This window comes from Plecotus auritus (genome assembly GCF_963455305.1).
Source record: "Plecotus auritus genome assembly, chromosome: 4".
Taxonomy (NCBI): domain Eukaryota; kingdom Metazoa; phylum Chordata; class Mammalia; order Chiroptera; family Vespertilionidae; genus Plecotus; species Plecotus auritus.
In genome coordinates, this window is record NC_137775.1 from 32,526,679 (window position 1) to 32,649,623 (window position 122,945).

The 122,945-nt window shown below is 40.1% G+C and overlaps 1 protein-coding gene across 3 annotated transcripts; it reads right to left on the reverse strand.

The window, feature by feature from the left end:
- Nucleotides 1-39,651: 39,651 nt before the first annotated feature.
- EPM2A (EPM2A glucan phosphatase, laforin) lies at nucleotides 39,652-101,819 on the reverse strand. 3 transcript variants are annotated; one of them, XM_080663728.1, is made up of 4 exons: nucleotides 98,865-101,819; nucleotides 80,063-80,237; nucleotides 48,710-48,951; nucleotides 39,652-42,297 (listed from the first exon to the last, which is right to left on the reverse strand). In XM_080663728.1, exons 1-4 carry the CDS (start codon nucleotides 99,475-99,477, stop codon nucleotides 42,020-42,022), a joined length of 1,308 nt encoding a protein of 435 aa, XP_080519854.1. In that variant the 5' UTR covers nucleotides 99,478-101,819; the 3' UTR covers nucleotides 39,652-42,019. The 3 variants fall into 3 exon arrangements, with proteins under 3 accessions (XP_080519854.1, XP_080519855.1, XP_080519856.1); XM_080663729.1 differs by lacking the exon at nucleotides 98,865-101,819 and adding an exon at nucleotides 98,666-98,853; XM_080663730.1 differs by lacking the exon at nucleotides 48,710-48,951.
- Nucleotides 101,820-122,945: the final 21,126 nt, after the last annotated feature.

Sequence of the window (122,945 nt, forward strand, 5' to 3'; positions counted from 1 at the left end):
CCTAGGTTGTCAATTTAAATGTCTGCAGTGCCCAGGCTGATAAATGAATTGTGTCAAACAAGGCGGGTGGGAACTGTGATACCTGGCCCAAGTGATGCCATGCAGGGAAGTGACCTCAGGTTTATCAAACCTTTGGAATTCAAAAGAAATTAGAATTCTAGGTTTGTTTAATGTAAAATTTCCTCATTGCCTTTATTATCTTAAGCATTTAAAAAAGTACACTTGGCAAATCAAATCAGATACATCTGCTTGTTCTTGTCCACCTAACGCTCAGACGCTTATGTGGACTCAGGTACACATAAGGCTACTGCCCGACCTTGAGAGATGCTGACTAAAAGTTAATTTCCCTTCCTTCAAAGACCTGGGCAGATGGGAGTGTTGGCCAGGTTTGGGGAGTGAAAGGCATGGAGTAGTTCTCCCGCTGACTCTACTATCAATGCTTACTCAGCTCCATAACCGTATTATTTAAAAAACAGCTTTGTCAAAAATTTTAATTGACTATTGTAGAGGTGTTCTCTCTTTTCCGCATCAGCACGGAAAAGGAACGGGTCCGATTCTGAGTGGAGGAGCTAGGGATTAAGAAATAAAAGAAAGAAGAAGACCAGATAGAAAGATAGAAACAAAGCTGGGAGCCAGGTGGGACCCATCCTCTCTGACGGAGAGGCAGGGACCCCGGAGCCCACGCAGCACATTTGTTTTATACCCCCAAATACCAGGAAGTATCACCAAAACTTAGGATCAAAGGAGCTTATTTGCATTCTTGAGTAGGCCCTAGTATTCCTGGTGCTTGCCTGGATTTACATATCAAAGCCCACTCCCTGGCACCTGGACAAAGGTAAAAAGTCAGTACTGATAACGCACCCCCCCCCCCACCAGCGCCTTCTTGGGGAGGGCATAATGGAGACTCAGCTCTGCCAGTGGCCTCGGGCTCAGCTGACAACAAAAGAAATGCCCATGTGCCTTCCCAGGCGGCCCTCTACAGACTATATGTTTCATTTTTAAATAATCACTTTGAATTTTGTTATATATAAGCTACAAAGATATAAGCAAATTGCTATGTCTTCTGAACATTAATGTTATCAGTCTTTCTAAAATTGATTTTAGTAATACAACTCAGAAAATGTTCATTAAAAATAGTCTGAAGAACACAGGTCATGGGAAGACAATCACTGAACGTGTACTGTTGGTGGGGTTGTTCTTTTCCATGCCAGGTGGATGGGGACAAATACTGTGTGAACTCTGTAGAGAAAGTATTGGTCAAAAAGAATGCATTTTGCCTTTCTGTCCACTCACCTTTTACCAAATTGAACCATTTACTATTTTTTCCGATTATTAAAAAATGCATGTGCATTGTGGAAATTTTAGAAAATATTGAAAACTATAAACAATACAATAAAAGTCATCAGGAATCTCACCATCTGGAGATAACCAGGATTAATGTTTATAGATGTAGATACAGGTATAGATAGATGTACCGTGTTTCCCCAAAAATAAAACATCCTCTGAAAATAAGACCTACTTACAGGTTTCCTTCTGGGTGAAATATAAGGCATCCCCCGAAAATAAGGCCCCCAGGCTCTGTCTCAGAATGAAAATTAATTTACCGTAAACTGGTCGCTAGGGCCGCCCCGACTGGCGTCTAGCAACCAGTGACATTACGCGGAGTCCTGACATCACTGCTGTGTGGAGGCGGAGTGGAGGTCGGAGTGAGCGGTGAGCACAGGGCAGGAGAGAGGAGGAGACTTTCGCAGATGCGTGTAGAAGAACAGGAGGATTAGAGTGGACGGGACGCGGCGAAGGTGGTGAGTGCTGGTCTGTCTCTGGTGACACTACCTGATGCTCGCGGCCGCCTTCATGATGACTGAAGGTTCTCAGTCAGTGGCAGACCCTGCTCCAGCCCAGATCCAGGCCCCAGCAAGCCCAGTGACAGTCCCCAGGCAGGCCCCAGGGGGTAAATGTCTGATAAAGGGGTAGGGGGGATGTCTGGTGAAGGTGTTCAGTGGCACAGGGGTGGGGGGAGGGGGATCACTTAAAATGACACAGGAGGATCAGAGGGGGCAATCAAAATGACACAGGAGGATCAAAAGGGGTTACTAAAATGGTAATCCCCCCTCTGATTCTCCTGTGCCATTTTGATTCCCCCCTCTGATCCCCCCTGTGTCATTTTGAGGGATCCCCCTCCCCCCACCTTGATACCCCAATTCCTTTTTTTTTACCCCTACGGTAGAAATGAGTGCAAAAAGAAAAAGCTACTCCGTGGAGTACAAGAAAGGAATCGTGGAAGACTCTTGGGGCCAAAATCTTACCGCTTTCTGCAAAGAGAAGATGTTGAGTATCCGATTGGTCCGAAAATGGCGAGCAGAGTATGGTAACCTCATTGAACAAGTGGACAAGGGAAATGCTAAAAAGCGCAAGTGTGGATCAGGTCAGCAACCATTATTTTCCAAGCTGGAAGACCTGATCTGTGAATGGGTTGTTGATAGGAGAGCAAAGGCTTTGGTTGTGAATAGGGCTCAGATTCAAGAATTTGCCCTTGCAATGGCACCACAGTTTGACATAGCCCCCAAAGACTTCAAAGCATCACAACACTGGCTGGATAATTTCCTTCAGCGAAGTGAACTGTCTTTAAGAAGATCTACAACATTGTTTAGGTTGGAAGATACTCAAGTTATTAAGCGAGCACTTGCATTCAAGTCCTTTATTGATGATGCTGACTTCTCTAAATACAATCTTTCCAACATGATTGCTATGGATGAAACTGCAGTGTTTATGGGCCAATCATCTCAAACAACAATTGAACAGCGGGGTGCCTCCTTGGTGTACATTCCCTCCACTGCTTACCAAAGTGCACGTGTTTCCTGTATTTTGGCAATTCGTCTGGATGGCACTAAAATCCCACCTTTAATCATTTCTAAGGGCAAGAAGGAAATGATTGAACGTGTTTTGGGCATTTTGCTTCTTGAAACTGAAAAAGCCTGGGCCACACAAGCAGTTATAAGGAAGTGGGTCGATTTAATGCTGCCGCTTGTTGTGCGAGGGAGCCAAAGAGGTCTGCTAGTCTGGGATGCAGCCAGCACTCACTGTGCTAGACATGAAGACATTTCTTCACGAAAGAAAAATAGATCAGATAATGATTCCCGCAGGAATGACGACCTATCTCCAGACTCTTGATATTGCAATAAACAAGCCATTCAAAGACAATTTGCGCATGGAAATTAGTGACTACATTGAAAATAGAATGGAGAGAAATCAGCATGGAAACTTTGTGAAACCTAAACTGCAAGAAGTTGTGACTTGGGTGAAGAATTCATGGGAGAAAATCACTGACAGTTGCATTGCAAATGCACTGAGAGCAGGCTACCTTGACAAGAAGTACATTTAAAGACAGTGCTATTGCTAAACATGAGAGATTTGGTCCACTGATTCTGAAAGAAATGGAGTCACAAGAAATTCACCAGGAAATTCAGGAATTGGATTGCTATGATGATGTTCCAGAAGATGATGACATGATTGTCATTGAATAAATGAGTAAATTCTTGATACTGTAGGATTCACAGTTTGTCTGGTTTGTGTTGACAACTACCGTACTACCGTACCGTATACAGGTAATAAATTTCCTTTATTTTCATTTAACAATAAATGTGTACCGTATTCTTCTTCATGGAAAAATAAGACATCCCCTGAAAATAAGACCTAGCGTATCTTTGGGGGCAAAAATTAATATAAGACACTGTCTTATTTTCGGGGAAACACGGTACTTACATGTATAGCCATAAAAACATGTATGTGTGTTCTCTAATCTACATACAAACAACAAATTTAAGAGTAATACGCTATATTGAATTTTGCCTCCTGCCTTATTTTATGATGAGCACTTTTGTAGATTTGGTTTTGATGTGGAGATTTTCATTTTACTAACATACAGCATGACAACAAAGCAAGGGGAGATGGCAGCGGAGCCTGCCCTAGTGAGGACACACAGCAGTAGCTTTGATTATAAATGATAGCCAGGAGCCAGGAAGCCCTAACAACTGACCTGTCTGCTTGTGCTCCCACTCCGGGACTCCCATATCTTCTCTCATTTGTATAATAACTGTTCGGTTACTGAATGCACAAAATGACTTCCCTGCATTTGTGAGGGCAATGAATGCCAAGAGACTAATTAAAGCTTCTATTCTAGACAGTGTCCCTAGCTTTTCTGTGCACAGAAACCTGGCTGTTATTTACACACAGCAAATTCTACTGGAGTCTGATATTACACGGTTTCTCCAGGAGCTGGGATGATACCATACAAATACAAAAGAAGGAATATCAGTAATAAGTATCATGCTAATTTAATGAGGTAAATAAACCAGTAGATTAGCAAACTCATTTGTGAGAAATGGCCATATTTTTCTTTCCTAGGTTAGCCCAATTCTGACCTAGATTGAAAGGGAATTAAACTTGACTCAATGCCAAGGTCTTCCCCCCCCGAGTTGATGCAGTGTCCAGGTCTGGGAAGGCCACCAGGCAACTACGTGTCCATGTTAGCTATTTTGAGACAGGATTTTTCAGTTTGCATGATCCCTTCAAAAACAAGCACTCTGCCACTTTGAAGGTCTGCTTAGGGCTCTGCAGTTCTGGGAGAGGCTGAGTTCTGCCACCCAGGGTGCCATCTGCATTGGCACAGCCCACGGCTCCCCCCCCCCGTGAGTTTGCCCCACCCCTGGGATGTTGTCTTGGAACTGCTGCTCGTAGTTCTCTTACCTGTCTCATTGCACAGGACACTCTTCACTCTCCAGTTTGCTCTCAGACTCCCCCCTCTCTCCTACCACTCCAGGGTACTATAATAATCAACTCAATGGAATAACTTTTTTGTGAAATGTAAGAAAAACTATTGACTTCAGGATTCTCTAACTTCCTCCCTTGGCCAAATTCCTGAGGGTCTGAGTACTTAGAATGAAATAAAAAGGAGGAAAGTATAAGGAGCGAATCCTGCCAGCAAACATTTCTGCAGGAGTTTAGAACTGGGAGTAATTGCTGAACTTGGAAGTTATTAAGCAGGGATCTGGAAGAAATGGTCCTAAATCTGAGACTTGATGGATGGATGGATCGGTCTCAAACAAGTAGAGAAGAGGCAGGGCTTCCCAAGTAAGTGCAATTGCAATGAGTAAGAAGGTAGAGAGGGACTAGTCATATCCTAGTTAGGAACTGTAAAGACTAGTGAGTTGGGAGCTCATAGACGTGTTTGGAGATGCAGTGTAGTTTGTAGAAGGCATTGAATGCTAAATTACTGCTATTTTTTTATTATTATTTTGAAGACAACAAGAAGCATTAAAGACTTTTTCAAGGAGTATGACATGGAACATGTGATGCAATCGAGAATTATGGGCAGAGCCATCTTAAGATGAGTGCTAAAGAAGACCTCTCTGAGGAGGTATCTCTTGGGATTGCACCACCGAGGATGAGATCAAACCCACCACACAAAACTGGTTTTATGTGGAGACTGATGAAGTTACACAGGCACTAAGAGTGTATGAGAAGTTTTATTACTCACATAATGGAGCTTTTTGGAGAGAGCAAGGTGCATACCCAAGCCAGTTCAAATGGCTTGAGCAAAGGGAGGAGCATGTGGCTTTGTTAATTCTTGTGGGTAGGGGGTGAAGTTTCTGTGCATGGATCGCGGCATGCGTGGTTCGAACTTCTCACTCGTCCCTGTGCCAAGGGAGTGAGTATCAGCTTTCTCACTGGCTTGCCCAGAGGAACAGAGCTTTAAGCATCATAAATGGAGACAGACTCTATTACAAGGTACTATTTCTGCTGAGACCAAGGGATGGGAGAGCCACACAAGAGCTAGAGGAAGAGCACCTCAGAGAGAGGAGATGCATAAAAAAGCTCCAACTTGTGAAAGGCCTTCCGCATTTGCAAAACAGAAAGAGACCAGTCTGCTTAGAACATGGCAAATAAAGGAAGATGAGGTTAGAGAGGCTGAAAGAGGCCGGGCCATGCTGGCCTCACTAAGCCATGGCTGTGAGTGTGAATTCCACAGCAAAAGCAATGAGAAATCATTCAAGGTTCGTAGCATAGGGAAATGAAATCAGCATTTACTGCAAGCTTGACAAAACATATCTGGATATGGTGAAATAGGGAAAAAAACAAATCAATGGAACAACTCTAACATTATTTTATTCATTTAGATATTGTGTGCCCAAATAAACCTAACCCTCTTGCACAAAGGGGGTTGGCCTAAGGTTTAGGACAGGCTTTGAATTCCTGTAAAAATTCTCCCACCCCACCCGTCAATATGGTGAGCATAATACTCTATGGGTGCTGAAAATAATTAAGCATGAGTAGAGAAAAATCAGTTTTAAAATAGGTGATATAGAAAAGTAACAAATGCTGAACTATCCTTTCTTTAATATTGATGAAAGATGTACATTGAGTTTCAGTACTGCTTCATCTGTGCTTCACCCCCTCCCGCTCTGTGGCTGCATTCCTTAGCTCCAGTCCACCAAGTGCCCCTTGGAGAAGAATGACTGGAAGTCAAAAGGACATTTCTGAAGCTGGGAGATCATTAGCATGCACCTGCTAGAGGACACCATGTACCACTGTTTCTTTAATAGAAAAGCCTGCCTCAAAACCCAATCTCTTATTTTTGGCTGATACAGTTAGCCTTTACTGATAGATTTGAAAAAATTGCCCATTTGTTTTCAAAAGCAATCGTTGTTCACAACCACCATTCCTGTAATAAGAATATAATGTAATATTTTCCTGTTCGTTTAACTTTCTATTTGGATAAAACATTTGTGACCAGAATGATTTCTTTTAGAACATTCAGAATGATTGCATTGCATATTCCTTATTATCACAACATTGCTTTGCACCTATGACTTAGGCAAGGTGATAGGAAGTAACTGAACATCAGCTTTACAGTCATCCTTCCTACCTGGAAATGGGCAGGCATCGGATATACTAGTAACCATGCCGATGTGTGTCCCCGGGGAATCTTGTGAATTTTGCATTTGATGGCAACTACTCTATTTGAAAAACATACTTGTGTCTTTGACTTAAAAACTTTATTTTTCCTGATTATGTCTCATTTTATATCTTAAATTCATCCTTAATACCATACTATTTCAGAATTTCTATTCTACAAAAATAAAACCAGGTCAGTGCCACTACATTAGCATCAGTTTATGCTCAACTCCCTTTTGTTGTTATGACCAAGAATCTTTTTTAGCTATGTTTCAAAATTGTTACTCATTAAGAAATATCTTAACAAATTGGCATGTCTATGTGACATTTTATATTTTGACTTAGCAAACAAATTTAAGACCTATGGTGTCCCAAGGTAATACTCAGAGCAAGCAGATAATTATGGAATGTGGTTTGGGAGGGGCCAAGAAGTCTCCCTCTTCTTGCTGGTCACAGTGCTCTGCATTGCCACCATCCAGCAGTCGGGGGTGAACTGGGGTGTGGTTAGAGGGGTTCCCAAGGCACAAAGTCTAAGGAGCCACTCACTGGGGAGTCATGCTGGCTCCTCCCTAAGTTGTGTAGCCGGGGCAGCTCATTTACCTCACCCTTCTCTGGGCTGTGGCAACCCATTGGGATAAAGCTCAGAAGGACGGGTTCACATGCAAATACATTCTCTGAATAGTGTAACACAGTATGTCATCAGCAACCACCAAATGAACCAGGTTTTTAGATTAGAACCAACCCCACCAAAGGGTACTTAGGAAATGGGACACTGAACAGGTAAGTTTTGAGGAACAGAAGGAATTTAAAGCGTTTGAATGAAGCCTCTGGCCCTGCTCAAGGCACATGTGTTGGTGAGGTATCACGGTGAACAAGCAGCAGCCCAGGGAAGGAGGAAATCAGCCTGAAAGAGACTCAAGGATCCTGGAGAACTTGTGTGTGTGTTGTGTGTGTGTATAACTATGATTAATGATATATATATTACTACTCACCTGTAATATATAAAATAATAACTGATGTTATATTATTACTCATGCATAATAAGAAATACATACAAATATACACTTGCATGTATATACACATATGTGTATACACATATACACAGGGTGTATGTGTGCATGTGTGTGTGTTTGTATGGGCATATGTGTATATATTTGAGGGTTAGAGGTGGGAAGTCTTGTAGTGGACACTGAGGTCAGCAACCACATCAGAGCCAGGGCTTACACGTATATGCAAGGTGACTGGCTAATCAGTAGCCCTTTACATTTGCCTGACACTCATTTCTGTTTTTCTGCGGAGGGCAGGCCTGATACCACCACTGCCACTGTAATGTGAGCTAGGGCAGCTTTCGCCAGTCCTCTCTCAGTGGACAGGTCTGCCTTAGGGAGGGCTCCCCAAAGAAGCAGCATTAGAATGCCTCACCTGGGCAACTTACAGAAGACTCACGTTCAGCCTCCTTCTCCCGCTGGTCTGAACTTTGATTTCTCTGTTTGTTCTCAAGCTTCCCATCTGCCTCAGCCTCATCTTCCAGCCTCGGCCCTCCAGCACCTCTGACTCATGGACTGTCTCCGATATATACTTGGCATTCTCACTGGCCACCCTTCTTAGTGGAATGTCTGTTGTATGATCCCGTGGTTTTTTAATTTACCTACTATTTGGCTCTGCCCCCAAAGTGTCACGTTCCTAACATACGGCACTAACAACTGGTGCTCCTGACGATGTGACTTTATGTGGCACACTAAGTGCAAACGAGAGCTCAGGGCGGGACCCCATGCAGTTGTACCTCCTCTGTGAGCTCAGATGAGGTGGCTATTTATGAGGCAGTGGGGAGGAGGTGATTAGACAAGGAAAAAACCAACAGCAACTGAATTTTAGATTCTTGGAAAGCTGTGATCTTAAAACATGCTCCCCTGCCTTCGCAGCTCCAAGCGCCTTCCCAAGCAGGGAGGCTGCCCAAGGCCATTTGCTCTCTGAGCCCACCAGAAGACCACGGACCCGGGAACACTGCTTTTCCTGGAATACCATTGGCCCTCTGAAATCCTCATACTAACTCCATAACCTGAGGCCATCTTTTCGTAGGTGGCTGAGTTTTACCAAAAATTACCTGCATAATACACCTCCAAATAATGCATTAGTGGAATAATACCAAAGGCTGTGATTAAAAATTGGGAGACTTGAGTGTTAGTCCTAAATCTCAAGTCTCCATGACATTGGGCAAACTCCTGAAAATTGGGGAATTTGAACTAGAAGCTCTAAGCTTCTTCTATCACTAACATTGCATTATATTTTCTTCTGAACTGTTTTGGTTTAAAATAAAAATATTAACCACACCTCTGGACAGCTTCTGGATTGTTGGTGGCCAGTTATCTTATTCAGGTACTAGAGGCTCCTTCATAATTTCATGCATGGGTGTGGTCCCTCTGTTAGGTCTGATCAAATAATTGAATCGATACTCCTCCCCCGGGAACTGGCTTTTCAGGCCATTTCATCATGGACATTCCCTTTGCTGAGACCACATTTCACTTGCTGCAACTACATTCCATTATCTCCCCTCCAAGTATGCATAAAGAAGTCTCCGCCCAGAAAAAGACCGCCAAAAGTCCTTTAAAAGCTGCTGACTTCCATCACTGGGTGCTACAGCCATCCTGGCTCAGCCACGTGCTGTGCGGATGATGGAATAAATTCGTATTTCCTAACCATTCTGGTCTCGTGCGTTCCTCCTTCTGCAACCTAACACCCTTGGGATGGCCTGAGGGGATTGGGCCAAAACCCACACTCCAACAATGCCTGCAGTGCTTACCTGCCAATCCCTCTCATCCTGGCCCCACTGCGCCTGCCACTGGCTGGCGCCCAATCAGTCCCGATAGGGAGAGACTCGTGTCCCCAAAGCAGCGCTCGCCAGCCGTGAGCCCTGTATCTGGTGCCCTCCCAAGGTGAGTGGCCTGCGGGATCGTGACGAAACCGGCTCTCCAACATCCCCTGAGGGGTCCCAGATTGTGAGAGGGCACAGGCCAGGCTGAGGGGCCGGGGAGGGACTATGAGAGGGTCCCAGGGTGTGTCTCGCTCAGTCCCTATCAGCTGAACCCCAGCAGCAAGCTAACCTACCAGTCAGAGCATCTGCTCTCTGGTGGTCAGTGCACGTCATAGCGAGTGAGTGGTTGAGCAGCCTTAGCATTCATTAGCATATTATGCTTTGATTGGTTGAACAGTCGACTGGTCACCGGACGACCAGACACTTAGCATATTAGGCTTTTATTATATAGGATATGTTTGCACATGACTTGTTGAGTTTCCTCTGCCTCTTTCTGCAGCTCCCAGCCTGATCTCACCCACACAATGCCCCCAGCACCTGTGCAGGTAAGAGCTGGAGCCTTACTGTCTGCTAAGTGGTGATCACCTTTCCTAGGCATTAACCAGTGAAGGTTATTGAGGGTGAGCTGCTTTTATGTGGCCAAGGGGAAGAGAGCAAAAACCCATTCCCAACACCCTCAACAGCAAAGAACATTCTAAAGGTCTGGCAGGTCACCTTTCAAAATGCTAGTTAATCTTTTACTTTTCACTGGGGTCAAAAGAAACTACTAAAACTTTTCTCTTTTAAAAGATGAGCTTCTCTGAAGTGTTTTAGACCAAGAGCTTTAGGGTGTTGCCTGGCAACAATCCTAAAGGCAAAAGTAGCTTCAGGCCTGAAGAAATCATGTATTGGGATTGTGTCTGGAGCCCATGAAAGTCATTCTGGTTTAGTAGTCCTATCAAAGTCAGTGAAAACCCTATAAACCAAGCCCAGAGTCCTTTCTTCTTCAGAAATCACAAAGGTGAAACATTCTTGGTACACTTTCCATAAACCCATCATTTATGTGTTAACGCTGTCGTGCCCGGCTGTAGACTTTCACAGACGCCAGCTCAGCCAGTCTCCCAGTCCTATGGGTGGAGGTGCAGTCGGAAAATCCTGGCAGCTGCATGCCGCATCTCTTGCACGCAAGCTCTTCTGAAACACTGCTGACTCAACAGAGCTCATCCTCTCATTGGATGGGTCAGTATTTTTTTCTTGACCACTATTTTTGAAATGTTCTCTTAGAGTACTCTTCATTAAGAACTGAAGTTGCTTCTAGATCACTTTCAAATACTAGTCCTCACTCTCCCATATCTTTTACCCTGTGTTAAGTGTGTGTCAATTAACACTAGCTATAGCAACAGACAAGCCCTCAACTTTGGATGACTTAAAGCAACAGAGGTTTATTTTTTGGTCAGTTAAAGTCCAAGGCAGGTTGGGGAGCCAGCTCTGTCTGGGAGCTATACTATGTGAAACATGTTGACAACGCAAGTTAAAGGAAATGTGGTGGCAGCAGACTGGCTCTAACCACCCTAGTCTGTAAGTGGCACTGATGGATCCGCTCCTAGCTCACTGCTCAGAACTAGCCACAAGGCCCTGACCCAGCTGCACATGGCATGTAGGGGGCGCTAACCGTGTCTGCCTCATCCTGTTTTTTCCCAAACCAAGAACACTGGGAGGTCGAGGCAGGTACCATGATTTGCTCCATCATACTGATGCCGAATCCTGAAGCCAGCTGGGCCAAGGAACAGCTGGTGCTTCTCTGATAGTGCAGGGAGTCAGTGGTCACTCCCGCAGAGTCTGACATCTGGCCCTCCTCTGTCTGGGCAGGGCCCGGAACAGGTGACTTCCCCCAGTGCAGGCTGGGTGTTTCCATGGCCTGGCGCATGCTGTCCAGCCATGCACCCTTGTTTTTGATAGAAGCATTTCATACTTGTATCTCCAGACTCAGAAATCAAGAATTTGACAGCATGAAGGAAGGATGCCACATAATTAATGTCATTTTATGTTAATTAAGATCATGTTAATTAAACTTGTTACTATAGCTCTATAATAAACTTACCTGTTCTGCATTTCAAATATGCCCAAGGGGCTGAGAGTGAGATGACACCTAGGGAACAAACCTAAGGCTTCTCCAACAGGCTGAAACTCTTGTCTGCTTACTCTCCACCAAGAAACTGAGACTCACAAGACCGAGTGACTTATCTGAATTTACATGACCTGTAAATGGCAAAGCCGGAATAAGAGCCCAGGACCTGTGACTTCGAATCTAGTACAAAGTGCTCTGTGAAGGGCAGGCCAAGAATTAGATTCTAATCTCCTCCATGCTTTCTCTTTTCAAGTGTCAGATACCAACCTGACGCTGCAGGGTGGAGAAAGATAGACGCCAGGCCCTCTCTGATAACAGCTCCTGTGGTGCAAACACCAGGCAAAGAACAAGCAGTGGCAAATGCGTATTTAAATCTGCAGAACTCAGAGGTAGGATGAGGACAATAAGAGGCCTCTGATGGCATAATTACTTCCCTGTGGGGTGTTCAAGCTGGAGCCCAGACCCGAAATGAGCTGGCACTGGAGGTGCCACCACTGCTGATACCGTGGAACTGAAGGGGGAGGACGAAGCCACAGGCATGGAGGTTTCAAAACCAAATGATATATGAATTGCTGAAATGCTGTTCAGAAAAATGTACATCCCTTTAAAAGCTTTATAATTTGAGAAAGAAAAGGCCAAATGGCACAGCAGCATAGACTCCGTCCTGACTCCTGCAAGGTTGGTGTAGTCAACATTTACTTTTGTAATAACAGCCTAGTCAGGAATTAAAAAAAAACAAAACCCCTCCTTAAGCAGCTGTGAATTTTGCAAACGTGTTACTTTTCACTGGTACTAGAATCATTCCATGGTAGCATCTGCATAGTCCATGATTATGTGGGATACAGTTACAGAAGGAACAACTCAGGGGACCTCATAAACCCCCAGCATGCTATGCAGCAAGAGTCAGGAATGAGATTACAGGAAGCTCCTGATGGGACCAGAAAATTCACACGACCTCCGTGGCAATGGCAAATGCATTACAGGGAGCAAGTGGATTGACTTTCACCGATAGCCTGTCCACTGCTCTTGCAATCTGATAGAGCTTCTTGATCATTCTGGAAAGCAAAGCAGTCTCATTCATCCCAATTTGCACATATATATTCAAATGCATCATTTCAAAGCCCCCTTTGTCTTGTTTATGACCTTTTATACAGAGTAATAATTATTTACACTTAATGGAGTTTTGCACGTACACAGCCAGATTTTAATAGTCTTATTTGAGCTTCATGTGGTGCTTGATTGTGATAAACTAGATTGGATGAATAGCATAATCCCCTTATTTTAAAATGAGGAAATGCAAGATTCAGAGAAATTAAGTACTATGCCCAGGATCACACAGCTAGCAGTAAATAAAAATAATGTTCTTAGCAAAGGCTGACCTCCTGCTTCCTCTCCAAAGACTACAAGACCCGGGTAGTCTCATTGTCCCAGTGTTTACCAGGAGCCTCATTTTTTTAAAAAAATATATTTTATTGACTTTTTACAGAGAGGAAGGGAGAGAGACAGAGAGTTAGAAACATCAATGAGAGAGAAACATTGATCAGCCACCTTCTGCACACCCTCCACCGGGGATGTGACCGCAACCAAGGTACATGCCCTTGACCGGAATCGAACCTGGGACCCTTCAGTCCGCAGGCTGATGCTCTATCCACTGAGCCAAACCGGTCAGGGCATGGAGCCTCATTTTTTAAAATACTCCCAGGAGCACAGATTGTGTCAAGAGTTCCTGCTACCCTGAAACAGCCCCAATGGCATCTGAAAATGGGGGTGATAGAAGATACAGACTCTAAGCCCAGAATCCATGAGCACATGGGAGCCATTTGTAAAACATTAAATGTAGATTAATTTTCTTAGGGAAGTGCCTGTGGCTTTCAAAACTTCAAAAATTTACAAACCACTAACTCAAAAGTAATAGGAATACTCTAAAATAGTATTTCACAATCTCTATAAGCCTTCCTTCCTTTCATGAACATAAAAATCTGATGCCCTTCTTTAAAGCTATTTAAAAATCAAATAAATTAAGAATCACACACAAAAAAATACCATAATGGAGCAAAGGTTTTCTTTGTGTTTTAACTACATACATCATCCCACCCTCCAAAGATTCTAATATACTTCTGCTTTACATCCCCCTCCCCCATTCCTCCCACCTCACACAGCACTTCTCTCCTGGAAAATGGTCTCCTTAGGATGATTAAAACTACTGTTCTAGACCTCAGAAACAATGTTAGATAGGAAAGGGAAACATTGGTCCCTGTTCTGAACATCCTTCACTCTTCATTGGCCAATTAATGAGTGACCAATTGATTGATTAATTAGTGGGGAAGAAACTAAGGGTCAGATTTGAGGAGCAAAAATATCCTCATCAAGACATAGCAGTAGTTTACCCTAATATATGTAATATCCAAAAGTACAGATTTGGCTATTTACTAGAAGCCAATGAACAGGAATAAATAGCATCTTTTTAAAAAACAACTTTATTGAAGTATAATCTATCTATATAAAAGGCTAATATGTTAAGTGTCCAACTGACCGACCAGTCACTATGATATGCACTGACCACCAGGGGGCAGACACTTAACGCAGGAGCTGCCATGATGCACACTGGCCATTTACAGAGAAACGGCACTGCAGACCTAGCACCCACAAAGCAACCCTCAGCTTCTCCCAACTGGGACACAGGACCCACCACTACCCTGGAGCAACAGCCCACCAAATTGCAGCTGACACTGCTGAGACCCCATGGCGCAAAATGCGGCCCACAGTCCAGCCCAGCCTGGAATCGGTCACTGTGGGCACCAGGTAATGACATCACGTAGCAACACCTGGCTTCCTCTCCCTAGCGACTAGCCTCCGTGGACTTTCTTCAGCCCAGGAACATGACTTACTTTATAGCCAGGTGGAAACATTTTACACTTAAACCAAATGTCTGTGAAGTGTTTTCCCATGTTGCATCTCATTTGATCCTCACATTTGATCCAGAAGTCCTGGAGTAGGTAGATAGGAGACTCAGTAGAATCCTATTTTCTTTTCATTAGCTGGAAAATGGAGATTTAAATAGTTTAGAAACTTGACCTGATTGATAAGAAATGGTGGACCTTGAAAATGACTTCAGGTTTTCTCACTGTGCAGAATATAATCAAACACTGCTTCAGTTAAATATTTTACCCTTTGTTCTCCCTGCATGATCCTATATAATAAAAGCGTAATATGCTAAGTATTCGACCAATCAGTCGACCATTTGGTCAACCGCTCAACCAGTCGCTATGACACACACTGACCACGAGGGGACAGATATGCTGACAGGTAGGTTAGCTTGCTGCTGGGGTTCAGCCAATTGGGACTGGGCGAGAGGGCTGGACACACCCTAGATCCCTTCCCTGGATCCCTCCCCAGCCAGCCAGCCAACCTCCTGTGGTCCCTCCCTGGCCCACATTGGCCCTGATCGGGACTGGGTGAAACAGCCCCAATTGGCTCTGACTGCTGGCCAGGCCGAGGGACCCCACCCATGCACGAATTCATGCACTGGGCCTCTAGTCTACAATAATAATCTGCTTCGTGTTAATATTTACTGCTGTGTTGCTGACAATTACCTGAAAGAGAAGTTGGGGTGTTTCACTGGGCTGGAAAAAATTTAGCTAAATCAGAAAGTAGGTCTAATTAAGCAAGCTTATCTATATTTACCAGTATAAAGCTCTCACTGGCGCCAATTGCACACCTGTGTTTCCATCTGTCATTGTCTATCAAGAATTTGGTTGACACTTCTAATAAAGAGAAAGGGCGAATAGTGATATTAAAATATTTCTTCTAATTAATTTCCTTTCAATGTGCACAAATTCATACACCAGGCCACTAGTTAACATATAATAGACTGCACACATGTAAAGTATACAATTTGACAAGTTTTTATATATATAAACTCCATGAAACCATCACCACAATCAAAATGGTGAATGTATCCATCATCCTCCAAAGTTTCCTCATTCCCCTTTATAAACTCTCCTTCCTACTCCTTATCTGTTTTTTTTTATTTGCATTTTTAAGAGTTTTAGGTAAGTAAGTCAATCATACACTATGTGCTTTTTTTTTTACTGGTCTCATTTGCCAAACATTATTATTTTGAGTTGTTATAAATGTGTATATCAATAGTTCATTTTTTCTATTGTATGGATACCCCACAGTTTATTTATTTACCTGTTGTTGTATATTTGGATAATTTCTGCTTTTGAGCTGTTACAAACAAAGCTTTTATGAATGCATAAAAGTATTTGTATGGCTTTTCTTTCTCTTGGGTAAATACGTGGGAGTGGACCGGCTATACCATATGATGGGTGCATTTTAACACTGAAGTTAGCAGTGTCTATTTAAAGTGCCTTTCTTGTAGGTACCTTATAATTGGGTCTGACAATCACTGACTTTTAATGGGATATTAGACCATTTGCATTTATTGTGATTGTTTATATGATTAAGTTTAAGTCTAGCATCTCACTATTTGTCTTTTCTTTTTTTTGTGGTTTTTTGTTTGTTTACTTGTCACATCTGTTTCCCTTGTCTCTCTTTTTCTTCTGTCTTTTGCGTTAATTGGACTGTATTTTCAATAAAACTTTGTTGATTTATTATCTATAACTTTCTGCATTATTATTTTAGTGGGTGCTTTAGGTTTATAAGTTATACTGCTTTGCATGTTATACTTTGATTTATCTCATCTTGATCTTTAAGCTTTGTACCTCCACATAACTATAAACCCCAGAGTACATTGTTATTTTTTTGTTTAAGGAGTCAATTATATTTATTAAACTAGTGGCCCAGTGCATGAAATTCATGCACATTAAAAGGGGATTAATTAGAGGAAATAATTTAATATTGCTATTTGCCCTTTCTCTATAATAGAAGTGTCAGAGATGAAAGAAAATTAGTAAAATGTATATGAAAACCTTTCCTCCTGTCAGAGTCTGGGGTGCACCACGGGACCCAGAGTCAAGTCCCCGCCCATCCACATGTGCCTCAAAATCACGTGAGACCCAGACCTGGCCGGCCCCCGCCCCCATTGGGCTAGATCCAGACCTGACCAGTCCCACCCTTGTCCAGCCCCGCTGGGCAGGGGATGTAGCCTCAGGTTCCCTGACCCAGCGCCAGGACAGGGGGCATGGCCTGAGGTCCCCCAGCCCAGACAGGGGCAGGGGGCGTGCCTTGGGGTCCCCCATCAAGCCCCGCCAGATGGGGGACATGGCCTGAGGTCCCCTGTCAAACCCCGCCAGGCAGGGGGGCATAGCCTCAGGTCTCCTGGCCCGGCACTGGGAGGGGAGCACAGCCTCAGGTCCCCCGTCAAGCCCCACCAGCAGGGGGGTGCAGCCTCAGGTCCCCTGTCAAGCCCCGCTGGGCAGGGGGTGTGGCCTGAGTTCCCCGACCCAGCACTGGGGGTGCACCTTGAGGTCCCCCGTCAAGCCCCACTGGGTGGGGAGCATGGCCTGAGGTCCCCCGTCAAGCCCCGCTGGGCGGGGGGCGCGGTCTGAGGTCTTTCAGCCTGGCGCTGGGGTGGGGAGAGCAGCCTGAGGTCCCCTAGCCCAGCACCAGGACGGGAAGCGCACCTTGAGGTCCCCCGTCAAGCTCCGCCGGGCAGGGGGCATGGCCTAAGGTCCCCCGGCCTGACACCAGGGCAGGGGATGTGGCCTGAGGTCCCCCGTCAAGCCCTATGGGGGCGGGGGAGGGTGTAACCTCAGGTCCCTGCTGATTGCTCGTTAAGGCTCCTTATGGGAACTTGGCTTCAGCTGTGGGTGTAGCCATCTCTGTGATGGAGTGATGGTCAATTAGCATATTCCCTCTTTATTAGATAGGATATTTAAATAAGAAGAAAAAGTTTTTATAAATTTACCCATTTCAATATCCTTTATTCTTCTGGTTAGATCCATATTTCTATCTGGTATCATTATTCTTCTGTCTAAAAGACTACCTTTTATATTTCATGTAGGTTAAGCCAGCTATGTGACTATGATATATGTATCTATAAGTATTTTTGAGCTTTGTTTTAGCATACAAATAAGTTACTTGGAAACAGTTTGATCCTTTTGGATCTTGTGCAGCCTATAGTATAAGGCTAATTTTGCATCACTATCTATGCAGAGCCCTTTTGTGTGCTTAACCAGTTTTCTATAAATTATTAGGTTTTCCAATCTGGTTGGTAGGAAGAGGCACAAATCACAATCCATGTGAATGCTTGGAATTTTTATATTTATTACTCATCTCCTTGTCTAGTTCTCCCCTCCCCAGTACTCTTTCTGCGAACTCTAGCTGCTTTGGTCAGCACAAATCCTAGTTCCATCTCCTCGCTAAGGGAGTGTGCTAGGTTTCCCTAGATTTCCCCAAAACTGGGCAGTCTGAAAACTCTTCTAAGGCAGTCACTGGGCTCAAGTCACTTATTTCTCATCATTTAGGGTTGTTGTCCTTCACTGTCTGATAGGTAGTGTCTTAAAAACCATTTGTGCATATATTTTGTCTAGTGGTTTGCTTGTTTAACGTGGACTGGTAAATCTTTTTCTGCTACACCATCTTCACAATCTTCTTTTTAAATTATATAGTCTTTTTAGCATAGAAATCTTATTCTTTTTATTATTTTTTCTGAGCTACACTTCGATACTCAGAATGGGGTCTTGCCCTCGGGAAGTAGGGGGCAGCACATGGGTGTAATAGCAAGGTACTGTCAAATACCAAAATATCTCGTCAGAACAGTCTATGCTTTGAAATTATATTATTAACTCTCTGTGTCATTGAGTCTAAAGCCCAGGCATCTATTATTTTAAGCCACATTAATGTAAAAGAGGACAGTGAATGCTACTCTCTTTGAACATAAAGTGATATTGTAAATTATATATGAGGCACACAGTCAAAAAAAAGCATTCCTTTATTTAGATCTTTGTGTAACGTGGAGACAACCATGTGCCCCCTAAAATGATCTTACCTACTTATTTAATAGTAATTTCTAACCATCTTCACAATCCTAACCCAATCTCCAACCATAAAATTTTAGAAGTTAAGATGATAAGAATAGTTCCAGATATTTCCCCAACCCAAAGAAATGCTTACTGTTTACTTTACCTAAATAAAACCTCCAAATAAGCTCTGATGGTCCTTACTGACAATCTTCTAGAAAGAGTAACCAATAATCAATCTTTATCCCTTGCACTGTGGCTCCCAAACTAACTGCAACATTACCAAAATGTCTTAATTGTCAAATCCATTGAGTGTTGCTGTGTTGTTATTATTTTCAATTTCCCTTTATATATGACTTCTTTCAAGTATTTGATCCCCTTAAAAACTTGTATCGTCTTGAAACGTTCTCATTGCAATCGCTTTTCCTCTGATTCACTCTCATAATGTCTTACCTAGCATATGACAATAGCCATGTAATTGTAGAAGGCATGCAGTAATTTGTAGTAAGTTAGCAGAATATCAAAACAGCCAAACCAGAGATGCCCCTTTGAAAGAAACATTCTCATCTCAATCTGTTATTCTTATGATTAATGAGAAAAGTGAACCAACCCATGTTTATTTTGTACTCATTTTATTCAATAAAGAACTGCATTGCACATGGCTCAGAATATGTGAATTACTAATAGGCTTCCAAGTGTTATTCCTCATGAGGGAGAGTGAGAGTGATTGCCTGGTGTTTACTTTCACATACACACTTTATAATCTACAACAAAGGACAAAATATTGAGAAACAAGTTGCACAAGAGTGAAAAATATCCTCTGCCCAGACTGCTGTGTTTATTCTCCTGCTGTGATCCATTAGTAAACAGCTGTTCCTTGACTTCTGTAGATAAGAATTCTCTCACTACAGCAAGTTGGGGAGAGAAGGGACTCATTTTTTTTCAAACGGGTGAAACCAGGGCCAGAACATAATTTATAAGACCTTGCGATGTACCACACACCTTGAGTACCCAATTCATACATTCTAAACGTCATTACCAAGCACCATTCTCATGTAATCCAACTCTTAAATCATTCCCAAGAGAAGAAAAAAAATAAGAATTTTGATTAAGGAACTTTTAATGAGGTATAAAACAACAAAATATCTAAAATCTTAAAGGAGATGGCATTTTTCGTAAGCAAATCCATCCTATTCTTTAAAATTTAATTTTTCATGATATTTGAAAATAAAAATGTAATGTTGATGAAATCTCATAAATAAAACTTCTGAATTTAAAAAAATTATACATGCACAAATCAGATACCATTCTGTTTGGAAAATAAATTACAGATTTAGCTGAACTGAAGTGAATTACATATTCAACTGGGATGCCTTAATAATATGGCTCCACTACCAAATACAGGATATTAGAGCTAGACTTCATTGAGAATACTACTGACATGTTTATTGTACGGGGGAAAAATAATCTCACAGTTTAATATTCTTTAGTGTTAGAAAGAACCTAACAAAAGCCATGAGTCCTATAGAAAAGTAAATTGGTTTTACTTTATAAACCTATTTATGTTTTATTTAACAAGATGGGATAAATCATGCATTTCATGAATTAATTCCTTAGAGAACAGAATTAAAAAGTCCTCATGTGGAACATGCTTAACTGGGAGGAGAACTGAGCCATTTTTTGAGAAATGTTCTTCAGGAAACTTTATTCCAGTCTTCATTACTAATCCCAAAGTTAATTCAAATTTGAGAAACTGTTAAGGAAACTTTTAAAGTATAAGAGTTTAGGAAATATTATTAATTGGCATTTATTGTTATAAGCTATTTTTCCTTTTTGTATCATAAAGGTAGGGAAACATTCCCATTTTGATGATTTTTTAAAATAATCACCATTATATATTCATTTCCCAAACTCTTTTTGTCCTTTTATTAGAAAAGTGCAAGATGCTAAAGGTTAAAAGATGGCTAAATGTAGTCTATGACTTATATCTATAAACTTAAACCTGTGATATCAGAGAGAAAAATATAGAAAACCACAGCCAAGAACTATTTACCCAGATAGGTAAAGACCCAGGAAAAAAATGCCCTGTGACAAATCGGTCAATTCCATCATGACAGAAACCACACTGTTATTTGAACTGTAAGAAATTATTCATTATTAGAAGGTAGTTAACCACTAAAAGAGATGGAGAACTCTAAGGGGCTAGTGGAAGCAGATGCAAAAGTTATTGCCCCCAAGCTAAGGAAGAGTGGAAAATAAAGGAAATAATGACTAGGAGAGAACCTTCTCCTCAACCAAGGCCAAGATCTAGATCTCTTCAAAAGAGAACATCTACGGCAGGAACACAAAATCTGCTGGCAACAAAGAAATGTGCCAGAGAGAAGGGGGCAGCACTGTTCTGTTGAAACAGCCAGGTTTCTGGAGTGTGTGGACAGTCTAGAGTCGGTTTACAGAGGCAGCCCACCATTGTGAGAGGGCGGATGGATTACAGCTACTTGGAAGTAGCTGTTGGTGAGGAAAGTATGGTCTCTAGGGTGCAACTGCACAGGGCATTTCATTATGTCCCTTTTCATTTACAAATGTGCTTACCTCCACAAAATAATAGGTACTTTATTTACAGAATCCAGTTTTGATGGAGAAATGGAAGCTGAGAATCATTGCTGGGGAGGATATGCAGGGTGTCCAGGGGATGGAGAAGGAGAATATCTGAAGAAGCAACAGGACAGAGTGACTGTCCGAGAAGTGTTTAATGGGGTTTTATGTAGGAGCATGGTGCACGGCGTGTGACTGTCATCCTTTCTGGTGCCTCTATAAATCTTAAGTAGGGGCTGCAAAAGTAAGAAAAAGAAAAGGATGATGATAAATGGTAAGTGCAATGGGATTTCATGTGAAACTAGTAAAGGGCCCAAGTTTCATGTACTGACTGATGTGAGGCCAAAAGAGAATCAGCTTGAATTAATAGAAAACCACTAATATCTGGGTTATGTAAGCAATACATGTAACAATTTTTTTTTAAAAAAAGAAGCAAGACAAGCAAAATAAAACTTGTAAAAAATAACTTCCAGTTTCAGTTCTGATGTGTAAAGAGCTTGGAAATTGTCACTGCCATTCTAAAAAAAAAAAAAAAAAAAAAAGCTGAACAAACTAAAAATCAAAGACCTCTCTCAGAGAACTGAAGTACCAGGGCAAACTGAACACTGAAACACAGAGACAGAAAAATACAGGAAACCACAGCCAAGACCTATGTACCCAGAACCAATGCTGCAGCAGCCATGCACTGCAGGAACACTTAAATGGTAATTTTGACAAATTTCTGGAGTCTGAATGTGGACTAGAATACAAATGAGAAACTCCTTGGGGCCACAGTCTTAGGGACACCCTCACACCTTTGTGGGTTTAGCAATCTCAAAGGATTCTCATGGTGAAGAGTTAAGAAAGATACCCTCTTGGTTCTGATGGAAGGAAGAGTAATCAATGAACTGAATGTTCTCCATAACAAAGGGGAAAGACTTTACTAGAGTCTTATACACCTCTAGCCCTCTTATTCTATTCTCTATGTAGAGGGGAAAAAACTACAAACACTTGTGAAGTTCATAGCCCAAGGGTACAGGCCCACTAAAAGACCTCAGATTTGATCGTGAGATTACAGAAGACTTCTTCTCACCCACATCTAAATACCACATCAACAGGGCTCCAATATAAGAATTGGTGGATTACAGTCATGTGCCCACCAATGGGCACATGACAGTTCAGTCAACAGTGGACTACATATTAAAAATGGTGGTCTCCTATGATTATAATGACACTGAAAAATCCTGTTGCCTAGTGACACTGTTGCCTACAACAGTGGACTACATATTAAAATGGTGGTCTCCTATGATTATAATGACACTGAAAAATCCTGTTGCCTAGTGACACTGTTGCCTACAACAGTGGACTACATATTAAAATGGTGGTCTCCTATGATTATAATGACACTGAAAAATCCTGTTGCCTAGTGACACTGTTGCCCTCCTAGCATTGTAGCATAATGCATTATTCACGTGTTGGTGGCAATGCTGGCATAAACAAACCTACTGTGTAAGAAAAGGCCAGACCCAACTATGATGTTGAATTTTACTGCTAGCTCCAGGTGGTTTAAACAATGCAAGACTCAATATTTAATATATAACATGAAAGTGAATGGTGAGTCTATGACTGATGATGTGAAAGCAGTTTAAGAATTTTTGGAAACTCTAGATAAGCTGATGGTGGAGGAAAATTACTTGTCAGAGCAAATATTCAATATGAATGAAACTCCCCGAGTCTGGAAATGGACACCTGAAAAGACTTCATCCAAAGGAGGCCAAGTCAATGTCAGTTGACTTGTTTGGGAACCATGTTGAAAGCTACAAATTGAACCCATCTGTGATCTAGCACAGTAAGAACCCCAACGTCTTCGAGAACATCAGTAAGCACACACTTCCAGTGTCCTAAAGGAGCAAAAATATATGAACCAAATAAATATGTTGCTAGGGTCATATCCGGGGTTGTGGAAGGGACATGCAAGTGAGGGGCCCTGAGCTTAAGCTTCAGTAGCTTTATAAGAGATGTGCCTCTGCTCCCGAGTCTTCATTTTTGGAAGGCAGCACCATGAAGAAGTAGTCTCCTCCTAAAACTTAGTCCAGTAGAGTGACCAGAGACATCCAGTGACATGATCCAGAAACAGAGTGACAGAAGTCTTTATGCTGGCACCCACACTCCCTGTTGACAGGACTCTCTGTGGTGTCTGTACTTGGCCATGTAGACAACAGCACCTCTGCAACTGAGGCATCATTTCTGGCTGTGACTCCTCCAAGCCTGTGACACTGTCAAATACCCTTAATGAATTCCTTTTCGGCACAAACAAAGCTATCTAGAAGAGCATCTGTTATTTATAAATAAATAAAAAAAAATTTGCCTGGCCAGCATGGCTCAGTGGTTGAGCCTCGACCCCTGAACCAGGAGGTCATGGTTCGATTCCCAATCAGGGCACATGCCCGGGTTGCAGGCTCGATCTCCAGTGTGGGGCATGCAGGAGGCAACCGATCAATGATTCTCTCTTATCATTGACATTTCTATCTCTCTCTCCCTCTCCCTTCCTCTCTAAAATCAATAAATATATTTATTTATTTATTTATTTATTTTTAACTTGACTGTTAAAGTCAGTGAGGCTGACCCCTTTGACTGTGGGTTGTCCCAGTGACTGATGAGAAAAAATTCTTTCTTGAACCCCCCAGTACAGTCAGGTTCTCTTGTTATATGCTTTCAAGACCTGCAGTCAAATCACTTTATTTTTTAGTATAATTTTATGTGATTAATTCATTGACATCTGTCCCCCAAAAGACTAAAAAGCCCGAGATCAAGAACTATATCTATTTTAGTTCACCAATACTTATCATCTGGCATTTAGTAGGTGCCAAATTAATGCTAGTTGATGAAAAGTGAAAGCACTTATATTAATAAATTCTTCCCTTTTACATTTTTATCCTGCATTTACCTTTATTACCATATTTAACACATTCTATTTACATTTTCTATTTATACATTTGCACACCCGATTAGATTATGAGCTCCTAGAAGGTCGACATTATTTCTCAATTACTTAAAAATCCCCAGTACAATTCAATAAATGTTTGTTGAACTGACCTAGGCCCTGAACTGGGAATTAGTATTTCTGCCATGTATCTCAGGTGGCTTACTTAGCTTCTTTGCAATCCAAATTGTTTTTATGTGTAGAGTGAAGAAGTTGTTCTAGAAATGATCTCTTAGGATCCTTTCCAGTTAAAAAGCTAAAAGTGATATGACTCTAAATACAAAATACATTGTCATATTTCAAACCACTAACAATATCTATTAAGCAATTTAAATGGGGAAAAAAGGCCTTCAGGGTAAATTTGAGGATGTGGGGAGAAATTTTATTAAAATATATAGGATGGAAATTTGTCAATTATTTTATTTTTATCCAACAGAATTATAAATAATAAAATGTTTGACAGAAGTTAAATCGGATAATCATAAAGAATTTATGCTCTTTTGGGGCCATGAAGAAAAATCCCTAAAATGTGTGTATATTTTTTTAAACTTATCATTTTAGGAAATAAAGTAGCTTGTACTTCTTGGGAATTTGAAAAATGTTATTATGCCTGCTGGATAATATTACTGTATACAAAGTTTTGAAAATTTCCTTTAGGAATTTACTATAAGACTGAAAAAATATAATAGACATTTGGGCATATTGGACCATTTAGGATACTCCCTTTTAACAAATTTCACTCCTGGTGAAGAATAAAACATATGCATATTTGAATGATTCAGCATTAGTTTTCACCCTGCTCTTATAAATGTAAATTTTATATTGAATCCACAAAGTGCAACTATTGGGAAATGTAACCCAGACACAGTAGAATATCTTGAAATATTCTATTCAACATGAAATAATATTTTTCCCATGCAGAGAACCTTCCTCATTTATTTTTATTACCATCTTCAAAGTAAATAATTCATGAACATTAATTTACTGAAAATGTACAGTATTTAGTGTCATTTGCTCCAGAGCCTGAGAATAATTTTCATAAATCAAATAATTCTTCAAGATGTTCCAAAGAAACATAAAAGAAAGGGAAGGCAATTTGAGAAAAATTAGTAAAAGAGAATAGCTGTTTTATTTCTTATAATCTCATGCAAAATATGTCCCTTAAGGAACAACATTATTTCCTTTTGGAAAAACAGAATAAAGGATATTACATCAAACACCTTTCAAGCCATAGAAGTATGTTGATGGCTTGCTAGAGGACCTCAGTTTGACCACTGGCCTCTAAAGATCACCTAGACCAGTGACTGGCAAACTAATTAGTCAACAGAGCCAAATATCAACAGTACAACGATTGAAATTTCTTTTGAGAGCCAAATTTTTTAAACTTAAACTTCTTCTAATGCCACTTCTTCAAAATAGACTCGCCCAGGCCCTGGTATTTTGTGGAAGAGCCACACTCAAGGGGCCAAAGAGCCGCATGTGGCTTGTGAGCTGTGGTTTGCCGACCACTGACCTAGACCATCATAGTATCAGACATTTCACTGCTTGAGATTCACTCTTTGGAGAACTTTGCAGTGTGTAAGCAGGTCTCTTTTTTGTTGTCTAATTTTGAGGGGAGCACTGAATATACCAAACTTTTAATATTCAATCACATTGCCTCTATAACTTAGAATACAGCCACTGCCCAACCATGAAAGTAAGTCACAAGTAGGAAGGAAGATCACAAGTTGGGGACAAGAGAAGAGATGGCTTATACCTGAATAGGACAAGCCTGGGCACCATAGTGAGGCTTCCTTGACATTCAGACTCAGACTTATTGGCAAAACGGGGTGGGGAGAGGGAAGGAAGGAATGGAGCTAGATAATCGGTGCTTAAAAGAGCAGGAGGATGGCAAAAATTAAATTTATAATTATACCAGAGACAGATTATATGTTTTATGGGTTAAAGCTGATCAAGATACAAAATAAAAAGTACCTGGGACTGGCTATTACCTAGGGTGGGGCAGGAGGGAAGTGGGACAGATAGGAGGGAAAAACATGAAACAAATGAAGTTAGTTTAACAATAAGGTGGGTGGACAGAATGAAGACTGCACAGGAGGTGAACATGACAGTAGTGTGTGGCTTGTAACAGGAGTGAGAGGATGGCACAGCTGCTCTTACTGAGAAGGGGATAGTGCCGCGCTATGGAGGGAGACATATCACTGATCCTGCACCTTCAGCTGACATGGGATCCCCATCCCAACCTGCCCTATGTTCAAGATAATATAAATCAAGAGGGTGAGCAGGCAAAAGGGAAGTTACATTGGTTTTTCAAAGTGCTCCCTATCATGTGGGGTCAACACTTACTAGTACTATTTAATTTTTTTTGTACTTTCTTTTTTATTATTATTTTTTATTGTTTAAAGTATTACATATAGTAGTACATATATCTCCTTTTTTTTCCCTATTGACCTTCCCCCAGCCTCCCCTACCCCCTGTCGCATGCCCTCATCCCACCCCCCCAGTGTCTTGTGTCCATTGGTTGTGCTTATATGCATGCATACAAGTCCTTTGGTTGATCTCTTGCCGCCCCCCCTCCCCAACACTCCCCAGCCTTCCCGCTATAATTTGATTGTCTGTTCGGTGCTTTACTGCCTCTGTATCTATCTTTTTGTTAATCAGGTTATAATGTTCTTTATTTTCCATAAATTAGTGAGATCATGTGGTATTTTTCTTTCATTGACTGGCTTATTTCACTTAACATAATGCTCTCCAGGTCCCTCCATGCTGCTACAAATGGTAAGAATTCCTTTTTTTTATAGCAGCGTAGTATTCCATTGTGTAGATGTACCATAGTTTTCTAATCCACTCATCTGCTGATGGGCATTTAGGCTGTTTCCAAATCTTAGCTATGGTGAATTGTGCTGCTATGAACATAGGGGTGCATATATCCTTTCTGACTGGTGTTTCTAGTTTCTTGGGATATATTCCTAGAAGTGGGATTACTGGGTCAAATGGGAATTCCATTTTTAGTTTTTTGAGGAAATTCCATACTGTTCTCCACAGTGGTTGCACTAGTCTGCATTCCCACCAGCAGTGCACAAGGATTCCTTTTCCTCCGCATCCTCGCCAGCACTTGTCGTTTGTTGATTTGTTGATGATTGCCATTCTGACAGGTGTGAGATGGTACCGCATTGTCGTTTTGATTTGCATCTCTCAGATAATTAGTGACTTTGAGCATGTTTTCATATGTCTCCTGGCCTTCCTTCTGTCTTCTTTCGAAAAGATTCTATTTAGGTCCATTGCCCATTTTTTTATTAGACCATTTATCTTCCTTTTATTAAGTTGTATAAGTTCCCTGTAGATATTAGAGATTAAACCTTTATCATTGATAATATTTGCAAATATGTTATCCCATACAGTGGGCTTTCTTGTTGTTTTGTTGATGGTTTCTTTTGCTGTGAAAAGATTTTTATTTTGATGTAGTCCCATTTGTTTATTTCCTCTTTAGTTTTCCATTGCTCTAGGAGATGTATTGGTGAAGAAATTGCTTCAGCATATGTCTGAGATTTCTTTGCCTGTGGATTCCTCTAGTATTTTTATGGTTTCCCGTCTTATGTTTAAGTCCTGTATCCATTTTGAGTTTATTTTTGTGTATGGTGTAAGTTGGTGATCTAGTTTCATTTTTATGCATGTATCTGTCCAATTTTCCCAACACCATTTGTTGAAGAGACTGTCTTGACTCCATTGTATGTTCATGCCTCCTTTGTCAAATATTAATTGAGCATAGTGGTTTGGGTCGATATCTGGGTTCTCTATTCTATTCCATTGGCCTATATGTCTGTTCTTGTGCCAGTACCAGGCTGTTTTGAGAACAGTGGCTTTGTAATACAGCTTGAAATCTGGTATTGCGATCCCATCTACTTTGTTCTTCTTTCTCAGGATTCTATTTGGGTCTTTTTTATTCCAGATGAATTTTTGGAGAGTTCTTCTAGGTCTGTGAAATATGCCGTTGGTATTTTAATGGGGAGTGCATTGAATCTATAGATTGCTTTGGGTAATATGGACATTTTAATGATGTTGATTCTACCAATCCATGAACAAGGTATGTTCTTCCATCTGTTTACGTCTTCCGATATCTCTTTTTGCAGTGTCCTGTAGTTTTCCGCGTATAGTTCTTTTACCTCCTTAGTTAAGTTTATTCCTAGGTATCTTAATTTTTCTGGTGCGATGGTAAATGAGATTGCTTTTTTAGTCTCTCTTTCTGTAAGTTCACTATTGGTGCATAGAAATGCCATAGATTTCTTGGCGTTAATTTTGTATCCTGCTACATTGCCGAATTCATTTATTATGTCTAATAATTTTTTGATGGAGTCTTTTGGTTTTTTTTATGTACAATATCATGTCATCTGCAAATAAGGACAGCTTTACTTCTTCTTTTCCAATTTGGATGCCTTTTATTTCTTCTTCTTGTCTAATTGCAATGGCTAATACTTCCAGTACTATGTCGAACAGGAGTGGTGAGAGTGGGCATCCCTGTCTTGTTCCTGTTCTTAGGGGAAATGGTTTTAGTTTTTGCCCAATGAGTATGATGTCGGCTGTGGGTTTATCATATATGGCTTTTATTATGTTGAGGTATGATCCTTCTATTCCCACCTTGCTGAGAGTTTTTATCAAGAAAGAGTGTTGGATTTTATCAAATGCTTTTTCTGCATCAATTGATATGACTATGTGATTTTTATCTCTGCATTTGTTTATGTGATATATCACATTTATTGATTTGCAAATATTGTACCCTCCTTGCATTCCTGGGATAAATCCTACTTGGTCATGGTGTATGATCTTTCTGATGTACTGCTGGAACTTAATTTGCTCGAATTTTGTTGAGGATTTTGGCATCTATGTTCATGAGGGATATTGGCCTGTAATTCTCTTTCATTGTGTTGTTTTTATCTTGTTTTTGTATTAGGGTGATGCTGGCTTCATAGAATGAGCTTGGAAGCATTCCTTCCTCTTGAATTTTTTGGAATAGTCTGAGGAGGATAGGTTTTAGTTCTTCTTTGAATGTTTGGTAACACTCCCCTGTGAAGCCGTCTGGCCCTGGACTTTTGTTTGCTGGAAGCTTTTTGATGACTGCTTCAATTACTTCCATAGTTATTGGTCTGTTGAGATGTTTAGATTCTTCCTGATTGAGTTTTGGAAGGTTATATTTTTCTAGGAATATGTCCATTTCCTCCAGGTTGTCCAGTTTGTTGGAATAGAGTTGTTCATAGTATTTTTAACAATGTTTTGTATTTTGATGGGGTCTGTTGTTATTTCTCCTCTTTCATTTCTGATTTTGTTTATTTGGGTCCTCTCTCTTTGCTTCTTGGTGAGCCTGGCTAGAGGTTCATCAATCTTGTTTATCATTTCAAAGAACCAGCTCTTGGTTTTGTTGATCTTTTGTATTGTTTTTTTGGTCACTATGTCATTTATCTCTGCTCTGATCTTTATTATTTCCTTCCTTCTGCTTACACTGAGCTTTTCCTGTTGCTCTTTCTAACTCTTTGAGTTGTAGGGTTAGGTAATTTATTACCATTGTTTCTTGTTTTTTGAGGTGGGCTTGTAGAGCTATGAATTTCCCTCTCAAGACTGCTTTCACTGTGTCCCATAGATTTTGGATTGTTGTGTTTTCATTGTCCTTTATTGCCATGATGTTTTTTATTTCTTCTTTGATCTCTCTGGTAACCCAGTCATTGTTTAATAGCATGCTATTTAGTCTCCATGTGTTTGATTTTTTTGGATTGTTTTTATTGTAGGTGATTTCCAGTTTTATGCCACTGTGATCTGAGAAGATGCTTGATATGATTTCTATCTTCTTGAATTTGAAGAGAATTTGCCTATGACCCAATATATGGTCTATCTTTGAAAACGACCCATGTGCACTTGAGAAGAATGTATATTCTGTGGCTTTGGGGTGAAATGTCCTGAAGATGTCAATTCCATCTGGTCTAGTAAGTCATTTAGGATTGATGTTTCTTTGCTGATTTTTTGTTTAGAGGATTTGTCCAATGGTGATAGTGGGGTATTAAAGTTTCCTGCTATGATTGTATTGCTGTCAATCTCTCCCTTTATATCTTCCAGGAGGTTTTTTATGTATTTGGGTGCTCCTGTATTGGGTGCATATATGTTTACCAGAGTTATTTCTTCTTGTTGGATTGCTCCCTTTAGTATTATGAAGTGGCCTTCCTTATCTCTTTTTATGTCCTTCACTTTGAGATCTAATTTGTTAGATGTAAGTATTCTTACTCCTACTTTTTTTTCATTTCCAATCGCCTGAAAAAACTTTTTCCATCCCTTCACCCTCAGTCTGTGTGCGTTTTTTCTGAGGTGGGTTTCTTGTAGACAGCAGATATATGGGTCGTGTTTTCTTATCCAATCTGTTACCCTATGTCTTTTTATTGGGTCATTTAATCCATTTACATTTAAAGTTATTATTGATAGGTACTTATTTGTCGCCATTTTTATTATTTACCCCTGTGTTCCTTCTTCGCTTCCTATTTCTTTTTTTTTTACAGCAGACCCTTTACCATTTCTTGCATTGCTCGTTTGGTGGTAATAAACTCCCTTAGTCCTTTTTTGTCTGTGAAGCTCCTGATTTCACCTTCAATTTTGATTGATAGCCTTGCTGGGTACAGTATTCTTGGATTCAGACCCTTCCTTTGCATGACTTAGTATATTTCATTCCATTCCCTTCTGGCCTGATGTGTTTCTGTTGAAAAATCAGTCGCTAGTCTGATGGGGGATCCTTTGTAGGTAACTTTCTGTCTCTCTCTGGCTGCTTTTAAGATTCCTACTTTGTCGTTGGTGTTTGCCAATTTAATTATAATGTGCCTTGGCATCGGTCTTTTGGGTTTCATTTTGCTTGGGACTCTGTGAGCTTCTTGGATTTGTGTGGGTTTTTTCTTTCCGATATCAGGAAAGTTTTCTGTCATTATTTCTTCAAAGAGGTTTTCTATTCCTTGCTCAGTTTCCTCTCCTTCTGGAACCCCTATTATGCGGATGTTGTTTTGTTTCATGTTGTCCCAAAGTTCCCTTAGGCTCTCCTCCTGCTTTTTAATTTTTTTTCTAGAAGCTTCTCTACTTGGGTATTTTTTCCTTTCTTGTCTTCTAGCTCACTGATATGGTCCTCTGCTTCTTCTAGTCTACTCTTGATGCTTTCTATTGAGTTCTTTACAGCAGCGATGTCATTTTTCATTTCTTCTTGATTCTTCTTCATTTCCTCTTGGTTCTTACACATATTGTCAAATTTGTCTTCCATTCTTTTCATCCACCTTATGACCATTTCTCTGAATTCTTTCTCTGACAGGTTGCTTGCCTCCATTTCGTTTACTTCCTTTTCTGGTGATGCCTACTTTTCTTTCATATGCGGGCTGTTTCTTTGTCTCCCCATGTTCTCTCTTCTCCGCATGTCTGGTTATGTAGTTCTCTCTCTCCTGCGATGATTTAAAGGCACAAAATACAACACAACAAGGCACAATGCACAAGTCACTGAACAGAAATGTATTCACGATATTAATAACCCCAAATAAAGGTGACCACCAGAGAAAGGCGAATTAGAGGATAAGAAAGAAAGAAGAGGAAAAAAAGAAGTACAAAAATGAAATTGGGAAAAGGAGAAAAAAAATAAGAGAGAAAAGAGAGAGAATAAGAAAGAAGAGGGGAAAAAACTATATATATGGGGAGAAAACACCAATAGAACAGCCTGGAGATGAATACAAACTACAAACTACAACTAATATCAAGTGAGGCGAGGGAAAACAGAAGCAAAAAACAATAACCAAACTAAAAGAAAAAGTGAAACAATCTCACAAACAAGCATAGAAAAATCGATATAATCAACAATAAAGCAAACAACAACAAAAGAACAGAGAGAAAAAAATTGGATAGTGAAGACAGAGAAGAGAGAGGTGTGTATGGACTTGGAGCAGGGGATTGGAGATTAGATGTATAAGTAGGGTGAAATTTTAACAGGGGGTAAAAAGAAGGAATAGGCAAAATCTAAAGCAGGAATAGGGTAAGAGAAACAGGACAACAAAAGGGGAAAAGTGAGGAAGAGAGTGATGGCATAAAGGTAAAGTTGAGATAGAGTAAAATGATGCTAAAGGAAAGATAAAAATAGAATGTAGAACACTAATCCCAAAGTAAAATAAAGAGAAAATAAAATGACACTTTAAAAAAAAAAGGTAAAATAGTAGTAGTAATGATACTGATTGAAAATAAAAATGTAATAATTAAAAAGGTAAAATCAAGTGAGGAAAAAAGAAAAAAAATTAGTTTCTTAACTAAAAGATGAAAATAAAAATAAAAATAAAAATGTGCAGTAGTGAAAGTCATTCACTTCCTCTACTGTTCTGTTTGGCACGCCTGTTTCCTAGTCAGGACAGTATTGAAGTTCCCTGCGTTCCACTGCTCCTCAGTGTTGTAAGCCAGTCCTGAATTTTAAGCAGGCAGTTTATTTGTGTTTACACAAGAGTCAATTTTTGATTCAACCCCTGGGTGGCAGTGTTTCTGGATTGACCTCTGGGTCTATAGGTCCTCTCTAGCTAGTGTTTGGATTTTGTTTTCCCTGTGGCACTTAATACCGGTTTGGGGGAGTGGGTTGCCCCAGAGCTGGTTCTCTGATGGTAATTCCCTGCTTTGATCCCCAGGTTCCAAAAAAAAAAAAAACTTTCCCGTGCAGTCTCTTAGAGTGTCCCCAGTTGGGTAATCCTATGTATTGGGCTTAGTAATCAGAAGCAAAGATTTAAAGAGGAAAAAAAAAAAAAAGAGCTGGAGTTAAGTGTGCGAACTCCGGGGCTGCGTGCAAGTCTGCGCAGTCTTTTATCCCCTTGGGTCTAAGCACTTTTAAAATTTTTAGGCTGTCCTTTGTGCCAGATCAAAAAGGGTTGATTTTTAGAGTTCCCTTCTGTTAGCAGCTCTGTGGACCCCCTTCCACATTCACGGATCACGCCAGCCCCAACAACCACAGATTTTTCTAGGCGCAGACTTCCTCAGGTCTCCAGCTCCCGCGTGTGCGTTTCTCTCTCCTGCGGGGACCACAGACCTCACACATGTCCCAGGCGAAATCTGACCTTTCCATGGTGGAGTGTAGATCTCGGGTTCACAGCTGAATCCGCGTGCTCGTGCCACTTGGGATCTGGAGTTCTCGGGTTCGCAGCTGTTCGCTGGGTGCCGTAGTTGCAGATTCCCGGGGCTTTTCAGGTTCCCCATAACATCCACTTTTCCTTCAAGGTGTCGCGGTCTCTGTGTCCAGCCGGTCGCTCTGGGAGGGAACCCAGCAGCAGTGGAGGCTGCCTGGTCAGGGGAGCCCCATCCCACAGTCCCCCACAGTCTCCTGGAGTATAGCTGTCCCTCAATTCACCAACAAACACTCCCCATGTGACCACACACTCTCTCCCTTTGTTTTCTCACTCACACACTATCTTGCAGTCTGCCTTCCCGTCGGCAGCCACCTTCGATTCTCCACTAGTACTATTTTAACCCTTTGCTGCTCCTCTCCTGTCCTTAACATTTGTCACTACACTGCCTGGTGGTTGGGCACTGGGCTCATGGTTTCCAGGACACAGGATTCAAAAATAGTCTTATATACATATATACTGAAGCATGCATGCACAGACATACACTGTATAAAGCTTGGAGAATCAGAATTACACTTAAGAACTATTTCATTAATGCCCTTTTCAAGTTGTTTTCTTTTGTAAAATGACTTGCTTTCTGCATGCACTCATGTTACCTCTTACATTTGCTTCACACGTATCATCTCATAAACAGTTCAAAATCTTGATGAATAGAAGGAAATGTTCATGTTACCTCTTTAGTTGGTCATCTCTCTTCTCCAGTGGTACTAAAGAAGAAAACAACATAATCAACCCATTTTTAAGACAGCAGACTACAAAAGAAGTGCTTCTTCGAGAGCCCATTTAAGTGTGATGTATTTGCAGAGAGCCATACACAGTCTAAAGAAATAGATACAAGTGCACCACAGAGAAAACGGCGAAACAAAGATGCTCTCAGATTGAGCATCTAATGCCAGCTCCCATCATGAGCTAAGTACCTCCACTTCAGGGTAGACAACAAATATCTAATTAACACAAATATCTAACTATTTAACTAAACAGGCATCAAATTATGTCAAAGGGAAGAAATTAAACAGCAGTGAAAATAGGAAAAAAACTACTCAGGAGACGATTGGAGAAATGTCATATTCACAAGTATCCTTCTCTTTAATGCATTTGGCTAAGACATCCTCACAACAAAGAGCTCTTGACCTGTGAAACAGTGAAAGGAAGTTTTTGCCAACGGGAGAGAGCAAGCATGGTATTCGTGTAGAAGACTAGGTAATTAATAAGATCCAGGTATGTCTATTATGCTTGCCTTAGTAGTGCCCTGAATCAAAAAAATCTGATCTGCTTCTATGCTTGGGTCAAAATTAAAATAAAATAAAAATAAGTAAGTGAGCCTAGCCAGTGTGGCTCAGTGGTTGAGCATCGACTCATGCCCCAAGAGGTCACTGTTTCGATTCCCAGTCAGGGGACACGCCCAGGTTGCAGACTTGACCCCCCGGTGAGTGGTGTGCAGGAGGCAGCCAAACGATGTTTTCTCTCATTGATGTTTTCTCTCATCTCTCCATCCCTGCCCCTTCCTCTCTCTAAAAAAAAAAATCAATAAAAACGTATTTAAAAAAATAAATAAGTGATCAGGACTTCACCAGTCAATATACCTAATCTAATATGCCCCATAGAATTGTTAGCCAATAATCTAGAACTAGGTCCAAGAATGATCAAATTTAAATTTACTGACATCAGATTACATTTTTGTCAGACAAGTTTTAAAGTGAAATCTTCATGAAGAATTCTGAATAAAAATCTTACATGGAAAGTACATGGAGAAGATAATGTCCCAATCAGGACAGTTACATGAACTCTAAATGATTTCAGGGGCTGACTCCTGGGCAAATGTGACCTCTTCTCTCCTGCAGGCTATGACCTTCCTTCTCCTTTAAAATTCTTCTCATTGGAGAGCAATCCACAGCTCACCTCATTTGGCCCCTGATAAGTTATCCCAGAATTCCCGACACACAATGTGAAAACCCCTGAAAAGCTACAGGAGGTTTACACTCCTTTATTTATTCTGTGCATTCTCTTTACGCTACCTTTTCCAACAATACTTGGAAGTGGCAAGAGCTGACTGAGCATTCGGTTTTCTCCTTGAGCACTGTAACACTTTTGTTCCCCCCTCCAATGTCCTTTGGCTACCTTGGTAACTGCTAATTTGTATATTTTCACGTTCAAAGGAAAAGAAGAAATGGAAAGTTAACATGAATCAATAATTAGAAGCATAGATGATTAATTATGAAAACTTTAGAAGGTACCTTAGAAGTTGTAAGGTCAAATCTTACATCCAGTAATTAATCCTCTTTAAAACATTTTTAGAGGAGTTTTTTCAACTTCTGTTTTAAAATCATTTAGTGGCAGGAAGCTCACTATCTAAAAAAAATCAGTTTTACCATTTTCCAACTCTATTTGGAATTTTCTTTCTTAGAGCAAGATGAATGCTACCACCTATAACTTCTAACAATGTGCAAGGTAATCTTCTTATTTATATGTCAGTCCTTCAAATAGTTAGAGTGCTATTTCTTTCCATAGTCTTCTTTTATCCAAGCAAATATTCCTATGCTCTTTTCTATATATTTTGATAATTATATCCACTCAACAAAGCCATTATGAGTACTAAATGAGAGAAAGTCCCATACGATACCTGGAAGATAGTAAGCATTTGCACAATTATTCAAAAGATGAAATTACTAGTACAAAAAGCTCTCTGGGTTTTGTTTTCTCCATCTATACTAGTACTTTGGGGAAAAATAGATATTCTCTTTGGGAAACTGTCTAATCTACAAAGGTCAATATCCTACTTCAAACTTGTTTACAGAAATAAATATAATCCTTCAACAGACTATTGTTCAGAGCAAAAGTTTTACACAATGGGTATACTTTGTGGGCTCAAGACCTGTGTGTGTAATAAATCACCCCATCATTTTGTTAGCCTTTTTAGCAGCAAGAGCAAGTGGCTGGCTCATGTAAATACCCTAGATTGTTTTCACTTGAACTATTACTAAACCCAACCTCTCTTTCTTTTTATATTTTTGCAAAATATCTTGGTAACATTTCAGTTATGAGCTGTGGAAAGACTCCTTACTAAAATGTAAATTTTCTTTACCCTCTATTTCCTTTATCCTCTAGTTATCTATAATAATAAAAGCATAATATGCTAATTAGACTGGACAACCTTCCGGATGAAGCCAGGCTGCAGGGGAAGCCCGGGTCCCAGGTGCCGCAGGGAAGCCAGTGCCGGCAGCCGGGGGAAGAAAGGCCTACTCTTGCACGAATTTCGTGCATCAGGCCTCTAGTAAAAATTCAAAATAAAAAACTATGTATCATAGGTCAAACCAATAAGTGGTCTCTTATTCAAAAGAAAAGAGATCACTAAGGGATAAAATATATTCTGTACTAACAGCAAATATTTCTGTGAAAGTAATTCCTAGAGGAATAATATTGACTAATGCTTCCATTTAAACTTGGAATTTGCTAATAAGACACTTTAAAAACACCCTGAAAAATAGAATTGTCTTATATCAATTGTTTTTCATCATGCATATCCAGAACTATTTAAATACAAAAAATAAAAAATTTTCTTTAAAGGACTCCAATTAATGCTTGCCAGTGATATATGCAAGGCTCTTCTATCTAATTGGTTTACATATGTAATGATCCAGTATCTTCCAAAGAGTGTCACCTCCATTTTCTAATCATCAGCTTAAGTTATTAAATAATCAGCTTAATATGTTAAAAATACTCAAAAAATGTGTGTACAGAAATATGATTCATTTAAAGTACTGAGTTAAATGTGTATTATATTTGGAGAAAACAATATACTATAAGTAGGGAAAAATTAAAACTTGGTGTTAAGTTCAAAAGGGAATGCTGCTAATGTAATAACAATACTGACTATAAGGTCTGCAGCTTTCTCTGGAACAGAGAATTCCACTATTCAGACATCTGAAATGTAACAGGTCAGTAGGTTTGCCTAATCTTTTAGTTGTGAATTTTATGTATGACTTTGTGAGGCCTGCAGCTGTTTATACGCTCAACAAAATATATGGAAGGGAAATTTGGACATACACAAAAAATCATAGGAAGAATCTACAAACCAAGGAATGCCAAAGATTGCCAGCCAAACACCGGAAAGTAGGTGAAAGGCCTGGGCAGATTCTCCCTCACATCCCTCAGAAGGAATCAATCCTGTTGATACTGTGACCTCGCTTCCAAAACTGTGAAACAATAAATTTCTGTTGTTTAAGCCAGCCAGATTGTGGTACTTTCTTACAGCTGCCCTAGCAAACTAATGCATGCAGTATGCCCAGAATGTATACAGGATGGATCATTAGGAGCTTATTCTATCAAACCAAGAGTGAAACTTACTTGCCTTAAAATAAGTTCACGGTTCTTCTATGCCTCTAGTGTTCTTATCTGTAAAATAGGGATAATAATAATATCTATCTCCTAGTATTGTTGGGAAGATTAAATCAGCTGATATAGCAAAGCCCTTAGAGAACAGCCCGTGGAACGTGTACGCTGTCAATAGTTATCAGCTATTCTTGACCTTCACTCACTGAACTACATATGCCAGACTCTACGATAGGCACTCTAAGGTACACATTACCAGACAAAACAGATGCAAACTTTTACTTTTATGAAGTTCACAGTGTAGTGAGAGAATGCAGACAATAAAACAAATAAGCAAATGATGCAATATATTGGCCAGTAGTAAGTTCCATGAAGGGAAATAAAGCCAAAAATGAAAAAAGGAAGGGCTGAGGTTGGGAATGGCAATTCCCGGTAGGTGGTCTAGAACGTGAATTAGGTATGGGAGTGAGCCATGTGCATACCTGGAAAAGAGCCATCCAGGCAGAGAGGACAGCAAGTGCCAGCGCCCTGAAGCAGGAGCCTGCCTGCAGTACTCAATGAGCAAGAAGACCAGTGTGGCTGGAGCAGAGTGAGGCAGAGGGCAGTAGGAGATGAGTCAGAGACCTAACAGAGGACCAGGTTGTGCAGATCCTTGAAGGGCTTTGGCTGTCACCCTGAGCGACGTGGAGGGTCACTGGAGACATTGAGCCCAGGAATGACATGATCCATGCATTTTTATAGGCTCTCCCTGGCCAGTGTGTAATAGGAGATAAGATCCTGGTAGGGGCAGGGAGAGGGAAGGACAGAAACAGGGAGACCAGTTAGGAGGCTATTTCTGAAGTTCGGTCTGGAGATTACTAACCAAGCTCTAACAGGGTTGTTCTATGGAGCAGGTAAAACATAGACCACATAGTTTGACAGGAGAAGTAACAGATTTTCCTGTTGGAGTAAATGTGAATTCTGAAAGGAAGGAGTTCAGAACGAACATTTGGAAGCTGAGATTTGGCAAGTGAACAACCGGAAGTACGGAAGTACGTGTCCATTACCTGAACTGGGAAAGACTTTGGGAGAAATGGGTTAGGGAAGGAAAGAACAAAGTATTGTTATGGTTGTTCCACCTCTTTGCCTTCTTATCTTGCCATTATGATTGTTTTAATGAGAGGTAGCTCCATCAGTCCTTTCCTCTTTCTTCTTAGTTCCATCTCCTCTCAGCTTTCTTTCTTTTTTCCTAGCAGGTAATAAATCAATGCACAGCACACCCCCCTATTCAGTCAGCTCATTACATCGAGCTGTCCTTTTCTACTGCGGTGAGTATTTAGCACAACCTTCTGTTCTGGGAACATAACCTTGACTCTCTCTCCCCCTCTGTGTCTACAGTCACACCTTCCTTCTTATAGTATCTTTATAAAAGAAAATGCCTGTTTCTTCTTCTTTTGAAAATTTCATTTTTCTTTGCTTTTTTTCATGTTAGCCATTTTTCTTCCACTTACTCTGGTTTCATTAATCCTCCCACCAACTCTTTCCCACTAACTACACTGTCTTCTCTTATACCCATGAATTCTCCAATGACTCAACACCAAAATAAATCTCCTGACCGAGCTTCCCAGCTTATCCCTTTCCTCTGACCCTTAATTGAAACTCCTTGATGTACAAGAGTCATGTGATGTCTCCAGGTCTTAGTTTGTTCCCTTGAAAAATAAAGGAATAAACTAGATTACAAATAAGAAAACATAGTATGTTCTTCTGAATTGCAGACAAAATTAGTAACATTTTTACAAAAAATCCCGCACACAGAGGTCATTTTTAATGCTTTTATTTATCAAAAGTTCCAGGTGATTTTGAAATACATTAGACATCTATTCATTGAAGAAAAGAGAGAGGTTATTCCAAAATATTATTTAATAGCCCTAAAATAATTTTTCCTATCAGAGCAAAAGAATCCACCCAAAAAGGTTTTTCTGTAGTGGAAATTACATCACTTGACTTCTTAGACATTACACACACACACTCACGCTCATACACACACACACACAATTAGAAATATTTCATTTTTAAGGTTAAATTTCATACAACACATTATTAGTATAAAGGGAATACTTGAATACAATAGCTATCTCTAGTTCCTTTTAACAAGGGAGCTGGACTTCAGATTATTCAATCTTGGTTTACAAATCTAACTATAAAATCGAGGGAGTAATGTGTTTTATCTAGCCTTCTCTGCCCAAATCAAATGCCATCTCCCCTGAGTCTAATAGTCATAAGACATCTTTCTCTCCTCTGAACTCCACTGGGGCTCACCTTATATCCTTCTTATACCCCATACTTCCTAAATCAGACTCTCTCATGTCTGCCAATAAATATTTCTGAAAGGAAAGAGGAGCAGAAAAGTAAATAAGCATCATAGTTTAATAAGAAAAGTATGGGCTTTGAGTCAGACAAACATAGCTTTGCATCTCATTTCATCTATTAAATCACCATGTATCCTACACAGGTGATTTAGCCTCTCAGGGCCTTAGCTTCCTGGTCTCCATAATGAAGGTAACAAAGCCTCCCTCATAGGGTACTAGGAAGATAAAAAGTGGTAAGATGGTTAAACAACTGGCACATAAGAGGCACCTCATAAAAGTTACACCCCCTCTCCCTGTTCTAGCATGGCATTCACAGTTCAATCCTGCATCATAGTTGATTGGACAGAGGGCTGCTCCCAGGCTATGGGCTTTGGAAGGCAAAGTCTTGCTCATCTTTGTGTTTCCTGTAGAATCTAGGGCAGCCGTGGGCAAACTACGGCCCGCGGGCCGGATCCGGCTGTTCTATCCGGTTCTCTTGCTCTCCCCTCCGCTCCTTTACTTTGAATTTATATTAGTTCACACAAACACTCCATCCATGCTTTTGTTCCGGCCCTCCAGTCCAGTTTAAGAACCCATTGTGGCCCTCGAGTCAAAAAGTTTGCCCACCCCTGATCTAGGGTAAGGTAGTGAGTTACAAATTCTGGAGGTGCAGTAACTGCATACTGAATTCAACTGAGTGTGGAACAGGATCGTTCCCAATGATCTATGGATTTGGGCTCTTTGGGCTTTTCTGGTAATACAGGGTGGGGCAAAAGTAGGCTTACAGTTGTTCGTACGGAAAATAATACAATAATTAATAGATAATAATACAAGAATAAACTGTTTCATATACTACGTTTGCCCCACCCTGTATAGCTCCTCTTGTGAGCTACAGCTCAGGCCGCTTTGGCCTTGAGACAGCCCACCATGTTTTAAAATAGATTGTTCAAAATATAAGTACTCTCCTAAATTCTTTGGCAACTGATCAGAATGCTGTTCCATTTCTCACGGTAGAAACTGCTGCAGAAAATCAACCTTATTCTGAGATAGAGAAGCTGAATTCACTACAGTTTGCTGGCAAAACGAGTTGTATTGGAAAAGCACTGAGTCAAATAAACTCGAGCTCGTCCGTGAATAGCCAGAAAACCCTCGGCAAGCTATCTACATTCATTGAGCCTTGATCAAATAGAGAAAATATAACTCTACTTTGAGTATTACCCAGGGTTGTGGGTAGATAAGGAAGGTGATGCCCTGGAACAGAACAGACTTTGAAGCAGGATGCAAAACAAGATCTAGAAAGCCATTCATTTTTTCACATTGAGCTCTTACTCTGTCACAGTCCAGGCTTCTACCCTCATGTCCTTCTTTGGCAATTCACCAGCTCTCATTTTATAATCTCAGTATGAAAGTATGTGTGTGTTTGTGTGTACACGCACACATACAAGTGATGAAATCTACGTAACGTCCTAGCTTTCTTCTGAATGCCACGTTACAAGGAGCAAGTGTTGTCATGACTTCATAATACAACAAATGCAGAGTCCATCACGCAAAGGGCTGATCCGCTTGCTGGCACGCATTCCCTTTCTATCTGACGCTGGGACAGCACTGCACAGCCCAGCCGCTTGTAGCTTTTCTCATGTGTCAGTCACTGCTTCCTTTGTAAAATATTTCAAAGGCGATACAGCTCAACCAAAGCGTAACAGAAATCAGCCCCAGACTAAAGGAGGCGGGTTGGGGGAGAAGCCAGCGACCTGTCTCTTCAGGTGGAATCTTTGTTCCTAGGTCATTGTACTACTGTCACTCCAGCTTCCAAAGGAAATCAGGAGAGAGGGAGGGAAGGTAGATGGGCCACCTACACACTGCATATGGAAGAACGCACCTGCCCAAACTTCTGAAAAAAATCTTCTTGTGCCTGGGCCAATGCATCTTCATCAATGTAGACCGCTGGCCTTTTGGCCACAAGGAAGTACTGCACCTTCCTCAGCTTCCAGCCCATCACGTAGTGGAGCCAGCCGCACACAGCCGCCGTAGACCGGCCGACCCCCGCGTTGCAGTGAACGTACACAGTGTGTCCATTCTCCAGCAGTGCGTGCAGGAGACAGACCGCCTGGGGCAGCATCTGTACCCGGCCTGGGGTGGAGAAAGCACAGCACAGACATGTGAATAATGAAACCCCAACAGCGCCATCAATAACTCCTCCAGCACCCCGAGGTCACAGTGCCCTGTTCTTCAAAGCAAAGGAATGAAGCAGGCTGTGTTATCCCTTCCTCATGTTGTGGTGACCCCCAACCATAAAATTATTTTCGTTGCTACTTCATAACTGTAATTTTGCTACTGTTAATGAATCGTAATGTAAATATCTGTGTTTTCCGATGGTCTTAGGCGACCCTGCTAGCAGTTCTCAACCTGTGGGTTGCGACATTATGATTCATAACAGTAGCAAAATTACAGTTATGAAGTAGCAATGAAAATAGTTTTATGGTTGGGGGTCACCACAACATGAGGAACTGTATTAAAGGGTCGCGGCATTAGAAAGGTTGAGAACCACTGGTTTAGAGGATTTCAAAGAGGACCTGACAGGTCCTGTCACCTCAATTTCCTTTCATCCAAAAGGATCTTCCAGGTAAATGTAAAACAGAATTAGTCTATCCCGATTAAAGAAGGCAACCTTACTCATTCAACATGTGCTAGTTTCCATTTGTCCAATGGAATGAATAACTTATTAATTGATACACGTGGGATATTGGATAAATCGTTCATTTATTCCCTTATGGTGCAGTGTGCATTAAAACTAATTCAGTTTTTCCTTTCCTGAGCAATTATGATTATAGTTATTGCAGCTTCATGACCACTTTTTCGATTACAAGATGATTTAGATGTCCTCTTTGCCACTGAGAGAAGATATGTATGCTCTGCTGAGGCCTGTTGTAAGAGATCCCCCTAAAATCATCACACTTCTGGATGCTGCAGTTTCTTCTGCTTACAGGTTCTCAAAGATATTTTGTGGATTTGGGGGACGGGTGGAAGAAGGTCAGTGGAAATTACTTCAAAAATAGATAAAAGTGGGAAATACAGAGTCCATGAAAATACAACTTCATGCCTATGCTTTGGCCTCTCCAGTTACTCTCTATCCTCAACCACAGAGACACAAAGTGTGGTGTCCTCTTGAGAGCCACAGTCTCACACTGCCAGCCCACCGGAGGCCCGGAGAGGTAGGAAAGCCCCTCCCTCAAATGATTTTCCTGCAAATTTCACCGGGGCCCAGAATTCTCACAGGAGAGCCACTCAGACGTCCCTCCTTAGCTATACCCTTATAATGTAAGTCTTCAAAGTCCAACACAATACACTGTGATCAGGCACCAGCACCTGAGAAGGGCAGACATTACCAAAGACCTGGTCATGGCCTGAAGGCCCCCTCAGTTACCACTCTATCCAGGGTACCTACCTTAGCTTCCAGCTCAGAGACAGGAGCAGAAAATCTACATGAAACTAGGACAATATTCTAATTTTTCTGCTGGTGCTTTGCTAATCCCTCTTACTATGGGGATCTAAAGAGCAGTTTGGAGATGTTTTAACTGTAATTCCTTTAGGCAGGGTATACTCTGCAGTTCCAGGGGGCGGGCTGCGTTGGTCTTTGTGTTGCCTATCCGGTCCCTGAGGGCATCTAAATTGGAGCACGCCAGCTCCTACATGTTCGGGATTTCCAGAGTCCAAACTGAGCCATAGCTTTGATTGATGTACAGCTCTGTGCTCTGCTCTGAGGTTAGACCTGGGTGGGCCTGCCATGCCGTCAGTTGTTTATGGCACTCTCCCAGAGGCAGATGAGGGAAGGACAGTAGCTTAAGACCAGAGGCTTTGGCATCTGGCTAGCTGGGTTTGAGTGGCCATGATGGAATGAACTTTTGAAAACCTTTGTGCCTCCGTTTTTGTTTTTTTTTTTCAGATATAACAGGAAAATAATAGTCCCAAGCTCATTGTTGCTAAGAGGTGGTTGTAAAGGAGATACTGCCTGCTCAGTGCTTAGAACAACACATGGCGGGAGAAAGGAAGAAAGAGCTGCCATCTAAGCAGCTCCTGCTGGCCCCCATGCTGTCAATCTATCAAACTCCCAGTCAGTCCCGGCACCCCACCCGCCTGATCATGCTCTGCCTACACCCCTGTGTGAGACCCACATCTGGCCTGGGGTTGAGTACCTCTGCCACCACCCCTAGAGGGGCCAGCCGTGCCCAATGCACCCTCATTGCTCTTCTTGAAGGCCATTCCAGGGAGCCTTAGCTAATATGTAACCCACCGAGGAATAAAAGCTCACATAACAAACCCAATGTCAACCAGAGCCCTGATTTTTATGTTTTGTGTATTTTGGCTCCATGTAGAATTTAATTTAGTAAAAAAGTTTTTATTCCCCAAAACAATTATATCTAAAGGCAAGACAGAAATGCAGATTTTTAAAATGTAAAATAGTGGAAATTTTAAATGTTGGCAACTAAGTTGAAACATTCTTTTGGAACTCACAGTAGGCCTTGGCTCTCAGTACATGCTCAAAAGGCCTTAGGTAAGTACATGAATTAAAACAAAATAAAACAAAAGCCAATAACACCAACTTGATCTGACACTCTAATCTAACTTCAGGCCGCACCTCTTCCAGGCGAATCCAACTCTGAAATTACCAAAAGCTTCCTGAAATCATACAATGATAAGCAAAGGTGGTGAGAAGGGGGACAAGGGTATGTTGGGGAAGCCTGAGGCATTAGGGCCTGAAATAAGTGGGGGTCCCTAATGATATCCAAGGTTTACCTAAGGCTGGCCCTGAAAGAATCATTCCTGGCACAAACTTTCAGCCTTTCCAACACATGCACACACACATCTTTCTTTTTTCAATACAGGGGCAGACTGATGGCTGAACACATTATTATTATTATTATTATTATTATTATTATTATTTTAGTATATCTTCTTTTCCACCTTTGCAATGTAATATAGATAAGAATCATATTGTCTATAACATCCTTTGGTACAAACTTAAGGACTTGGGACTAATATACCCGCAACTTGGTGATTTTTCAAAGCACATTCATATCCATCATCTTATTCTACTGTTATAATCCTATAAAATAGAAATTGTCATCCCTATTTTCCAAATGCAGGAACTAGTCAGCCCCATATCACCCAGCCATGCAGGGTGACGAGACTCGAGCCAGGGCCTTTGGCTCCAAGGTCAGGGTCATTGCCTCATGGCAGGGCTGAATGCCGTGTGTTAAGTCAGAGGCCAGAACTCAGACTGTGACAACGGGTAGCTGAGGACTCAGCAGCACACTAACTCGTGTGGGAGGCCAGGCTACCATTTGTTATCCAAGTACTGCCCTGACAGAGGACAGAACACAAGCAGAGCACTTCCTATGTGAAGGAAAACTAAGTCTTAAGAGCACACTTGTTTTTTTCCGGGTAGATGCTAGATTTGGGAGCTTTCTGTTTCTTAGGTGAAAAACACAAATCAATTTTTTTTTTTTTAAAGAAAGAGAAAACCTAACCAATCCATTTGTATATGACAAAATGTACAAGATAAGGATCGATGGCATAATTGATTGGAACAGGTCGGTCCTAACAAACTGTCTTCTTTCTCAGGCATTCTCTGACAGCATTATGTGGCTCAAAACGTTTTCATATGGATTTTTCTCTAAAGTTCTAGAAATATTCAGCAGAATTAATCTATATGTTTACTGTGCTAATATTTTGAGCCACATACATGGAACTTTTGGTCAAAAATTCCTCGGGGACTCCAAAATGGTCGTTACACCTTTGATGACTCCCCAGGTTATGATGAACCAAAAAAAAAAAAAAAGAACTCTATGTAGTCTTGGGGTTTAGCCTTTTTTAAGGGGGAGCTTTCGTTTGCTGTTATTTTGTGTCATCAGTGTGGAAGGTGCTCCACTGCTGTGACTGGGACCCCCCGTCACCAGGGAATGATCTTATCTGTCTCTGTTCCCCAGCAGCACCCGTGTCACATCACAATTCTCTCTTCACAAAGGCAGACCCCAAAAAGGTTTAAATACAACTACAGTGGGTCTTAGGGAAAAGCATGCAAATCCCCCATCCGTCAGCAGGGACTTCAGGTAATCAGAGCATGGGATGGATTCCTAAAGAGCCAATGGGATGCATGTATATCTTCTAGTATACCTTCTTTTCCACCTTTGCAATGTAATATAGATAAGGTTCGTATTATCTATAACATCCTTTGGTACAAACTTAAGGACTTGGGACTAAGGTGAAACTTATTTCAACTTCTCTGAGCCTCATCACACATAAAATCCCAATGGGATAACAATGATATAAAACCAGAATCAAAGAAGCGAAAATCCAAATGCTCTCTGCAAGCTATTGGCACTCTAACAATTTCTTCTGTTTTGAAACCAGAGAAAAAAAAGCTGGACAGGACAAATATGACCTAGATTCAACCAGTGCTCTTCTGTGGAAATGAGGGTTTTTTTCTCCCTTGGAAAAAAGGCAAAGCTTATGTGGCTAACTTAAGCTTCTTTGGATCAACTTTACCAAGAGCAGTCACCAAAGGATCCCCTCGTTAAGGAACAAAAATTATACCTCATCCCCAAGAGATAGCTCAGTTCACACACAGACCCACAAAGGGATCCAGCTCAGCCAGCAGAACCACCTGAGATTCACAAAGAGCCAATGTGGCCACGCGCCAGGAAACCTGATTCTCGAGGTCTTCTGTCCCCACCCACATCTTGACTATTGACTCTGGGAAGATTTAGCTACTTCTCTGGCAACCCATGACTCTGCCTAATTCCACCTAAAGATGCAAATGACAGATTGAAAGTGTGGCGGTCTGCAGAATATGTGTGAAGAGTTCATGTGGGCATGTATGGTGTCTGAAGCAATGTTCTGAGTCAGACTGTTCTGAAATCCAGGCTGTGTCTCCGTTCTTTACCTTGGCCACGTTACTTAAGTTTTTTGTACCTCAGTCTCCTCCTCTGCAAAATAGAGATAACTAATTGTCCCGACTCTGGTTATGAGAATTAAATGAGTTAATGCATGCAATTGCTTAGAAGAGTGTTTGATACATATGGACTTTGGGGGGAAGAGGACTGATAATAAAAACGTTTCCTCCCTGGGCATCAGGATATTTCTTCTTTCCCCAGAATAGTGTTGACCAAACTCCCTTAGCCTGTACATTTTCACAGCCCTCTGCTGCCCCCTGCTGACATCTAGTTCATGTTACTAGTGTAACTCGGTTCTCTTGGCTTCAAATAGCTCCATTCCTTTTCCACAAGAACCCTCTTCTCCCACCAGCCTGAAATATAGACCATTCCTCTAAAATCCAATACCTCTGTGCCTTGGCCTATGCTTTCTTCCATTTGAAATGACAAGACACCACTCATGTCACCTGCCTGCCTGTTCTTTACACCAAAACTCTCCTAGAGCACATCACTCATGCCTCTCATCGCATTCCTTCTGTACTGTAGTCAGTCTTTAACATGTCTTATTGCTCCTTACCATTACATCAAAACTATGTCTGTTTCCCCAGCAGCACCCATGTCACATCATAATTGTCTCTTCACAAAGACAGGCTCAGCCAATACTTGAGCAATAAATGCAGTCTCATGATCACAACCCTTCCCTGAACTTCGTTATCTTTCTCATTCTCTCTCACTTTAATGTTGCAGTTACCACCTAACTGGTGTCCCGGATTCACTCTGCAATCATTCTCTACTTTGCAATCAAAGTGTACTTCTAAAGGAAAAGAAAATGATTACTTGGGCAACTCCCAGCCAGTTCTTTCCACTGCTTCTCACCACTTTAGGGTAAAGTCTGAAGTCCTTATTATGCCCATATTCTGCAAGACTCACTTCCCTCACCCTCTGATTTGCAGCCCACAAGCCTATTTTCAGTTCCTACAACCCTCCATCCTCTTTTGCAACAGGGATTCTTCGACAGCTGCTCCCTCTGCCTGGGAGCCTCACCGCTGACCCCAGCCCTCTCTTCAGATGTTAGTTCAAACAGTTTCCCCGGATCACTTCCCTGACTCCCCTTCCTGAGTCTGACTGTGCATACTCTCATAGCTATATCCATGTATCTTCCTAACAACAACAACAACAAAAATATCAGTTTTAATTTCTATTTGTAGTCATTTAATAGGATCATAAGCCCTATGAGGGCAGGAGTTGTCCTGCCTCTCTTCGCTGCTGTATTCTCGGTCACCAGTGCCACATACACAGTAGATATGCAATAAATACATGTTTAATGAATAAACAAATCAAAGACCCATGCTAAACAGAATATCAACCAAGTTATCAAAAGATAAATATTAAATATTAAACCTAAACCCTTTTCTTTACTCCATTTCTATTATTCAGATTTAGATCAATCAATTATAGACAAAAAGTTAGGCTGGCAGATGGATAGATGATAGATAGATGAGATAGATAGATAGATAGATAGATAGATAGATAGATAGATAGATAGATAGGCAGGCAAGAGCTTCTCTGAAACACATTTCACAAGGAGCCAACATGATTCTGATGCTTACCTTCAGTGCTCATATCTGGAGTCGGCATCCAGATGTAGACCAAGCCTTCTTCCTTGTATAGCTTAATCATAGTGTCTGGAGTCATGGGTTCTGGGTAGCGATTACAGCCTGAGGAATTCTGTACAATATCCCATTCAGTCTGGAAATTCATTACAGCTGTAATCCCCAATTCATGCTTCAGTTTGATGGTTACATGTTCCACTTGGCGAGGGCAGCTACCCAGCCAGATATTTGGTAGAATTCTAATGAGAACATACAGAGTCAACTATTACTATTGTGGCTATGGCTTGAAATTTGAGAAGCTGCATAAAACATGTAGTATTAAAGTGCAATTTTATTGACCTCAGGATACAGGTAAAGAATATATCTCATTCCTCCTTATTTTCACTTTTTCTGTGTAATCCAATCATGTACATAGAATAAGACTATATAACCCATTAGTATCTTAAATCACATCCAAGAGTCAGATAAAAATTTGTATTTAAAGGGAGTCATGATTAAACATTTATATTCCACCCAGAACGGGTTGTGGGTGTTTAGAGCTAATTTGTCTCTCTTCCAGTTTTATTGTTGGTGGCTTTTTGAGGACAAATCAAGAAAATCTTCACTCTATTTTCTGAGAGAAAAAGAAGGAATCTTCTAGATGTACCATTGGGTAGAAATGATTATCTTTTTCTCTTTTTTTACTTGTTCTTTTTTAAGTATACTACGTAATGATAATAATAAAGGCAGATGTTAACAACAACACTAGTGAATGCACAATAAATGTAAGTAGACTTTATCTAGCTATTGTAATTTACTTATTTTGGTAATTTCTTTTGTATTGTAATGGAGATTCATGTAATTTTTCATTGCTCTGTGTATCCCTCATTTAAATGCTGCAGAGACTAGAATATTCATCCTCTATTTTTTATGAAATCCATCTTGTTTTTGCCTTTTGGCTATTGTTGTCATTGTAGATGTTAAGGTAACAAAACAATTGACTAATCTCAAATTGTGGATATTTTCATTCCATCCTCAATGAAATATCTTATAAGATCCAGAATTGTCTTTTTAAAGCTTGCATCCTACTTACCCTCCAGGAAAGAATAAGCCAATTTTTTATTGTTGCTTGGGTTCTAAGTCTAATGGGTTATTAGGAATTTCCTTATGGATTGTTGTGGAAAAATAAAGGGAATACAATTTTTAAAAGAGAAAAAGTGAGAAACCCAGGAAAGACTTAATGGTACTGTGAAGAGGGGAATAGGACCCAAAGGCTTTTCCACTTTAAATCCTGACTGTAGGATTCTCAGATATCCCATTGGGCCCAGTAGGCTGAGAAAAAGAGCATCAACAGGCACCCTTTTAGCATGCCCCAGAGCTGTGCTTGACCAGGACATTGCTCTCTCAATAGTTAGTCTTTGCAGGAATGGAAACTTCCTAACCCCTGGGTCACTGCCCCTTCCCTCTGGCTGATGAGTGAGAATAGAAACCTACCTCTATCTATATGTTCCATACTCCCTTCCATTATCCTTTAAAAATTCCTCCTCCAATAACCTGCTGGATGCCTAGTAGCTAGTAGTGCTAGGCTGCCATACTTATTCTTTGGGGTTTAACTGAGGATACTAAAGTACCCTAAGCTGAAAGAGAGGGAAGTGGACCCTTCAGTTATAAAACCAAGAATTATAGCCTTTTGAACAACAATGGATTTTTGTTGGGAAAATCTTGAAGCGCACTGGTAAAATATTAAAACATAGATTCATGATAGGCAAGCAGAATTCCAAACGTTACCCGGAGTTCAGTTCAATTAATATTTTGTCATTAGAGTGGGTAGTACTTAGTATTTAGCTAGTAAATAAATGCCAAAATAAAATGGCTAGCATGCAAGATTTGCATAAAGACCAAAAAATAATTCATAGAGATATACAACGGGTAAATCGGGACATTTGAGCCTATAAAAATAAGAAATCGGAATCCTAAACCAGAGTCAGTGCATAGAATCACGTTGTGTTGCTTAGAAAGGTATTATCCTATCATTTCATTCAGCCGTGCTCTGTAAGTATGTTTAAACTAACTGGGAACCTTGGGAAATTCAGAATAAGTCAAAGGTAAACAGAGCCAAACTTGGTACCTTAACATATATATTTCCCACATCCATTTTCTAATAGAAATAAGCCCTTGAAATACACAATCACACATTCTCACACACATATAAGCACCAGTTTCTGTATCATATTATTTCCAACTTTTTGATAATGGAATTAATTCTTCCCCTAGAAATGCCAGAAGTCAGAGTCTTATTTAAAAAATGAATATAAAACAATTCCTGATTTTTTAAGCAAGATGTTCTGGACCTAGGAGATAGATAACTAAAGATAAATTCTAAAAGCAAGCACTGTATTGAAGGATAGAGAAAGATATAAAGTAAATTTACTAAACCATTATATGAGACATTTAGACAAAATACTGGGCTTGTTAAAAACACACAAATCAATGGATGCTGCTTAATCAGACAGCTAAAGTACAGTTTGTTGGCTCTAACAGTAGGTGATATATTTCTAGTATATGATAAACTGAAAGTAATAAGATGCATGATTTGCTTTCTAAATAGTAATTAAACTCTTATTTATCCACTCAAAAGAGAATAATTTGATGCCATCAAAAGTCAAGTTTTAGGCATTCCATCTTAGTTTTCATTTTCTTTTGGTGTCCATGATACTTTAAACAATTTTAAAAATCAGAAATTTTTTAAAAGGTAGAAAGAAACTTGTTGCAGTATGGAATTTAGGGAATAAAATTTTTTTCGTAAAGGTAGTTTTAATGCAAGACATACCAAACTTCAAAGATATAAAAATGGAACAAAATATATAGCTTAAATTGTCAATTACAATGTAAAACTTCCAGAGGATTAGTTTATGAGTAACTTCCTATTAATATTGAGTTTTTAATCAGAGCTTTCTGGCAACTTCACTACAGATTATTTGGAAAAGTCAAAGTCCATGGTACCAAATGGGTACTGACACTCAGCCAACCCAGGACAGAGGATCCCAAACCTGGTGCTTTTATAAAAACTGCTATTACCAGGCCCTACCCCCAAAGTACTCATAAAATGCCTCTGAAGTGAGGTCTAAAACTCTGTGGATTATTTTGCCTTAGAAATTAGCCAGAGGATGTACGTTACCAGCTCAGCAGACCCCCAAAAAAATATGTAAGAGAAGCTTACATATTTAGTATATAGATCTCAATACCTTTTAGTAGAAGTACAAAATATGGAAATGAGAGGATGTGGATTTGAGCAACTTTACACACATGTATATCTAAATTTAAGTCCTTATCTTTCTCTCAAAACAGTTTCAAGACTGCAACTGATTTTTAGACAGAGAGTGAGGAAAGGGAACTGTTAGGAAAGAACAGTTTTGAGAAAGTATGCCCATGTGTTTAATGCATCATTTCTTCTAAAAAAGTCAAATCAACTGCTGAGTCATGACAAATATTTAATATAGTTATATCCGTTAAGAATGTACTTTTGTAGAAAAAAATTATTTAACCTAGGTTTTGACTATTGCCGCTCTGATCCAACAAGATTGGACTTAAATAAAATTTGTCCTAGAAATATTACAATGTAGCTAAAGACCAGAGGAAAGAGATGCATGGCTGACATTTCTGGAACCTTCTTCAACTACAAATCAAAATCAATTTCATTCATTTGAGTAAACCTGGATTTGTGGTTCCAGGTAGTCAGATCACAGTACTGCACCATTTGCTCCACCTGACAGGCTAGGGCCAGTGGTACAATGGCTACTGAAGCATATGAATCCAAGCCAGCTTGCTACATCTCAGCTGTCAGTCAAAGGAGGCCTCGCTGGCAATAATGAGCACATCAGGCAGAATGTGCATCCATGCACTTTGGGGAAAACAATCAAAACATGGGGTATTGGCAGGAGGGGTATGAAAAAGACAAGAGATATCAGAAAATAAGACCATTATGTGGACTCCACATCACAGGCTTCATCACTAAAGGCCAGAGAAGTGGCAGAATAACCTTTTCCTGAAGGTGAACATTAGCATTATTTTTGTCCATAGGGGAAAAAATTAGGAAAACCACAAGAATGATGAGATCGATGTATGAACATAGGTTTTTGTTTATTTCTTATCACACCAAGAGACCACAATTATTGAATTGCAGTGCCCTCTTTTTAGCCATACAAACACAGCATCATTTCAGAGGTAGAAAAAGATGGACTTTGCAGAGGTTCTTCACAAAACCCGGTTAAGAGTATATATATATTAAAAAAATAAGCACATTTCCTAAGTTGGATAATTGTGTTACATTTACCTTATTTAATATTTTATGGGCAATTTGGTGTGAAATTAAAATGTGATCTGGCTTTTAAATAATGGGTCAGTGAAAAAACATCTATCATTCCTATAATTTAGATCTCATTACTGAGAAAGCAAGAGAAACATTAAAAACAATTCCCAGTGAACTCCGAGCTTCATTAGCACATAGAGCTCCTTCTGCAGAAAATGTGTCCTCTGGTGGTGTTTTAGGTAATTAATGCCAAGCTTCTAACCCAAAAGGGTGCTTGTCACAGACTCCAGCGAAGGCTGGACAACTGCTCAAAGACAAATTCCAATTTAGAGAGTGATACTAATTAACTTCTTTATTTTAAAGAAAGAGTTTTATTGTGGTTTGCTTATGAATCATAGACTATTGTGTATATAGAGCACGTGCTCTATAATTGTGTATATAAAGCACATGCTCTATAATTCTATGACTGTTTGTGCTGACCAAATTGTTCTCTTATAAATGCAGTCACTTTCTTCAACTTTTTAGACATGCTATGTAGTTTATAACCACATGAAGCAAATATTTTTGACATATGTTCTTTTATTTTATATATTATAAAATGCCATATAATTAAATTAATTATAAAGGTCTTCAATGGGTTGAATTGTGTTTTCCCAGATTTTCTGTGTGGCAGTTCTAACCCTGACACCTCAGAACATGACCTTATTCAGAGACCTGTCTCTACAGAGGTAATCAGATTAATATGAAGCCTTTAGGGTAGGCCCTGGTCCAATATAACTGCTGTCTTTATCAGAAGGGAAAGTTGGACGCAGACATGTATAGAGGGAGGACAATGAGAAGATAAAGGAAGAAAAGGGCCATCTACAAAGCAAGAGGCCTGGAACAGGTCCTTCCCTTACGGCCCTCAGAACAAATCAACCCTACAGATACATGATCTTGGACTTTTAGCCTCCAAACTTTGAGACAATAAATTTCTGTCATTTAGGCAACCCAGCTTGTGGCACTTTGTTATGGCAGCCCCAGGAGATGAATACAAGGTCTAAACATTCAGACTTAAGATATGTACATTCAATCATCCAGACTCTTAAGATATCCCCACATCACATATACTTAAAGTAAAGCATTTTAGCAGATAGTTTTCACCTTTCATCCTGATGTCTGGAATTCTACGAATATGACTAACGTTTGATTGTGGTGCCCAAATTGTTCTCTTATAAGCAATACTACCCACTCTCCTTTAACTCAGGTCCTTCAATCCATCACCTGAGCACCTCCAGCCTGGCTGGACCACCTGGCTTCCTTCCTGATCTGATGTCTCAGTTCTAAAGTTCTGAGGTGTCTGGTTTTGATAAATACAGTAGAATCTTGGGTCCCTTTGCTAGGCTTTCAGAGACTGAACCTCAATGGAGAAGTACCTGAAATGTGTAAGAGCACAGTCTCTCAGACTCATAACTTCTTAAGACTCTTAGTCCCAGAGAGTTTGACCTCCTTATTTTGTGTATTTATTGCCCTGAAATATGGTTTATATGCCATATTGACAGATTCAAGTGGTAAATAAGGCAACTAGCACACATCACTTTCTTAAAATCAATCACAAGGTAACACAAAGACTGAGACAAATAGCTAGGATAGCAGCACCAACTGGTTTTCTTGACACAACTGTCAACAAAACATTCCAATAAAATATCATCCTGGCATAGTAACTTTGTTTCCAATGCTAAGCATTCCTTGAAAGAGTACAGTGTCGTGTTCAATATTTTTTCTACTAATAAATTTAAAAGGATTTGTTTAAAATTAATCACTTGAGCCCTAACTGGTTTGGCTCAGTGGATAGAGCGTCAGCCTGCAGACTGAAGGGTCCCAGGTTCGATTCCGGTCAAGGGCATGTACCTTGGTTGTGGGCACATCCCCCGTAGGAGGTGTGCAGGAGGCAGCTGATCAATGTTTCTCTCTCATCGATGTTTCTAATTTTTTATCCCTCTCCCTTCGTCTCTGTTAAAAAAAAATCAATAAAATATATTTTTTTAAAAAAATTAATCACCTGCATAATGAATTAGGAACCAAAGAAGATCAAGGATGTGATATCAAACTATTCAAACTTCCTTTCAGTTTTCCACTCAAATCTTTATTTCTATAATGCAAATGTTAATAAGGTAGGGTTTTTTTAAATTTATGTAAGGAATCTGTACACAGGATATGTTGCCCATCATTTAGATTTAATTCATATTGAGGAAATAACCACTATAGACAATGGAATTAGTTTATTTATTTAATCAGTTTACTAAACATATTTTTAATGTATTATTTTCACCTATGGGTCTTTATTTCAGCTCTAAAACAAAAACATATTTAGGGAAAAAAGATGGTTGAAAAATGAAAAAAAAATCGTGATTTCCTTCTTTTTTAACGTTAATTCTTCATCATTGCCAATCATTTCATTTATTGAAATACAAGGAATTCCAAGTGTGAAAGGGGATTCTATTAAATACTCTGAGCCACAATAGCTGTTTTCATTATAATTTTATTGACCAAAACATCATTTTAGATATTCCTATGGTTATACTCATCTAAGCCAGTGCTTCTCAAATATTAATGCACAAACAAGTCATCTGGGGATCATGTTAAGATGTGTATAGTCATTCAGTCAATCTAGGTTGGAGCTGAGATTCTGCAATTTCACAAGTTCCCCTCCAACACCAATGCTACTGGCCCTTGGAACACACTGTGAGGAATATTTTAATAATGCTATTTAATCAAAATACTATTATTATATTACTAGAGGCCCGGTGCATGAAATTTGTGCATGGGGGGGGTGTCCCTAAGCCCAGCCTGCACCCTCTCCAATCTGGGACCCCTCGAGGGATGTCCGACTGCCCGTTTAAGCCTGATCCCAGTAGGATCGGGTCTAAACGGGCAGTCGGACATCCCTCTCACAATCCAGGACTGCTGGCTCCCAAATGCTTGCCTGCCTGCCTTCCTGATTGCCCCTAACCGCTTCTGCCTGCCAGCCTGATCACCCCCTAACCACTCCCCTGCCAGCCTAATTGATGCCTAACTGCTCCCCTGCCAGCCTGATTGCCCCTAACTGCCCTTCCCTGCAGGCCTGGTCACCCCTAACTGCCCTCCCTTACAGGCCTGGTCACCCTTAACTGCCCTCCCCTGCAGGCCTGGTCCCCCCCAACTGCCCTCCCCTGCAGGCCTGGTCCCTCCCAACTGCTCTCCCCTGCAGGCCTGGGTCCCCCAAAACTGCCCCTTCCTGCAGGCCCAGTTGCCCCCAACTTCCATCCTCTGCCGGCCTGGTCACCCCTAACTATCCTCCCTTGCAGGCCTAATCCCTCCCAACTGCCCTCCCCTGCTGGCCATTTTGTGGTGGGGGCAGCCATCTTGTGTCCACATGGGGGCAGCCATCTTGTGTGTTGGAGTGACGGTCAATTTGCATATTATTCTTTTATTAGATAGGATTATACAAGATAGTTCAATACAATTCATAATGCTCAGGTGCATTGAGAAGTAATTAAATAAGATCTCCTGCTAGAGCAAACAAAAAATAAGCATTTGATCTGTATTGTTGATGCTAATATTAGAGGCCTCATGTCAACCATGCAGGGATGCTTGCTATTTTAAAAAATTCTACTGATTACAGAAAACTTTAAAATCCCCTTATCGCTCTTTATTTCCCATCTGCAGGAAGCCAAATGGCTGTGTTCAGAAAATGACCTTCCTTAGTTCTAAAGTGTTCCTCTTTTCTCCTTGTTTACGGTGCTCATTGGCCTCTTGGTAAAAACTTGAAATTCCCTTTAGTGTTATATTTGAAAATATGCAGTTTGAGATTTTACATAGGGATCTGAAAACTGGAAAAAATACACACAAGACTTGAAATTTATGGGACACTAAGGAATTTAAATGGTTGAGAACTCTGATGCAGTTAGTAGTGCTGAATTCAGGAGTGTCAGAAATTCGATAAGGTTCCAGAAAGACAAAAAATAAACATCTCCTCTCCCCTTTCAGATATGAGTAGGGAACAAAGAGAGATGCATAACTGAAGAAAATATTGTGATATTGGGACCTACACAATCCCTGGGAAATTTTGCTTGTTTCATTCAGCCAGGAGTCAGGCCACATAGAGTATATTTTATGATGTCCAGAGAGAAGCCAGGATAGCCAAGAAACCCTCCGATGAATGTGCAAATCAAAAAGGCCTGTTTTCTTAAGTTACCACAGATCCTGCAGACCCATAGATAAGGGAGAACAAGACAGGTTCAGTAAAACTTGATCTACTTATGCTCTTTCTAACTAGAAAAAGTCTTAAATAAATAGTCGGACATGTATTCCAATACAACTCACAAAGAAAATTAAGTACCAATCATATGCAAACTATCACTGTCATGTTTAAATAGGTAAATATCAAATAACCCTAGTCATCATGAGATTGCATGCAGTTATATAGTGCTCTTATATGTACTTAATTCATTCTGGCAAGACCTTCACAATACAGTTTTATTTAAGATTGTCCATTCCACTGAGCATGCATAGCTTCTATTCACTGAAGTGTTTAATTGGTACAAATTCGTCTTAAATTTTTTAAGCTAAAATTCCTCTTTCATGTTTCATAGCCCAGGACATTGTCATCTCGACCTTTCGCTATGCAAGTGTTTAGATATTTTCAAGATTTTTCAGGAAAGTTATTCTGCATTCACCACTGGGCTTAAGTGTGTGGAGAAATGTTTGGATGTCAAACTTTTGAAACATATCATATATCTACATCATTTGTCCATTAAATAATATATGTAGGCTCCTAGTAAGAGAATTCAGTCCAGCAGCCAAAGACCCAGCATCTATCAATGCCATCTGACACAATTTATCTTTTACAGAGACAGTTTGATGTGTACTTTCTATCTCTGTCCCAAATTCTATTACTAGGTGGTAGCGTTATCCTATGGATCACTTCCATTTCCCTAGATACTTCTAGTTTACTCTTACTATGCTTCTGTTTCATTCACAAGCTCATATCCTCTGCAAGCCTTTTTAGTGTGAGTGTTTCTTAGAGTTCCAAACTGTGGTCTCTCTTCAATTTATATGCTCTTATCTCACTAATACACATTGCCATCAGTAACTGCCATCTACATGCTGGTTAGTTACAAATCTACTGCTTCCAGCTCAGACCTCAATGCTCTACTGGAATTCTCCACTCAACATCCTGTAAGTGTCAATTAAATGGCTCTTCACCATCTCCACCCTTTGCTCCCCACCCAAAAACCTAATTCTCCTCCATGGTTCTTGATCTCCATAAATTGCATGTACAAGGCACCCAGCCACCTAAGCCAGGAAACTTCCCTTAGTTCTTTCCTCTTCTCCTTCCCTGCAGTCATTAATACTGTCAGTCTCCTAAATAGCTGTCAAACCTGTCCACTTTCTCCCATTATCACTGTTTCCCCTCAGACTCTCAACATTTAAGAAGGGAATTACACCAATAGGCTCGTAAGTGACCTCACAGTCTGTCTCCCTTCCACCACGTAGTTAGAGTGATCCTTCTAAAACACAAAACTGATCACGTGACTCCACTACCTAAAATACAGAGGTGATTCCCCATCATTTTCTTATGAAGTTTCAAATTTTTGGTCTGACCCTTGTGAATCTGATCCCTACATATATCACTAATCCAGAATCCCCATATGAACCCCACCCTCCAATTTAGGAGAAAGATTTGCAAGTCTTCTGAAGTGCCATGCATTTTCCCTTCCCTGCCTCTTATCCTGCAGTTCTTCCTCTTGGAATGCATTCTCACTGCTCATCTATCTAATCAAGACTACTCAATATTCCCTGATCCCCCATGACTCCTCCTTTGTGTCCCAATAACATGTACAAATAATTTATTCACTCTGGACTCTCTCACGCTGAAATGTTGGTATTCCTGAGCATTTACTCCTCATTGCTGTGAGCTCCTTGAGAAGAAGAATGACTTATTGATCGCCATATTCCCAGAACTTAACATCATATCCAGCACATAGTTAGCCCTTAAAAGCAAATAGATAATTAAATAAATGAATGAGTGAATGAACAACTATGGACTATGGCTTTTGCAAAACTGTGGTGAAGATATTTTCAACTGTGTTATCCCAAGGATGTATGTGTTAAATTACTGGTTGAAATTAGCTCAAAATACCAATTTTCTCTGCAGACAAATGTGAAAGCTGTTTTAAGCCATAATATAAATCACATAATTCAACATGTTTTCTTTTTTGCCTTAACTGTCAGAAAACTTAAAAATAAATTTGGTGTCAATAGTAGCAATTAGACTGTCTCAAGTCCCCAGCTATTTCTATCACATTCACTCTCATAAATGCTCTATTTCTAGCCTGAATTCTTCTACTACACATGATTTCTTTTATAAATTAATTTACTATAAATTATTATAATATTTACAAGTAAGTGGAGGATGGTGCCAAAACCTAATCCTCCAAAATACTGGTATTTTGGAGGATTGGTCCCAGGCATAACCAGTCACATAAAAGGTAGAGTCCAGTTCTGTGGGAGCCACATAGACTTGCAGCAACTTATCAGACACCCTGAGCTTTTTGGCCAGCCTAGTTCTACAGCTATGCATGTCAATCCAAAGGTTCCACTCACATAAAACTGATAGAATATTATAGCCGCCAGTACAATTCATCTGCAATAATAAAGTTCCACTCATGCTTGGAATGTGGTCACATTTTCATTAATTATAACCCATGGACCATAGCCATAAGTTTCATTTCATGACATGTCATATTTTAAATGTTAGCTGTTACTGCAAGTGGACAAATTTAGCAGACAATAATAAATGTGATTCTTGAGCAGTGATTCGCAATCTTGGCTACATACCAGAATCGCTTAGAGGTATCTTTAGGAATATTCACTCAAGATCCTCAATGAAACAGAATTCTGAGACAGTGGGATGGGGCCCAATATCATTTTTTTTTAAGCATCCGAACTGATTTAAGGTAGATTGAGGCCCCGGGGTCACTGATGTAGAATGAGAGAGAGGTCAGAGTTGGAGATAAAGATTTGTCATCTTTCCCTTGACAGGGGATTGCCTAATAATACTGCCTCATAATAAGGTGAAAATAATTCTACCTTTTAAAAATCAAACTGTATATTTACTCCCATTACATGCAACTGGTTATAAACTCTGAATTTAAAGGGGGAAATTAGAAGTGATTACTCATTTTTAAAGTATTTTCTGTCTTTATAAAGGTTGAATTGAAGCATTTCTTCAAGTACCAGGTACTGATTTAACTAATTTGTAGACTTATCTCAGTTACTAATTAAACTTGCAACCTTTACAAAGTCATTGGAATCTCTCTAGACTTCACTTCTAATGTGTAAACTGAAAGAACTGGATTAAAGAAGCACTTTCTCAACTCACACTGTTTCACAGACGTGTCTAGATATTAAAAGGTGGACAGTGGCTGAGGGCACAGACCCTGGAGCCGGGCTGCCTAAATTTGAATCCTGGATCCACTAATCACCTTATGTTGGGCAGATTAAATAACCTGAATATAAAATGGAATTATCAATACTGCCTACCACATAGAGTTTTGAGAGTAAGTGAAATAAATATGTAAAAGCATTTAGAACATTTTCAAGCACATGGTAAGAACTATTAAAGCATTAGTTATTATTCCTATTACTAATAGTACACCCTCAAAAAAAGTCAAGGCCTTAAGTATGCTAATATGTTGGTGAGCCTCTAACAAGGAGACACATCACATAGCATTTCAAAAATATATTTGACCAGTTAACTCTTAGTTGCAGGAAAGCACATGCTGGGGAAAACTGGACTACATGATTGCTATGTCCCTTTAAACTCTAGTATGGTGCAATTCATCTCAACATCTGAGAGACTCAGAAAACTATGTCCCATGAGCCAAGTGCAGCTTACCACCTCCTTTTGTAAATAAAGTGTTCATGAAACGCTGCCATGTTCATTTGCTTACATATGGTCTATACCTACCTTCACATTATAACAAAAGGGGTGAAAGGCTGCAACAGAAAGCAAGTGGCCCACAAAGCCTGAAATATACACTGAGTGGTCAGATTATTATGATCTCTGAACGCATAATAATCTGGCCACTCAGTGTGTATATATATACACATTAGAGGCCCAGTGCATGAATTCGTGCATGGGTGGGGTCCAGCCAGCCTGGCCAGGGGGAGGGGACATGGGCAGTTGGCCAGCCTGCCTGCCTGTCGAACTCCTGGTTGAGGGGACAATTTGCATATTAACCTTTTATTATATAGGATATACACTGAGTGGCCAGATTATTATGCGTTCAGAGATCATAATAATCTGGCCCAGTGGTTCTCAACCTTTCTAATGCCACGACCCTTTAATACAGTTCCTCATGTTGTGGTGACCCCTAACCATAAAATTATTTTCGTTGCTACTTCATAACTGTAATTTTGCTACTGTTATGAATTGTAATGTAAATATCTGTGTTTTCCGATGGTCTTAAGCGACCCTGCTAGCTGTTCTCAACCTGTGGGTCACGACCCACAGGTTGAGAACCACTGCTGTAGAGCCTAAGACCATCGGAAAACACAGATATTTACATTACAATTCATTAACAGTAGCAAAATTACAGTTACGAAGTAGCAACGAAAATAATTTTATGGTTGGGGGTCACCACAACATGAGGAACTGTATTAAAGGGTTGCGGCATTAGAAAGGTTGAGAACCACTGATATGGCCACTCAGTGTATACTGTCTGACCTTTACAGAACCAGTCTGCCAATCCCTGCTTTAGATGTGTAAGGTACTGGGAAGCCTATAGCTCCTCCCCATAGTAACTTGATCATCAAGACAAATTTTATTTTATGAGTGGGCATTTCTATTCCATCGAGCCAGTTGGCTGGAGGAAGAAAGGAAACAGTCATCTGCATGGGATACGAAGAGAGTGGCTACAGTGGTGGAAGGGTCTCAGTGATGTGGCTGGAAAAGATGAACAGTGAGGATCACAGAGGAAGAGCTGCTGATGGGGAAGAAACAGAAAGCAACTGGGAAAACAGAAAGTGACCTGAAGGCCTTGACCCTCCTTAAAGGAGCTGATGTAGGATGGGCCCTATTTCCAATCCCCTCCTTAAAGGTCTACACACCCCCAACAAAATATGAGATTGCCTTTATAATTACTACCATTAATCAAATACAAACTAGAAAAATTGTTTTGTTATGCTATTTGATTCTTACAGGATGGGTATTATTACCCTAATTTTATGGATGAATTAACCAAGGCAGAATTTAAGCAACTTCCCATATCTAATCAATGGCTGAGCTTGTAGTCAAACCTAGTTTTACCTTCTTGGATTTTCCATTGTGCCTTTATTGAAATTTTCCAGTTCTAGAACTTCTCTTAAATGCAGAGGAATGGGACATGAAATTCTGACAAGATTTCTTATGCACTGTGCAAGATCATTGTTTATCACTGAGCGAAGCCTTACTATTTCTACCTTACTAATAGTCTAATGCTGTTGAAGTTTAGCTCTTGGGTGAGCAGAAGCAGAAAGAGGATGGACAGGCAAGGTGATGTAAGGAATCTGCCTGCATCCTGCACAGATAGCAACACTGATTGAATGTATCTTACCAAGAAAAAGAAAGGAGAGGATTCATTCAATATGAATAGAAACACAGGAAACTGTTGAATAGACAAAAATGCAGTTCCAAATGGCAGCTACAAACCTTATCTCTTATATTCCATTGCTACAAAGACCAGTATAGTCAGCTTTTCTTAGCCACATGTGAAGTAGAAGAAATATAATTTAGTGTTTAGAAAATATGCCTAATTTATCACCAAAGCGATACAATTTGTCCTGAAGTAAGGAATTTTCCATCAGCTTTTTAAAATGATGGTGATTAAGTAGATTACAACATACATCCAATGTTCTTTTCTTTTCATTATTTGTGGCACCCTGATGAAAAGTAATTACGCTTTGGCGAATTTTCCTCTTAGATGTAATTTGGACCACTTATCTGAGATTCTCAGAAGGGAGCTGACTTGACAACTAAAAGAGAACACCTGTTTCTATCAATGTAAAGGCAGCCTTCCTCTGCCGCTGCTGAGCAATGCACAGCATTTCCACAACCTGAAATATTGGGGGATATATTAAAGGATTGCCTTTTCCAGCCAGCCAACAGAATTAGGAATTAAATGGTATATTTTTATATTTACACAAGGGAAGAAGAATGGCCATGAATATAAAATAACCAAAAGAGAAGAGGGAGGATTGCAGTGAGTCCTTAACTATGCTGATGTTCACCCTATTGCCTAACACACTCAGCTTCTCAGATGCATTTTTTTTAATCTCTTAATTTGGGATTCTGTTACTTTATTAAATGGATTAAAGGGGATCTGTAGAAAATGTTGTGTATATTTTATTGTTTCCCACACACTCTCTGTGTGCATGAAAATTCTATCCATCTGCTTCTCACTGATATTAAAAGTAGTTGGCTGATGTGACACTTATGGCTCACAAAAGGATGATGGTCCTGTAGCTTTATTGAAACACTAAATAATTCCATTTTCTGACTTTAGGACCCATGAAGTTTCAAACATTCTTGTAAGAGGCTTTATTTGTTCCTTTTATACTGCTATGACTTCGGCTTTTCCATCCTGTTTTAACAAACCTCAAAAAGCATTTTCACAAATACAACTATTTGGGCTCATTGCATTCTCGAGATGAATATCACAAGGAAAATAAATATAGTACCAGAGATCTAAAACGCAATTTAGGGATCAACTGAAAGTCAGTTAATGGACTGCAAAGAAATTTGTTTCCCTTTGTCTACTTTACCATCTCTTTTTGTTTGCCTTTACTAATTTTCTGGTGGACTCTATTGAATGGAAATGCTGTAACAAGTTATTTGGGTTGTTTATCTTTGCGGCACATTATAATTTTGAGCCCTATCAATTTTTGAAAGTATTTGCAAGACAGAAACTTTTAAAACCTTTCTACTGAAACATAATACACTTTAAAAACACATATAAATGTACTGCTCAGTAAATGTTTTACAAAGTGAACATATCCATATAGCCAGCACCCAAAACCAGAAACAGAACTTCTCCCCCTCCTTTCTAGTCATTACAAGAAGAACTATTGTCTGGACTTGTAACACATAGATTTGTTTTGCCTGTTTGTGTGGGATCATGAACTTCTGTTATCTTGCTTAACCTACAAGCAGAAAGAGAGGCATGGAGACAAGGGGCAATCTGTATAATGCTGCAACTCTTAAAGAATGAAGTCTAGACATTTCAAATGATGTGCTTTCCACAGCATTGCCTGTTCTCTCTAAAAGCCTTCCTAATAACCAGTGAAGGGAGAAATCCATATGATAAGCTTATGGTTTTTACATATCAATTTCTGACAGTTTTAAACATAAGAATTAAAGGATGCTCCCCCGAAAGTCTTTATCCAAAGTAGACCTTTGATATTATCTCCCCGGATCTCCAGGAGCTCCTTATCTAGGGAGGTTAAACGCAGGAAAAGGGAGTAAGAGATACTAGTACACAACAATCTTCCAGCTGATTTTTTCCTGCTGAAGCCATAGCACTCAACTATTATTGATATTATATTAGTCAGAATTCTCCAGAAAAAGAGAATTATTAGCAAAGCATTTTATTAGCAATATATAAATTACACAAGTGAAGGTAAGAGGAGAAGGGCCCCTAGAGGCAGCGAGTGATATCTGAGCGTGTTAGCTTTATGTGTCAGCTTGGCTGGCCACAGTACCCAGGTATTTAGTCAATCATTTTTCTAGATGTTTCTTTGAAGGTATTTTTTAGATGAAGTTCATATTAAATCAGAAGTCTTTGGGTAAAGGATATTACCCCAATAATGTGGATGGGCCTCATCCAATTAGTTGAAGGCCTCAAAAAAAAAAAAAAAAAAAAAAAAAGACTGAACTCCCAGGAAGAAGAGAAAATTTAGCCAGTAGATAGCCTTCAGACTTGAACTGTAATATTGACTCTTCCCTTGATCTCCAGCCTGGGCAGTAGGCTTCAGGAGGTCAGGGAGGTTTTCCTGAGCTTCTTCAGTCCTCCACTGTCCTCATCTCAGAACTACCTGTATATTTGTTGACCAAGCAATATATTTTTAAAGTGTTAATTTTACCATTTTCTGCAATTCTAATACTGTATAAAAGCACAGACAGTAGAAAATTATTTCAGGACCAGGAAGCAGAAACCAAAAAATAGTAATTTAACTTGTTATGCTACTGAAAATTTTCTTGATTGTATGAAATACAAAAGAGATTTTGATTTACCATACTTGAGAGTCCAATAGAAATTCAAAGATGCCTTCAGAGCTTTACAGAGTCTGTCAAGGTTATTATAACCTGACCTAGGTTCTAACTCACTTCTTTGTTTCCCCAGCAATGGAAGGTATGAGAAGTCTGTTAACTGAGATCACTTCCTGGTTACTTAAAATTTAACATTGAAATAAGTGAAATATCTGGCTTATCTATATATATAAAAGGCTAAGCGACCATCCAACCGGCTGGTAGATATGATGTGCACTGACCACCAGGGGGCTGACGCTCAATACAGGAGTGACAGCAACTTTGCAGAGTGCCCTCTCGCACTCTGGGACCCCTCGGGGGATGTTGGAGAGCTGGTTTCAGCCCAATCCCCATAGGCCAAGCTGAGGGACCCCACCTGCCGGAGGGACCCCACTCACTCTGCAGATGCCCTTCAAGCCCTGGTGCCGCCTCAGGTGTGGCTGGCTGGGAGGGATTGCGGGAGGTTGGCTCCAGGGTGTGTCCAGCCTGTCTCGCCCAGTCTGCCCTGCCAGCCACCTTCTAATTAATTTCCTTTCAATGTTCATGAATCCATCACCAGGCCTCTAGTAGTTTGATAACTGGCTACTGAGTTACCAACATTAAAATCAAACTACTCTGGCCGGGTGGCTCAGTTGATTGGAGCATCTTCCGTACACCAAAAAAAAAAGGTTGTGGGTTTGATCCCCCATTGGGGCATGTATGGGAGACAACCAATTGATGTTTCTCTCTCACATCTCTCTCTCTCTCTCTCTCTCTCTCTCTCTCTCTCTCTCTGACTCTCTTCCTCCTCTCTCTCTAAAACTAAATCAATAAAATCATATCCTCAGTGAGGATAAAAAAGTTTAATGAAGGAATAAATCAATGAATGGAATGATCACAGACCAAACTCACCTGATTATCACATTAAGAACAGAAAGTACAAAATATTTTATACTTCAATCTCATATTGTGGCCAGTTAATAAAGTATCAAGCAGAAAATAAAGAAAGGGGGAGGACACTAAGGGAAAGGGAGACAGGAAAAGCCAGAGGGAGATTAAGCGATAGCCAGGGAAACAAAGGCATAGTGGTAAACAGTAAAACAAAGTGGGGTGGGGGCCACCAAGAGAAATAGTCTGGAAGTATAGGAAAAAGGTAGAAAAATAGGAGAGGTGGCAAAGAATAAGGGCAAAACCTGATAAAGGTGCATTTGTAGGTAAGTTGTATACATGCCATTGCACCATCTATAGTTTATGAATTTCCAGGTTTAAACTTCTCATTACTCATCTTTGAAATGTGAATTAGCTGATTAATTACTGTTCACAGTTTTGGGTATTGTTTTTTTTCCTATTTTTAATTTTTCCTTGTCATAGTGGTAGCAGCCAGGACAGATGTTATTATTATACTAGAGGCCTGGTGCATGAATTTGTGCACCAGTGGGGTCCCTCGGCCTGGCCTGCAGGATCGGGCCAAAACCAGCTCTCCGACATCCCCTGAGGGGTCCCAGATTGCAAGAGGGTGCAGGTCAAGCCGAGGGACCCCACCAGAGCACAATCGGGGCCAGGGAGGGATGCAGGAGGTTGGCCAGCCAGGGAGGGACCACAGGAGGGCTCCAGGGCGTGTCCAGCCCATCTCGCTCAGTCCCAATTGGATGAACCCCAGCAGCAAGCTAACCTATGGGTTGAAGCGTCTGCCCCATGGTGGTCAGTGCACATCATAGCAAGCGGTTGAGCAGCCTTAGCATATCATTAGCATATTATGCTTTGATTGGTTGAACGGATGACCGGATGATCAGACACTTAGCATATTAGGCTTTTATTATATAGGATTCCTCAAGCAGGGGAGAGATCCTGCCCCTCAGCTCTATCCTGGGGATATCCACTTGTCTAAATCCTTTTACAAAGTGAAGAACACTTTTGTCATATATATATATATATATATATATATATATATATATATATATATATCATATTAAAAAATATATATGCACCATATAATTTCATTATTATTTAAGTTGAGAAATTTTAACAGTACTTCCAAATTCTGTTTCTTAATTTGTTTTTTCAAGTAGAGAATAACATTAAATGATCTTATGAAAAAGGTACTTTGAAACTTGATGTGCTAATGTTTAAATCCATTTCTATATTCAGTTAGTTACACATATTTCCAGTGTCTCTGATACCATTTTTATCATCTTTTTTACTCCACCTTGACTAAAGTAACAATATCTAGTTTAAATACCCTGAATTAAAGGATAACTTTCGAAACCCCATCAACTGTCAATAGCCATTATTCTGGCTGAGGACCACTGACCAATGCATTGCTGAGATCTCAGAATGGTTCTTTCACTTTCACTGCATCCCTGGGCTTTGTTTCCTTCAAAAAGATCTTAAGTAATAAAACATCATCTACAAGCAATGAGATACACAAGAGGTCCTATTTCACATCTCTGGTAACATCAGAAACAAGAGGTTGTTCAGAAGGAAATTTCAGGGGACAGAGCAGGCTCAGAAGGAAAAAGGATTAAAAAAATAATCCATGTTACCTCCTGCTATCACAGAACAGCTGAACAAAAACTAACCAAGTCCATAAAAGAAGTCTATGTTCCTTCATCCTTCCCACTTTCTTCTGTCTTTCCTCCTTTTTCCTTCTTTCTAACTTTTCTAGGTTCTGACTAAGCAGGAACTGTAAACATACAAGTAGCTTTATAGATACAGACATATTTCACTGTGAACAATAAAATGGTCCTTGGTAATTTATATATACCTACTATTTGTGTAGCAAATTGACCATGTTCTTATCAATTTATCATTTTGAGATATTTATTTTTCCATCTTGATTGATAGCTTTAGGTTTCTCTTCCCTCCTAAAACTAGACCAAAAAACAAACATAAAAAGGCTGAAATCAACTCTCAAATGCTTGGGGAAGTCACCATTTAAATAAATTCTCTGGTGACTTCCAACTTAATGCAAATATGTCTCTTTGAGCTTTAGGACTTTATATATTAAGTTTTCACAATGAGGAGTCACACCTGACACAGCTAAGCTGGAGCAGCAGTAGAAAAAAACATAATGTGGTTTGCACTGAAAGAGCCTTTCATAAAACGCCTTTCTCTAACACCAATACGCCTGTTCATAATGACAAATGCAATAAGCATGTCTGAGAGGAGGGCGTAGCCATGGAAATGTCAGCAGCTAAATTAAGAAGATTAATAATAATTATCTCAGAAAAGCAAAACAGCCAAACAGGGGAGTCTTTTGGAAGAAAGCGGTGTTTGGACAGGATCTGCAATCTAGGGAAAGGGGAAGTGAGACAAGCAGTCAATACAATCGTTCAAGATTACGAGATGGGAGGAATAACAAGGCATGTTAAACTACAAGGCAAAAGCCTGAATAAATACCACTTTTTGAAAAATGGCATGAAAGTGATAGGAGAGGGGAAAAAAAGGTTTCTGGTTCTTCTTATAATTAACTTCTCTAGACTTATATAAACTATACAAACTGGAAACTTTGATTAGTAAAAATAAGTAGGATTCTTTTTGTCATTTATTTGTGTTCAGATGTGTGTTTTGATCAGAAGTTGATGATAGAAGTCTGTGGTACAAGAAAATGGAGGCCTGTCTTATGAGGAAAAAATAGAGGCATGTGGAGAATTGGGGATTGGTAGTTTTGCTTCCCATTTTGCTTCTCTATAAATATGAGGGGATTCTGTGCATGTAAGATTCCTCTTCTCTCATAGTCAGAAGTAGCTGTGGGTTATAAAGCAATATTATGGTTTTACTTACCCAATATAATCATTGTACAACAACTAAAATCAACTCACTGCTTTCCTTAGCCCAGATCCTGGAGTCCTGGCCTACCACTCTGTCAAACACATCATGTGGCCTGTAGGTGAAATACAATCCCTTTATTATAAAATGAAGGGGCTGTATGTGTAGATATTATCCGTGTGTATATATGTATGTGTGTGTGTGCATGTGTGTGTGTATGTGTTCTGTGTATATGTTTTTCTGTGTGTTGATATAACCAGTATTTTTCAGAGCAATGTTTATACATGCTAATCAATTAAGCTAATATTTTCACATCTACTGATTCACTTATCAGGAACAAAAGACTATATGACATTCAGGGAGAAAAATTAAAAGGACTTAGAAAAAGAAAAATAGGAAAGGCATTTTACAACTCATCAAAGCATGAAAATAATTATCTTGCTTTTCCAAAACAATTCTGTGAACAGAAAAGTCAAAATAGGGCCTTTATGATATAGAAATAGTCAACAGCAAATTTGATTCTCATGTATAGCACGAAATATATGTATTTTAATTACTGTTTCCTAACTGATCCATCCCCCATGGGTTTCATAATCCTTCCACTTAGTTCAGCCAAAGATGAGACTATGTTCTAAGAAATGAGTTCTTTTAAGCCAATTTACATGGTCACAATCAATGACTGACAAAGTGATATAAATATACCAACCCTCTGAAAACAAGACAGAAGCATTCCCTAATGTATCCACTGACTCTAATGTACTAAATAGATGCCCTGGTCTTCCTGAAGTGGACCTTCTGCCATAGTGACTAGAAAAACATGGCCTATAATTTGTAACCTACTAAGACTCCATTTTAGTGTGTTACTTAGACTTCCTTATGCTCTTGCTGAAGTGACACAGAAAACTGCAGAAAAAGCTTATCTCAGCTTGTCAAAAATATTCTGTCTGTCTTCTGTATTCATTTAATATGTGAGAATAACTCTTCTTTGGTTGCCATGGCCACTGTAATATTGGAATTGGAAGGGTCTTGTAAAAATTAAAATTCATGAGTCAGTATATTTATGTTCCATTAGTTACCCAATCTAAATATCTCATTCAGACCTTAACCTCCTCTGTATTCTTTCTGTTGTTAATATACAAGATAGCACAGAAGCCAGCTATTTCCTTTTTATCTGTACTGATTCCACAACAGCACTGTCAGCTAAAACTGTGTTCCCCATGTACTTTAGCAGATATGTTTTAAATGACTCCTAAGAAATAAGAATTAAAGGGTATATTTTCATTAGCCCATATTACTGTTAGGATTCTAATACCTATCTCCAATATTTTATATGATGTTAAAAATAAATCATCTCAATATAATTACATATAAAATGAAATATAGACTCTATTTAATATATTTAAATGTTTCATATAACATATTTTAATCATAAGAAAAAGAGGATATCTACCAATTACCTTGATCTTATAAAATATGAAAAGCATTATTTATATAGGGAAGGAAACTTGAAGGAATCTCAGTTAATACTCAATAAAAATCGTTGGTCAATCAGAACTCAAAAAAGAAGGACTGTGTTGTTTTCCTTTCCTATATGAGCATGAACAATTATAATCTTGGATTTAATGTTTAGTAAAACTTCAAATCATTCAATCAGATGTAATTACCATTTGAAAGTAGATTCCTGAGAAACCAAGATGGCGGCATAGGTAAACACCTGAACTTGCTGCCTCGCACAACCACTTCAAAACTACAACTAAAAGACAAAATGGACATCATCCAGAACCACAGGAAGGCTGACTGAGTGGAAATTCTACAACTAGAAGGAAAGAGAAAAGCACACTGAGACTCAAGAGGAGCTGCAAAAGTAAAGAGCAGAGGTACAGAGGCACACGCATGCGGAAAAAGCTGGCAACTGAGTACACGGTTGTCTTTTTCAATCTGGAGGGAGACACAAGCTCCCAACTGCTCTGAACTCCATCCAGTTCCGGGCGAGACTCTGGGGACCGAGACTCATACAGAGAGAAACTGGACTGTCTGGCATTGGGCAAAACTCGAGGGCGGCTTTCTCTCAGAGGTGCTTGCAGTGATTACCAAGGGACACTGAGACCCGGGGGCCTCTTAGGGCAGGGCTGAAGGTCAGCCATTGCTGTTTGCTCCACCCTTTTGATTCCCTGAGACCCCGCCCCACCCAAGCTGTGCACAGAGGCTTTTGCATATGAATGGCCTGGCCCTTTGCAATCTAAAATTACCTAACAAACTGCAGCTGGGTCAGAGAGCCCCAGAACTTCCAAAAGAAGGCCCAAGGCCCCATAGCAGCTTGCATTGCTTCACAGCTGGGATTCATCTGAGCACCTCCAAACCCCAAACAAAGAAGAGGAATCTGCAGATCTCTCTGTAGCTCCTGCTGGGTGGCCTCAGGCAGAGGCTAAATAGCACCTCCTTGGAGATCCAAGAGCCAGTGTACCCAGTGGTCAGAGTGGGACCATCCAGATTACAACTCCTCAGATCCATAAGGGACACACTCAGGGGGCAGACTCAGTGAGCACCAAAGCCCCACTGAAGCAAGTCTTGCCCCGCAAGTGTGTATCCAGCACAGAAGTTCTCCCATCGCAGATATAGCTGATCCTCACAGCCAATTGGCCTGGAGGTCAATTCCTCCCAGTGACACCAAAAACAATCAAGGCTTAACTACAATAAGACTGTGCACACAGCCCACAAAGGGGTGCACCAAGAGTGTCCACCTCAGGTAATTGGGGAGGCTGAGCCACTGGGCCCTATAGGACACCTAGCACACAAAGCCACTCTATCAACTCAGAGAAGCAGCCAAAATGCGGAGATAAAGAAACAGGTCACAAATGACAGAAATGGAGGAAAGCAAACTACTGGATATAGAGTTCAAAACCACGATTATAAGTTTTTTCAAGAATTTTCTAGAAAAGGCCAATAAATTTAGTGAGACCCTCGAGGATAAGAAAAAGGACCAACTAGAAATTAAGCATACAGTGACTGAAATAAAGAATAATATACAGAGATCCAACAGCAGACTAGAGGATCTCAAGAATCAAGTCAAAGATTTGAAATACGAAGAAGCAAAAAACACCCAAACAGAAAAGCAAAAAGAAAAAATAATCCAAAAATATGAAGATAGTGTAAGGAGCCTCTGGGACAACTTCAAGCATACCAACATCTGAATTATGGGGGTTCCAGGAGAAGAGAGAGAGCAAGATACTGAAAACCTATTTGAAGAAATAATGACAGAAAAATTCCCCTACCTGGTGAAAGAAATAGACTTGCAAGTCCAGGAAGCACAGAGAACCCCAAACAAAAGGAATCCAAAGAGGACCACACCAAGACACAACATAATTGGGGGAGAAACCAAGATGGCGGCATCGGTAAACACTTAAACTGCTGCCTCACACAACAATTTCAAAACTACAACTAAAAGACAGAACGGACACCATCCAGAACCACAGGAAAGCTGGCTGAGTGAAAATTCTACAACTAGAAGGAAAGAGAAAAACTCACAGAGAATTGGAGGTACGGCAAAGGGGCTTTGTGTGCGCAGAGAGGAAGGGCGGCTGAGAGCCTGGCTGACTTTCTCTGGCGGAAGGGGGAAGGAAGCCTCCGACCGCACTGAACCCCAGTTCTGACTGCACTGAACCCCAGTTCCGGGCGAACCCCTGGGGACCCACGCTCTTGTGGGGGGAGTCTGGACTCTCGGGCGGAGACTCGGGAGCCGGGGAAGGCAGAGGACTGAAAGCGCGCGCGCGTGCCAGTGCGCACAAAGGCTGCGGAGGTTGCCACAGGCTTTCCCTAGTGGAAGGGAGTCAGAGGCTCCTGACGGCACTGAGCCCCAGTTCTGTCTGCAGTGAACCCCAGTTCCAGGCGAGCCCCTGGGGACCCACGCTCTTGTGGGGGGAGTCTGGACTCTCAGGCAGAGACTCGAGCTGGGGAAGGCGGAGGACTGAAAGCGCACATGCGCGCAAGAGCAAGGCTGACAGGAAGCCAAGACTGAGACTCCACCCCATCCAAGCTGAGCACAGAGGCTATTGCAATTTGGCAAGTCTAATCCTATAAGGTTGTCTCCAGCACCGAAATTCTCCCAGCATAGACACAGCTGATCCTTACAGCCAACTGGCCTGGAGGTCAATTCTTCCCAGTGATACCAACAACAATAAAGACTTAATTACAACAAGGCTGTACACACAGTCCACAAAGGGGTGCACCAAGAGTGTCCACCTCAGGTTAACTGGGAAGCAGACCCACTGGGCCATATTGGAAACCTAGCACAAATATCTACCTTACCAACTCAGGGAATCAGTGAAAATGCGGGGTCAAAGAATCAGATCACAAACGAAAGAAATGGAGGAAAACAAACGACTGGATATAGAATTCAAAACCACGGTTATAAGACTTTTTAAGAATATCCTAGAAAAGGCCGATAAATATAACGAGACCCTCGAAGATATGAAAAAGGACCAACTAGAAATTAAACATACACTGACTGAAATAAAAAATATTATACAGAGACCCAAAAACAGACAAGAGGAACACAAGAATCAAGTCAAAGAATTGAAATACAAAGAAGCAAAAAACACTCAACCGAAAAAGCAAAAAGCAAAAAAAAAAAAAAATCCAAAAAGTTGAAGATAATGTAAGAAGACTCTGGAACAACTTCAAGCATACCAACATCAGAATTACGGGGGTGCCAGAAGAAGAAAGAGAGCAAGATACTGAAAACCTATTTGAAGAAATAATGACCGAAAACTTCCCCCACCTGGTGAAAGAAATAGACTTACAAGTCCAGGAAGCCCACAGAACCCCAAACAAAAGGAATCCAAAGAGGACCACACCAAGACACATCATAATTAAAATGCCAAGAGCAAAAGACAAAGAGAGAATATTAAAAGCAGCAAGAGAAAAACAGTTAATTACCTACAAGGGAGCACCCATACGACTGTCAGCTGACTTCTCAACAGAAACTATGCAGGCCAGACGGGAGTGGCAAGAAATTTTCAATGTGATGAATAGCAAGAACCTACAACCAAGATTACTCTACCCAGCAAAGCTATCATTCAGAATTGAAGGGCAGATAAAGAGCTTCACAGATAAGAAAAAGCTGAAGGAGTTCATCACCACCAAACCAGTATTATATGAAATGCTGAAAGGTATTCTTAAAGAAGAGGAAGAAGAAAAAAGTAAAGAGAAAAATTATGAACAACAAATACATATCTATCAACAAGCGAACCTAAAAATCAAGTGAATTAAAAACCTGAGGAACAGAATAATCTGGTGAATATAATAGAATCAGGGGCATAGAAAGGGAGTGGACTGATAATTCTCAGGGGGAAAGAGGTATGGGGGGTTCATGAAGAGAATGGACAAAAATCATACACCTATGGATGAGGACAGTGGGGGGGAGGTAAGGGCAGAAGGTGGGATGGGAAATGGGTGGAGGGGAGCTATGGGGGAAAAAAGGAGAAATAATTGTAATAATCTGAATAAAGATTTATTTAAAAAATAATAAAAAAATAATAAAAATAAAAATCTAATTACTTTCCTTCAAAAAAAAAAAAAAAAAAAGACACAACGTAATTAAAATGCCAAGAGCAAAAGACAAAGAGAGAATATTAAAAGCAGCAAGAGAAAAACAGTTAGTTACCTACAAGGGAGCACCCACACTATTGTCAGCTGATTTCTCAACAGAAACTATGCAGGCCAGATGGGAGTGGCAAGAAATATTCAAAGTGATGAACAGCAAGAACCTACAACCAAGATTACTCTACCCAGCAAAGCTATCATTCAGAATTGAAGGTCAGATAAAGAGCTTCACAGATAAGAAAAAGCTAAAGGAGTTCATCACCACCAAACCAGTATTATATGAAATGCTGAAAGGTATTCTTTAAGAAGAGGAAGAAGAAGAAAAAGGTAAAGATAAAAATTATGAACAACAAATAAATATCTATCAACAAGTGAATCTAAAAATCAAGCGAATAAAAAATCTGATGAACAGAATAAACTGGTGAATATAATAGAATCAGGGGCATAGAAAGGGAGTGGACTGACAATTCTCAGGGGGAAAGGGGTGTGGGGGGTGCGGGAAGAGACTGGACAAAAATCATACACCTATGGATGAGGACAATGGTGGGGGGTAAGGGCAGAGGGTGGGGTGGGAACTGGCTGGAGGGGAGCTATGGGGGGAAAAAAGAGGAACAACTGTAATAATCTGAACATAAAGATTTATTAAAAAAAAAAAAAGAAAGTAGATTCTTCCTTTGGTCAATAATGTCCTCACTGTGATCTACATTAGTAGGAAATGCAATGAGGTGAGTAGCACACAGAATTTTATGGCTATTCTCTATTTACTCCAAAAGAGATTTCTTGTAAAAACTTGTTTATAAATTGAGCAATATAAAAATAACATTATATGAGAAGCACACACATACTCATTAAAGATTATTTGTGTATTTGGCTATAATATATGTATTTCCAAACACAGCCTCTGTAAAGTTGAACTGAATGTATGTCCAGGGCTACAAAAAAAGGAGGGCAAGTTCCATCTAAAAACATCACTAGATTGCAGGCATTTGTTCCCTAGAATTGAAACCAGAGACACTGATATGAAGTACAGTTGCTGTTAGGCCTATATATAACATAGTGGCAAAATATCACATAAGCCTTTGGTTTTTAAATTAATTTTAATCCTTGATTATTTCCAGAACTGCCTTTAGAAATCATTTAGTTCAACCAGCAAATCAGGAAAGTGAAATCTAGAACTATTACAGGTTTGTCCCAAGGTTACCCAGCAGTAAATGAGAGAGCTGGGCTGTCACCCAAGGTCCTTGTTCACTCTCCAAAATGATTAATTTCATTCATTTCGGAAAATGTGCTAAATAAAACAGTATTTTAAAATGTGCAAAATTATTGCTCTAGTGTTTAAAATACGTTTGAGTGTTGAAAACTACTGTATACCTTTTCTTTATAAGACAAAGAGGCTGCAAAGTTTAAGCATGTTTTTATAATACATTTTCCAAGCTTTCACATTTGTAAACAGTATAAAGTGTGATGTTTATAAAGTCTAATTTGTCTCTTGAAATGAGCATAGAAGGCAATCTTTTCAAGATACAAAAATTACAGTCCCTTTCCACTAAAGTCTCGTTTAATTCATTACCTGTGTCTTTAAGACAAACATTCATTCTTTTGGATAAAGAAAAATCTGTTGAAGAGGAAGACGTAGATGGTACCAAGTACAAACTTTCCCTCCCCAGCCTGAATATGGAAGTGCACTTTGATTTTTAAAATCTCATGCTAGCATGGTAGAATCTTACCTGTATCAGGAACAGAATAGATGCTAAATATGAGAAATAAAGAATGGACTTAAATTTACTGAGCTACTATGACCAAGTTTTATGTTAGGCAGTTTAAATACTTTATTTCACTTTTATTGTAGACAAATTGATTTCACACATCTATTGACTTCACTAAATTCCTTTAAAGCAAGAATAGAATGATTTTAAAAAAACAAATTATACACATAAAACCACAAGACAGAACAGGAAAAAAGACGGAACAACATCAAAATTGTGGAAGCTGTAAAGCAACTGGTTGATTGCTGAATAATTTAGCAGACAGAGAAAAACTAAATCCTAAGGCCAGTAGCAAAGAAAGCTGGCAATGGACTGGAATTACACTACAGAATCCCCAACAGGCTTAGAAACTGGTATCACCAGATACTTCTGGATTAAGGTGAAAGGAACAGAACTGGTTGAAATTTTTTTTAAGAAGCAGCCAGCCCTCAGAGTCATTTTCCCACTCTTCTCCACCGAGAAACGTTCCCTCTCCAGTCTGGACAAAAACTAGAGGTTTATATTCTGGGGAAGAGTAAACAAGTCTCTGGACTGGGGGACACTCAAGATAATTAAATGAACTCTTAGAATACAAAGAATGCTATCAGAAGTAAAAAACTAAATAGCAGAGTTGGATGATAAAGTTGAGAAATCTGTTAGAAAAAAATAGACAAAGATATGCAAAATATAAAACACCCAGGCCAGCGCTAGACAGTTTGGCTCAGTGGATAGAGTGTCGGCCTGCGGACCAAAGGGTCCCAGGTTCGATTCTAGTCAAGGGCACATATCTCAGTTGCAGGCTCCTCCCTGGCCCAGGCCCTGGTCAGGGCTTGTGCAGGTGGCAACCAATCGATGTTTCTCTCTCTCTTTCCCCTCTCTCTTCCACTCTCCCTAAAAATCAATGGAAAAATATCCTCGGGTAAAGATTAACAAAACAAAACAAAACAAAAAAACCCAGGCCAGGGTTCCAATATCTGAATAATAGGAGTTCCAAAAAGAAAGATTGAGACATCTGTGAACAGCTTCGGGTGTTAAATAGCGTTTACACTGGAATACCAATAAACACGTGAAATACTGATCTTCTCAAAATTGTGCCATAACTGCCCTAACTGGTTTGGCTCAGTGGATAGAGCATCGGCCTGCAGACTGAAGGGTCCCAGGTTCGATTCCAGTCAAGGGCATGTACCTTGGTTGTGGGCACATCCCCAGTGCAGTAGGCAGCTGATCGATGTCTCTCTCTCATCAATGTTTCTAACTCTCTATCCCTCTCCCTTCCTCTCTGTAAAAAATCAATAAAATATATTTTAAAAAAACTGTGCCATAACTAAATTGGGAGGATTGAATAATAGAAGGGATGTAACTGTTTTGGGGGAGGGGGAAAGAAAAAAACGAGCCAAATCTTTATATTTCCTTGTGCAAAATGGGGGAGGGAGAGATAAAGTGACCCCAAAATGCAAAGCAATAAAACCAGAAAGTGAAAATCATTTTTTAAAATTCTGGAATGGGATGTAAATCCATAAAATCCAACATCCATGTCAGGAGTGTCTTTATTGACAGTATGAAGACATAAAAGGAAAAAATAATTCAAAATAAAAGAAAATCCCTAGAGCAACAGTCACCAACCTTTCGGACCTCGCAGACCGCTGCCCTAGAGCCTAAGACATGACTTTTCAGATAAAAGAGTTCAGCAAATGTGGTTCAGGATAAATGAAAAACAAGCCATAAACACATCCTCATTAAATCCGAACATTTCAACAGGTGCTCCTTCTCATTGTCTTCTCTGGATCCTCCTCTTCTCCTTGATCTCTACATTGTGTGGACCCAAAGGCCTATTTTCACTACTTCTCTTCTATACCGCACTCAAATGCTAAATGATCTCGTCTAGTCTTATCACTTTAAACATCATCTATTTTATCTCTCCATTTCTAACCTCTCCCCAAAGCTTCACACATCAAATTTATTTCCTTTCTGCAATCTAACATACATTTCAAAGTTAATATGTCTAAAATAGAATTTTTCTCTCAACCCCTATTCTATATTGTTCATCTCCTACTGTTCCCCATCTCAGGAAACAGCAACGCCATTAATCCAGTTACTCAGGCCATAAAACCATGAGTCATGCTTAACTACTGTCTTCCTCATGCTTTGCCTCCTATCCATCTGCAAGACCAAGATCTAGCATGAATTTGCAAGAAAGGTGTGTCCAATAATCTTCAATCCCCTAACACTATGATGAAGTTGCATTCTCCCTCTCTCCTATCCCTCATAGCTCTGTTAGTATTGATTCTCTCTCTCACTCAAAGCAATACAATTTTTAAGAACATGAGAATGCATCTCTTTGTCTATGGTACAAGCACTCCATGTTCTACTATAAATAATACATACGTAGTATTTTATATGTTGGATATTGGTTTGAAACTTGAAATCATTAAAGTATTACATACTTACTTCTATTATCTAAATGAAATGTAAATTCTATCTAAATGAAATGTAAAACCTTGAAAAGGTAAAAGTAATGAAAAACAGAACTGAACAGGTGCAAGTAGCTATGGAGGGAAATAGAGGGGCAATACATTTCTGATATTACGCAGTAGAAAATCAAGAGGCACTATCATACATTTATGGCTCAAGAAACAGAATTTGTATGAACTTAAATAACAAAAGAATTTTTTAAATGAGTCTGAGAGGGATTGGGGATGGGGAGAGAGAACAAGTATATAAGATCTACATTTGTCTCAAGTCACAGAGGGAATCAATAGCAATTTTTAAAATATAATTTTATTGATTTCAGAGAGGAAGGGAGAAGGAGAGAGATAGAAACAACAATAATGAGAGAGAATCACCTATTGGCTGCCTCCTGCATTCCCCACACTAGGGACTGAGCCCGCAACTTGGGCATATGCCCTGACCAAGAACCAAGCCATGACCTCCTGGTTTGTAGGCCAACACCAAAATTGAGCCATGCCGGTTGGGCAGCAATTTTTAAATTGATGCATTAACAAATAAAGTATATGCACATTATTTAAGACTTGGATTTAAACCTCCAGAAAAGCTAATCATAATTGGTTAAATATAGCTATTTATGATAAGTGGGAATAAAGAAAAATGTTGTAAACCTTACTTGTGATTTAGTATCCTCTTGTGTTTGAATTTTTAATAGGGCATATATTGCAGGTATAATAAAAATATAAAAGTGAATATATTAATAAATAATAGAACAAATGATCACATCCAATCTACTTTTATGTCTAAATTTTCATTCATGTTTATTTAAATAAGATTTTATAAGAAGACTCCCATTTTTGTTTTTCTGTTGGTTGGTAGCATAAAAGATATGAATACTAATCAAGGGTATTTTTATCCAGTTTTTATTTTTAATCCACTATCTAAGTACAAAGATTGTTGAACTACTGTCTGGTCAAAATATGTTGACACTAGGGTATGAATTTAATGAAAAACTTCTATGAAAAGGATCCTTCACATCTAGAACCAGAAAAGCTCACACCGTGATTCACTGTAATCCATCCCCTCAAAGAATTGCAGACCTATGTCCCCCTCTGAAGGGAGACACTGCAGTTTCAAATGCTGTAAATACTTCCATTGTCCTAATGCTACCTCTTGCCCTAGTTCTATGCTTATAAACATGGCACTATTTTTACCTTGAATAATGCATGGCTTGGTGGCCTGCAATATTAAAATAGAAGTCTGTTGTGTGCTTCATCTCATTGGTGTGCCCGGTGGCCTCAATCCAGTGTCCTATTGGAAGATGATAAACACCATCCACCACGTTGTTTTCATCATAAGTACAGCAACGGTCATGGTGCGGCCCATTGCCTGGAACAAGAAAGGACAGACAGAACAATTCCAGCAAAGTTCTGCTTAAACAGTCACAAAGCAGCTGACACAAAATTAATAATAAGATAATAACAAATATAAAGCTACATAATCTACACATTTCAGTATTAAAACATACACTAGAGCGAGAGGGGAAACAGGAGAAATTTGTAAGAAGCTGGTGATGAATGTCATAGAGTTCTGTGTTCCCTTTGAGCATATTAACTCTTTTAGAATTTCTTGGTACTCTTGTAGCATTAAGAGCCTCTTGCGAATTATTCTGCAGCCTGATAAGCTGCTGAAAAGGGTTCTTAAAGCCATTAACGTCTCTGTAGTACATGCTTTTAATGTTCTGGTATACAAATGCATGATTAGAATCAGTAATATAGTGTTTTAGTATCAGCTCAAAAAAGAAACAAATTCTAAAAATAAATACATCATTTCGCTTAGCATAATGCTCTCCAGGTCAGTCAGAGAAAGATAAATATCATATGATCTTACTTATTTGTGGAATATAATGAACAACATAAACTGATGAACAAAAATAAATCCAGAGACACAGAAGCATCAAACAGACCTCAGAGGGAAGGCGGGGGCGGGGGCGGGGAGGGGGTGTGTAAGAGATAAACCAAAGGAGTTGTATGCATGCATATAAGCATAACCCATGGACACAGACAGTAGAGGGGTGAGGGCATGTGCTGGGGTGTGGGAATGGCTGGGGAGAGGTCAATGGGGGGAAAAAGAGACATATGTAATACTTTAAACAATAAAGAATTTTAAAAGATAAATAAATAAATGCACTAATAAATAATAAAACAAATGATCACATCCAATCTAGCTGGCATGTACCAAGTCAGTGGTTAGTATCATTTTCAGATGGGGAAAGAAGTTTCACAGAGATTAACTGGCTTGTCCAAGGTCACAGAACTAGTAAGTGCAGAGCTATTAGTAACCTGATGCGCCTAGTCCCCACCTTTCCAGTACCTGACAGCTTCATGCTGTTTTCTGCCTACCTCATAAGCACCACACACACCATCCTCCTTCCAGGGAGTCGAACAAAAGAGGCAGAGAAGGAAGGCTATGTTCTTGAAACACCATCTACCCAGTATCAAGGACACTAGTAAACATCACTTCAATGAAAATTATAAATCATACAACATTTTTCTTAGCGCTTTATGTCACCATCCCATTTCAAGTTATTCCTTTCCTTAAATTACCTAATTTCCATAATTTGTCATTAATTTAAAACAGATACAAAATAAAAATAGGAATAAGTCACATTTGTTATGTATATAACATTTTGACTCATTTGTTCCTTGCTCTGTCTTATAAAATATTTAATATAAAGCTATTTGGCATAAAATCTCAAAAAATATCCTTAAGTCATTGGGCAACTCTTTAAGGATATAATTCCCTTCCATCAGATAGAAGGTAAGGATGGCTTCCTTAATAAGTCATCACTGATCTTCCTAAGAATGCCTCTTCCATAAGATGCCTCTTCTGCTCTTGAAAGCTGCAAGGTACTATACCAACTGCCCTATCAACCTAGATATTTAATAGATGAAAACCAAACTATACCAGCAATCTCACTTCTAGAAATATATCTAAAAGAAATATGAACAAAAGGAAGATACATACAGATATATATGTATGTGGCAATACTATTTTCATAGCAAATACTGTAGCCTACACAAGTTCATTTACGCATTCTTCCACAAATATTTGAGTGCCAACTATATGACAGGCACTTTGCACTAAGTCATGTTAAGGATTTAGGTATTTACCACAAAAGCAATTAAACAATTAACATATTTTAAGCAGGCAGGTGACATGACAAAGTTTGTACTCTGAAAAGCTCTCTCTGGTTTCAGAGTGCAAAACGGATTCAAGCACGCTAAGACTAGAAGCAGAAAATCCATGGTAGGAGATGAGGAAAGCCTGGAGGTAGAAAAGGAAAGGAGTGGGCAGATTCAGGAGGAAAACGCCACACAGCCTGGTGATTCATTAGACATGGAAGGTGAAGGAGGAAGGAATCAATACACTTCTAGCGTATATAACTCAACACCTAAGAGAGGCTAGAAGGGAAGCTCACTGGTCTGGAGTGCTGGAAGCACCCTGGGCTTGGAGTGCTGTTTAGGTATCCCAAAGGGGACGTCAAGTAGAGAGTTGGAGTCAATGATTTGACACTCAGACCAGAGGTCTGAACTAGGGAAATGAATTTATGATGCATCTGAACACAACGGCAATGGAAACAAGGATGTAGTGTAAGTCACAAAGAAACACAATATTGATTGAGAAGAAAAGCATTCTAGAACTGTATTTGGAGATAGGGCCTTAGATAATTAAGGTTAAATGAGATCACAATGGGAGGCCCATAGGTATCCGTGTCCTTATAAGAATGGGAAGACACCCCAGAGATCTCTCTCCAAGCAGATATAGAGGAAAGGCCACGTGACAACACAGGAGGGCGCAGCCATCAGCCAGCCAGGAAGAGTCCTCGCCAGAAACCCAATCTGCTGGCCCTCTGATCTGGGACTTCCTGGTCAAGAACTGTGAGAAAATACATTTCTGTCATGTAAGCCCCCAATCTATGGTATTTCATTATAGCAGCTCAAGCAGGTTAATACCCTCATGTATGTGAAATATTCTAGAATTTAATCCAGTTAATAACCAAATATTATTGAGAGCTTGTTACGTATCCAGTTCTGTAGTAAACTGAGATAGATAAATGAAGTTTAAAACCTGATTCCAACAATGCGTGGACCATTTGTGTTTAGATAAAGGTTACACAAATCAATTAGTAAATGAAACAAAACTAAACTAAATGATGACATAACTTTAAAATTATATGGTAAAATACTTTTACATTAACAGATCAAAGATTGCAAATAGGCTTCATCTCAGTGGTATTTTAAATGTACAATACTATATTGAGATATATTTTCAGGAGCAATCACCTCACTAAGAAAGAGAACTGATAGATTTGTGGTGTGTACACAAATGTAGAAGACTGAAAATGGAGATGGTTGTCGCTGTGTGAGTTAGAATTACTGAGAAAGGGTTTGTGATAGATAATGGACTGGGTCACAAGCTGTGACTGACAACAGGGTATGTTATAGATCAGTGGTCGGCAAACTGCAGCTCAGGAGCCATATGCGGCTCATAAGCCGCAGTTTGCCGCTCTGTTGACCAATGAGTTTGCCGACCACTGTTATAGATACATTAACAAAGGCATAGAATGTATGAATGTGATTCAAAGCAGGAAACAGATAAGAAGAAATATGTTTATTTCACTGGGTAGAGTGACCACATAATAGGGATTCATAGGAGATCCATATAACTTACCAAATTCTAATACAAGCACTATAAAATAAATGGATTTCGTAAACTGGAAAAGCAGAGAACAGAATTACCACTTTTTTAACCATGATTTAAGCAGTCAGATTTTTTTTTTAATGAAGAAGATTTACATTAATTAGTGATTCATGGGAAGCATCTCAAAGACTGAAGCTTCTCTTTAAAAGCATTCTAAACAATGGCATTACGAGGCAATTATGCTTCCATTTAAAATTGAATACAATAAAAGAGCTCTCCTTCTTATATCATTTTTAGAGAAAATCTGAAACTTAGATTGTTCTTAATAGGCTTGACTCAAAGCACTAAGACTGAATTATTAATAATTCATTCAGTGTGATAATGGAGAGTGAGGCCAAAGATCTGACCACCTGATTTGAAATGATCAAATCCTCTGGTAGCTAATTATGCCATGATTCCGGAAATTAACAAGATCAGCATAGTAAAATATTCCATCTCTGCATAACTGGACATATTTGCTGGATACATTTACTTGCTGTGTCCCATGAGAGATGTTTATATTCATGTGTTCAATAAATTTTATTTAACTGCTCTAATAATTTTAATGTTGATTCTCCTACTCTCGCTTAAACAATTTCATAGTAGTGTCTAGACTTTTATTATTGTTAAATTAACAGGTCATTTTTTTCTCTCCACAGCACTCTCAGAATTGACTAGAAATTTGATTGTGTTTCATTGTCCGAACACAAATCCAAGTCACACTATAAAAACAGAGGAAGTATTTATATTGGTATTAGACTCACTGTATAAATTCCTCTAACCAGATTTCACTACTTCATTGACATACCTTAAATCTCAAGACAAAAACTCTCAGGACACCTGTCTGTGAACTTCAAGTCAAATAATGCTGAGGCAGAAGGTGCTACCTTCCTTAGTTGCTATATCTCAAGAGTGTTCAGCATTTAGATGCAAAGAAATCAGAATAATCATATTCATCCCAGGAACCCTGAAGGCCATTGAAGATTATTACACATTTAACTCCATCCTACCCCGACCATCCCAGCAGACAGGCATTTTTGCAGTTTCATAGTAAGTAAATATTTTGGCATGGAATCTCTCTTCCATTAAGAGTTTTTAGAATGTGGACTAAATGGTTTAAGAAAATATTCCTTTGAACTGGTCTAGTTGTGATGTGAAATCCATCTCTGATGGCTTTATGCTTTGGTTTCTTCCATGACAAAAATATGTTATGGACATTATAGAGACCCAGCTGATGGGCATGTAGGCACTGCTCTAATTACTGGAAAGAAACTAGAAATGTCCAGTTGATTGAAAGAGAGAATAGAGTGGTCAAATATAATTTTTAAAGACTAAATTTTGTTTAGAAATTGATGAGACAGATAGTTTTAAACTCTTTCAATAAGATATTATAACCTGCAAAAAACAAAAGAGGGTGAATTAGAGAGATTATCTTAAAACTACCATAGCCATAAACTACACATGTATAAGAAGGATTTTGCATCTCTTAGGATTATGTCTGGCTGCAAGCAACAGAAAATCTAACAGCGACTTAACAAATACAGGTCTCTCTCTCACATAACAAGAGGTGCAAAGCCAGGTAGCACACTGGTGAGGTACCAATGCTTTCTAAATGTCAGCTTTGCCATTCCTCACACACTGACTTTGTTGTCACGCCTGTCACCTCACATTCAGGGGGTGACCTCTAGGCATCATGTCGGGAGTCCTAGCCATGGAGAAGGGTGAAGAGTCTCTGCTCCTTTTCATGAGAGAAGTGAAAACTTTCCTGGGAGCCTCACCCAAAAGACTTCTTACTGCTCGTTAGCCAGAACTACATGACATAGCCATCCTTAGTCCAATTGCCAGCCAAAGAGTAAGATGACCACACCAGTGCAGGGGTCCTCAAACTTTTTAAACAGGGGGCCAGTTCACTGTCCCTCAGACCGTTGGAGGGCCGGACTATAGTTTAAAAAAAAAACTATGAACAAATTCCTATGCGCACTGCGGGCCCGGGACGAGTCGGCTGCTAAGCAGGACAGGCAGCAGCACCCGGCGGGCCGGATAAATGTCCTCGGCAGACCGCATGTGGCCCTCAGGCCGTAGTTTGAGGACCCCTGAGTTAGAGCAATAATGATTCATCTCGCCTCTACCAAAACCCGGGAAAGTGGGGAGAAACAAATGCTAATTAGGTCACTGATGGCAACTGTGCTACATCTGAACACATCATCTTTCTCCAGCAAATCATTTTGGAAGATAAACCACATTTCTTTCTCTACCTGATTAATTCAAAAGTACCCAATGTACTAAATTTTTCATTGTAAATTATCTTGTTTAAATCAACAGTAAAACTAAAAGCATTTTAATATATTTTTTTTAATTAAAAATTGCCAGAGAGAGAGGCGTTATTTGTCTAGCACTTGATTGTGTTTGGCTATACAATCTTTGCTATAACACAGCATCTCTTCTATTCCTAGCATTAAACCTCCACAAATCCCTCCTCTTCCAGTTTTCCTGCAGTCTCTGCTCCGCAGTCATGTCTTATAACCTTATCTTTCCTCTAACTGGCCCTGTCCTGACTGAACAACCTCAATTCACTCTTCACTCTGCACTGAGATTTGGCATCTGCCTTCAACACTCCACTGGGGTGGGGGGGGGGGGGGAAGAAAAAAAAAAAACAACTTTAAATGAACTCATCTCCTAACTGTCAGGTTCGTTTTCCATCTTTCTTTACCTGCCTGCAGCATTTAGCGATAGTGACCACTCCCTGTTGAAACTCTCCTCTGTTGGTTCCATAATTCTCTTCTCCTGGAAGGCATTATATTACAGGGGTTGAGTGCATGGGTTCAACATTCAGACTCGAACTCCATCCCAATCTACACTATTTACTGCTTGTAAACAGTAGTGAGAGAGTCACTTAAGCAACCTGTGTCTCTGTTTTCTCATGTGTGATAAAGGAATCACAATACTGCTATCTATCTCATAGAGTTGTGAGAGAATTCACTTAGATAATCCATTTAAAGGATGAAACATGGTTGGTGTTCAATAACAACTTAACAACTCCTAGATACTATTTTCTTACATGTCTTCCAGTCCTTCTAATGTGCTTGCAAATCTGTATGCTGACTTGCAAAACAAGTAAACCACTAAAAGAGGTCAAATTGTTTTCAACAACAGCTTTGTTCAGACCTATATGTTTCAAGACAAGCCCACAATAACAGTAACTTCACATGGGTTCATGGGCTCCAAAGATAAGACCACTGGTTTTTCCAGTAATTCAATTGGTCTGCAAATTCTGACAAATCTCTGCCCAAACTCTGCTAACTTATCCCTAAAACCAAAACTAATAGGAACTCCAAAATATTTTCCCTCTGAATTATTCTCAAGATAATTTTTCTAGTTCTCTATTTTTATAAAATAACTTGTCCGTGCAAATACAAGACAACTTATTAATTTCTTCTTATCAGTTTATTCTTATCTTTGGGGGACTTAATATTTTGCATACTGCTTCTTGGAAACAAAGTAAACAACTCTCTCTACCAGTTTTCTCTTACCAGCAAATTTGATAAGCAAGCCTCCTAAATCACTAATAAAAAGATTAAGCAGGAAAGCACGTAGACCAGCGACTTGACCTGCCATTTGCATTCACCCTCATGTTCTTCCCGATTTATTAATCAGAGCACTTTAGGTTCAGTTGTTCAACTTGCAATGAACCCGCCTAACTCATCAATTAGCTGGCCAGCTGCTTTTTAATTTGTGCACAAAGAAATTGGTAGAGATTTTTCTAAAATCCTTTATGAAACTAAGATAACATTATTCCTCCATGTTTCCTCTTGTACAAATGAGGGTTGATATTTGTTGAGGTTAAATATCTAAAGCAATTTTTAAAGCTAGTTCAAAATACTTAATAATGATGAAATACCAGGGTGTTTTCTTGTTGTACTTTTTACTTTACGAGTCATACTAGTAAGTCCCTTTTGAGAATCCGTGGAAAGCTATAGATCATCTTTGCTCCCCCCCAAAATGTTTAATCTTCATACACACAGTTAATATACCTTATCATTATTCCATACATTAGAAGAGAGGAAATGTGATTCACAGTTACGACCATAAAAGAAAGATATAAAATTTTCATTAACATACCAATTAAAATTTAGACATCTATTTTTTTATACAACTTTTTCTTTTTTCCTCCCTGAAAACAGCAAAGATTTATTTGGCACAAAACAATTAAAACTTTCTATCAACTGTCAGCCATTTAAAAATGAAGATTTCTCTATGTATGAAGTTTTATAAACAACCTTTCAACAGCCACATTTTTCAAAGCATCTGCCTCCCCTTCTTGTATAAAATGTAGTGACTATGGCAGCTTAAAATTGTATTAGTGGTCTTCTTACAAGTGAAAACAAGTAATCCATTACATTGCTAAAGATTTTTAATTTTTTTCCACTCTACAGGACAAGACTACTCTAATAGATCTAGGCCATCACTTATATTGAAACCTCAATATCAACAGAAGTTAGCAAGGAATCACTTACAAATATTTACAAGCATACTTTTCTCATTTCTCAATTTGCGAAATTTATTCTCAAAGAAATCCTGACACAAAGTAAACGGATATGGAACCATGGTAAAATACTTGTCAAACATGTCATAGACATCAAAATATTCAGACTAATAACTTTTAAATCTTTAAGATAAAACAAGTATCACTAGTATTATCAGTCAAAAATGTTTACATGAATTCATTATAAAAATAATTGTTAAAGCATTCACACAAAAAATTGAAGGCAAGATTTTTGTAAATGATTTTTAACTGATTTTAATTATCTACATCAAAGTAATTTGCTCACATCTGAGCAAAATTAAGCTATCCAACACTTCTTCCCAAATGAAGCAGAAATCTGGAAAAATTGCTCTGACTTAGGGAGACTGTCCCTAAGAGTCATTAAAAAAGAGTCATTAACTCTTTTTTAAATTAATGATAACACTTTCTCAAATTTGTTTTGGTAGTTAGAGAAAGCATGGGATGGGAAAGGGGAAAGATAGGATTATGAGAGAATGTGATGTTTATTAAATTTTTTTCCATGGGATTATATACAAACTGTAAAGTTATAGTAGAGTATAATGAAATACTGCCACCCAGTGGAATAACAATATAAATAAAATCTTCAAATGTGAAGATTGCAAGAATTTTCAATTGAAATAATAGAGCTTAATTGATTTTCAAAATATTTTCAAAAATATAATTCCTTAAAAAAACAATTTAGTGGGACAGACAGCAGAAGTGTGAGTACATCTTTTCCTGAATTTGACATTCTCATAACTTAAATGACTTGACAGGGTTCTATGTTTATTTAGCAGCAAAGCAAGTGCTGGAGCCCGGGGCTGCTGGCTCCCACTTCTTTGCTGCTCACACCAGGCAGCCCTCCTAAAAAGCCTTTGACATCTCTGCTCTTGTCCAAACACTGCATTTCACAGAGGAAAAACCAGACTCAGATTATCAAGGCTTCTCAAACATTTCCAGGGGGTCTTGAGAGTATGGCTTGAAGCAATACTAGTACCCTATTATCATGAAAATGTTTAAGATGTATATTTTTCTTTTAAAAATTTGTGTAAGCCCTAACCAGTTTGGCTCAGTGGATGGAGCGTCGGCCTGCAGACTGAAAGGTCCCAGGTTCAATTCCGGTCAAGGGCATGTACCTTGTTTGTGGGCACATCCCCAGTAGGAGGTGTGCAGGAGGCAGCTGATCCATGTTTCTAACTCTCTATCCCTCTCCTTTCCTCTCTGTAAGAAAAAAAATAAAAATAAAAATAAAAATTTGTGTAAGATTTGTGTAAGATATCATATGCATGTCTATTTTAAATATAAAATGTTTTCTTTCCCTCCAAAGTCTTTTAGAAAAATTGTTGCTTTAAGACAATGGTACATCTATCCCCTGCTACAAATTCACTAGCCCAGGACCACATTGAGGATGGGAAGATGGAGAGTATGAGTATTGCAGTTTGAGACACCTGGAAAGTGCATTGTTCAAGTTCTTTCATTTATGAAGTATTTAATGAATACCTACCAAATGCCAGGCATTGTTTTAAGTCCTGGGACATGCTGTGATAACAAGCAACCCCAAATTATCCATGGCACAGAAGAACAAAGGTTTACTACTACCCAAGCTAGAGTTTACTGCAGATTGGCTAAGGGCTCTTTTTGACATTGTCATCATCTTCATAGTGAGACCATCAGACAAAGCAATCACTATTTGAATATCAATAACAATCTATTGGCAGAGAGAAAAGAGTGAGGCAAAGCAACAGGAAATGACATACATTATTTACCACCACATTTTATTGACAAAAGCTAGCCACACGACAAAGATATACTTCTTCAACAAAGAATAATCCTCCCCTGGAGAGAAGATGTGGGTATTGGTAAACCGTCATAGTATGCCACACCCCAACTCTGGTTGGAATGTGGAAGAAGGAATAAATAGGCATGGGATGCAAAGGAGGTAGATGATGTAGAAGACCACTGATATGACAAGAAACCAAACTACAGCAGAAGCAACAGGATGAAAATAAAAAGGAGTGATTGGGGGCAGAGGAGAGGTAGGGAAAACTGCAATAATCCCACTCCAGAATCTCTTACGGTAGTCTAGTCTCCCAAATGAAAAGCAACTGGGGAAATTACAATATTCTTATTCACTGGCCAGACCCAGAACTATGAAATAGTTCTACCAAAATCTGCCCAGAGGCTCATGATCAGGCAGCCCAGCCTAAGAAGTTCATGTTTCCATACACGTGAGTGACTGAGCTATGGTGTCTTTAAATCAGGAACACAGAAAAAGGTTATTCATAAGTTGAAGTTTGGATATATTAAGTTTAAAATGCTTAATGGAAATCCAGAAGAAAAAGTCTTATAGACAACAGGATATATGAGTCTGGAGCTGAGAAATAGAGATTAGAGCTAAAGCTATATCATTACAGGACTGAAGGAGGACTGCCAAAAAAGTAGCTTGAGATAAGAGGTGATCTGAGGGAAGAGGGCAAAGAGCACTTACACTTAATGGTAATGTACAGGAAGATGAACTTGGTAATATTAGAGTTGGTGAAGGAAGGATAAATGTGCCAACAGCTAATTCCATTAAATCAGCATTGAACCATACTGCCTTATTTGTTTACCAAAAAAGTGAAGCTCTATACAAAACCAATTCATGCATTTCAAAGTAAAAGCTTCAATGTTCAGTCCAATTAGGTATGTCAGCTGCTTACCCTATGTTTTCCTATTGCCCATACAAGGATTATCTGTATTAATGTGACCTGCCCAGGATTTTTAGAAAACATGGACTCTTACAACTCAACAACTGAGAAACAAATAAGCCAATTAAAAATGGGCAGCACATGCAAATATTTCTCCAAGAACATGCACACACATGTGTGTATCTACTGACTAACATATGGCCAATAAGCACATGAAAAAAACAGTCAACATCATCAGTCATTAGGGAAACACAAAAACAAGATACCACTTCACACCCCCTGGGTTGGCAAAAATAAAAAATACAGACAATAACAGGCGTTATCAAGGCTGTGGAAAAACTGAAGCTGTTATACACCATTGGTGGGAAATTAAAATGGTGCAATTTGTCAAAAATGTTTGGCACTTCCTCAGAAGGTAAACTTCCTCAATAGGATAGAATTGCCCTATTGTTATCATCATAACTAGCCAATTATTAATATTAATAAAAGGAAAGAAAGCAAAGGGGGAAGTCAGGCATCGTTGAGCATATTCAGCTGGGAAGAAGAAGTCTGTTTGTTCCACCAGGAAGCTACAGCTTCACACCCCAGGGAACCGCAACATTGTCCCTCTAAGGGGATTAACACTCTTCCCTTCCCACCTCCTGTATTGGATTGTATTTCAGGGGGAGCATGGAGAGACATGAACATGCACAGAAGTCGGGGCGGCACAGGGGAGATGCTTGCCTGTCAGTCTACCTGGGGAACAATGGATTGGCTAGCAGGGGTGGGCAAACTTTTTGACTCGAGGGCCACAATGGGTTCTTAAACTGGACCAGAGGGCCGGAACAAAAGCATGGATGGAGTGTTTGTGTGAACTAATATAAATTCAAAGTAAAGGAGCGGAGGGGAGAGCAAGAGAACCCTCCGCTCTTTCGGCTCCGCGGGCCGGATAGAACAGCCGAACAGGCCGGATCCGGCCCGCGGGCCGTAGTTTGCCCACGGCTGGGAGGGTGGACCCCATCAAAAGTGTGCAAAATCTTGGAGAGTTAAAATCCCCAGACAAAAAGTTCCCTCTCTCTTGCTCTTGTTCTCTCTTGTTTGTTCTTGTTCTTCTTGTTCTCACTCTTGCTCCATGGCCCCCACTGGCCTGTGCACTTGCCTCTTCCTTCTTCATAGCCATGTGGCCTTAAGCAGCCCCATGGCCCACAGCAATGCAAACCCGACACGCAATGGACTGCAGCTGGGAACAAAGCTAACCTAGCCAGATGCTGGACTGGACTTTCATATGGAGCAGAAACTCTGGGCAATGGCTTCGATTCTAGCTCTGAAGACAAAATGAGAAAAAGAGAGAACTCATGGACATGGACAACACTATGGTGATTGGCGGGGATTGGTGCGGGGGAGTGGAGGTGAAGGTGGAGGAGGGCATAGAGGATATAAATGGTGATAGAAAAAATAAAACTAAACTAAAATTTAAAAAAATAAGGTAATATATTGGTAATTTATGACGAAAGACATGACTGTACATGTTCCATTAACATTTTCCAAAGGTACAAAGAGTTCATAAGATCTACGAATAAAACTTCCAGAAATGACGGCAATAAGAGATCAAATGACAGTAAAAATTCTGTTTGCTCTTGGAAACAGCTGAGATCCTTCTGCAACTAACTGAAAAAGAAACTGATTTTATAGTAGCCATTCCTCTGATTCCCTAGGATTTAATTAGCTAAAATTCAGAATAAAGCTCTATGCTAATGTGACATTATGATTTAACATTTAAAAACATGAAGGTCATGGAATTGAAAATATTAAACTTTTCACTCCGGTGTATACTGGCTGTTCCGCAGACCTGAGCTAGCGGGGCGTGGCCCAGGGTCCCACCATCAGAGCAGAAAACTGAGAAAATTTTCTAGGTAACAAAAGTTTCAATTTTTTGATGGTGTTGGAATAAAAGAACACTAATGAGCTTACTGTAACAGAAGCTCTGGCTAGTCAAACCTGACCTGCTAGAGGAACTTCTCTCTTCCCCAGAAAGCTGAAATCTCCTCAGACTTCCCTTGTCTCATTAAGTTATCCATTCTCTGGCTTTCTACAGATCCAATGTATAAGTCTTTTTCTCATTCATTCTCAAATCTCACACACTCATGAGCATTATCGTTACACAAAGAAACATATTTAATGAGACATAAAATTTCTACCATATGTGTTTATATTTCCCTAAACACCATAGAATATGTTATACTTGTTTGCCTTATCCACCTTATTATTTTGTCTCCATAGAAACCCCAAGGCACATTTTTAAGATTGTACTTGCTCCACCACCTTTAGGAAAAAAGAGTTTTGTAACTTTTCTCTCTTCCCACCGTATAATCATGCAACAATATTTTAATTTTTCCTAAAATTAAAACCTCCTTCTGCTTCTAGGGGACATGAACAAGTCATCTAAAAGTAGCAAAATTTACATTTCAGATCCCATTTACTCTCTGGCAAATCCACAAACAACTGCTAGGGAAAAGAAAAAAAAAGGATCATACTCTCTGAAACAATTTAAAACTAAAATGTCCAGCATCCAAACAAAAATCAATAGAGGTAAAAGTTAATTTCTTTACTGTATACCAGCAATAAACAATTGAAATTTAAAACTAAAATTAAAAATATATACTATGTAAAATAGCATAAAAAAATCTTATGTATAATCTGGTTGGTATTTCTCAGTGGGTTGAGCACCATCCCCTGCACCAAGTGGTCACCAGTTCGATCACTGGTCAGGGCACATGCCTGGGTTTCCAGCTAGATCCCCAGTAGGGGGCGTGCAGGAAGTAGTCGATTGATGTTTCTCATCAATGTTTCTATCTCTCTCTCCCTCTCCTTTCCACTCTCTCTAAAATATCAATAAAACACATTTTTAAAAAACCTATGTATAAATCTAACAAAACATATACAGGATCTGTATGTGGAAAAGTACAAAACCCTAATGAAAGACCTAATTAAATAGAGATATAATCCATGTTCAGAGATTAAAAGATTCAATATTTATAAGACGTCAATTCTTGTACACTTGATCTACAGAGTCAATACAATCCCAATCAAAATCATAGTTAGCTATTTTATAGATAGCAACAAAGTGATTTTAAAATGTGTATGAAAAGGTACAGAACCAAGAAGAGTCAATATAATACTGAAGAAGAACAAAGTTGGAGAACAAGCCATATCCCATTATTTCAAGATTAGTATCTTGCTACACTAATCAGCACAGTGTGCTATTGGTGAGAAATAGACACTGTGATCAGTGGAGAGCCCAGAAATAGACTCATGCAATGCACACATAGTCAACTCATTATGTATAAAGGCAATTCAAAAAAGAAAGAATCGTATTTTCAATAAACGTTACTGGAACAATTGGATGTCTGTATACAAAAAAAAGAAAAGAAAGAAAAAAAAACAAGACGCAGACCTTACACCACACATAAAAAAATTAACACAAAATTGATTATAAACCTAATGTAAAACTATAAAACTCCTAGAAAATAACATAGGAGAAAATTTAGGTGAACTTGGATTTGGGGGTCACCTAAATCAAAACCAAAAGCACAATCCATGAAAGCAGAAATTAATAACCTTAACTTTACTAAAATTAAGTTTTGCATCAAGGAAGACACTGTTAAAAGACAATGAAAAGACAAGTCACAGATGGGGAGGAAATATTTGCAAATCACATATCTCTTAAGAAGTTATATACAAAGAATCCTTAAAAGTCAGTAATAAGAAAACAACCCAATTTAAAAATGGAGAAAAGATCTGAGTAGACACTAAGATATAGTATCAGTATATTAAAGAAGATATACTGATGACAAATAAGCATATGAAAAGATGTTCAACATTATCATTAGGCAACTGTGAATTAAAACAATGAGCTACCACAACACATCCTATTAGAATAATTAATACCCAGAAAACAAACAATACCAATTATTGATGAGACTATGGAGCAGCAGGAACTCTCATTCATAGCTGTCAGGAATAGAATTAAAAAAATGATATGGCACTCTGAACGACCTGTGTCTCCGCAAAAATAAAAAATAACCTTGCATATCAATGTTTAAAGCAGCTTTATTCACCAAAACCTGGAAGTAGCCAAGTCCTTTGATAGGTAAATGGATAAACCAACTGTGGTGCATCTATACCATGGAATAGTACTCAGCAATCCTATCTAATAAAGAGGGAATATGCTAATTGACCATCAAGCCCTCACAAGATGGCGACGCCCACAGCCAATAAAGAGGGAATATGCTAATTGAATGCCACACCCTCACAAGATGGCAGCACCCAGTCCCCTCAGCCCTGCCGGGGGGGCAGCAGGCACCATGCGCCTCATCCAGCCGGAGTCCCCCAGTCCCCTCAGCCCTGCCTCATCCAGCCAGAGTCTCCCAGTCCCCTCAGCCCTGCCTCATCCAGCCGGAGTTCCCCAGTCCCCTTAGCCCCACAGGGGAAGGCAGTTGGGGGCAATCGGGCCAGCAGGGGAGGGCAGTTGGGGACGATCATGCCGGCAGGGGAGCAGTTAGGCATTAATCAGGCCAGCAGGGGAGCGGTTAGGGGCTATCAGGCTGGCAGGCAGAGTGGTTAGGGGCAATCAGGCAGGCAGGCGAGTGGTTAGGAGCCAGCAGTCCCGGATTGTGAGAGGGATCCCAGATTGGAGAGGGTGCAGGCTGGGCTGAGGGACACACACACACACCCATGCACGAATTTCGTGCACCGGGCCTCTAATAGAAAATAAATGAGCTAACAAGACACACACACACACACACACACACACACACACACACATACACACACACACTAAACACCCTCAGATACATCCTGGTAACATAGGCCTATAGTAAAAGGAAAAAAAAATAATGTAAGGAAAAGTTTAAAAGCTTCAAAAGAAGAAGAAGAAAAAATGCAGATTGTCTACATGGAAATGGTCTTATTTTGATATCCGAATTATCAACTATAATGGGTGCTAGAAAGTATAAAGGCAAAGCCATCAAACAGAAAATTATTTTGAGACTAGAATATCTACCAAATGATAAATCAAGTGTGAGAGCAAAATAAACACATTTTCAGGTATTTGAGGACTCAGATATTTTATCTTCCATTTACTGTTTCTTGAAAATTATTTGAAAACACAACCCAACAAAATGATCCATATATACAAGAAAGAGGAAGATGTGGAATCCAAAACAATGCAAATAACACAGTAATTCAATTTTTTAAAAAAGTCCCAGATAACTGTGCTCAGGAAGTTACATATTAGTGAAAATTAGAAGAGGAATTACCCAATCTTTTTAGGAAAAAATGTTTTCAAAAAGTAAGCAATTTGCATTCATTAAATAGTGCAGTCAAGCTAGAAAATTTTGAGGATCTGTGTGCTTCCCGTTTAAAAAATTAACTAGAATTTGTAAAACAAGTTGAAGAACATTACCTTCCAAATATGAATTAAAACAAACTCTGGTGTCATTTTAGGTAAAATTTGAGCATGATTTATAATATTAAAAAAAGAGAGATTTTTTTTTTCTCTTGTGGCACAGCTTCTATGTCACAGAATTATATTTCCTTTTCTATGAGTCTATTTGAACTACGTGATTCTGGAATATTTCTTAATCATAATAGTAAGAACAACAACACTTACTTAAAATACATACTACGCTAAGTCCTTTACAGTTATTAGCCAATTTAGTCCTAAGAGACTTGCCCAAGGTCACCCACTAGTTAGTGAACCCCAGCCTTCTGGTTCTAGAATACTTGCTCCTACCTAAACACTGCCTACACCTCCTCATAATGCTCTTTGTTAACTTACAGTTCTTAGAATCAATCTATCAATCCACAGCAGGACGCCATACTAACACTTATAAAACTGAATTTAAATTACATAAAACTTTAAAAATGTTATATATTATACATTTGTATACGATTTATATATAATTTAAACTAATATAAAAATCAGCAGGGGGAGAGAGATAATGAACTTAGCTAAATTCCTCATATTTCATAGCAAGTATCATGGTTGATTTTATGGGTATACATCAATTATTACTAGATATTGTCTAATTTTAATAAAAGGATACCTAATTTATATGGTAACTCAGAAAAAAATCTTAAAACATAACAGTTAAAGTTGCTAGATCAAGAAATAGAAGTATTGCCCAGTCATTGTGTCTGAGTTGATTGGGCATCCTCGCACACACTGAAAGATTGCCAGTTCAGTTCCCAGTCAGGGCACATGCCCCAGTTGTGGACCGCCCCCAGTAGGGGGCATGCAGGAGGCAGCCAATCAATGTTTCACTCTCACTTTGATGTTTCTCTCTTTCTCCCTCTCCCTTCCTCTTTCTAAAAAATCAATTTAAAAAATTTAAAAACAACAACAAAGAAATAGCAGTATAAACAAATTATTCAAAACTTGGGAGGAATATCAGAAAAGCTAAAAATAGAAAAGGAGGGGGACCGGGATGACTTCTGTTTTTACCATTTTAATTTTTATTAAAAGTATTAGATCTTATTTTATAAAAAAAAAAATAAGTACATACTACTATTAATAATGATAGTACTGTTTAAAAAAAAAAGGCAAAAAACTGAAGAGGGAGACTTTCACTTCTGACATGAAAATGCAAAAGGACAGTAAGTGCCACCAGACCATGTAACCCCGTGGGGTACAAAAAGAGGCACAAGATAACATATCGCATATTACAGAATACTCATCATTGCTGAGTCTGTTTCCACATCATTATGGTCTAAATGGCCTATCTTTGTCATATAAACCTCTAAAAAGACCTTCATTTCATTGGCTTTAGACAACTATAAGTATCACACACTCCAGTCCTTCACCTCACACATTTCATTTAAAGAAACGGCTGTGTAAATTCACATTACTGGCAGGGGTCTACATTGGTAAAACCTTTTCAGGGTAGAATTTGGCAGTCCTCCTTGAAATGTAAACTAGGGCTACACTTGGATTTCTATTCTCAGAATCTCCCCTACAGAAACACTTTCCAAATGCTCAAAGGTAACTCTATACACAGATTTTCAACTAGGCTATTACTGTTTATAACAGAGGGGGAAAAAACACCTTAAATGCACATTGGTACATGCAGAATATTTTGGTGCCATTTAAAAAATGAGACACATCTATATCGAATGACCCTAAAAGTTAATCTATACACCCACACATACATATGAGTGGGTGGGTTTAAGATGTGAAGAGCAAACAGTTTTTTACCCTGTGAATTTATTTGATTTTTTTTTTTTACTACCAGCATTGTTTTTATATTTCAAGAAATCAGGGCATGCCTCAACTGTCATGTATTTGGGATCAAAATAATCCAAGAAGAGGAAAAACTCAAACCTAAGGGGGAAAAAAATCAAACTGTAATTGGCACGTTGCAGTCTAGGATGGTGAAATGGCTGGCTTCACTGGTTGGGTCTTTTTTTAGTGAACTAAGGCAAGAAAATGAGAGCACAAAAATTGAGGCACAGTTGAGTGAACCCTTGAGCGGCGGGGAGGACCCGAGGGTGAGGCGGGCCCTGGTGCCGGAGTGGAGGAAACCGCCCGCGATGCTGGACGACCTGGGCAATGAACTGGAAATGAACTGGGTACTGGGTGTGCAGGGAAGCGGTCAGAGGCTCAGAGACCCAAGAGCCGAATGGGGAAGACCTGGGGAAGGGCGGGAAGGGGAGTGGCGGGGCGGGGGGGGGGAGGTGGGTGGGCAAAAGAGAGAAAATGGGAGGCATCTGTAAGACTGTCAGCAATTTAAAAAAAAAAAAAAAAAAAAAAAAAAAAAGACCCCGGAGAGGGAGGGCTGACGAGGACACAGCAAAAATCTAGGGACCTGGTCTGGAGCCCGAGTGGCGGCCGGCGGTGAGAGTTTGGCCAGCAGACAGGGGGGCGGCTTCAAGTCAAGCGTCGGGCAAGGCTCCCAGAAGGATCGCAACGGGGACTCTGGGGCCGCCGAGGCCGAGGCCAAGCCGGGGCCGGATGCCCGCCGGGGTCCCCGCTCCGCGCTCGGGGCGGGCGCCAGCTCCCCGTACCTTCCCAGGAGAGCTCTCCTCCGGGCTCCCTCTTCAGGAACTTGTACCAGAACCGGTCCACGCGGCCCGGCTCCACCCCGTCTTGCGCCGCCTCCTCCGACGCCAGCTCCACCTCCCCGAGCCACAGGCCCGGCTCCTGCAGCGCCTGCGCCCCCGCGCCCGCCGGCCTCATGCGCACCGCCCCGCGCGGCTCCCAGCGCCCCAGCTCCGGCCTCGACCCCACGACCAGCAGCTCCAGCCCGGCGCCCGCCCCCACGGGCGGCACCACCACCCCGAACCGGAATCGCATGGCGGCGAGTGGCGTGGCTCTCGGTGCCCGGCGTCCCCGGGTGGCGGACCCGGCCGGAGCGCGAGGCGGCCGGCGATTGGGTGGCGGCGCGCGGGGCCTGCACGCGAGAGGCCCGGCCCCGGCGGCAACCCGTGCGAGGCTGCACCTTTTTTGGGCGGCATCACGCGGCCCGGGAGCCCAGCCTCGGCCAGGCCAGCATCTGAGGCCGGGGAAGGGGTTAGCGGGAGCCACCACCCGCCCGTCCCGTAGAAGCAGGCTGGGCACGCAGAGGCAGTAAGAAAGGGGAAAGGAAAGGGGGTTCGGAAAGGGAGGAAAACCTCCCATACGCCCTGCGTCATCTTTCCAAAAAACTGGGAATTATCTTTATGAGGTTCCTAAAGGAAAAGGGAATGGCACATAGAAAGCAGCCTCCCTAATACTGAAGTTGGGGGCAGATCCTGGGCCGGTCGCCGGAGAGCTTGGGACCTCACCCTGGCCACTTACCCCCCTGGCCCTCGGGCTCTTTAGGTGCGGTCCGACCAAACCTGGGTTCGGCAACCTCGGTACTTTGGTTCTGGCTAGGAAAGAATTCAGACCGAGACCCAGACTGTAAGAGAACGTTTAATTGGTAAATCACAGAGGTAGAAGTGATTCCTAGAAGAAATGGGCTTAGGAAACAAGTTATAGAAGTAAAGGGAGGGTGCTTAGAGCTGGGGAGTGAGGAAGTGAATGGTAACCTGCCTTGGGGAGGGGCAGAGAAAGGCTGGGGTTGCTCTTGGGAGGGAGAGCACACTGGGTCCTCTGTTCTAAGGGCTTAAGGATGCAGATTTTAGGGAGGTCCCAAGGGAAGATTCCAATAGAATATTCAGCAGTTCTCCACAGTGTGTCCATTAAAGGTTGTGGTCTCCCCTGATTGATTGGCCCACTCTGGGTAGGGGGTCATTATTCAATGCAGCTGGCCCTGAGGGCAACCGTGGGGGTCTCTGGTATGATTTTGCTGCTTTTCTAGACCTGGAGCTGAAATACAACTGAGACATAGATGTTACCTCTAGGGAGGAAAGGTCAGAGGGTCCAAACTGCACGACCAGCGATATGCTAGGGGAGGAAAAAGTCACCCTTGGTTGAGGTCCCACCCTACAATAGTTTGTCCCTTGCTAGGCACCTGGGGCTTTACACCCTGGTGACCTTCTGTACCTAGCCCATCGTCCTAGCTCATGTCTGTCTAACTGCCCACCACAAAATGCAGGTATAAAATAATCTTGAAAGACCCTGCCAATCCTAAAGGTTCTGTCATTGGTAGAAGAGTCGTCATTTAGACCCAGAGCTGATGCATAAACAGTATTTTCCCTTGCCTAGTCCAATTCAATGCCTGAAATAAAACATGATCACTTCCTTTTTTAAAATTATATTAGTTTAATATGTGTAAAATGGGTTTGTTTTACCTTCCCAAAGGAAAACAAAACAAAAACTCATTCTGTGATTATAAATATATGGCATTCATAATTTTTAAATGGCATAAAAATAGAACCTTTTGTTGAAAACTTCCTTTCAGTAAAAGTCAGCACCATTTTTTTCAACTTAAGACATTTTTATGTTAAGAAATACAGGTTTTAGCTATTTGGTTAAAAAGAAAACTATTTGCCTGTGAGGCGGGGCTTTATTTTTGTCACTGCCATAAGGTAAACCAAATGTCCTGTTAACATATTTGTTACTGTTTTAAATATATTTTTATTGATTTCAGAGAGGGAGAGAGAGAGAGAAACATCAGTGATGAGAGAGAATCATTGATCAGCTGCCTCCTGCACGCCCCCCACTGGGGATGGAGCCTGCAACCCAGACACATGTATGACTGGGAATTGAACCGTGACCTCCTGGTTCATAGGTCAACGCTCAACCAGTGAGCTGGGCATATTTGTTACTTTTTGATCCTTTAGTAAAATTGTCCTTGTGTCCTTACAATTGTATTTTCACAAACACTTAAATAACAGTCTCTTCTGTGAACTAAAGACATACTGTTTACCAGTATTTGAAAACTTGTGAATAGCAAAAGAAAGCCAAAATGTCATGCATTCAGAATACCATAAGTACGAGGGAAAGTACAAAAAAGTAAACCATACAAACTCAGTCTCTCTGTAGAACAGTTAGTAAATTCATAATACATTTTACTCTTCAGTATTGGTATTCCACTCAATGTTTGGTTGGTTGCTAAGCTTAAGGATAAACACAAAGAAAAATGTGGTAACAGCAAGGCTGGCCAAACATGGCTGATTCATTAGCAAAGCAGACGTTAAATCACAGTGGCATGTGAGTCTGTTTATTCATTGCTCTTACAGAATACAGAATATTCTTAGACTAATTTTAGGAAACTAGGAGTCATGTGGCCATGCAAGAACACCAGGAGCTGACAGTTTAGGACTTCCTTGTTGAAGAAAGACTGCGGTCTCTCGTGTACTTTCCAGATGGCATTATTCCCAGCGGCTCTTTCAAAGTGAGAACTGTCCATTGTCAGCCTACAGAGGTAAACTGAGGCAAGCTCGAAATTGTTGAAAAATGTGAGTTTAATAAGGAATTGCAAAATAAAGGAGTTTATTAAGGAAAAGCTATAGGCAAGTCTGTTGAGGGTTTGGGGTTGGCTGTATTTATGGGCAGGGAATGGAAAGGGGAGAGTTCAGTCAGACTGAGTCTATTAACATAAAAAAAAAAAAACCACAAAAAAAACAAGGACCAGCTTTGAAAATTTCCTGAGCAGACAAATACAGTCCAATCATACAAACAACACTCAATTCATCTTATTTTACAAGATCAACCTGACCTGGGTCATTTCTTGTTCATGTCTTGGGAAACCATAAGCAAAATTTCCCAAGGTTAATATGAGGTAACCACTGACCAATTCCCTATCATTTAAGAGAAGTCCATATTATCAGTTTTCTGTAAGTCAGGATTTCATAGGAAATCAGTCTCACAGTCCTTACATTTTGTGTCCCTGGGGGCACATAACTGAGATTTTCCATTTTACCCTCTAGTTCCATTTTTTAAAATTATTTCACACCATTCTATAGATAAGACAGTAACAAAAACAGAAAACAATATATTTGTTCAACAGGCATTATTCCTCCTCTCTCCTTATAAAGCAGTTGAGTAACTTTCACAGTTGGAAGTAGCCCTTTTAAGCACCTAAACAAAGTATGTAACAACGTATTTTATGACATGATTTAAATATAGTACAAACGTGATGGCTACATGGTACATTAAATAAAATACAACTAGAAAGCAGAGCAAGTCCAAAATACAGATTAAAGGACATGGCCATGCATCAATCATATTTTATCAATCATCTGAATTTGTTAACCATGAAAATGGTAACAGCCATTGAGCCTTATTATGTGTTTTTTATACTCATATTATCTTATGTAATTATCTCACCAATTCAGAGGTAATTACTATTGTTATTCCCAATTTTAAATGTGAGGGAACTTGCACAGAAAGGTCCAATAAATAGGCCACAACAAGGAAGGGACAGAGCTATAAGTGCTATAAGTCATTCATTCAGTTTATAGTAAATATGTACAATACATGTAATTACATATGTAATATACATAGTTTGATTCCTGATAAGGAAAAGCATTACAGAATGTAATTAAGTCCCAACATATTTAAATAAGTTACTCTTCAGTAGCTCTAAATAAACAATGAACTTCCTATAATTACTTCCTGTAATTAACTCCATCCTTAGGAATGATAGAACAGATGAATCATAAGTGGTATTCTAAACTGATCGATGAGTCTATAAAGACATAAGTATCTTAATATTTAGAGCGGATTTGGGTCAGGTCCTAGAAAATGGTCATTTTATGCCCTTATATGCCTATCTTGTTGGTAATGGAAATACAGATTTAAGAAGCCAAGGGGAATAATTTTCTAGTTACTAAGCTGTGTTATGCCCAGTTCTTTTCCCTAGTTGAATTCTCCATGTGAGTATTCTCATGATACTTCATAAAAATGATTATTTCTGAAATCAATTTGAGGTCAGATTCTTGATGCTATGAGGACAGTTGGGTTTAAAGCAAGCGTCAGCTCAGTAAAGTCACAATTCTAGTAATATTTTTAGAACACCAAACCCATTTCTTTCATTGAATTTCATTTCTATAGTGCTATCTTATATATAACTACAATGCTTGTTGAAGAATGGGTCATAAATTCAAATTTAGAGTTTCAGGATCCAATTCAAATGTTAATTTTTTGAAGACCCCTCAGGGAAAGCTATTACTTGGCTCCCTTGTGATTTATGTTTTTCTGAAACAATCTTTCACTAGTCAGAGAATTGTCATAAGTTTTTCCTTATAATATTGTGTATGTATACACATATTCACTGATGCAAACCACATTTCATCCGCATAGTTCAGGGACTATCATAACTATTCGTTTATTACTTGTCAGAACATATCTGAGCGTTTAATGTGTCATATATGTGTCACTATTTCCCATTTTGTAGCTTAAAAAAAAAAGCAAACACAGAGAACCTTCCAGAGAGAATGATTACAGCTTAGAAACTTTTGTACATTGTAACTGACTTTTCTGGGTTGGAAAACTGTAAGTGAGGCTACTTGAAATCCTGTTAAGAATCTGGAGCAGTAGAAGGATTTGAGCTGGACCAAGGCTTTATCCAAAAATCCCACATTTCTCAACTATGTAAACAATTCATGTCCTTTTGGGTACATATACAAATCTCTTATCTCCCGGAGATTCCAGTGATTCCGCTTCCCACCGCATCCCGCCATAGAAAAACACTGCCTTTCCAGTCATTGCCAACAGCCAGTTTTGTCATGCTTCTTTCTCTGTAATTTCTATAATAAAAATATTAATTTTAAAAATGCTCCAAGTATAAAATTACCCTGAGGAATATGCCTTTCAAAAGCACGGACCTGCCCCTTCCCTCTCACATCCCACCCCACTGTCAGCATTGTAAAACCCACACGCTCTTCCCACACTTCTCAACTGAAAACCTCTTCTCACCAAGCCCATGGAGCTGGGTTCTGTGAGGCAGTGACCTCAACTGACGTTTCCTAGGGCCAAGCCAGGTGGCTGGACCTCAAGGTTAGAGACGCCAACTTAGAGCTTCCTTCAGATGTAAAAAGATCCTCCAAGGTCAGGGGTAACTTGAATGGCAGGCTAGTTAACACCTTTCTCAACAAGGGTGGAGGGCTTGATAACTCAACCCCTAGGAACAAAAGAGTGGTTGGCTGGAAGGGATGATTTGAAACTCCCAAGGGAACTTTCAAAGAGTTTGGTAAAGAGAAAAGAGGTTAGCTGAAAGCAGAGCTGGCTCATTTATACTGAAATGGAGGATGAAGACTGAGGAGGGGGAGGGGAGGAGGCAAACCTGAGGGTGCTTCTTAAGAATTTGAACACTCTGTAATTTGCCCTTTGCTTCTTTTTCCTGACCATTAAATATGTTTATATTAAAGGTATCCTATCTAATAAAAGGGTAATATGCAAATGAACTGTCACTCCATCACAAAGATGGCGGCGCCTATAGCCACAAGATGGCACTCAGCCCCTCCGGAGTCCCCCAGTCCCGGCGGGGAGGGGCGGCCGCGGAGAACGGGCAGCATGAGTCGCCTGGGCCGGCCCCCCGGAGCCGGAGTGGACAGGGACAGGGGGGCTGGCCCACAGCCTCTGTGGCTGAGCACAGGCCCGGAGAGGAGACAGTGGGCCTGTCTCCCGTGGAAGCAGCACGGATCCCTCCCACCTCCCGCAGAATTGGTGCGGGTCCCTCCTGGCTCCCGCGGAAGCAGCACAGCTCCCGGAGGCGTGCTGCGGTTCCCACTGGCTCCCGTGGAAGCAGTGGGCGGCCTACTGCGCCTGATATCGCGCTATGGGCTACTGGTTTCAAACATAAACTGATTTGGGTGCTTATGGCTGAGATGGGGAGAGGAAGGCTGGCGGAAGGTTGAATGAAGAGGAGGACCCTAGACAGGAAGGGGCAGTGAAGGTCTGTGGTAACTGGAAAGGAGAAACCCACTGACCTTCAACAGCAAAGAAAGGATAAATCAGAAGCTGAGTAAAGACCCTAGGCTTCCCCCAAATCGTGAGTTCTTACTGAGGACTTGGGGGCTCTCTGCAAATGCAGAACTAGTTTAGGAGGAAGAGGTGTACCCATATTTTAATTAGTGGAACCAGCCACTTATTCAAAGATAGGTACTTGTCCAAGCATGCGCTGTGGGTGCTGTCAAGGTAGTATTTCCCAAAATAACTGTCATGTAAATTAATAAGAGAACCAGCAGGATGTAAGATGGGTCAAAAAGAATCCCCGATATAATGTATATAGACACTGAACAAATAGGAGATTACTAGGTTAGATACAAAACTGATTAATTTCTTACAAGACCATGAAACTGGAACCCATGAGTTTATCTCTTCTACCAAACAGAAATCGCTTACATGTGTCACAGATCAACACCTACAAGATTTAATATGTAACTTGGGGGATAGGGCCCTAATCAATAGTAAAATCACAAAATAAGCCCAGGCATGAATAATATTGTAGATACTAAAACAATTCTCAAGTGGGCCTGGTGGGCCCCGCTCCAGCCTGTGGACCATGCAGTCAATCTTACACTTTAGTTCTAAGTTTTGGATATTTTTTCTTAACAATGTGTAATAAAAAGAAAGCCTCCCATTTGTTCAGCTTGTTTACCATAGTCTAGGTGCTGTACTAGTTGACTTACATACCTTACCTTATTTAACCCTCTCCCTATTTCCATTACATTTTTTATTGTTTTAACTTATTTTTATTGTTGACAGTATTACAGATGTCCCCCATTTTTCCTTCCCCCTATTTCCATTACATAGTTATCATCTCTGTTAAACAGAAGAAGGACCTGAGTGTTTGGAATATTTACCTAAGACCATACAGCTAATAAATGGCAGAGGCAGGATTCGAACCCAGGAGTGCCTGATCCAATATCGTGTCCAGCCAGGGACGCAGCTCAGCACCACATGGAAGCACTGGGCTGAAGGAAACCCACTCTCCACTTGTCTTTTTCTTCCCAAAAAATACTTGCTCCTTGGTAAGCCTCATGCCACAGGGAAAATCTATATAAAGCCTTAGGGGGGAGAGTGCCCAGGGGCGACATATTTCGCTACTCCAAGCCCCACAAAGGCCTTATATAAGCTAAAGCTCTGACTCCAAATGTATTTAATATCTATAATAATAAAAGTGTAATATGCTAATTAGACCGGACGTCCTTCCAGATGACCTTCTAGACCAGCCGTGAGCAAACTACGGCCCGCGGGCTGGATCAGGCCCGTTCGGCTGTTCTATCCGGCCCGCAAAGCCGAAAGAGCGGAGGGTTCTCTTGCTCTCCCCTCCGCTCCTTTGAATTTATATTAGTTCACACAAACACTCCATCCATGCTTTTGTTCCGGCCCTCTGGTCCAGTTTAAGAACCCATTGTGGCCCTCGAGTCAAAAAGTTTGCCCACCCCTGTTCTAGACCAAGCCAGGGCTATGAGGGAAGCCCGGGTCCCAGGTGCCAGAGGGAAGCCGGTGCTGGCAGCCGGGGGAAGGAAGGCCTACTCTTGCACGAATTTCGTGCATTAGGCCTCTAGTGTTTAAATAAATGTTTAGACACAGTTTGGCAAATCTCAATATGTTTACTCGTTGGAACAGATCCTTAAAATTACTACTATTAGCCGAAACCGGTTTGGCTCAGTGGATAGAGCGTCGGCCTGTGGACTGAAGGTTCTCGGGTTCGATTCCGGTCAAGGGCATGTACCTTAGTTGTGGGCACATCCCCAGTGGGGGTTGTGCGGGAGGCAGCTGATCGATGTTCCTCTCTCATCGATGTTTCTAGCTCTCTATCCCTCTCCCTTCCTCTCTGTAAAATATCAATAAAATTAAAATTAAAATTAAAAAAAACCTACTATTAGCAGACTATATCAACCTGGACAAATACAAACGCATCAAACCATATGTAGAACAGTAGCCTAGACTTTCTGTACATTCGCTATGGTGACAGTGACTGCCCAGGGGCTCAGCCACGGGGAGGATTCTGCACACTCTGCTAAGACCCAGTTCTGCAGGAACTTGTCCAGAAACGCCACCGTCCTTGTGTAGCTCACAGAACTCTGAGCAATGAGTGAATCAGGAAGCAAAAATTCTAATGCTTCCTGTCTTGAAAGGAGGCCAGAGAAGGCTCTGATGAGGGAGCCGGTTTTCTTAACCTGACCTAACACATTTCACTTCAGTTTCAGTGAGAAATGAGACCAAGTGGAGGGAGGTGCTATTCTCTCTATGCCACCATCTGTGCACGCGCACGCGCGCACACACACACATACAACACACACACACACACACACACACACACACACACACACACAGCTTGCAGCATTTACAAAGTCACCCTATGGAGAACAGGGATAAGGCGAGGGAGGAGTTGCGTTGGATGGAAGCCTTGTAACAACAGCAACTGCCAGTCCCTCTGAGGGAAGTAACCACTGTGACAACATCATTCGTCTGTGATCTAAGAAACGGCTGGTATTCTCTGTAGCAGAGGGCACAAACAGCAGACCACAGGCATACATGAACTTTTATTTAAGTAGTTGCCAAAATATAAAAATTGGATAATTTCACACAAATATACAAATTTTTGACTTTTTAGAAAAAACGGATTTGGCAAGAAGGGGCTACAACCTTCAAAGGCGCAGTCGGCTGAGCTGGAGGCTGCCTCCCCATTGGATAAGCTTGAGCTCCTGACGCTCTTAGCTCCACCAGGCCCAGACTGCCTCCCTGAAACTGCGGCCAAGTTGCTGCTTATTTTCACACTCCAAGAGTTTTTGTGTGTTAGTTTTTCAAAATAGCATTAAAAAGAAAGTAGCAAGATATGAAGGTACTGGAACCCTCATGTATTGTTGGCAAGAAGGTGAAATAGTGCAGGCACTTTGGAAAACAATGTGACAGTTCCTCATGAAGATTAAACATAAAGTTACTATATGGCCCAGCAATTCCACTCCTCCGTGAGAAATGCAAACATGTGTCCTTAAAAAAACAAAAACAAACGTGTACTCGCACATTCAAAGTGTGGGAGCAAGGTCTAATTCTTGGAGTACTTACTTCTAAATCCTGCTTACAGCACTAATTGTGAGAGCAAGTTCCTCCTCGAACGCTGCTCACTGTACTAACTGTTGCTAACTCAGTTCCTCCTTTACCCTCTGTTCGCTGCGTCATTGTTGGAAGCACTCACTGCCCATCCTTCTGACTGGTCCAAGTGTGGGCGCACAGGTCCTAATCCTGCCCTCCTACACCAACTGTTGGGTCCAAGCCCCTCTGCCAGGGGCTGGACCTTCTTGGACATCTGGTAGTAGACAGAGAAACCATGAGAAGTTGTGGGTGTATGAGAAAGTCTTTATTATAGTAGCCAGTGGCCATGTAGCCATTGCTAACAAGGAGCTACTAGACAAAACAGTCCTTTAAAGCACAGTCCTAGGCAATAGGTAGCCACACACACAGCTAAGTAACAATACATCTTTCCTACATAGTAGCAGCCTCCAACACAGGAGCTATTCTCTGAGCAGCCAGCACTGCCTCTGGACGCAACAGCTTCACATAGCAGCCGCATCTGAGTCCTCTCATCTCAGCAGCCTCAGTAACATACTTTAATACCACTTAGCAGGCATCCTCAAACTACGGCCCGCGGGCCACATGCGGCCCGCTGAGGACATTTATCCGGCCCACCGGGTGCCGCTGCCTGTCCTGCTTAGCAGCCGACTCGTCCCGGGCCGGCAGTGCGCATAGGAATTTGTTCGTAGTTTTTTTTTTTAAACTATAGTCCGGCCCTCCAATGGTCTGAGGGACAGTGAACTGGCCCCCTGTTTAAAAAGTTTGAGGACCCCTGACTTAGACAAAAGAGGCTTTTCGCCAAATAATGACATCAATCATTCGAGTTACAGAAGGGCACCTTTGCGCAGTCTAGATTGCTGTGTCCTTGCACCTGCGTATAGTCCTTGGACACCCTGATTGAAATTCCTACACTCACCATGGCCTTGGACATCCAGCATACTAAGAACAAGGCCTCTGTGCTCTAATTGGCCTTGATCATCTGGCATACTCTATCATGGTTCCCACACAAAGCAACATCCTGTATAATAAAAGGCTGTTATGCAAATTGTCCCCTCAAGGGTTTGACTGACCAGGAGTTTGACCACTTGCTATGATGTGCACTGACTACCAGGGGGCAGTGTGGAATGAAGGAAGGCCCTGGCCAGCAGCCGGCATCTGGGGGAAGGAAGGCCCCGATTGGCCCTGATCTCCAGCCAGGCCTAGGGACCCTGCCCATGCACGAATTTTGTGCACCGGGCCTCTGTTATTTATAATAGCCAAAATTGGAAACAATTCAAATGTCTATCCAACTGATGCCTGGATCAATAAAATGTGGCATATCCTTGCAATGGAATATTATTCAGCCTTAAAAAGGAATGAAGTACTGACTTGTGCTACAACATGCTGAGCCTTGAAAATATTATGCTAAGTGAAAGAAGCCAGTAACCAATGACTGCATATTATATGATTCCATACAATATTGTATGAAATGTCCAGAATAGGCAAATCCATGAAGACAAAAAGTAGACTAGTGTTTGCCTCAGGTTGAAGGGGAGAGGGAAATTGGGGGAAAATGGGGAGTGACTGGTAAAAGGCATGGGGTTTTGGAAGAAAGTTTTAAAAATGATCTAAAAGTGACTTGTGGTGATGGCTACATAAATGTGTGAATATACTAACAATCATTGACTCATACACTTTGAATTGATGACTTGTATGGTATATAAATTACATATCAATAAAGTTGTTCAAAACAAAGCAAATGAACTATTCCAGCAGTTGGTGTGACCCCCTTTAAGTTATTTCAGCTTTGAACCCCTGCTTTTTAAGGGAAAAGGCACATAAAACCTGATTCCGAAGAATCTAGAAGAGAATTTGCTCCCTTTAGCCTACACCAGGGTACTGAGTCTCACTTGGCAGTGGTGGGTGGGAAGAATAACATTTTAATTTTTTTCAAATCTTAAAAAAAGGCCAATTAGTTCACATCTGACAATTAATATACACATTCTTTTGAACTATACAGTATTGGGTTAGGTGATTTGGAACTTGCAAATATGTGATCCTTGCCCACAAGAGCCTATGGTGTAGTTGCTAGAGATAGTTGAATTACAGCACACACAAAAGAATGTTTTTATATTTAACAATACTAAATTACTCATCACACAGCAATCACTGACAACTAGATTCAGGCAGCCTAAAGCTCAGCAGAGGACTGAGCACAAGACCTGGACAGGTTGGGTCTGATACCAGGTTATGAAAGACTTGCAAACAGAACTCAGGACAGATAAAAACAGAGAGGGAGGTGACGGGACACTGGTATTCCAAGTGAGGGAATTCATCGACCAAAGCTGGTGCAGGAAATCTCTGAGCATGTGTAAGGTAATTTTATTATAAATTTCTTGTTGTTGAAAGTATTACATATGTCCCCTCTCCCCCTCCCCCCACTCATTTACTCCCTCCAGCCTGCCCCTGCCCAGGCCTTCACCACCCTGTATGTATGGTTATACATATACTAGAGGCCTGGTGCATGAAATTCGTGCTCTCGTGTGTGTGTGTGTGTGTGTGTGTGTGTGTGTGTGTGTGTGTGTGTGTCCCTCAGCCCAGATTGCGAGAAGGCGCAGTCCAGGCCAAGGGACCCCACTGGTGCACGATCGGGGCCAGGGAGGGATGAGGGAGGTTGGCCAGTCAGGGAGGGACTGCAGGAGGGCTCCAGGGCTTGTCCAGCCCATCTTGCTCAGTCCCGATTGGCTGTACCCCAGCAGCAAGCTAACCTACTGGTCGGAGTGTCTGCCCCCTGGTGTCAGTGCACGTCATAGTGAGTGGTTGAGCAGTCTTAGCATATTATTAGCATACTAGGGGCCCAGTGCACAAAATTTGTGCACTGGGGGGGGGGGCGTCCCTCAGCCCAGCCTGCCCCCTCTCACATACTGGGAGCTCTCAGGGGATGTCCTACTGACAGCCGCAGTCTGGCCTCCCTTTGTGGGAGGCGACCGGGCTGATCAGGGAAAGGCACCAGCCCCATCACCCCACTGCTGCAGCCACTGCCAGTCACCGCAGCCACCAAGGTGTTTTCATCAACATGGACTCTATTCCCTTCACCATGAAAAAATGACAACTTTCTTTAGGCATTTTCAAGATGTGTCTTTCATAGGATATGACATTTCTTTCTTTCTCTCTTTTTTTCATCCTCACCTGAGGATATGTTTCCATTGATTTTTAGGGAGTGTGGAAGAGAGAGGGAGAGACAGAGAGAAATACCTATGTGAGAGGGACACTTTGATTGGTTACCTCCTGCAAGAGCCCTGACCTGGGCCCCAGCCAGGGAGGAGTCTGTAACCTAGGTACATCCCCTTGATCAGAATCGAACCTGGACCCTGCAGTCAGCAGGCCGAGGCTCTATCCACTGAGCCAAACCAGCTAGGGCAGGATATGACATTTCTTAGCCCTCCAGCAGTGGACCTTCGTTTTTTCTCCAGGAGTATGGTGGAAAAGCTCTAGATCACCTTTTTGGATTCTTACACCCAAGTTACTAAGAATATTACCAGTGGCATACAGGGAGCTTAGCCAATGAGCAGTCAGAAAAGGTGTTTCCTCTGTAGTTCACACCTATCACCTCCGATCTCTGGCTCCACCCCTGCCAAGGCCTAAAGCTTCGGGGACTGGGCAGGGGCCCCCCAGCTCCCTCTGATCGCCAGCTCTGCCCCTGCTGAGGCTTGGGTCCTGGGCAGGGGACCCCCAGCTCCATCCTATCCCCCAGCTCTACCCCTGCCCACGAGCCCCCTGGCTCAGGCCCTTCCCGGTTGCTCAGGACCCACCCTGGGCCTACCTCGGAGTGACCTGGGTGCTGAGAAAAAGTTCCCAGGACCCAACGTATGCAAATTAACCTCCATCTTTGTTGGATTAATTTGCATACTCACTCTGATTGGCTGTGGGTGTAGCACAGGTATGGTCAATTTGCACGTTTGTCTATTATTGGGTATGATTACACTTTGATTGGTTGAATGGCTGACCAGACAACAGGACACTTAACATAGTAGGCTTTTATTAGATAGGATGCATACAAGGTCTTTGGTTGATTACCTCCCACACACCCACCCTCCCCCTAGGTCAAGTAATTTTAGAGTAACAAAGGATAAAGATCCCAAAAATTGGTTTTCTAACATAATTATACTACAAACATGTATTTTTCCTTAATTGCATTTTAGACTACGCACTTTAGCTCAGTTTCACATATCACAGTTTGAGGTAACTCCATAAAGAAAAAATAGAAAAAGAAAAAAATGTCTTGGGTCTTTAATTAACTTATTAAAATCAAACCTAAAGTCAAGAGGTGAACTATTTCATACACCTTAGTTCAATAGGGAGACATGAGCTCAATCATGCTACTTCACAGTAGCAGAAATTAGGACGTTATAAATTGTTATAATCAATTCATCAGTGAGTGTATGAGTGCACCACCCACAAGCTTACCAGGCAAACAATATTAATCATAGCAACACTAATGGACACTTAACTACCTCACTCAGTTATCTAACTTCTCGAAGTGTAGGTTAAGCATATGAGATTGCTTTTTAAAGTAAATGCCTTTGAGATGAAAAGCATTCTTTTCAGAAAATGTAATTTATTATCACTTTGAGGGAAAGATTGTTTTTTCAGAATATTTCATTTTCAATAAGTGTCCATCTCTGACTAGTCACTGCAGGGCCACTAAGTTTACCTGAAAAAAAAAAAAAAAGAATGTGGTTTAATTAAGTTTTCATGTCTAGAGTGAACAATTGATTCTATGATTCAATTTAGAAATTCCTGCATAGAATAAATAAAAACATAATTTATTTCACCAGATTAATACCTTTAATACTCAGTCAGTTTAATATAGGTAGTTGACCACTTTACCCCAAGTTAGGAAATTAACAAAAAGAACTATTGTATTTGGAACTGTAGGTTATGAAGAGCCAGAAACATCTCTGTACTCTAGCCTCTTCGTTTATTATACAAGGAAACTGCTGTTTTATAAAACCATTTTTTAAGTTTATCATCTATTTGTTTTCATCTACAAAACTGGATTCCTACAACATGAAGAATTATCAGACACATACTTCCCCTTGTTTCCCTGGTCTTCATCCTCAATCATTTTCTTGAAGGACTGACTCTGTGGGAACCTTAAGTGTCAATAATACATCCACTGGAATACACACGATTCATGGTCAGTAAGAGTGATTTGCTTTGAGAAAATAAGTGTCAGTGATATTTCGATTTTGTGAACAATATACCATAGAGCTTTTTCAGAATATCTTCTACTACTCTTTGAAGGTAATTGGTTCCATATATTATCAGCATTTTAAACCTCACTGTTCCCCCTTGGAATTTTCTAAGAAGTTGTATGGCCTGAATGTGTTCAAGAGCAATCTTAACCTCATTCTACATTATTTTGCCATCCTGGTAGACAGTACCCCCACCCAACAAGGGCCTATTAATCTGGATGCTGTTCTTTGCCTCTCTAGCCAGGGGACAGCTAAGACATATATCCCTTGATTTAAGAAGAATCCTTCCTCCCAACTTCCAGCCTGTAAAACATCCCCCATTGTATTCTCTTTCTCTATACCTAATTCAAGTAGCCTTTTGGAAAGGGCTGAAACAAGAAGTGTATCAGTTAGGATTAAGTTATGCGTTGGTAACAAATATCTATGACTTATAACCCCCAAAGCTTACGTCTCACTCATATCGTATGTCCATATGGTGTTGGTTGTATCTCTGCTCTACATTATGTTCACTGAATAACCTAGATGAGTAGAAGCCTTCATCTGGAATTTTTTGGGAGAAAGGAAAAAATAGTTTTTATAGATTTTGCTTAGAAGTGATACAAAAACAATTCAACACGTATTTCACTGACCAAATCAAGCCACATGGCCAAGCTTGCCATTCAATGATCCAAGAAAATATGAAGCTCTTTCAGAAAAGGACAGAAAATATTTGTGAATGGTAACACAGTCCAGGCAACCACAAACAGTAGGAGAAAGTTGCAAAATCACTAAGAAGCATGATGAAAGGTATCTACCTTTTTTGGAAGTGGGGGAAAGGCCTCAACATATATTTAAGTGACCATAAGAAGGCCAGACGCATAATGGTAAGAGGTATTTTTTTAAGCATAAAATTTACTAACCACCCTTAGACTTTTTTTAAAAAATAAATCTTTATTCAGATTATTACAATTATTTCTCCTTTTTCCCCCCATAGCTCCCCTCCACCCATTTCCCACCCCACCTTCTGCCCTTACCTCCCCACCACTGTCCTCATCCATAGGAGTATGATTTTTGTCCATTCTCTTCATGAACCCCCCATACCCCTTTCCCCCTGAGAATTATCAGTCCACTCCCTTTCTATGCCCCTGATTCTATTATATTCACCAGATTATTCTGTTCCTCAGGTTTTTAATTCACTTGATTTTTAGGTTCGCTTGTTGATAGATATGTATTTGTTGTTCATAATTTTTCTCTTTACTTTTTTCTTCTTCCTCTTCTTTAAGAATACCTTTCAGCATTTCATATAATACTGGTTTGGTGGTGATGAACTCCTTCAGCTTTTTCTTATCTGTGAAGCTCTTTATCTGCCCTTCAATTCTGAATGATAGCTTTGCTGGGTAGAGTAATCTTGGTTGTAGGTTCTTGCTATTCATCACATTGAAAATTTCTTGCCACTCCCGTCTGGCCTGCATAGTTTCTGTTGAGAAGTCAGCTGACAGTCGTATGGGTGCTCCCTTGTAGGTAATTAACTGTTTTTCTCTTGCTGCTTTTAAGATTCTCTCTTTGTCTTTTGCTCTTGGCATTTTAATTATGATGTGTCTTGGTGTGGTCCTCTTTGGATTCCTCTTGTATGGGGTTCTGTGTGCTTCCTGGACTTGTAAGTCTATTTCTTTCACCAGGTGGGGGAAGTTTTCGGTCATTATTTCTTCAAATAGGTTTTCAGTATCTTGCTCTCTCTCTTCTTCTGGCACCCCCATAATTTGGATGTTGGTACGCTTGAAGTTGTCCCAGAGTCTTCTTACATTATCTTCAACTTTTTGGATTTTTTTTTTGCTTTTTGCTTTTTCAGGTGAGTGTTTTTTGCTTCTTTGTATTTCAATTCTTTGACTTGATTCTTGTGTTCCTCTATTCTGTTTCTGGGTCTCTGTATAATATTTTTTATTTCAGTCAGTGTATGTTTAATTTCTAGTTGGTCCTTTTTCATATCTTCGAGGGTCTCGTTATATTTATCGGCCTTTTCTAGGATATTCTTAAAAAGCCTTATAACCGTGGTTTTGAATTCTATATCCAGTCGTTTGTTTTCCTCCATTTCTTTCATTTGTGATCTGATTCTTTGACCCCGCATTTTCACTGATTCCCTGAGTTGGTAAGGTAGATATTTGTGCTAGGTTTCCAATATGGCCCAGTGGGTCTGCTTCCCCAGTTAACCTGAGGTGGACACTCTTGGTGCACCCCTTTGTGGACTGTGTGTACAGCCTTGTTGTAATTAAGTCTTTATTGTTGTTGGTATCACTGGGAAGAATTGACCTCCGGGCCAGTTGGCTGTAAGGATCAGCTGTGTCTATGCTGGGAGAAGTTCGGTGCTGGAGACAGCCTTATAGGATTAGACTTGCCAAATTGCAATAGCCTCTGTGCTCAGCTTGGATGGGGTGGAGTCTCAGTCTTGGCTTCCTGTCAGCCTTGCCCTTGCGCGCGTGCGCACTTTCAGTCCTCTGCCTTCCCCGGCTCCCGAGTCTCCGCCCCAGAGTCCAGACTCCCCCCACAAGAGCGTGGGTCCCCAGGGGCTTGCCTGGAACTGGGGTTCACTGCAGTCAGAACTGGGGCTCAGTGCAGTCAGAATCCTCTGACTCCCTTCCACTAGGGAAAGCCTGTGGCAACCTCCGCAGCCTTTGTGCGCACTGGCCGCGCGCGCCTTCAGACTTCTGCCTTTCCCAGCTCGAGTCTCCGCCCGAGAGTCCAGACTCCCCCCGTAAGAGCGTGGGTCCCCAGGGGTTCGCCCGGAACTGGGGTTCAGTGCAGTCAGAACTGGGGTTCAGTGCGGTCGGGGGCTTCCTTCCCCCTTCCACCAGAGAAAGTCAGCCAGGCTCTCAGCCGCCCTTCCTCTCTGTGCGCACAAAGCCCCTTTGCCGTACCTCCAATTCTCTGTGAGCTTTCTCTTTCCTTCTAGTTGTAGAATTTTCACTCAGCCAGCTTTCCTGTGGTTCTGGATGGTGTCCGTTCTGTCTTTTAGTTGTAGTTTTGAAATTTTTGTGCGAGGCAGCAGTTTAGGTGTTTACCTATGCCGCCATCTTGGTTTCTCTCCCATAGTCTTACTGTAGATGAATAGATAGGAAGATAGATGGATGATGGCTAGGTAGGTAGGTAGATAGATAGACAGACAGACCTCTGAACACATATACTAATTTAAAGATAACATAAACCTCACTCTGCATGTTATTTTAGAATCAAATTTTTATTTCATTTTTAATTGAAAATTCAGACATTATGCTCTTAGGTTTGTATATTTAAAAGAGAAGTTTTAATATGAAAATTATGTTTCCATTATCCTCTTGAGTTGAACATGTAAATGTAGAAAATTTTCTACCATTTGGGAACAGCTTCTTGCATTTCTCTAGAATTTAAATAGCTGCAAATTCACAAAGGTTTTTAAAATACTACATGTCTTTTTAAAAGTTTATTTTTCACCTTTGGATCTTTTTCTCTTTTATCCTAAGTGATTTTATTTAATTGCTCAGTTTGACATGGATATAGACTCCATTAAATTTTCAGAAATGCAACTTAATTTATTTTAATCTTTTGCCTAATTTTATCCCTTCAAAACTCTAGATGATTTCTCACCTTTGGGAGAACATAGACTAGATATTGTTGTAAATATGTTTGTGAAATATGCATAAAATTAAATGTAAGAACCATTATAATTAAATTTCACAAATATGCACACACAATTTAGAACTTATAAATTAATTCAGCAAATTTTCATGATGCAAGATCAATCTACAAAATCAATTGCATTTTTATATACTAATTTAACCAAAGCAGTGCAAGACTTGTATACTGAAGACTATAAAACATTGTTGAAAGAAATTAAATTACATAAATGGAAAGACAGCCTATGTTCAAGGATTGGAAGATCTAATATTGTTAAGAGGGAATTAGTCCCCAAAGCAATTCACAGAATTAATCTAATTTCTATCAAATATCTCTAACTGCCTATTTTGCAGGAACAGGCAAGCTGATTATAAAATTCATATGGAAATGCAAGGGGCCCAGAATAATCAAAATAATCTTGAAAAATTACAAAGTTGGAGGATACACACCTTCCAATCTCAAAACTTAATACAAAGCTATAATAACATAATGTGGTACTTACATAAGGACAGATATCTAGCCCAATGGAGTAGAACTGAAAGTCTAGAAATCAACCCACTTGGATATAGCTTTGCAAGAAACATGTTATTAACCAATGTTACCTAAATTTTTTTAAAAACTAAAAATATGAAATTGTGTTCTTTTCACCAAGGATAAACATTTGCTTCAATTGTACAAAATGTACGCTGTTTATTTCATGCTTTTCTTGTACAAAAGAAGTTCTCAGATTTGAGACTGAATCATGCTGTGATATTTTTGAAGATATTTTGGATAGCAAACACAACGCGCAAAGTAATAACCAAGTCCATGTTTCAAAAGAAGTGGCAACAGTATGATGTCCCCATTATATCTCCATTGAATTCACCAGTCCAGCTCTTGCAAAAACCATATGGATCGTGGTAGAATGATGGCAGACTACATCACAGTCTTCCCAGGACTATGATAACTCTCCTGCTCTTGAGCACAATATAGTCCATAGGAACCTCAATTGTCTGGACACTACTTCTCAGAACATCACACCTACATTTGATAGCATATTAGCTGGAACTGAGGATGAAGAAGTTGCAGTACTCTGGGTGCCCTAGTAAGGCAACTGTACACCAGAGGCTTGGAAATGGTCTCTTGAAGATTCAGGGGCTGAGAACACCACTAGAGTGTTTAGAGATTCAGTGGTCAGGGATATGCCAGCATATCTCCTTGGTGCAACTTGCAATTCCTAAAATGAAGAAAGAGGCACGGACATTTAGTTAGTCACTTTGGATTTTGGAGAACATATATTACACTTGGGAATATTGCCTCAAACCCATTCATTGGGTAACTTGGAAGAACTACCAGTTGGGATTGGGTTCAGAACAAAAAAGGGCTGGTAGCAGTTACAAGTGACAATGCTTTGGAAATGTGTTACAAGTGACAATGCTTTGGGAAATGTATGTCCTAGCTGAGCCCATCAAGCTAAGATGTTTGAGGTAGGTAGTGATGCTGTGTGGAGTGTCTGCAAACCCTGGCAGATCTTTCCAACAAAAATTGACAGGAAACGGTACATAACCTATCAGTTTCTTTGCCCTGCATAAGTTAATTACCACACATGTTTTACTGATTTCCTCGGGTCTTCCAAATGGGATTAAGCTCTAGTCATCCATAGTGGTAACGGGCTTGAAAATGCACCTATTTTGTCGGCTTCTATTACTTATCTATTTCCCCATGTTTACTGCTATTTTTCTTCCTCTCCAAATTAACTATTTGATTGAACCATATTTGCCATTTTTTGTAGGTCAAAAATGATTGGATACCAGTAGTTTCATCTTAATGTTTGAACTTGAATCCTTAATTTGAGATCTTTTTGAGGGGCACTCAGATTAAGAAAATGTTTTACCTGTTTTTTGAATTTTGTATAAATGAAATCTTAGCATATGTAGTCTTTTGTACCATGTCTTTCACTCAGCATTATGTTTTTGAAACACATACATGTGGTGGCATGTAACTATATATGGCTGAATTATTTTTGTTTACAGCATGTTTTGTTGATGAGTATCTCATACATTTTACTGTTAATAGACACTAATTATTTTCATTGTGGTCCTATTATAAACAGGGAAGCTATTAACAGCCTGGTTAATAAATGTACACAATGATGCACATTTGCACAAGTTTTCTAGGTCATATACTTAGAAATAGAATTGCTAAACATAGAATATGTTCATATTCTATTTTTTCTTTAAAGGATATTCAAAATAGGGAACAATAACCCTTCCCAGGGGAACAATCCAGTGTGTACATCTTCCTAATCTCTACTCCCTACACAGCACATTTCCACTGTGGGAATATGAGCCCTGGGTAGGAAAGAGGTCAGAGACTTTTTTTCCTCTTAGAGTATGTCTTATATTTAAGTAGTGCAATCTCCCTAAGTATTCTTTTTTCTGCAACAAATAAATAAATCTAATTCCTTTAGTCATTTCTTAACAGAGGCTGTTTCCTCTGCCTCTAGTTTTCTTGGATCTCCTCTGGACTGCTTCCACATTTTTCAAATCCAAGGTGAGCATGTAATTTATTGTTCAAAGCAGGTCAGTTTTGAGAATGAGAAGAGGTGTTAAAATCAAGTTTTATTTGGTTTACAATAGATGTAAATGCTATCTATCCCAGGAAACCAGAAGGTATTATTACCTTATTCATGTCACACTCTATGTGTGTGTTCTGAAAGCATTAAGGAATGCTCTGGAGAACTGACTCATATTATTATAGAAGGGTAGTTGTCTCCACGACACATTCCCACTTACAATCCCAGTCTCAGAGACTTTGTAATAAATTTATCATGCATAACTAACAGCACATAATTGTATTCCTAAACAGGAAGGGCAAAACGTTGGTCTCTCAGTGGTAATGAGGTAATAACTAGATTTGCATTGTGTCCTTTAGGGAAATTGGGACTGCTACTTGATCTTCAATTTAGCAATAGACACAAATCTCAATGGCAATTTTGTATTCAAAGGAGATTTAGCTGGTTGCTAAGTAACCATGGGAAAGAAGGTAAAATAGGGAAAATTTTATTAACTTCCCTATTGTTTACTGACTTCAGAAAACAGTTATCTTTTCCACAGAACCTGTCTGACAATTTGTATTTAGAAAACTGAAAGTGTGAAATTTTTCTACAAGCAGAAATATGCAGAACAAACTGTTTTAGACACTGGGTTAATATTTGTTTATATAAAACACTCTATTATGCATCTCATTGCTTAGATAAGCAAAATATCTGAATAAAAAAGCAAAAATGTTTGGTGACAAGTCTAAGTGTCCTAGATATACTAGTGTTTTCTCAAACAGTTTGGTGGTAATATTAGAAGAGACCATTTAATGAGAGCTACCTTGTGGTGGTCACTGAGCTTCAAACTCTGGTTACATTAGCTAATGAAATCCCCTTAATTTTTGTTAACTAGAAATTATGATTTCATTTTATTGGTTAAGCTACTAAAGCTCAAGTAGTTACCTTAATTATTTCTATGTTCCGAGTTAGTAGGTGGTTGAGCCGATATTTTAACTCAATGCTATTTGATTCAAAAGCCCTTATACTTTTTATAAAATATTCAGAGAAAAAACTCATGAACACCCACAACAGTTTGGTGATTGCCAGGGGGAGGGAGGAGTAGAGGGAAGTGGAAGAGGGTATGGGGGATAAGTCATGATGAAGGAGACTTGACTTGCAGTGGTAAACACACAATACAGGGTACAGATGATGGGTGGTAGGACTGCACAGCTGAAACCTGTGTATAATTTTGTTAACCAGTGTCACTCCAAAAAATTCAATAAAAATAAAAGAAAAAAGAGGCTTCAATTTTATTTGCTACCTCATAAAAGATACAACAGTTCAAATGACATTAAAGTAATTGAGACATACAGCACTGAGACTTGGAAATATTAGTTTATTAAAACAATTCAAAACGATGTAAGTAGAGATTTGGGGGCCCACTTTACAAAACAGAAGCTATACTTCCCTTAAAAACGTATCACTAAACTAAATTTTTAAAAAAGTATTAATATTTAAGTAACCAAGAAGTTGACTTAATCTAAAATGTAGGGGGAAAAAATACAATTTGAAAATAAATACTGAATTTCACATTCTTGAGAAGCCAATGTAAACAATAGTAATTTAGAAAAAATACGTATCAATTGATATGATTATGTAGGTGATCAAATAGGAGGAATTTAACTCCCAAATCCACAGAGGAAGATGCTTTTTTCTGGTTGCCTGTAAAATCCAGTTTTTGCTTTGACAAAAGTTCATTTTGCTGGATGAATTTTTGGCTCATCTTGTGTGAGTTTGAGATTATTCTGAAGCAGAAAACTTGAAATTAGTGAAATAATGACCCTTTGTAACCTAACCTTTTCAAGATGCAATGAAAGTAGAAGTTTTAAAAATTATTCTTTTTCATTGCTCTTCTCATTGCCCATCATGCATAGGAATGTTTTTCTTTTCTATTTTTTCCTTTCTGTTTAATTTCTATAAATTAATCATAATTTTCTCTCATCTTCATACCCTCTGGCCTACCTTTTTAATTTTTTCCTGAGTTTTTAACTCCTAGCAAACTCTTTTAAAATAGCTGAACCACATTAGCTTCCTTCACAGCATATTAAATGTGCATCTTTACTGGGAAAAAGATAATGCTTTGAAGATCTACATTTGTTATGAACTTTGCTGAAAATAGCTACAAAATTAATTACTGTGGTATAAGGAAAATTTCTTTAATAGTCAAATTATATATTTGACCAAATGTAATATAAGCTATATCTTTATGAGAAAAATGTTTAAAATGTCAAGAAAACATTCCTAGTGACTCTAGATATGTTTTTTTTATTGCTAGCAAAGCTAAAAATAATATACGAAGGAAACTCTGAACAATATTACTGACAGTGTCTCAAAATCAAGAATGACGGATTTCTAAGAAACTTACATTACTTTATAAACAAGATGCTAGCTAGTATTTTTTTAAAATTTCTGAAAATTGCAAAGTAATAAACTTAGTTGTATAGGTCTGCAAAAGGAATATCATTTCAATGCCTGGTCAGTGAAGATTTGGCTTTGAGTGTTATCAGTGGGGAGCTCTCCATGTCCCACCTGTCTCCAGGGGATGTGGGTTTCTTGTGATATCACAGAAAAAGGATTTTCTGAGACTTGCATGGGAGAACCAGATATTGCAGAAAGCTTTATTTTTGTGGATTAAACCCCTGAGTTTCCAAAGTCCCATTTCCTTTCATTCCACCAAGGAAGAAATCCCATTTTGCTTTCAGCAGAGCTAGGATTAAAGCCATTGCCCAGAGCTTTCACTCTATGCTGGGGCACAGTCCAATCCAGCATGGAACTAGCTTGGTTTGTGTTCCCTGATGTAGTTCTTCACCCCTTGTGTGTGGAATCCTCAGGGCCACATGGCTATAGAGGGAACATGGGCCCATGCAAGGGAGCCACAAGACAGCCAAGAGCCAAGACAGCGAAGGGGGCCAAGAGAGTGAGATCCTTTGTCTTGGAATTCTGTATCCCCCAATTTTCACAGGCTTGCGATGGTCCTGCCCCCTCTAGTCCAAGATCTCTGTCCCCATGTTTGACTAACAGGCACCTTCCCTACATCACCCCAACTTCCCTGTGCATGATCCCACCTCCCCTTTGTCCAGTCTCTTCCCCCAGTGATTTGCAGGGAAAGGACTGGTGTTTTCCTGGGGAATGTGGAATGGCAGGTGAAAGCAGGACTGAATAATGGTGGACAGTGGCAACGTGAATAGAATAAGAAAATGCTATTTTTAGGAGGTAAGAATTTCAGTAACCTAAGACTTGCACTGTCCTCA

Excerpts from the sequence above, each read along its gene's own strand:
- EPM2A (XM_080663728.1), bottom strand. The coding sequence starts at position 99,477 with ATGGGAGGTTTTCCTCCCTTTCCGAACCCCCTTTCCTTTCCCCTTTCT. Across the intron at positions 80,238-98,864 it reads AGGAGAGCTCTCCTGGGAAG|GCAATGGGCCGCACCATGAC; the intron begins GTACGGGGAGCT and ends TTCTTGTTCCAG. Across the intron at positions 42,298-48,709 it reads TCCAGATATGAGCACTGAAG|GCCGGGTACAGATGCTGCCC; the intron begins GTAAGCATCAGA and ends TCTCCACCCCAG.